This window comes from Watersipora subatra, chromosome 7, assembly GCF_963576615.1.
Source record: "Watersipora subatra chromosome 7, tzWatSuba1.1, whole genome shotgun sequence".
Classification (NCBI taxonomy): Eukaryota; Metazoa; Bryozoa; class Gymnolaemata; order Cheilostomatida; family Watersiporidae; genus Watersipora; species Watersipora subatra.
Window position 1 is genome coordinate 20,373,786 of NC_088714.1, and position 144,179 is coordinate 20,517,964.

The 144,179-nt window shown below is 35.6% G+C and overlaps 3 protein-coding genes and 1 long non-coding RNA gene across 4 annotated transcripts in view; 2 read left to right on the forward strand and 2 right to left on the reverse strand.

Moving 5' to 3' along the window:
- Positions 1 to 5,590: 5,590 nt before the first annotated feature.
- Positions 5,591 to 93,176, reverse strand: LOC137399915 (DNA polymerase alpha subunit B-like). Its single transcript, XM_068086177.1, has 15 exons — positions 93,056 to 93,176; positions 92,384 to 92,505; positions 90,821 to 90,897; positions 86,671 to 86,862; positions 81,032 to 81,231; positions 76,887 to 76,981; positions 48,458 to 48,607; positions 42,470 to 42,532; positions 39,810 to 39,965; positions 37,508 to 37,546; positions 36,595 to 36,668; positions 34,204 to 34,303; positions 25,427 to 25,539; positions 18,998 to 19,184; positions 5,591 to 6,175 (listed from the first exon to the last, which is right to left on the reverse strand). The coding sequence occupies exons 1-15, from the start codon at positions 93,132 to 93,134 to the stop codon at positions 6,032 to 6,034; spliced, it is 1,791 nt and encodes a 596-aa protein (XP_067942278.1). The 5' UTR covers positions 93,135 to 93,176; the 3' UTR covers positions 5,591 to 6,031.
- Positions 93,177 to 120,356: 27,180 nt separating this feature from the next.
- Positions 120,357 to 122,144, reverse strand: LOC137401046 (uncharacterized). The gene is made up of 3 exons (XR_010979282.1): positions 122,115 to 122,144; positions 121,343 to 121,456; positions 120,357 to 120,804 (listed from the first exon to the last, which is right to left on the reverse strand). It is a non-coding gene; the product is annotated as an uncharacterized lncRNA (long non-coding RNA).
- Positions 122,145 to 122,349: 205 nt separating this feature from the next.
- Positions 122,350 to 139,001, forward strand: LOC137399827 (rRNA-processing protein FCF1 homolog). The gene is made up of 7 exons (XM_068086063.1): positions 122,350 to 122,484; positions 130,275 to 130,360; positions 133,040 to 133,117; positions 134,663 to 134,811; positions 135,348 to 135,508; positions 138,200 to 138,294; positions 138,900 to 139,001. Exons 1-7 carry the CDS (start codon positions 122,479 to 122,481, stop codon positions 138,946 to 138,948), a joined length of 624 nt encoding a protein of 207 aa, XP_067942164.1. The 5' UTR covers positions 122,350 to 122,478; the 3' UTR covers positions 138,949 to 139,001.
- Positions 139,002 to 139,763: 762 nt separating this feature from the next.
- LOC137399719 (splicing factor C9orf78-like) overlaps positions 139,764 to 144,179 on the forward strand; it is a 22,531-nt gene continuing 18,115 nt past the window's right edge. The window contains exon 1 of the mRNA XM_068085929.1: positions 139,764 to 139,854. The gene's annotated coding sequence lies outside the window, so the exon portion shown is untranslated. The remainder of the gene's footprint in view (positions 139,855 to 144,179) is intronic.

Sequence of the window (144,179 nt, forward strand, 5' to 3'; positions counted from 1 at the left end):
TCATCTTTTACAGGGTGTATAAACTACTTATATGAATAAAAATGGCTTGCTCGGCAAAATCGTTAGTGAACGATAATGTAACCTTATCTGATTCAGCGACTAACACGCCATCCTACTAGAATTACTTTGACATAGCAGATGTGCCTCACTATCTCAATGAGACAGCAAACATGCCCAGTAAAACTGGCTACAAGTATATCTCAAGCGATGAGGCCCAAGCAGCAAATACTGCAGAAAGTGGTACCAATTAACCCTACGACACATCTGAACAACATTGTTAGACATCTGCTATTGTATATGTAACAATAATTTAGATATGAAATACAATGAAAGCATTATACTCCCGTAAAATATGGTCACACACTGATAAGGCATAAGACATAATTCCATAGCATAGAATTTAGTGAAGCAGAGCCTAAACATCTGTTTTGCATAAGTGAAAGTGATAGAAGGACGTGATTGGTTGGAATTATGTATAAGCCAAAGCAATGTGAGCTTTTCTTACGAAAGGTAAAAAAAGACAAAAAGGATATACATGAGCAATCTTTATTGTGGTAATCAATAGCCATATTTTACAACATGTTTTCCACACGTTACCACAGCAAGTAAACTAACTAAAAAGCAGTATACAACAAAAAAACTAATGTTTAACTAAAAACTAATGAATAGTCTAGCTAATATAGTAATGTTGGAACTGAATGCATAAAATATGTAAAAAGCAAGCTTGAGGACTGATATGAGTATTGGTTAAACAAAACGTGGACAAATAAAAGTTCTGTGAAAATAGTTACGCATATAACTAGATCAGCTCAAAAAGCTACAAACTATATTGATGGCATACGGACTGCAGTAAATGGCTATTTGGCTGCTCTAATAAGTGATTTTTGATCTTTCCGACTACCTCGTAAACAGAAGCTGTTAAGCTAGAAACTTCAAGCGTTATCTCTCCTTAACCAATCGATCTTTGTAGTCTGATAGATAGACGATAACAGAACACTCTGAGAACAAGTGACATAGTCATCTCTCATTCTTGTTTAAATCAAAATAATATAATCACCAGAAGCCAGTGAAGTGCTTTCATAAATCAGTCATAATAGCCTTTGATAAAACTAAACTTAAGGTATTCATGAATTGATTTAACCAACTATTGCACTCGGTTTTAATTTCAGGAAGTGTGCTTCCTCTATGCAAATCTTGACGTGAAACAACTATTTTATACGTGCGTCACATTTTATAATGCATTATGTTAATAAAATATGTATTATACAATGTATATTTGCACTTCCCTGTTAATTTAAATGTCATAATTTTTTCTGAATTGGTGGTGATTATTTCCCCCTCTTACCTTGTCATTTCCATTGATGGTTTATAGAGTATTAAAGACACAAGCTTGCATTGCATTGCTTGCTATATACAAGGTAACAATGTATGCAGGTTCATAATTAGTGAAGATCAGACCAACCGGTTATTATCATATCTATGGTTTTCCACCTTTATCAAAGAACTTACCTTGTCTACTAACATAAAGTAAAATAGGGCAATCACAAATGGTGACTACGTACTATCAGTTATGCAAGGGTCTCGTAATCCATTACTTATTATCGGCGAGAGCGGCCCAGACCAGTATGAGCCCCGAAAGTGATGTGTTGGATGAAACTTCACCATCTAGCTCACGCCTTATTGGCTGCTGTACACGAGAAAAAAATGGGGCATGCTACACTTTTTTTAGTTCGTAAGATGTTATTACAAAGGACAGGGTGCCATTCTTGTTCATGCTCACAACTTATCGCTGGCATGCAAAAGAGAAAAGTAAAAATACTAAGGTATTTCGGGCGATAATAAGGAGCCCGGAGGCAATGACCTGCCATGCCTAACATTTACAATCTGCAAGAGCTCTGTCTTTTTTTAAGGCTCGGGCCTCGCAAGCTGTTTTCAATTAGGGGCTTGGCCAGACCCTCGCTACTTAGCTACACTGAAATATGATTGCAAAGCAATAGCTGCATTTAGAGACTATCTCACTTCTACCTGGTGGCTTCATCCGATCTTGTATCTAAACTCTCTTAAAGATGAGCTTGTACGAAATTTGAATAGACTTTATCGGAGTGTATCAGTGTTTGCTATTGTTTCCAATCGTTTTTGATATTTGAGGTGATCTGATTGCCAGGATGTTTCAAGATTAAAATCTACAAAACTTGATCGTAATTAAAATGCTTAGGTCAAGCAAAAGTGCGATTATGACGTCTATAGTTGCGAAAAACTGACAGAATAGAGACGCGTAACGCTACAACTTGAACACAATAGCAAATACCAACTATGGCAGCGATAACATCTAGTGATGTCATTTCCCGCATATTTTTCTTCTGATTGTTTTAACCGTGATCAAATTTTGTCAGTTTTTATATTTGGACATCCTGGCAGTCAGATCACCTCAAACATAAAAAACAATCGCAAAGAATAGAAAAGTACCGATACTTTCTGATAAAATCTAATGAAATTTTGTGAAAGTTCACCTTTAAGGCTTCTCTCCGATTGCCTATGCATGGGGATATGCAACTGGGTACATACGAGGCCAACTGATTTGGTGAGGGTCTGTTGAATGTGATAGGTACACAACATCTAAAGCTGTGACGCAAGATCGTCATAACAATTTTAATGCTGACAAAAACGCGAACTTCAAACAGCGAAACATAAAGCTATTGTTAGCCCTCAAGATGGCTTTGTATTTCCATATACACAATGGCACAAGTTATGAATCTTGCCACCTTCTCAATCGAGACTGAGTCGGGTAGGAATCGTTGATTGGTGAGAACTGGGACCCAAAATGTTTATAACAATTTTGATTACTTTGGGTGGTGATAAGCAATGCTTACCTTACAAAAAACTGTTATCAAACTATGCGAAAAATGTTTTAATTCATTTGTAGGTCTTCAAGAGAATAGCTATTATACCCATAACATATTGCTGCAAGCTAGAAGGCAGCATATTGAAGATGACTTTGAGTTCATTCGGATGTGTATGACTAAAGGAATACTTACTAGATACCCGTATCTCATGCGAGATAATTTTTTTAATTTTGTCACACATTCGCAGGACAGAAACCAAAAAACAGGACGCACAGGGAATTTGAAAGTGCCTTTAATGCAATTTCTGTAGGAAACTGTTTACTTGATGAGTAACATTAGCTAACGTAGAAGCATTTGAACCAAGTTTGCATTATTATGTAATAAAAGCCAAACTGGATATAAAACTATGCAAATAGCTAAAAAGCTTTTCACAATTAAGGAGACAAGGGATTCAGATTCAAACAAGTTTTATGCATTTGACACAGCCAATAGAAATCGTCTAAAAACTGGCACAGCCAATAGAAATTGCCTAAGAACTGGCACGGCCAATAGAATTCTTCTAAGAACTGCTGCTGGTGATTCCCAAACTAATGTGTAACATGTCCCCATTTTTACTGTGTTACTAATAAGACATTCTAAGCATAATGACAAAATTTTATTGCAGATAAATATGAAATATACAAACCCTATAATACAATTGCTCTATGCAAATGGCCGACTAGTGCCGGCAAAACACTTCAACTCAGCTCAGGTGGTATGGTCAATTATTACAAACACCATGACCTGCATTTGCACTGTACACATCAGATTTTAGCAGTTCATTTGAGATTATAAAGTGACCACAACATCACCTCGTTCATATAAGCGCCTTAACAGAGTAGAACTGCAGTACCAATCTTGTTTGGCCATGGAATGTTGTTTAAAACTAGGAGAGGTAGATGAATCAGCACACTCAGTGGGCTTCTACCAGCTCGTGTTCTCCATCTTGTCAGAGGTGTTTGAATAAAATAAACCTTGAAAATTCCTGGTTCCTTTTAAATACAATTTTTACTCCAATTTAATCTAACAGAATATTTTTTTAAATAAAAAAAGATGAAACCAAGGCGCTAGAGCCAATGATATAGAGCTATCTTATTCTATCCTCCATGGTTGATCAGGCAATGTTGTCTTCTATTGCTAGAGCAGTACCACTGTTTCTACAATCTTTATATAAAAATGACAAGTGGTCACTATTATAGCCTTCTCATAACATAGAGAGTGACAGCGCACCACTTTCCTTATCCATTTTATGTGTCCAGAACGATTAGCAAAAACTTTTCTCTCAATTTTCATACTCATCGGAGGTAAAAAGGCCAAAGCACTCCCTATTATTCCACAGACTGACAACATACACTCTCTTGTGAGCACTTGGCTATTTACATAGATACATATAGCGTCAATCCAAACACACTTATATATACTACACCAAATACACTACCTAATGCAATCTTTACTTATATATGAACCATGTACAGTCAAACATGGATAACTCGCCCACGGATAGCTCGAACACATGGTTAACTCGAACGGTTTTTTTTGTTCGTTCCCACGTAATGATAAATCGCTATAGATAACTCGACCTCAACTCTGTTAACTCGAACAGTTTTTTGCCCAACGGCTACCGAGACGGTTGTTATCGCTTTAGAAAATCACTTTATTCCAAGTCATAGAGGTAAACTTCAACTTTTCGTAAATCATAGGCGTCGTTATTACCACCGTCGGCAAAATATTTTTGTCAACGACTTTTCTAAAGGTTTGGTGAATTTTGATTTTACCAAACATCCGCTTAGCGATCGCCTTTCGGAAGCATGGAAAAGTGAGGTGACCTTCGCATAAACTTCAAGAAAAATCAGCAAAATTGATCTCGGTTAAAACGCTCAAAAGAAAAAGATGACTTTTCTTCTGAGCATTTCAACAACGATCAAGTTTTGCCAACTTTAATCTAAAAAACGTCCTGGCAATAACATCACCTCGAACAACAAAACAATCTCAAGTGATAGAAAAATCTCCTACACTTTTTGATAAAAAAGTTTAAAACTTTACATTAGAAGCATTTAATTTGAAACAAGCCATTTATGCTTTTGATTTCTATTATAGTTTGTATATGTGCATGTATCTACTAATAAATAAATAAATACATGGACTTGTGACAGTGCTCTGATAACATGAACGCTCTGATAACTTGAACACTTTCGCTCGGTCCCGTGAAGTTCGAGTTATCCATGTTTGACTGTATATCTGTCCCTCCGAAGTCACAGCTAAAGGTTGAAAAAAGTTGTGGACGCAACGGGATTCAAACTCGTGACTTGCAGCATGGTGGACTGACATTTCAATACCTGCAACAATTGATCACCATCTAATGATTCGCTGTGCTTTATCGACACACCTGACTGCCAGGGTTTTCATACATATGTATATGAAACGATACAATTATTTCATATTAGCTATAATTTGGCACTCTCTTTAATAAGATAGCGCTGATATTAAACACTCAGTGCAGGTCAATCAAACGATTGTAACAAAACATCTCAAGTTCGAATGTCACTCTTGGGCTGAACTCTTGACCGTGCAGAACAAAAACCTGTGAAATACCGCACGCGTTTCAACACCTACACACTGGGTAACACCTACATTTGTTAACACCTACGGGCATTAAGAATGGTACGCATGGCATACATTCTGTTCGGTAGTACTTTATATCTTCCAGGTTGACCGTAAGAAGTGTATTGTTACATCATGATCATAAACGTCAATATATAGAAATATTTAGGCGGTTACATACTTACATTACAAAGCGTATTTGTTTGTTGTGTCTAAGAGCTATTAACCGTTTTCAATGCTACATAAATCATGAACAACAAATCTATTTTTAGTATCCCAAGTTCAGTCACAGACGGGAGTGAAAAGACGTAGTCAAACAATAAGCGTTAGCAAATCCCGATACAAACAATATACTGGAGAGTCGGAGTGCAAAATTTACAGCTAGCATAAAACTGCCATAGACCTAAAGTAATCAATACCCAAGGGTATTAAGGTACTACTAACAGGTGAGGCATTGCATGAAAACAGATGGCATAAATAACTACATAAAATAGGCAACATTTGCATAAACAACAGCCAATTCTCAGAGTCCGTATGAGATAGACTTTTTACACTCGCACGATCTTTGCCTCCATCTTCTCTTTGATGCTGTGAGTGTTATGAAGAGAACCGATTAGCATTCTCATATATGTGCCACCTCCCTCACCTTTGCACAATCTTCCTGGATTCGCAAACACCGTCTCACTGCCGATCTACGGAAGAAAGTTTTTCGTGACTAGTGAATGAGCTGTATACCAGTGAAGACATCTAAGCGAACATTGCAGTCATACGTGAAATGCTAACAATATTAATAGATGGAACAAAAGCGTAATGAAAATAACTGTGCACAATTATATAAAAAATAAAATATAAATAATATAAAAAATAAAGTGAAGGAAAATGCAACCAGGCAAAACAATAAAATTTTTCTGTAAAATTAAACAATTAAATTATATTTGAAAGTATGTAAACCTAATTAGCTGACATTTTTCTGTATCAAGTTTAGTTACTAAAATGATAGGCCTACATTCTGCAATTCAGATTCAAATAATTCAAGTCTTATCTAAGAATACAGTCACACCTTGACATATGAGTGCCCCAACATACGAGGAATCTGAGATACAACACAAAATTGAGATACGAGCATACAACATGCATTTCGATGTGGGCTGCTAGGTGGTTGAGTATGCGAGACGGCTTTCGAGAACTGCATCGCTAAGTCTTCCTCTTCGGATCAGTTTTAAAAGGGCTGATTAAAAGTTGGTAAAAAGTGCCAAGCCGGAAAACAGTAAAAAATGAAAACAAAACGTAAACTAAGATTGGTGAAAGACGAAAACCAATTTTAAATGTGTGACTAGAAGCCTAAATTCATATAAGTTAAATTTGAAGTTTACGTTACGTAGCGTCACAAAAGTGTCGTGTGCCGAACGCGTTTCTGAAAAACTGAAGAATGTCTCGCCAAACTGAAATCACTCTCACACAGCCGTTCGTTGGCTGCTACTATCTGATTTGAAGGTGAACTCCATGTAGTACTGCACATAATAACGTTACATATTATTGCAGATCATAACTCCTAAATTAGACCAATTAAAACATGTTTTTCCATTGTAATACCCACTTTTAGGTGATTTTCAAAAAGATGGGAACGAATTAATTTGTATTTAGTATTTTTTATAGCAAATAGTGCTTTGAGACACAAAAGAGTTGACATACAAGGTCAGTCCCAGAACGCATTAAGCTCGTATGTCAAGGGTGTATTACATGGTCGTGTGATGGAAGAAACTGTTCATCTCAACTCTGACATATCTCAACTCTGACCTAAGCATATGTAAAAAATGATTGAGTGGCCATTTTGAGTTACTGTACAGACCTGAGAGCGTGTATTCAGGTCATCCAATAGGAAATGACAAAATTAAAAATATATGATTTCATCCATGTTAGAGAACCATAGGAGGTTTTTGCGCTACTTCATACTGCATACAAAAGTGAATCATTGAATTCTTGCTAGACATCTACAGCTCACAATGACATGCGCTAATCAACCTTTAGGATTATCAGATATAATATATAAATTGTTGATACAACTTCTATGACTAGACAAAATGTTTGGTTTATTTTATGCCAGCTTATTTTAACTAGTTTTAATCGCTGATATTAATTACAATGTTGACTCTTTGGAGGTTAGTAAAGGTCAGCGGCTAGACAACGGGTAACAGGAGTACGCAGCGCGTTATACGGAGAGTGCTGTGATCGATTATCAATGCTATATATACATGTAAATCATCGACTATAAAATTGACACGCAAACATGATATTAGTTAAAGAATGACCAGATTCTAGAATATTTCAATACTCAACTTGTCAGGTGATCTGATGGTTTGACACTTGTGACCAAAGCAGAGGCGTATGAAAGATGATAGAGAAGAAAGAAAAATATCGTTTTCTTATTGCAATCTATGTGGCAGTATTAATTTGGTCAATAAGTTATTTCTATTTCCGATCCGATGGCCTCTGGCTATAATCATGGCTGTATGTCAACTCGATATGAGAGACTCAATTTACTGAGATGCTAGTGTTACAAATCATAGTGTCTGGACTAACTAAATAAAGACTTGCTGTCATATTCAGTGAGGTGGCAAAAAGATATCCTTTAAAATTATTTTCATTTTCTCAGAAACAATCTTATACAATTAAAATTTTTCAATTTAGAAATGATCATCTCACGGATAAAAAATAAGTTCCCGTACTGAGTAATTACACACAACGGTAAACAATCTAATAATTTATCGCTCTATATTTAGAATGCTTTGGGTTACTTTTTTGGGTCACTTAAGGTTATAGCTTTAGCAATTATCAGTTGGGTTACAACATCAGTTGTGAAATGGAATTGTCTTGAATTATATTTTATCACCCTTAGCCAGTATGAATAGCCGAGGAGAAAAATTGAATAATCGTGCTTTATCCTAGTGAATAAAGCTAAATTATAGATTAAGGACTTCACTTGCATTTCCATTGATCGTTTCTATTATTATCGTTTCTATTATTATCACTCTTTCAGTAGGTTGTAAACGTCTAAAAAGTAAACTAGCAAGGAGTTAGTGGAGTTTGCCTTTAAAAAGCAAATCTTGCACTAGCTTTGCTAAATGCATTGCTGCCCATTAACAAATGCTTATTTGTTATGCTTTGACCGAGATTTGAGCTTTGAGCGCAAAGATTCACTGAGTCGATAATGTAACTTTGAACAATCTTTTCGTCATCATACATGTAACATCATCTCATGGTAGGCTAGCATGGATATCAACAGTTTTGTAATTGAAATAGTTTGGATATTGGGTACGATGCATCTATACAAGCTCTTGACTGACAGTTCATGCTCTATTTCAGTCTTTTCATTATTATAATTGAAATGGAGTTTACTGAACCTTTTCAGAGCACCTGCTAATCAACTTATGGTACTAGATGAGGGTAGCAAGTTGAATGAATAGTATGATAGGTTAACAAAATCTGGTGTTTTGTATAGTGTACTAATATATTATTTTATGTTTTATCTTTTATTGTCGTAAAAACACAAGTTAAATCTATGTTTTTTATCAATAAATCTGATAAGGTTTCAGTTAGCACAGATAAAGCTAAACATTCCCTGGCTCACCCGATTCCAGTAGTGGAGTAATTTTGAAACATTTGGTGTTATTTATATACCAGTTTGCAAAACGTTAGGATAAATGAAAGAATACAAGCTTTAGATAAAACTGAAGTAAATGCAATGATAGCTTTTGGGCTTAACAGTCATCGAACTAGTAACAACATTTTTTTTTACTAAAACCGGAAAAACTTTTTAAAGAGATTTTCTTTCACAAGACGTAGACCACACGAAACTAGTAATGTAAAAGTAGGAGAGTATTTTGCTGCTGTTACATGGCCATTTTTGGAAGGGAAATTCGAGTCAGACCGAAGAGACCCACTGACCATTCCCTATGAGAATATTTTTTTGAAATACTCCGACCAGCTGATGTGTATCAGATTTAAAACCATTGGTGGGGTGTTCCACGGGAGAAGAGTAGTAGTGTGAGCCATTGCTCTCTGGTCCATATGTTAGCTTTATCCATGACGACGTGACAACTTTTATTCATAGTCACCATGAAAAAAAAACACATTTCTGGTAGCTGAAAAATATAGTTCAATAATGATGCTATGTAACTGCAAAAGACAGTTAACTAAGATGATGCCTAACCTTAATAACAAGAATAAAAAATGTCATTTACACGGATTGCTTTGAATGGAACAGCGAATTGTGTCATGAAAGATTTTTATTTACACTGGTTAATTTGTGGAAAACGGAGCTGGTGCAATTTATGATTTATAACAATAGATTATTTGCTGTCATATCAACGTAGCAACGCAGTTTGATGGTGATAATACAGTACATGTGTAGATTTTATAGATTACAGTGAATTGTGTTATGAAAGATTTTTCAATTAGTTGATTGGCAAGTAATCTCCTAGTTTGTTATGTGACATCAGCAATAGTAAAAGAAACGCCCTACTAGTTGTGCTGTACATTGATTAAATGCTTTATTACTGCTACTTTCTTGGCAAGGTGAGCATCTTTTAGAGCTGTAATAGATAACCTTTCCAGCACTCACCACAGAAAAGCAGTCTTAAGACTAGTTTACACTATATCACTGTACCTCAATGTTGATGCCACGATACTTTGGTGATTGTTGATGATACCGATGTTCACACTACCACCAAACCAATCCGTGTTTACATGAGCAAATACTCCGAGACGTAACGTTCTCATTTTTTTTAAAAATTTTTCGTGAAGAAACCTTTTTAAGAATTTAATTTCGTTTATGATAGTCATCGCGGGACTAGCATTTGATTCAAAATAGAAATTCGAAATAGAAATTTTGAATCAAATGCTAGTCCCGCGATGACTATCATAAACGAAATTATATCGAGCTATCAGCGACCGCGAATTACTATCACCGAAATGATTCACATTTGATTGATTTCATTGATTTGATTGACATTCACAATGATTCACTCCATGTTATTATAGTAAAAATGTTTCTGTAAGAAATAGAACCAATATCTCTGACTACCCAAGTATTACTAAAAATGTTTCTGTAAGAAATAGAACCAATATCTCTGACTACCCAAGTATTACTAAAAATGTTTTTGTAAGAAATAGAACCAATATCTCTGACTACCCTAGTAGTTGGCATGACTCATCTCAGGCTCCACAACTAGGAATCAATCTCTCATCAAGCCTGACTAATCACTTACAAAGAAAATAAATTGTAGCAAAGATGAGTGTTCAAGGTAATTGACATTTGCAGAATTGCGGAGATGATGTACATTAGAGCTAGTAAGCGGCATGGGAAAACATCTGTAATCCTTTCACGACCATTATAAGCATGATGCGTGAACATCAAGTTGCGTGCAGCGGTAACCATGTAGGTATTCACTAGCCAATTTTGACAATGAAATCGAATGACACAACGGCTATTTTATAAATGCACATTTGGAATGGATGTTTATGAATAGATTCAAAGAAGATGGTGTCTTTTAGAAAATAAAGTATTCAAGTGCATTATATAATTAAACCAGTCAAAACCTTAAAATTTTGTCAGACCTGAAGCTAGTTCAAAGCAAAACTATCATGATAGGAAACTGAATAGTCAATAGATGAAAAAAATGATTTAGAATTAAAAATAGATTTGATTACGTAATGTTGGTAATGGTTTCAAGGAAAGGCTGTTTCTTTAAGCCAATGCTAAACTAAAGGAGATATTTAAAGCAAGACCAACAAAGAGGATAGTAGTAGAGTGATAACAGAGAATATTAGTGTGTGTAAAATATGAACTGAAAACTGATATAGTCTCATGCAATGATTATAAAGTGCCTGGTTTAGATCTTGAACTCTCTCACACTAAAAGCTGAATTTATAAAACTAGGAAATAATTGATCAGTTACAAAGGAACTATTTTTGAAATTTTGTAGACAGTTTCATAAAATCTCCATTAATTTAATGGGGATATTTACTGAATATGCACCACCATTAGGTGAACTAAGAGATGAATTAGTCTAATATTTTAATTACCATAGCTACCTTCTTTGATTAGCAGACACTTTCACACAAAGAGAGGCCGATTCTTTTCATTTCCATTAGTAACTTGGCCCTGACACTACTTGGGCCTGACACTACTTGGCCCTTAGACTCGTGTTTAATTGTAGTGTCCCTGACACTACAATTAAACAATTAGCAGCAAAGTTGCATGAAAATGCTGTGAATGTTACGCTTATGTCATACCAATGTCAATACTGTAAAGTGACAGCAAATTTTCAAGTTGAAATGGGGTACCTATCTGTAATGTCTAATGTATGCTCAAAGGCGTCTTGTCTGTTCATGTAGACTGTAGAGAACCTGCCTTGTTGAATTACTTCTGCAATTGGTAAACTACAACATGTGGAGCAGTTGAAAACTGTAAGAACTAGATGGGAATGTTATAATGAGTCTATATTAGTCTAGGACCTTATGTTCAAGGACATTTTCAAAATTAGTCTATTTTTATTATTATTGGCCGCGACAAGAATTATTTCAATAATCATTTTATGGTTTTTGATAACTTTGCAAAAGCAAAACTAAAAAGGAAGTGATAAGACAAGAGCGAACAAGTGTTTTAAACCAAGTGTCACTTGTCACTTGACAGAGCTCGTAGGATGATATTACAAGCACCTGTCAAACCTGACAGTACTCAACATTGATCTGTGAAGCTGTGATCTGATAGTTGTACATCTTTACACATACACTATGTTGTTGAGGGAATTGTACATTTACATGCTGCGCAGTGGTTTTCAGCAAATTAGCCAGAGAAGAGAAATTGTATAAATCGAATCGCCTGATGGAGAAATAGAATCGATCATGGATACCGAACATCAGAAACGGCCTTTTTATGCTTCTGTCATCATTATACTTTTATTCACAATACACATTCACAAGGTTTTACAAACCTTAACACAATTTTTACAAAGTAATATATTTTTAATAAGTATTTTTAATAATATATTATTTAAACGTTACTTTAGGATTTGCCACCTACTTTTTGAAGTGTTGGCATCGATAACGAAGTTATCACCTCATCATCCTCATGGGTGCCTCATGCCGGTGCATCATCCTCGTAAATAATTAAATTTAAGTGAAAACGATCAGAAGAATAGAAAAAAACAAGATTAGCGGGACAACTTTTGTACTAGTTTATGGCCCTCGATGAATCTGTCTCCACAGCAAGAGAGCTATGTGCAGCCACTGTGCAATTGCCGTTTCCTTGCTGCGAATTTGTACTAGCTTCACACTGGTCAGTGCGCAGTGATTTCAGTGCGAAGACACGTTTCCATGATTCGGAGAGAGCGCAGCTCTGAAATACTGCGCATCATGGAAACGTAGTGATTGAGTAAGCTAAACAATGGTACCATTTTAAATTAATTTACTTCCTTAGAAATGACATGAGATCAATAAATCTGGGGATATCGCCATGGGAATGGTAGTTTGTAAGTAAAATATCAAAGTATCTTTGAATGAACCAAACTTATTGTCAGTGGCTACCAATGGTCCGGTATCTTCATTCATTCAATATTCATGTGAGAGCAGAGTATATATAACGCTACACTATTTTCTATTAAACCGAATACTGAACTAGAGCTTTCCCATACTGAAACAGATAAAAAAAATCAGTTTTGGAGGTAGTTGTTGTTTTGCGCAACGAGTGATTACTGGTAAAACGCAATTTAAAACGCCACTCAACGTATTAACATTATCCAGGGTGATAGGATGCGCTTGCAATGAGCATCCGCAGGACAACGATTCCCATGGGCGCCATTCTAATCCTAGTGATTTATCGCTGGAGTAACCAGGATGAATGACTTAACCCTCCTTTTCACATCGACATCTGTGCACCATCTGCTTAGACTCAATGTTGGTTCACACCAAATGTCGGTGTTGTCCTCTCAGCGAATACTCGTCCACTATGTGTACTGTAAACCGGTGGCATCATCAATGCAACGTGGATACGTTGAAAAATATTGCAGCTGTCAAACTTGTCCGATAGTTCATTGAGCATCCATGACAGCATATGCCATGAGCAGCGCTTCAGCTATGATGATTGGCTATCATAGATTGCTCAATCTATATTTTCTTTCATAACAGTTGCTGCAAGAATAGTATTTCATATTTTCCGTGACCGCATTATATAATGATAACCCAAAACCATGGCCGAGTTTGTGATAATGTGAACATCCTTATCACAGACAATCACAGATGTATTGTGTGATTGACACCGACATATAGCGATAGAGTTTGAACCAGCCTTTAGGCTATGATAAGCCTCTCGCTGACAAGACACCCTTTTCGAATCAAGCCTCTTTTGGAAAGTTGCCGAAAAAGCTTTCGCAAACAACAGAAACATAAATCACGTGCAGTCACACATTTCTAGACATGTGAGAGTGTGAAAGTGAGTGACCAGACCACTGAAGACAGACTTGACACTAGTAGCAAACCAAAAACGCTCTGGAATGGTCATATGAAGATCTACCAGCAAACCCGATGAAAGAGATGAGTTGCTGAAACTCTGCTCCGATAACAATGACTAATTTCTAGACTTATAAATTTGTAAAAAATGTCATCTAATGATTTCAGGAAACCACTGAAGAGAACCAAACTGTTTAAAACTAAAATTTTTTTGCTCTGCCAAAATTGAATACATAAAATTTTTTGTTTGAGTAAAATTTGTTTACTATGAACTTATTTCGGGAACTGAAATGAGATCCGAATGGTTCTTACTAGTTCTAATATCCTTTATGAAAACCAAAAATACCTGCAATTAGGAAAATATTACAAAAGAGTTGATTTACTGAGAAAATACTACAAGAACATAACCAGACAGCACAATTCTCCAATGTAACAGTCTATGAGTTTTTAGGAGAGCGTCTCGAGGGGGATTACAAGGAAGGAGAACTCCCGATTAGATTATCCTGCTCAATTTGTGGCCGGCTTGCAACTTGAGAAATTTTCACATAATTCTTGTATAAGGTCATTTTTTACCATAAATATTTAAAATCTGCTTTCAGTTGCGGTAGCTATGATGCAATAATGAAATATGTATGACAACAAGTATGACGCTCATGACTATATGGCATTCAACAATATTCAGTGAGTAGTACATAACAATTCACTAACACAGGGTGTTACGACACTTGTGAAAATTACAAAAATGCTTTTCACTGCTATTTTACATATAATTGCCCATAAACTGTGTTACGACAAAAGTGTTACGACATTTCTACTAAATATGACACAAATGCTTTTGACAACCATTATACCTGTTTAGTGCCCCTATATAGTGTTGTACATGAAAAAGATATTGAACGATATACAGTACTGACTATCGCTTATATCAGCGTATTCGTACCATCTGTACATCAAAGTGTAGTCTCTGAGTGGTAAACGAATAAACATTTGTAAGTTTTGAAAAAAAGGCTTTAATTTAAACTAAATCCAACAAAAGCAACTTTCTCAATGCTTTATTGCCTAACAGATAACCCAATATTTTGATATCCTTATTTTTACTGTAGATATACATGTATATATATACATATCCATAAGCACACATACTCTCAGGTATATATAAATACTTTTAACTGTGCCTTAATTGTGTGAGTTGAATATTGCGAAAAAAAAACAAATTTCTAATTTAATCTGGGCCTCGGAAAGGTCAAGGAAGCTGAAACATTCCGATAACTAACAAATAGTTTTGTGTGGTAGATTAAAAGGCGTTATTTTAAAAGCCTCGATACAAGATTAACCAAATCTGGATTAACAAATCCATTAATATGTTGGCTACAAAAAATGGATCTTTCTGAGAAGGAAGCTACGATAAGAGTTTGTAAATAAGGTAGAGCGGCTGAAGGTTACAATCGCTTAAAAATGGTCTATAAATCCCACCATTAATAGATAATGGGATCTTTTATGTAAAATAATCTGATATCGGTCACAGCATGCCGTATCACCATCTTGCTCAGCTACCACATCCTTGCATATAACATCTTTCGCTTACATGCAAACTAATGGGCTAGCACTCCTCTACAGTACCAGCATATTTACACACTTAAAAAATCTGGTAAAGTTGATGTTTTGGACCATCTCTTAAATTTTATAAGTAGATTACCAAATGTTTGCTCTTTTTGATTGCAAGTCATTTGGACGACTTTCCTGTTTAATTTTATGTGTTACCAGATCTTGTTGCTTCATATGACACATAACTACAATCAGCAATCGCAACTATAACAAATTTTAATTTTTTTATTAAGTTTGCCAACAGAAATCATGTATAAAAATAATCTGAAAAGGAAATCTTGTATTTATTATGTGATAATACATGCCAGACGAGTTATTTCAGCGTATAATTATTATCACATCTTTATTATGATTGCAATAGTTATTGAGGGTGATTTTCAACAATGTTGAGTGTATGATGCTGTGAATAAGTTGACAAATACCTTATTTATGGTGGAGAAAATGAGCAAAAGTAGAAGATTCTCAGCTGTAAACTAATAACATAAATCTGGCTATTATTAATCTTTTATTACTGTATTGACAATAATTTTATTTCAAACTTCCTATAAATAGTCTAAAACTTGTGTCATTCTACATAGCCATAAATCAAACATATTATATACATATATATATATATATCTATATATATTACTTAATCGAAAAAAATTTAATTTCAAATATAAATGCTTTCCAAATTACGCCATACAAGTATCATAAAACCGAGAGCAGTTAGTCAATCAAATAAATAAATAGTTTGACATATAGTATTTACAACACTGTTCCTTGTTAGGAGAATGGTGGAGCATTGTTTAAGCAGCTCGCTATACTATTTTCCCAAATCTGTCCGAGTTGTATGCAATTAGTTCATTTCGTGTAAACTGAGATGAATTATAATTATTTAATCTCTCTTGATGCTAAAAACCAACAAAAATGACTTTAATATAGCACTGCCTTAAATACATAGCATTTGCTTGTACAATGTACATTCAATGTACAATGTACATTGAATGTACTTTGTACAATACGTATGTACATTTTCCAACAAAGTAAACACATTGTTGTGATTTACATTGAATGTACAAGGTAAATCACAACAATTGCAAACACATCTATCCATCCCGTTTTTAGGTGGTTTTTTATAGCATAAGAACGGATTAATTTGCATTTAGTTATTTTATATAGGAAATATTGCTTTGAGATATGAGAACATTGACATACAAGCTCAGTCCTGAAACGGAGTAAGCTCGTATGTTGAGGTATGACTGTACTACTATTCTCCAAGTTGCTTTAAATAGCTCCTTTAGCATAGCATTGCTTAAAGAAACAACCTTTCCTTGAAACCATTACCAACATTAATCAAACATCTTTTTAATTATATACTATTGACAATTCAATTTCTTATCATGATAGTTTTGCTTCCAACTAACTTATGATCTGACTACACTATAGGGTTTTGACTGGTTCAATTATATAATGCACTTGAACACTTTATTTTCTAAAAGACACCATATTCTTTGAATATATTTGTCAACTTTATTTCCAAATGTATGTTTATAATGTAGCCTTCTAATGTAGTTTTCTTATAATGAGATCAGCAACTACCAAGTGTGGAGACTAACAAAGTGAAGGCTCAACAGCAAGTAAAAAAGTGGAGAGGTAACAATGGAGAGTGGTCTTTGTTTCTTTGGTATCTACCGGTAGCTGGTTTATTTGCAACACTTATGACTGTCACGAGGTTATACATCATCATTGATTCTGATTAAATATGCAAATGAATGGAGAAAGTCACTCTGTCATTTTATACAGACTGGCCTGGGAAGAAAAACCTTTATAGACTGACACAACTCCCGAATGGCAACTCATGCTGGATCGCCCCCCCCTTCCCCCAGTTATTACTAACCACTTTAATACAAAGATAACATGACTCATTTTTCAAATATATAACAATGCTGCCTACACAAGACGTACATACATGTATATATCTTGTATCACCTATAAAGAGTTGATCTTGTGTCACCTAGAGAGTTGATCTTGTGTACCCTGAAGAGTACGGTTGCTCAAAACAGATTATTAGTGACATTTATTAGTGAAGTATGTTTCTATTTGGCCATATGATTAATATTTTACTCCACGAAAATTTTATTTTCAATGAAGAGTTCTCTTTAGTTAGCGTTTTACTAAAACTAACTGTGTATATATTATTGGAACTTATATATATATTATTATAATATTATTGGAACTTATTTGGCTTATATATATGTATCAGCCGAAACTGACACCACGTCTGAGGCTAGCCGGGACAAGCACCTAGCTGAAAAGCTTTAAGACTTGTTAGAAATGTTGGTGAACATCAAAAGCTTGTTTGGTTCATTTAAACTTTCAATGCATATGATTTCAACTTGGATAAAAAAGGGTAGATACAAACTGAGTGTTTGACAAGCAGAACTTTTCTCAGTAACCTTTTTCAAATTTAACTTCAAGAGAGTGTTTCACAGGTCGCTGAAAATTTGTACTTTGTTCCCTTATGTAAAGCTGGCTGGTAGCATAAAGACTATATTCCATATAAAAACTGAATTATTATATGAACAGTTCTGGATATGATTTTTACAATCTGTTTATTATTGTAAAGTTCATGGCTCAAAAAGCACTTGCTTGTAGCTGTCACACTTGCTATATATTTCGCTAATCAATGACATTTAATAGTACCAGCAGGTACTTATGCTTTTTACCACCCAGATTGTGAGCCATTTGCTGGGTTGCTTTCCAAAAGTGAATCTGCATTAGGATGACACTTGTAAGCTGGAATATTGCAATAAATGCTAAGTAGTTGGAATATTGCAGGCGATTGTGTATCAGAGAAATACAGGTCAGTGTCAGGTTGGCATATTGCTGGCTATGTCTAGATAACAACTTATGCTGCAAATAACGTGAAAAACTTGAATTAAAAAACTAAATTCAGTCATAAAGCTTCAACTTTGAAAATTGATGCAAATTTGAAAAAAAACATCCATGGCAGATGCACACTCTTGCCATGTAGCTCTTTGTATAACAGAAAAGATACAGAAAATTATAAACAGAAAACCCTCCTTTTTTTGTTATTTTAAATCTATTTTGCGGAGCATCAGAAAGTAATTGGTTGGGGGTTCCATGTTGCAGCCGCAAAAACAAATACGTTATTGAGCTCAGGTTGCAATAAAACTAATGAGCCAAGTTTAATATTAAACTTATATGATTCAAATACCGTTACGTCAGCAGAGGTTTCTAAAGGGTGATTTGTTCAACTATAATCTCGCAAAGGTGCACACACGGTGCAAATGACAAGACATCGAGCACTAGAACCTGATGCGTGTACATATTGGTAAAGAACATTTAGAAAATAGACCATAAAGGTACTTTTACTTTTTGACATCTTAATAAAATACCTTTATGAACTGGTTAAAGTTGGAAGAAAGAAGCAGTAGGTGCGGACTGCAAGGTATGCTGGCGTACTGCTCGTTCAATTCAAGGTCAAGGTTGATGTCAGCGCCAGGAGGATAAACAGGAAAATAACTGCGTTGGCAGATGAGGTGCTCCGAAAGCCTGAGCATTCTATCTTTAGTCGGGGCATCCCTGAAACCATGTTAGTTAAAAATATGAACTTTGCAACATTTTCTACATTTGTGAGTATCACCTGAAAATTAAGACCTCACTAACAACCTGTGCAAGACCAAGAATCTTCCATCTGAATCAGACCAGCTAATTGATAAGAATGACTAGCCTGTGCTAGTTGTGGATCAGTATAGTTGAATCAGTTGAATCCTGATACCACAATTACCTGTTTGTGGTATCAGTTAGTGATAACAGTTATTCAAAACATGCCATGAACATGCTTGGCGGAAGAAAATTGAGGCGTATAACTTGTTTGTCAATACTGGTTGCTAGCGCCATTCTGTTAAGGAGGAATGAAGTGAAAATGCGACCGACAGCAAGGCCGAAGGAAGAAAAACAAATTGATAATTGATCTGAGTTGTTGGGTAGAGCTAACCGCAACTGGAGCAGAGCTTCACAGACCAAATGATTAATCGCACCTTTTTTTCAGCTCAAAGCTCACGCTTGACAGATCTGCAGATTAGACCGCGCCAGCTCGTAATCTTATCAGAGCAAAATTGGATGTCGGCCAAAACACGGACGGTTTGAAGTGACAACAGAATGTTTGCGATGATATATTGGAAGCCATATCCGATGAGATACTTCTGAAACCCGCTCCGCTTGCTTGCCTATCAGCGGTAGAGATTAGAAGAGTGATATCAACGGCAATGTATTAGGGATAGAACAGCGTGTGTACACAATAAATGATGTGATATGATAATGGGAACTAGTCTAGTTTGAGCTGTTAAACGTGTTAATAACCTTGAAAAACTCAAAGGAATCAGAAGAGTGAAACAACGAAACCATGAGCAGTTAGGGTGATGAAATGTGACTGACAAATAAGGCGAGAAAGACCACGAAAAAGAACAACCGTTAGGATCACGATTTTCCGCTTCTTCTCTTGAAGTAGGAAGAAATAGCTATGAGAGCCAGGATAATATATTAGTGTGGGCGACGAACTTGAAAAGATAAGGTCGAGTGATGGAAGATGAAATAATGCGTTGCATGAAAAGCCTAATAAAAAATAGCTGCGGCTAGTCATTTCGCCGAGACTGTGTAACAGCATATTGAGAATATTTGGGCGAAGAGCATAACCTTGTCACGCACAAGGAAGCTTTTAACCGCACCATTTACAGTAGAGACTGATTTGTCTTGAGGTACTTACGGGGCTGTTGCAAGTGTGGAGAGAAATATGGATGTGAGAAGTGAACTCAGCATACATAGACAAAAGTGTGTAGTTATTAGTAAAATATGGTGATATGAATTGGTGTCAAACCCATCAATGATAGAGACTAGATCAGTACGTCAGCCGCCAAAATCAAGTTTGAACAGAAATTCTTTTTACAGCAAATCCATAAAAACATGATTTCAATGAGCTGACTTTATTGGCAGTATGATTTTAAGTTTTTAAAGCTAGTAGGCATCCTTCACTTGTCATATCACTTTATTGGTTAGCAGTAAACGCATATCAAAGTCAAAATTGAAGTGTATCAAGTAGATATTTATTACATAGAACCCCTGGAACGTAATAGCTAGCGCACGTAGCACATCGCCTACGTAGCACGTAGGCATAAACGCACGCATGTATTTTTTCCGATGCGCTGGCAGTCGTGTGCTGTGAGAAATCGTCTGAGAATAAATATGTGCACAATCATTCTGAAATGTGACAAGGCGGTAGATTGGCTCAGGTGTTTGAGTGTCAGACTGTAAAGCCAAATGTCATGAGTTCGAATCTCATATGATGCAATTTTTTTCACAATCTTTAACAATGGCTTCGAGCAGACTAATAAACACGGCTCCTGTTATAGTAAATATCGAGCGATGCAAATGCTTTAAATAACACTCAAAGGAGCTGAATGCATTTTCTTAGCAGAATGATTAGATTTCATATATTTGCTATTCGTAGAGCGTCATAAATGATATTCATGTTGTTGATATTATACTAATTATTTTCATTTAAGTTAGTTATTGTTTCAATTAGTTCACTACTTGTAGACTAATAGCATCATTCGGACTACTCAAACAATACCTAATATTACTAGTAAACTTCCTCTACATAAAAATTTAGCGCAACGCTAAAAGTTATAAAACAATTTCTCAAAAAGCATATTTATTAAATTACACAAAATATCGATCACACAATTTTGATTGCAAACGCCAAATATTACCATTTAACAGATTTAGATTTGCCTCTGATTTGTCTGTGTTCCTTCTAGAAGCTCTTGAGCAGGAAGACTGAATGAAATACTCTGATGATGGACAGAAGTATAGACAAGAAATGTGCAAACTTATCAACAACTGAGACGATCTGGTAGCCATTTGTTAGGAAACAATGAGATACTAGTTGGATGCAAACATTGTTGAGACTGAGGAATGAAGGGAGGGGGGGGGGGGTGAAGGAGAGGGGAGAAGGAAGGGGGGGGGGGGTGAAGGAGGGGGGGGGGGGTGTGAAGGAGGGGGGGGTGAAGAAATCTTAATTGTAATAAAACTCTGTCTGTCTGTAGCCATGCAAAGAGCATTAGAAAAAAAGGATTACACTGCATAAGAATCTAACCCAGATGTTCAGATGTCCGGTCAGGTTTGCTACAAACCACACCACTCAATCCCTAGGTTACACAATGAATTAATTATGCATATAATATATCTATTATATGCATGATATATATATTACGCATAATATATATATTATATGCATGATATATAAATATATTATGCATAATATATGTAGAATATGTATATATTATTTTATTGGCAATAATTTCATTTCAAATAAAAATGTTTTTCAAATTAAGCCACACAGCAATAATGAAACAAACAATAAAAACAGGGCACTAGTTAGCCAATTAAAATTAGCCAGTTGAAATCTTTATAAGTGCAATAATAATAACTGCAATTTAATAGCTATAATGCTTATAGTTATTCCATATGACGATCTCTCATGGCACACGGAACTGGCAGCACGCTGTGTCGTCTGTCAGAAGACAAGCTAAGAAATTAAGAAAAAAGATTGCTTTTAATGCGGTTCGAACTCACAACCTTCAGCTTTGTAGACGGACGCTCCCTGCCCCAGCCGATTGCCTTGGCACATTTTGGAATAATTGTGTAGTTAATTATTACACTTGAAAATCTTTCGCGGCGCACCAGACATTCAGGGTGCTAGTAAATATAACAGAGATAGAAAATGGCAAGGCGCCTCGAATAGTGAAATCATTCAAGGTAAGTATTAGCTCATAAAAATAACATTTTATTACAGGAGGCCATCCCCAACACAAGTGTTTCATCTTCACATGTAACGTAGAATAACACGACTTAGACAATGGGCCGTTTACAATAAACAATTCATTATCATTTGGATTGTCTCCCTCGCCTTATGAGGTGGTTGTCTCCCTTGCCTTATGTAAAATTAAGTGATTATTTACCAACATATCATTGAAGATAAACTTGCATAAAATTTTAGTAGATTATCAGAAAGTACTAGTATTTTTCTATCAGTTGCGATAATTTTGATATTTGCGGTGATCTGACTGCCAGGTGGTTTCAAGATTAAAATCGACCAACCTTCATTGCGATTAAAGCGCTCAGAAGAGAAATGAGTAAAAAAAGATAGGCGGATTACGATAGAGCCAGCCAGCTGGTTCATTTGATTTGATGATAAAATATAAATGCCTGCTCCAACAGTGCTAGATGTATTGAAACCAGACAAGGATTTTTCAATAGTAGGCTACACTATAATATAAAAAGTAACATGCCTAACGAATGGCAAAGAGAGTTATGACACATCTTATTTTTAATTTTGGAGCAATGATGCGATATGAAGCATTTGTTAGGAGCACATTGTTGGCTACGCATTATGCTGTCACATACATTCATTCACAAATCACATCAATATTATCAGCTTGGTTTTTGATCTCAAATGGTTCTCATAATTAACATTCTATGTCAAATACCGGCATTATTCAAAATATGACACACTCATATGAATAGTTGTAACTTTTAAACTCACACCTAGAAATCATATGTGACTAAAACATAAAAACAAAAAATACAGATTTTGAAACTAGTGCAGTTGGAATAAAGTTCTAAATATAAACATTCAACCTATCTCTGAGACACCAAATACACAATATATTCTTGAGTGTACAACGCGAACAAACTGTCTCCAACGTGATAGCACATGTACTACCCCGACTATTCTCTTACAGCACCACACAAAGGCATTCATGTGATTTTTTGTCCAATCATCCAGCGGCGGCCAATACAAAAACTACCACCTGCTTAACCTTGTCAACTTTTGAGAAGAAACCACACCCTGACTCTATGCAGAAGGACACATCAGAATAATCACTTGCCAGGGGTTAACTGAATGGTTGATTTCACAGATTTTGACAACCAAATGATGAGTAACGGACAAACCACAATACAAAGTTCTTTTTGTTTAGCAAAGCCAAGTAAAAACCATACGGGTTGCTTAATGTGATTGGCCTAGGAGAACAACAGTGCAAGAGATAAGCTTTCCTGCGAAGGCAGTTTCCTATACCCTTTGTTGTCAAAAATCTCTACCACTCCTTTTCGTGCCAACCTTCAGTTCTGGCCCAGGCTGCAATCATAGTTTAGTTTGGGTGTGGCACTATCCAGTGGCCATACAAGTAAGGTCGCTGTACTAATCAGTAATCACCTATGATGCAGTACGTCTTAATGCTAGAAAAGTCAAGTCTCAGAGGCTGCTTTGATGTCACAGATCTATGAAGTCTAAACCAGTGGTCCTTAACCCTAGGGGTTCAGTGAGCCAGTCTCAGGGGTCCAGTGAAGCTTTCTCAAAGGCAACAACGGAAGTCATACTGAGTTTCAAGATCATGTCTTTATAAAAATGTATGTAATTTGATGTGAGTTTCTGCATTGTATTGATTTTGTACTGTGCATACAGTGATGTTAATGCACTGTTCATTTTGTGCACCGGTGAAACATATACGTATGTGAGCAAAATCATATTTTATTTTTGGATAAAAAATGGGTTTGGTGAAAGAGTATATAAAAGTAAAGGAGGGAGGGTTTCAGTGCGTCCAACAAGGTTAAAAACCACTGGTCTAGACATTAAAAATGGGTCAATCATCAGTAAGGTTTATGCCTAGTTCAAATGATTACTAATTCCCAACAAGAGATATCCAGATATCTCTGGTCCAGAAAATGGATCCAATCCATATTTTGGCCAAAAGATATCTGGATACAAGGTTTCATTTCGATCTCTTGTCGGGAATTAGTCATCATTTGAACTAGGCATAAACCTGTTATAGTTTTGTGGTGATCAGGCAATGTTAAGTTCCATAAATTTGTGAGGGGAGAGGATCGATATGATTGGGCAGTTATAGCTTTGGTTATCTCCTTATGGTTAAGTCAGACGAAATGGCCGGAGAAATTTTGGTGAGGTGCGACCCGACTAATGGTAGGGCCACACGATACAAAATTCTCACGAAATCGGCGAAATTTGGATGAAACGATTCGTACGAATTGACATTTGGACGAATTCGTCCATCGTTGGTTGCGCACGATGAACGAATCCTGTATTGGACGAAACATCAGAAATTCCTACGAATCGTTGTTTGATTGGTCGGTTAAAAAGGTTAGTTGAATGATGAAGGTCGTTTTATTTGGCGCATGTTTGTACTGAAGCAAATGATTGAAACGGAATCGGCTTCAATTTATCACCGCGTTCTGATTGGCTAGTTGAAAGTTAGTTTCGTACGAATCCGTGGTGGGGAAACTTCGTGTGGCAGGTCAGAAATTTCATACGAATGGAATTTCCCAGATTAGTTGAAATTACACGATAGGTGTAATTTTAGGGCCACACGATACGTGTGGCCCTACCTTAAGTAAAACTGGTATTTCATTTCATTCTAGGTTTTGTTGGCGCTTCGTCCTTGTGTAAAGTAAGAATTACCTCGAATAACATTTTGTTTCTTTGCAATGTCAGATACGACTTATAGATTAAATAAATATGGCGGTTATACAGTTTGGGAGTAACATCTAAAAAAGAGGGTGCAGAACATATACAATTATTATTTTCAGGTTAGTTCTAAGAAAACGTGCAACACTCCTTTAGACACCAACCATCATAGGCATAATGAAGAAGTTTTGCGGAGCTAATGAAAGTTAAAATGTGAAAACTATATGGGAAAATATGTAAGATATGTGAAAATAATCAAACAATAAACAGACAGAGTCCATACCAAGATATCTCATTGGCAGCCATTTGGAATAGGACGTCTGTGGCCACGAGTCCTATGGTCACCCCTTCGATAGTCAAAGTTGAAGGATTATTCACAAAATGCACGGACCGCATCTACAATCATCCATTTAAATATAAAATAAGATATAACGTACTCACTACATCAAGATAAGTCGAGATACCAAACTTGAGCAATACCAAGTTCACTACAGAACCTTTGAAAAGGTCCAAGACTGAAGCATTTGGTTACCAACATTATTTTTTGATAGACGAGAGAGACTATATTTAGCAACTTTTGTCTGTCAATGTTTGAGAGCTATACCTAGCCACAATTTAGCAAAGAGTATAAAAGATGAATGGCTGCCAGGGAAGAACCAAGGCTAAATGTGTGTATCCTATTACAATCTCAAAATATTGCACACTGAATCGACTTTTTGCCTCATAGCTGACTAGTGATACAACTTTACTAATATTCCATATCCAGGCAATGATTTAATCTTGAAAAGGTTTGTACTAAGTAGGCTTCTTCTGTTTATTGATAGCTCGACTGATTACATAGGCTGGAGTACCATAGAACCACCCTATCATTTTATACATCTGCTTGAAAACAACAGGAGGATACTTAATGAAGCATTCGAAGAAATTCAATCCAATCAAAAATTAATGAGACGAAAAAGGTGCCTCTTTTTTGACTACTGCACAATATTAACTATCACATGCTACAATTACGTGTGTATAGCACCAAACTTAATATAGTCTGACATCTGGCACTACACCAGAAAGAAGCTTTGTAAGCGTCTTTTGCCGAAGAAACTAGTTGAAAAATGATTACCTATAATCATATAGGAACTAGCTCTGAATGCTTTCTTCGACAAAAGTATATGCAAACAAAGGATTTTATGTAGACACTAAAACGTGTTGCGTTGAAAGGGCTTATTTGCAAAAACTGGAATAATAATGGATATGCCATATTTAAATTCTAATGATACTTTGTAGAGGCCATGTTTCTATATTCTGGCATATTCTACATTTCTGTTCAATGTTGAAGCCAATGGATTTATGGGAAAACTATGTTAAGTTAGCACACATTGTGGGTATGTTACCCTTGAAAGCTATGTTAAGGGTAAGCTAAGTTAACCCACACAAAAAGAAACTTTGTTAGCAAATAAACTACAAATAGTTAAAAATATGCAAAAGATTGAGAGACAAATACCAATGGCAACAGTTTAAATAGTCATATACATTATTGTCAAATGCTAGTCTCCATTGACAGGTTTTTGGTATATCATCAAGTTTTGCGGCTGTTTATCCTAAGTATGATTCGAATAACATACATAACCTACAATCATACCTCGACATACGAGTGTCCCAACATACGAGAGAATCGAGATACAAGTAGAATTTCAAGCACGTTTCTACCTTAGATACGAGCATAAAAGCCAGCGCTATATACGGCCAAGAAGTGGCAAAGTACGCGAAAGGTCGCTTTTGATAACAGCAACGCTCAGTCTTTTTCGTCAAATCACTTTGAAAAAGTTTTAAAAAGCTAGCTAAAAGTTCTAGTGCAAGGGAGGCAAAAACCGAAAAAGATAATAACAAATTAAGACGAAGACAAAATTACCGTTCGGCTTAAAAGATTAAAACTTAGCTTTAAATGTATGTTTAGCGAGCTAATTTCATTAAAGTTAAATTTAAAGTTTGTAATGTTACGTTGTGTCACAAGTCTAGTGTACCAAACACGTTGCTGTCTCTCTCACACCCCACTATATCTATCTCAAGGGTAAGAACTACATACAGTACTGTACGTACTAAAGTTACATTTTATTGCAGATCATTACAATTAAATAGGTATTTGTTACTTTTTGAGCGTAGGTACTGAATTACAACAACTAAAAACACGTTTTTCCACTGTAATATCCTGTTTTAAATGGTTTTTCATAGTATGGGAACGGATTAATTTGTATTTAGTTATTTATATAAAAAATACTGCTTTGAGGTGCAAGAAAATTGACATACGGCCTCAGTCCCAGGATGTATTAAGCCCGAATGTTGGAGTATGACTGTACAGATAGATTGAAAGCACAGGATGTAATAAAGGTTCAAGCGCATAAGCACTTGTCTAAAAAGAACATATTGTTCTTTTATGAAATCTCTAATCTGTTTGATGTGTCACAAATGACATTATCAAAATGAAGAAAACAATGAACGCAGACTCATCCATGCGTTACTTTTCTTTGTAAAATGTCTCATTTTCAAACCATGGCAGGAAAATAAAATAACATTCAGAAAAAGTAACTGCTAAGCACAAAATAAATCAAATCCTCAACAGTTAATGGAAATGTCAGCGACGCCCGCGAGTAACTTGAAAAATTATATAATTTATGCAGTGGACTTGCGTCAGCTGTCATATTTTACAGTTTATTCCATAATCCAGCGCACAAGTACCCTTGCTAGGAAACTTTTACGCTATTTGGGCTATGCGCTAAATGTGATACAAAATTTAATTTATATATATTTGATGAACATAGACTACAGGAAATGCATATATACACATATGTACCAGCAGTATACTTGCTGTTGAACACACTAACACTTTAGCTTAAAAGTAATGATGATTTAGATAATTATTTACTTCGACGGTATATATATTGTATATAATTATACATATATATATAATTACATATATATTATATATAATTATATATATAATATATATAATTATATATATTATATATAATTATACATATATATATTATATATAATTATACATATATAATTACATATATATTACCTTCACATTTAAGTAATATATGCAACAAATTACATATATATGTAATTGTTATATATATTTACATTTATTAATATACATTTATATTTAGATTATATATATATATGATCTGCCATTTGTCTGTTCGCTATAGTGATGAAGGTATATATATATGTAAAGGTATATACATGTATGTATATAATTATACCTTTACATATATATATATATATGTAAAGGTATGTATACATATATGTATATACATATATATGTATATATATACATGTGTATATCTATATACATATTTCTCAAAGTATGTCATATGTCTGTCTGCATTCCGGCTATATATAGCTATAGCGCACCGTGATTATTTCACCGATGCAGCCATGCATTACGACGCCCCTGTTAAGAAATATTTTTCGTAAGGTCCAATTACTATATCCGAGGTCAATACGGATGTACATGTGTACAGGTACCATATAAATATATCACCTGGCAATATATATGTGCAAATGTACCACCTTGCATATATAAATGTCTATGTATTCATATACCACCCTGTAAATATACGTATACATGTACTCATGTAGGCCTACCACCTATATACACCATAAAATGATAATAGTATAATGACAAAGAAAATTTGCCAGTTCCTGAATGACCTTTTTAAATATTATTTGCCAGCTCAAAGCTATAAATTTTGAAAAGTAACCAGCCATCGCAGCCGAATTTAGAGCTTAATCTGCAATTTATCTCAACTGAACTCCGTACAGGAAAGTGATATCTGGTTTTTATTGATATTTTATAGTTGTGTCACGTCAGCCGTCATATTAAACAGGCAGTTGATAGGAAAATAAACTGAGTACGCAAAAAATAATAGATACAACACGAATTTCCACTGACAATAATATCTTTGAATGAGCGGAGGAATGATTAATGCGATTGCAATTACAGTACATCGAAAATTTATGTAGCTCAATCTAGAATAAATTTAATGATTTTAACCGAACTTTAAATTGCTATTTTTCCAAGTTATTTTTTGTTACGCATCCAGGTGTTGATAGACCATGAGAGTTCTAGTGAGGGCAAACACACTCTCTATTCATTTATATTCACTACAGCTCAATATCAATTAAGAAACTTTATTTTTCTTAATTTAATTTTATATTCTTTTGCGTTGATCCACTTATTTCCTGTAAATGTCTGCTGAGTGTGACTTTGCAAAACTAATCTTAGTGTAACTGAACATTAAATTTAGTAAATTCAAAACCGCATAAATTTAACAGTGTCATAAAATTCAATCACCAATTGGAAATCGGCAACAAAAAACCTTGAAAGCTACTAAATTACACAAATTAAAGACCTTAGCTGGTAATCAGTGCGTGGCACAATTTTAGATGATAAATCTTCAACTGAATGTAACATTTGAAAACTGTATATTGAAAAAAGAAATATTTTTTAACTAGCATTTTTATAACAAAATGGAACAAAACTGTGTCGACAATTAAATGAGACAGAAAAAGCACATAACTGATTGTTTGTAATGGAAGCGCACGTTACAAACAGTTTCTGATAGGTCAAAGGTCTTACACCAGATTTGGCGCAGCAACAACCGTAAGGTGAAATCCTCTAGGGAATTGTCATTTAAAACATCCAGACAATTGTTTTAATCAGTAAAAACTTTATCATTGATATTTTTTGGAGAACACAGACAATTGTTGTACAATTTCGTCGGAGCTACCAACGTACCAACTCTCAACGTACCAACTAGATTTTGTACCAACTAGGAAATCAATATAGAACCTTTTCTAGGGTCTTAAATGTTGATATTGCTTTCTATAGTAATGTTAAAATTTCTGATATAAATAAATATCTTATTTCATGGTCACAAAATGATGAAAAATGATGCTTTGCTGAGAAATATCTGGAATTTCAGACGAAGGGTCATACATGTCTATAACAGTTCCATCTGCTAGAATCACATCAACTCATTGTAGGCAAGAAGCCATAGTGAAACGTTGAGACTCCCATATAAATATTGTTTGCAGATAAGAAAGTTTCAATCGGAAATTGATGCAGCTTCACAGATAAAAATCAGCAAAATTTATTGCAGCTGAATTGAAACTTGAGATGGAAGAGAGATACGAAGGTAAACGCCATGCCTGGACTGCATCAAGATGTCTGCCAGACACGTGCCAATTATTTGGTGAGCCGTAACAGATATTACGCACAGACTATCTACCACATAATGAAAGTGAAATACGAGCTGGAAATAGAAACAGGGTCATCGATAATAGTTCAAAGATAATTGTATTGATAGAATGCATGAGTTGTGATAAAACATGGTATTTCATCGGAAGGGAGGTCCCCAAAATACAGAAACAAAATTTCCACTAAAGAATTTTACACCTAAGAACAGTTTCCCTTTATTGGTGAAAAACTGTGGCTGCTGACCTTAGAGAAGGCTGCCAGATGTCAAATCTTTGGTGTATTTGAAAATTGTAGAGCTACATGTACCTGTTTTACACGAATGCGTAAAGCAACACTGATGCTGTAAGTTTGGTTATTAATTTATTTTAGTGCATAATAATGTTTATTCATTCCTGCTGCCTAGAGCTTAATGGATTCACACTATATCTCCTTAAAATTGCATTGTTGTACAAGCCTCTTCCTGTACATATGACAACATACTCACATTTATGGCTACTTGGCTCTGACAGAAATCAGGATTCCACCGATGACAATGGGTTCTATGTAACGTTCGTGTAGGTGAAAGTCAGCAAAACTCGTTAAACATAATTAATAATTTAGCAGCAGAATTTATATATACTTTGTGCGAATGATGAAGTGATCTTTACAACCTCAAATTTTCAGTTTTATATTTGATGTGATTATCTGAACGATTGTCAACTATACATGTAGTTCTCATATATTCACGGGATTATGTTCTGATGACCTGTCGTTAAGCGATTCCCACCCTAAACAGACACCCTTCAAGCCTATGTTTTATTTATCTTGTACAAGTATTGCACTTCATCACCTTTGCTCTTTCTCTACTTACTCCTGGCTTTTTATTGGCCTTTTTAATAAGTACAAACTTTTAACGAGTACATTAAATTTCAACTTCATCTTTTTCATGTGCACGAGCTTGCAAACAAATGTTAGGCTACCGTAGAATACACCGTGGTAGATGTTACATATTTTTACCTATTCTTCATGTTCTTTAGCATTTATATGTCCTATAGGTCTTCTTTTAATAATGTTCCAACTGCGGCATATATTTGCCTAACACCTAATACTGTATGCGCATAAAACAATATCATGGCTAGCGAACTTGTGTAAAATTTACACATCCATGATTACTTTAATGAATTTCAAAAATATATTTTCTTTTCAATTTCATTGAGCTTCTTTCAGAATATACTTGACAACTTTCACAATTTTCAACATGACATCATGACTCCGATTTGTCGTTAAGTGAGGACTATCTTCATTATATAATATTACCTAGTCTCTATTCAAAATTATAATGTAATATTATAACAGAACTCTTCTGATAAAAGGTAGCTCAAAAGAAAAGCTCAGTTTAACAGTAACATTATCAAAAAACATTAAAAGATACTTTGTTAGAATAACAAAATTGGGAGTGTCCTGTGCAAAATGTTCTGCACACATTTCCTGTCACCGGTACATTTTGCAGATTTTGCTTCAAGAAGAAGCTCTAATATTTCGCAACTTCTATAACATGCCTAGCCTTAACTGTAAAAATCAGAAAAGTAATTAAAGGAACAAAAACAGGGCCGCAAACATCTTTCTCAAAGCACCCAACCAAAAATATCAAACAAAAAAAAAGTTATTAGTGGTATTGATGGCACCCACCAAAGACACTGATGTCTTAGAAGGAAACAGTTTAAATTAATTTTTTAACTACCTCCTAATTAGCAGCCAAATAATCGTTTCATTTTCTTTGTAAGTTAATAAAGAGCGACCATAATTTACGTCATTTGTCGATCGGAGCATCATATGCGACACTGAAAATTGACTTTTCATGCAAATCATGTTTTTCCTTGACAAATTACTCTGATAGTAGCGAATTGAGTACTTGCAAGTTCAGCCCAAGATCGAGCTTCTAGTTTCAGTTCACCAAAACAGGAACACATTTGCATATTTCACCGAAGGCAAGCACGGGATGGGAAGTCATTGCACCAAGGAATTGGAGAAACAGAGAGCTTACAATGAATAACCACACGTAAACGTGACATGAGCAGGTTTGCACCTTACAGCAACTCTGAAGGAGTCTGATTTTATTTATCCTGTTTTACTGCACATAAACACTAAAAGGCCTCAAATAGCTTTAGAACAACTCAATAGCAAAAGTGGTAATATGTTATTCATTAGCTTTCAGACTGAGTTGGAGATATTATGCGACTAGAACCGTCCAGGTTTCGAAAACGAAGTTAAAAAGTAAGGTATTCAAAGGAGGTAAATTTTGATGCAAGAAAACTAGTAGAAATAAAATATTATTAACCATATTAATATTATTATTAACTACATTAATAAAAATATATTATTATTAAAATAAATAATAAATACAATATTATTAAAATAAATGATATTAAAATAAATTAAAATAAATATAATATTATTAACCATATTGAGAGGCAATCCTTACTATAATATGAGTCGTATCTGTCTGTTCGTCTGAGGCCACGCTAGGAGCAACAAATTGTACCACAGGAGAAGCAAACCTGGATATTTAGCGTCCCAGCAGAGCGTACTACCATCTGCGTACTTAAATAACTTTCCACATTTATGAATAATTGTGCACATAATTATTACACATGACGATCAGTTTGTGTAATAACGTCTGTCTGAAGCCATGCCAAAAGTGTTAGAAAAACGTGGATATTCCGTTTCCGTCTTGCACGCTACCGTCTGCGCCACTCAACCACGTCTACACATCTTAGGATTATTGTGCACACGGTTATTACGAGACTGCCAGTTGTCTAGTCTGATTACTATATCAGAAGTTGTCTGCTTTCTGCAACTGAAAAACTTTAAGAAACATCGATTGAGAATAGAACAGAGTAAGGTTGAATTTGCCAACTTGTCGGCTGCTTCCAAACATCTTATATCTAAGAAGAGTTTTTAAACATACGCAGTGGTATATTTATGCCTGCTAAACCATCCACCACGTAACTCAATTCATGTAATTATTACTTGTCGCATCAACAAGAGCAACTTCGACTCATCAGAGCCATTTTATGATCTCATAAATTTGTTTTACCTTAAAAGAGGACAATCTAGTCTTCACTATAATAATAACTGTCTGCCTGTCCGAAGCTACGGTAAGAATGTTAGGAAAAAGATTCCCTTACACAGGAATCAAACTAGGGGCACCAGATTCAAAGACAAGCGCGTTACCACTACAATACTTTATCACTTCACCACTTGGCAGGATAATCATACTGATTACTCATGACGATCTCTCATAGTGCACGGGATTGGTAAGCATGCTAGTTGTCATTGTTCTTAATAGTAACTAACCTACATTTTCATCGTGTAGTTTTAAATGAGTTATTATACTTCAGCGTGTTCATTCAAGGTGCCACGAGCTCTTTCAACTGGCGTTATGTACTAGATACAACAATAAAGCGTAAAGGTTGGCTGATCAAACTCAACAATGTTTTTAAACTGATCAAAGAGACTACCATTTGGTTCTGCATGCTAACTCATTGGTTAACTATGTTTGTGATGAGCGTACTATTGCATTTTTGAGCAGTTACATGCAGTTATAAACATAATATTTCTTTTCGCACTTACTAATAATACAATCATTAAAAATTACATAAAACTTGAAACGAGCATGGGTATCATTTGCAGGTAACAATGACATATGATGCAGCATGAGAAAATCAGTCAACATTGGCCACCTATTAGCATATGCAGCAAATTGGGAGGACAACTCTACAAACGCCTCTCCATCCTAGACTACGAATAGACTGTTCACTCACAATTGGATCTTTGTTATCGAGGTGATAGGCTGGTGTGGGAAACACGGGATCATGATGAAGGTCCTTATGGCTCGCCACAATCACCAGTTGCATCGATGGACTACAAGTTACATGGAATTACTCGTCGTCAACAAGTGATAAGGGTAACAAATGACGTTGTGCAAATATTGAAATAACCCTTTTGAGCCAACCTGATGCCTGAAGGAAGCCTCATGTTTATACAACAATAGACCAATGTGTCTGGGTGATAGTAGTGACATTTTCCGATATAAACTATCACTGATATCCTTACAAAATGACCGAGCACATTCGCAGCTTGCTCGTTAACAACAAACTGCTCATAACAGCTTCCTGAGATATTATGCTGCGGTGAATGAACCCTCGCTTGTAATGAATCAGTCTATTTTCTGCTCACAAATCCAATAACTTTATATAAAACAAATACGGTGACCTCGGAATGCCAGCAGGGTCAGTGGGCTTTGTAGAGCCACTTATGGGTTGGCTGGGTAGAGGCAAACCAGCTGCTGCGTGGGAAAGTGAAAGCTAGACCGGATTACAGCCATATATATGAAGGATTATACTAGCTAGTTAACTGAATCCACATGGGAGACTATTAAATGTGTAATTTCTAAACCGCTTTTGAAATAAATGCCTTTAGGAATCAAGTTAAAGTCTAATAACTAAAATCTGGCAAACAACAAAACTTTTTCAGCGCAATGTCAAAGAGAGTTGAAGTAAAAGCACTCTTAAGCTCTGTACATTATAGATGGGAAAGACATTCAGAGAGACTTCAACAGGCCATTTGTGAGACCTGAATTTTTACACAGTTGGACAGCGTAAATCACTTTTTACATTGGAAGACTTGTTGGACCATTTAGAATAACAGAGCTACACATTTTAGCATACACAAAAATATATAGACAATAATTAGAAATATCCATTTTTCTTATGCATTGATGATTAGTATGCGAATAATTGGTAAACAGTTATACAATTTATCTTTCAGAGTGAAATAATTTCGTTCTTCTGTTTGAAGAACACAATTATTTCACTCACGATGTCTGGGAATACACAGAAATGTGAACCTTTCAAACGCAATTTTGCTGAGAGTTTTTTTGCTTCAGTACAGACTATGAATAGTGTGGAGGCAGCTTTTAAAATCTTTAATTAAACTGATTTTAGCCACTGTCTCCAGACTATTTATAGTCTGTACTAAATCAGTGACAAGCAAATTTTAAATGAGCCTCGTAAGTGTAATGTGAGGAAATATTCTAAAAATACTTCTCCAAAATACAACTTTAGACTTTCAGATTATCAAAGGTGACTTCCAATCAAATCACTTCCCTTTCACAACATCAATTATTCCTTTTTCTAGAATCTACACTGACTGGATACAAAGCACAACAAATCTTCTTGCAGCTCTGGAAAGCTTAATGAAGTATTGCAACCATAGAAGTTGGTGGTAAAGTTTTAAACTGTCACAGGACTCTAAACAACAATACACTGAAAGACTCTGGATAACTTAAACGAAACCCACAGTTCGCTGGGCATACTGCCATCTCGAGCACTTGCTGGCACCTGCCAATAATACTAACGTCAAGAGTGCTGAGGTTGTGAAATGGCATGAATGTTGCTTTGCGGTCAACTGACTAAAGTATTTGAGAAAAACTTAAGCAACGCGTGTTTTACAGTGACTCAACATGTTTGTAAACACGGAAACTTGGCTGCACGACTGGCTGAAGACAGTAAATAACAACAAGTGTTGACATGAAGCAATCTCAACTCACTATTCTACGGCTCACAATTCTTTTCAGATCGGCTCACCAAGACAATGGCTACAATACCTTGCATTAGTAACTGCTTGAGCGTCATGAGAATAGAAGTTATCTCGTCATAGCAGCAAGGATATGACATTACAAAGGTCAAAAAAAGTTCTTTTGCCAGTTTAAAAATGGGGACACGAGGATATTAACAAAAGGCAATAACAAACAAGTGTAAAGATAAACACAACTGAAGTCTTGACAAGTTTGTCCACAGGTGTCACGATCCTATAAGTGCATGCGTACAGAGGTGGCTGTCTTTTTAAGCAGCCACGTGCAAACCAGAATAAGTTTTAGAACTTGTTTTGTGAAACACTAAGTAAGGGGCTACTGCCTGTCAGAAGAAATGACATTTTATTCCCATTTCCAGCGCCAATTCCAACATTCATTGAGACAGATGTCCCCTTTGTTACAAACCCATGTACAAGAAATGTTGGAAGCCTGAGAAATCTAAGGACCAGCGTTGATGAGGTTTGAACTATTGACTTCTCCCGTCACATAAATGATGAACGTTTTCATCCAAAATCCCTGCTGACTCATATAAAATTGATAGATGACAAAATCCACTCACTTGACTGCCACTGTCTTGTTCAGAATACCATCTATTGTCTCTTGAAATATGGAGTCATAGCTCTCAACGGAATGCTAAAAACAAAAACAAAAGCACTATGATTCATAACGCGAGGCTGTAATGTTTCGCTGCTCAGAGTTAGACATATCGATAATAAATTACGGCAAACTTTGAGAACGCAGCTATCCGAGCAAACGATGCAAATATTTTTGTTTTAAAAAGATCAATTTTTGTTTCTGAATGTAATATAAGAATGGTTCCTTTATGTCACATGTTCATGAATGTATATATTTGTAGAATTGTTCGTGATTGTCAAAAGTACTAACTTTCTTTTCCAGGAAATGTTCTGAACAGAACTAATGAACAAGTTCCGAGTCATTTCTGCGTTCCAACCCCACCACTTTTGTTTTACCGTCTTTAGGGAGACTAACATAAAAGTTTTCAGTTTTACACGCGCGCAATAAATAACAAGCGCCTCTTATGTGAAATATCCGCATTTAAATTCTCTGTAGGATGCATTCCAGTAGCTGCAAGTCTAATTGCAACATTCATCTTTCTAAAAAAAATGTTGGTAGGAATTCAAACTGCTCCACACAAAAAATATCCAAGGTCTCAGATAACTGATTATAACGTTAGCATTATATTTAGAGTGATAAATAAAAATATTATTATTCCGGCGAGAGCAACCCAGGGTTTATGGTAGCTAATGAATCATGGAGCGATCCAGTTAACTTGCAAAACAACAGCGTGGAAATTTTTTTACTACGAAATGCTTCGAGTCACTTGAATCACATGATTGATAGGAATTGCACATTAGTAATGCAAGAATTCCAGGGAACTGGCACGAAAGCGCTTACAAGTCAGATGACTATGCTTGGTATGACAGTCTTATTAAATAACTTAAAATTCTCACCTGCAAAACTTGATTACCCAAATCCAAGAACGGTCCCATCTACAAATTCAAAAAAAGGGATAATAAAATAGCATGAATACTTTGTACCGATCATTTATATAGCATTATGCAAAAAGATATTTTCATTGCTGACTATTGGTAACATTCAATCTGAGTTTCACAAGTTGTATAGTTTTCCTAGTTTCAGCCACAGAGGGTTAACTAAAGGCTGGTTCACACTATAGCCTATCGCTGTATCTCGGGGTTGATGCCACAATACTTCACTGATCGTCGATGATAACAATGTTCACACTATCACAAACCCATCCGCGATTGCAACAGCAAATACTCCGTGACATAGTGTTATCCATTTTACTTTTCTTTCGCGAAGAAACTTTGTCTTCGTGTGTTTGAATCAAATACTAGTCTCGCAGCAACTATCATAAACGGAAATAAATAAATCACACTATCTGCGACCATGAATTACCATCACTGAAATTGTTCACATTGTACAGGCGGTCGTTACACTCAACGAAATATCGGGAAAGTTTGACAGCTGCAAACTTTCCTGACATATCCACGTATGCTATCGGTTTACGGTTCAGATAATCGTCGATGAACGCCGAAATGAAAACGCCGACATACAGCGACATAGTGTGAACCAGCCTTAAGGATTTAAAAGAGCCTTGGGATTGTGCTGCCATTAGACAATGAACTATTGATGTGTTTTACGAACAGAGCGAGTGAATAGTTTGAAGAAATATGGCTATAAAATCAGTTTATGTAAAAAGAAATGTTGAATTTACAGTTGGATGAGAGAATCTTTGAGTTATTTGTCTTTTTTGTATTGTTCCATGTGAAATTTTTTAAATTGGCCTTTTAAAGGTTGACTTGCAATAAAATTCACATTACAGTTATTTGGTCTCATAAGACTCACCATGTCTTACTCTGCTGTGTTGTAGGTGCAAAATATGTGGAAATGTGATTACAAGCCCTTAAAAGCTCAAAAACGAACAGTCAATCAGATTGGATCACCAAAGCATTGTGGCATCAACACCGAGATGCAGTGATATAGTGTAAAACAGTCTTAAGACAGCTTTTCAGCGGTGAGTGCTGGAAAGGTTATCTATTACAGCTCTGAAAGATGCTCACCTTGCCAAGAAAGTAGCAGTAATAAAGGAACATTAAGCAGTCAATCAATGTACAGCACAACTAGCAGAGCATTTCTTTTACTATTGCTGATGTCATATAACCAACTAGCAGATTACTTGCCAACCAACTAATTGAAAAATCTTTCATAACACAATTCACTGACAATTTATAGAATCTACTTATGTAATATCACAATGAGAATGATAGTCTATTGTTATAAATTATAAATTGTACCAGCTCTGTTCTCCACAAACTATCAAACACAAATAAACATACCATTTCCTCAGATCTCTGCCATATTATTATCAAAGCTAGTGGAATGAAACTAATATGGTAACTGACATTTAAAACTGAAACTTGTTATACTGCGAGCAATACGAAAGAGCTTTTCTAAAAAGAATCTCACTTGCATCACCGAAGAATACATATTGGCTTAGTATGGTGAAGTACAAAACGTGTTTCTGAAATTGTCTTCTCTTGAAAGATGTAGCATAACGAATGATGTAGCAACTCCTAGTTGAATAGACTGGATGCTGGAAATTAAGTACTGCATTAATGTTTATCAACTTGGCAAAGGACATTTACAGTCACATTGAAATAAAATACCTTCAAAAATGCGTTTTTAAAAGCTTTCTCATCACAAAATGATGACCAAATATTTCAGTTCATTGAGATGCGATTCAGCGAATTAAAGAGGAACTTTCACAAAAGTAGCAGTATTTTTCTATCGTTTAAGGTTGTTTCTGATGTATGAGGTGATCTGACTGCCAGGATGTTTCAAGATTAAAATCAACAACTCTGGTTTGCAATTAAAACGCTCATAAAATATGCAAAATGATAAGCGAAATGATGTCACTAATTGTTATCGTAGCGATAGTTAATATCTGCTATTGCGTTCAAGTTGTAGCGTTACGTGTCTCTATTCTGTCGGTCTCTTTACAACTATAGACGCCATAATCGCATTTTGCTTGATTTGAGCATTTTAATCGTTATCAAGTTTTATCGATTTCAATCTTAAAACATCCTGGCAGTCAGATCATCTCAAACATCAAAAAACAATCATAAATGATAGAAAAATACCGATACTTTCTGAGCAAATTTACTAAAGATTTGTGCCTGTTCATCTTCAAGAATCAGCTACATTTATAAAGTGGCATTAGGAAGTACTGACCAGAACCAGAACATCTGGTGGAGATTTCATGACCTGACTCAACAGATCATTCATTGGAGCGTAATCATTAGTATTATCAGGTGTGAATGGACCACAGGCTACCACCAAGCTAAATCCTCCACCATCTTCTATCAAAGGTGTTCGAGGTGCCTCAGGCTACAAAGAGGACGATACATCAAAACTTAGCTAACATTACATGATTTCTGATAAGAGTTGTCTGCTCAACAAACTGAATAAGCTAAAGCCAAATTTGGCAAATAAGTCTGATTGCAAGTTCAATAGAAGGCATAGTATCCACAATGTCTGTATTAAAACATTTAGGCTCCAATTTTAGAATTAATACCAATGCAAAATATTCCAAATGGAGTTAAAAATTCTGTACCTCTCTATATCAGACTTAACATTCTATACCTCTATATACCAAACATGTTACCTATTTTACGTAAATTCTAATATATTATAATTGCGACTTGGTACCATTCAAATCTGCATCAGGAGATCATACCGATGCACCGTCTGTAAAAATTGTAATTTAAAAGTGCTTAACACAAGATAAAAAATTGTATAAAAATGCAAAAGTCAATTTGCAAGATGTAAACAATTTCCCAAGGAGGCAATAATAACAAGGATAAACCATTACAACTTTTATTACATTCTGCCTTGCTAAAATTTTTAGTATAAATCTTTAACTCAAGTATATTATATGGGCAAATCAAATACATAAAAATGGTTTTAAATACAGTGCACCCTCAGGATACGATTACCCTGATATACGATTTTAACACCTTACAAATTGGAATATGATAATTTTTTCACCTCACCATTCAAATTTTATTTCACTATACAAATTCAAAAATCTTTTTGCCCGAAATCAAGTTTGGCAGCATGTGTGCTTATTACGTACGTCAAAATAACAATGAAACTGAAATGCTGTTAGCCGAAAATTTTTTCACAACGCCTGAAAGAAACACGATGATCAATTTCTCTCAGTTCACCAATTCTCGTGTGTGAAACGGTAATATCTTTTTAACCAGTAGCAAAGTTGGAGTTGCGATCCATTCAAACAGGTCATTGGTCAGACAACTTTTCTTAATCTGCTAATAAAAATTTACTTTGTTACGAAAACAGCATCGTTTGGGTTTCTTGCCTAATTAGATTGAGAAAGGTTTTAAACAGGTCTCCTAAAAGTTATAGAGAGAGCGAAGACGGAAACTGATAATTAATGAAATTTTAGTGATTAAAAGTTGAAATTCAGTGAAATAGTTAAAGGATTACTTGCATCAAAATTCCCATTACAGTTATTTGGTGTCAAAAGATTCACCATGTCTTACTATGCTGTGTTGTAGGTGCAAAATATGTGGAAATGTGATTACAAGCTCTTAAAAGCTCAAAAACGAACTAACTGTTAATTGCCGCCATCACGAAACCGCCGTAGATCGGAATCAGTTTATTTCTCTGACTTAATCCATTTGGTTATTGTTTTGACACATTATGTTCTCACGTGAATTGAAAGGCCAGTAAAAGGCTCAATATCAAACTTCTCGTAGCACTAGTTTATGACAAACACTTCGGGTTTTACTGAAGAGCCCTTTCCAAATATAGATGCTCGCTACTGTACAGTTTTGTTTCGGCTTGGTCTAATCGTCTAGTCCTAATCTGATCATGTCACCCATAATTCCTGCCAAACAGCGTGAATAATTTCTGCAGCATTTTTCGACTATCGCAGGAGACCAACAGGCTCGTCATGTTTATCAGAGGATGATTTGCACTCCTTCAAGCTAAGGTTAAAAAATTAAACAAATTTTTACGGTAGGCTTTGAGATATCGGTACTCAAAATGACAGCATTATAATGATGATGAAATAGATGCGTAAGAACAATAGACATGGTTTTATTGAATGTGTGAAGTATATTTGTCAAAATATTTCGATGAATGAGGTTGCATGAAAGTGTAAACAGAAGTCATCTTGTTCAAGTACGTCCCATTTGAGCCGTTTTGGAAAGAGATTCTAATCTACGGCAGTTGCGTGATGGCGGCGATTAACTGTTCGTTTTTGAGCTTTTAAGAGCTTGTAATCACATTTCCACATATTTTGCACCTACCCCACAGCAGAGGAAGACACGGTGAATCTTTTGATACCAAATAACTGTAATATAAATTTTGTTGCAAGCCAACCTTTAAAAATACATACTAAAACTTAGCTTTAGGTGTGTGAGTTTAGTAAGCTAAACTTATTTGAGGTGAATTCGAAGTTTATGTTATACGTACGTCTGTCTTGAAGATAACTCTTTACGATACGTACTGTACATAGTACCTACATTATAATGTTACATTTATTGCAAATCATAACCACTAAATACACTAAAGTTACTGTAGGTAACTATAGTTACCAAGGTTAACATACCATTTTGTTATTAATTTCTAATATGTACAGTATGTATATGAAAATTCAACAATTTTTACCAGATGTTTGTATTATATAATTACTATGGTTTTTATAACCCTACATACAATTTTGTCACCATACGATGTCAAATCCGGTACGCATCAAAATCATATCCTAAGGGTACATAAAAATGATTTTAAATAATACAATTTTAAGTAAATCGAAAAATGATAACAAAAGACGACATGCAGCCCAGCGACATTATTTTACTAACCGTGAAACATTTGAGAGCTTTGAGCTTTGTACCATCCTCATTTTGAGCTTGGAGTACCACAGTCTACAAAACAATTCAACAATGCGCAGGGTGCAGGAATGACACGTATCAGCAAGGATGATGTGCAATGATTGATCAGATGGGGTAAAAACGAATGATGGGCCGGCTGAGACCTAATAAGAGACAGCGATATTGAGAGATGCTTGCTATCCTCGGCACGGCAGAACCACTGCAAGATATTGAAGCAGTGAATTCTAACAGTGCCAAAGAAAGAAAGTCAGCAAGAAGGGTCTTATCATCTGAGGCCTTTTTACATACTAAGATTTAAAACATCTCATATTATCAAACATACAATCAAGTAGTGTAATCAACCCTAAAAAGATGTGATAACGCGCTCAAATTTGCAACATCAAAGCAATTAGATATAGGAAGCAATCTATAGGATGAGAATAGCACTAATGACATTACAAATAAGAAAAATATATAATTGTCATATAAAATATATGTTAATACTATATTTTAATAAATGCTACTTTGTCATTGTGTGTCTGTAAGTCTGCATTAACGCGATGCATCTACACAATTCCTTCTAAACTTGACACGAAAATGCTTCACGCCTTCTGCTAGATCAGCAAACACGTTTGGTTTCAAAACTTCATTGGGTTCCTGAGAACCGGTCTCTTTAACCCCCACCTGTGCTCTATCACAGTACCCCAGGCTTCACCGGGTGTACTGTTTGTTATATATGATGATCATCGATATTTATGTAAATCTCAGTGTTGTTTTTCTGTCTTTTTGCCTTTGTGTACAACCTTATGTCCACTAAGCGATGAAAATCTTGCAATGAAACATTCGTATCGCAGAAGATTACATCTCAGAACCTCCCATTCACAAGGCGAAAAGCTATCCCGTTAATCTACACTGGATACAGCCGAATTTTTAAGCAGATAGTCATCTGGGTTAAAAGTATGCGTAGCGAATCTGTGTTACACGCAACATCACTAAAGCCTGCTCTCACGGCTCTTATTAGTAAGTTTAGCCATATGCATACTCGCTTACTCAAATTGGCCAATGGCAACTACATTACCTGACTCTGTTTATAAGCTGTTTTTAAATCCCCGTGCAAGGCCGGAGTTTTAGGTAGTTATTAGGACCTGAATGACTTGCATGTTGTTACGGATCACATGTTTCTACTTGTGATAACATTACCTTTTTTTGTAAAAAGTGCACAAATTTCTACCACAGCGTAACAAAATATGTTAACTATTCACATAAATATACCTCTATGTGATGTCCCGGGTGAATTTACTGCAACTCAGAGGTTCTGCGAACTCATAAAAAAGCTTTGTATGGACTTCATCTCAACGCATCATTATTATTATTATTTTTAGTACTTGGGCCCTGCAGCAAAATTTATGACAAAAGTTGTAAAATTAACAAATGCCATGATTAACAAACGATTACAAAATTAATTAAAATTCTTGATTAAAAAGCAGACTATTACCTATTTTTATAAACTTGTATTTCATAATTGTAAATATAAATACACTAGAAATTCCACTGTCATACAGCCCACGACCAAAGTGATATTGGAAAAAAGAAAGGGTACTGATAGTTGAGAAATGCAATATTAGCAGTCAAATGGCTCTGCAGTGCAATAGGATAACTGCAATAGTAGCTGTAAAGTACTGGGTGTGGGTGTTATTATATACAACAAACAGCAGTAATGAAAGGAAAAGATTATGTATTTATATCTTTCCCCCTGCAATAGAAGAAATGCAATATTAGAAGTAAAATGCACTGATATTATTAGAATAACTAATATTATTAATATAGTAATACAGTGATAATAGAAAACCAATGAACAATTTTGTTTACATTTAAAAACGTCATAGCTAACAATATCAAGAAGTATCAAAAAGAATATCCAAACTTAGTAATAGTAATACAGTAATAATAGAAAACCAATGCACAATTTTGTTTACATTTCAAAACGTCATAGCTAACAATATCAAGAAGTATTAAGACGAATATCCAAACTTATAATTAAATATCGTAATCTCATAAGAATCGTTAGAAAAAAATATCATCGTCATTTCCTTTACTTACACTGCGTTGGACATCAGTTAGAATACCAAAGTACTCAAATGTGTCTAAAATGTCAGATACTTTGAAATCGGCAAAAATGAAACGATTTCAGTACTCCGGCGTTAATTACAGAAACCTTTGGAAATTCGACAATGCTATAGACTGGTGAAATGTGCACTTTTTTTTTCGTGAAATGCGCACGAATTAATCGTTCTATTCCCTATCGCTCGGCGTTTCAATTTTGGGTAATAACTTTGATAAAAGTAAGGCTTAGCAAATTTTAATAACGATTTTCGTCCAAATAAATCTGTCTATTTGTGTATAATCCGATCAGATGGGTTAGTTTTAAGATAATGCCGACGGTTTACAAAGACTTGGTAACATATTTAAATAGGTTTGGATGTGTTTTGTATCGTTATTATACTTTAACGACTCTAAAAAACGATGGTTAAATTTGTTGATGAAATTTTGATACAAGGGTTCGTCTCATTGTTGATGAATAATTTTCGGGAGTTGTGTGCACATGTGCATCTATCATAAATCTCCCAACCAATCGTTTCGCTCTCGTTTGATCGTGGGATTATTTACATACAGTTTTACACTTAATGTTTTATCAGAAAGACCTCGCATTTGTATTATGCCGCAAGTGAAAGCAAGAATTGTGACTGTTCCATATTTTGTTATTCAAACTTGTTTCAAGTAGAATTCACTGTTTACATCCCATATTTGGAGTTTTTGTCCAGTGGCAAATGACTTCCTCTAACCACACACAGTGGAACCCCTACATACATAAGTAATTCGTTCCGAAAGCCATTTGGTAAGCAGAAACCGATATTACTATGTAAATGTCCTAATCCTTTCCAAGCTTCCTCAAACTTAGATATAACATTTTTATGAACTGTAGATACACGCCATGGTTAAAACCTTTAATATATGCATGTTTGAATTAAATTACTACAGATTAAATAGAAACAATACACAGCGAAAAAGAAAAAAACCGAAATAAAGACTATGATTGGTATATTGGTTTGTTTACATTTAGGGTTGACTTAAACAGCTAAGAAAAGACCATTTGGGGAAATTGAAGGACGAAGGTCAGAAAAGTAGGGTGTGGTACAGCTTTTGTCTTGGTTTTTAACTCAAAATAATTGTTTTTTAAAAACATAAGTAAACAGATTTATTTACTTCGGCCCGTACTAAAAAAGCTGTCATTATACAGAAAACAGAGAACATGGATTGCTAGAAACAAAACTTGTCCACCATGTATGCGAATTATGATAACTCCAAATTATACAACGAATGAAAACAAAACACAGTTTGTTATTTAATGCGGGCCCTCATCATAAGACATTAATTTGTTCTAGTGTTGGCATCGTAAGGCAGAAATGTTGTATAGTGGAGTATAGAAACCTATAGTAATTATCTAATGCAAACGCACCTTGATAACAAACCTCAAAATTTTATATAGTACATATTAGGCCTACTGTACTTGTATTGTACATATTAAAATTAGTAACAAAATAACATACTAATTACTTACTAAAGTTTAAACTTCTAAAGTTAACTTATAGTTAACCGAGTCAACTATAGTAGTTAACTTAGTAACTCTAGCTTCAATGCAATTATCATCATTTTCTTACTGCTTCCTTCAATGTCGATATCAAACTTAAGACCCATCGCTAATGAACGAAAGATATATACGTATAATGAATTAAAGTTTATAACAAATATTGTATTAAATGCTAAAACTCACAATAAATTTTTGCTTTCGCTTACTTTTCAAAAATTTTCATTTTACTCACGCAAGATCGAGCATTTACAAAACGCAGAATTTAAGAATGCTAAACCGAAAGGGATAGAGAGCGTCGTATCTCTTTCAAGCGTTGCGGAAGGGATTTCGACAAATAGCATATCGGCGTCTTTGTGATTCCGACATATTCAGCACAATGACCGCCATTTTGAATTTCTAGAATATTCTGTTGTCATATGACAAAAAACGCATGACGAGGGGACGAAAAAACATCGTGTTCTACATCGTAAGACGAAAAAACCGTAAAACAGGAACATCGTAACCCGGTGTCCACTGTACTGACTGTTGCTAGCCAAAGAGCTATTAATGAGGTTCCACTGTATAAGGTTGATTTATTCAGATGACAGTCTAAGCTCAATATGAACAATTTGTACTTTTAAGGGTGTTTGTGGTCCATTCTGAACAAGTGACATTTTACCAGGTCCCGAGTAAGGTTAGTGAAGCAGATAAGTGCACACGAATAAAAAGGAATCAAAAACAGCTGAACTTTACAGTATACGTATGACATCGCTACAATTGGTATTAGAGAAACAGAATGAAAAGGTTTTTGCACAATCTAATAGCAAATGGTAGACTTGCTATAATATTCAGAGATGGGAGAGTATTAAGGAACTTGTGTTGAGCTTGGTTTAGAGAATGAAGATCTCCATCAATGAGTACATATATAAGTCTCGTTATATTTTGGAAACAAATCACTTGTGATTAGACTTGAAAGTTAAAGCCTTCAACATTATTGCTGCCAGAATAGCAGGATGACTCCAAATTCAACTCTAGTGAAAGTTTGCGAAATGAAAAGACATTAACTTTGCGACATGCATTTAATAATGATGCATTGAAATTTGATAAATATTTCTGTTAGATGCTTATGAACATGCTCAAACATGAACTTACACTGAGTTTTAGCTAATTTCATCAGAAAGTATTGACATGTTTCTGTCATTCGCAACTGTTTTTGATGTGTGAGGTGATCTGACTGCCAGAATGTTTCAAGATTACAATCGACAAAACTTGATCGCGATCAAAATGGTCAGATTACATGAGAGTGCGATTATGACATCTATAGTTGCCAAAATGTGGCAGAATGAAGACGCTACATGCTAACGCTACAACTTGAACTTTAACAGCCGATATCAACTATAGCAATAATAGCAACTAGTTTTGTTGATTTTAATCTTGAAACATCCTGGGAGTCAGGTCACCTCAAATATCAAAAACAATCGCAAATGATAAAAAATGCCGATACATTCTGATAAAATCTGCTAAAATTTTGAGTAAGTTCATCGTTATGAACAATCTGACTAACAGTTGCCAAGCAAATAAAATAGGTAAGCATTTCACAATCGTGCTATAAAATGGGGTTACCATGACAGCATTTCAAATCCCGTTGTCTTCTTAAACAGCTTGGCAACCCAATCACATTTATTTTTTTCGTCAAAACGCATTTTTGGGAATTTTTCAACAGATTTTAATAATAAAAATAACAGTAGAGATTTGATTCCTAGGCTAGTCCATTGGTTTCGCTGACAAACATTTACATTCAGACAACAGTTCCAATTTTATAGCTTTCCACTGAGCTAATATCTGAGAATTTATTTTATTTCATTTGAATGACTATTAATGTACTCAGAGAAGGTTGTCTGTTACGGAAAGCAATTGAGTATTATGTCATGTTTTTTTTCTGTACAACAAAATTAGTCATAACAGCTGTAATCACAGCACAGGTATGTTTAAACAGTTCTTAAATTAATTTGAATCACATTGTCGAATAGTTATTAAAAGTACGAAATTTTTATAAATTGCTTGTGATGTTAAAACCCACCTTTTAACCAGAGAGTTGATGACTCCGAACGGTAAATTAAAATTTTTTTAACTTTATATATGTTCGGATTTTATTAGCGTTAAAATATATATGGTGCAAACATGTGAGCTGATAAAAGCAGTAACACATTTCTTAATAACTTTAACAAAAAAATGCTTATTAGGCCGCATGAATGACAATTCTGGTAACAGTGACATGAAAAAAGTGAAAACTCCCAAACAACAAAAGGGCTAAATGTAGAGGAGAAGAAATAAACTGAGAGTTGTCTTACCTGGCCAGGAAAAAGAGAATAGCTGGAGAGATCGGTCAGAGACACGGGCACAGTCATCCCCTTGCTTATGTTCATGCATCCTTGAAGTAAAACTGACTCAGTATTTAGCTTGCCCTCGCAGTCACAGCACACTTGCCCACTGACATATACCTACCAGAAAAGACTAATAAATAGAGGAGAGGGCATACGACTCCAAAATAATATTTGGATGCAACAGCTCATTTATGCTTGTAACCTATGGTAAGTATAAAACATATTGCCAAAACTGAATAGCTAGTCACTAAATATTTACTACAATCTTTACTATAATAAGAGACATGTCCATCCATCTGTCCGAAGTCAGAGATGGATGTTTGGAAAAAAGATAGCATTGGACAGGATTTGAACTCTGAAACTCGGATTAGCAACTAGGCACGCTACCATCGGCACCACTCAAGCACCTTGTAGCATTCAGCAATACATGTTATTGCACATATAGTTACTATATAGCACTTGTCGGTCTCTCATGGCTCACTAGACTGCAATGTAGTAGTAGGTCATCAAGGCAATACGAGAGGGGTAAACTATCATTTGAGGTAGCTGTTACTTATGACAATGTCATAATAAGTGACTAAAAATGGCTTCAAACCTTGAATGCTTAGCCATATTCTGTATACAGTCAAACATGGATAACTCGAACTTCAAGGGACCGAGCAAAAGTGTTCGAATTATCAGAGCGTTCAAGTTATCAGAGCACTGTCACAAGTCCATATATTTACTTATTTATTAGTAGATACATGTACATATACAAACTATAATATAAATCAAAAGCACAAATGGCTTGTTTCAAATTAAATGCTTCTAATGTAAAGTTTAAAACGTTTTCATGAAAAAGTATAGAGATTTTTCTATCACTTGAGATTGGTTTGTTGTTTGAGGTGATGTTATTGCCAGGACGTTTTTCAGATTGACATTGGCAAAACTTGATCGTTGTTGAAATGCTCAAAAGAAAAGACATTTTTTTCTTTTGGGGATCACGATCAATTTTGCCGTTTTTTCTTGAAGTTTATGCAGATTACCTTACTTTACCTGGGATTCGTTAAGAGCAACACTCCGAGGCAGTTCAATTAGAAGTTTTACGAGGTTTTACGGTACATTCTATATCACTCACGCTTTTTTAATAGATACTTATTGAATGTACACACGTATTCTGTGTTTAGGTCAAACGATGAATAGTTTTTTGTAGCTCAGACAACGTATACGTTTAATTACAACATTTTTTAAGACGTTATAAATATTCAACATTCCGACGTTGATTCAACACGGAATCAACGTCGGAAAACTATTCATCACGGGTTAGCCGGGTCACGCACTCAAGGATTTTCGCCACGCACATACAAAACAACATGCGATTTTTGTTTTGTATGTGCGTGGCGAAAATCCTTGCGTGCGTGACCCGGCTAGCCCGTGCTATTCATCGTATCGCAGTATAAATCAAATTTCACCAAACTTTTAGAAAAGTCGTTGACAAAAATATTTTGCCGATGGTGGTAATAACGACGCTTATGAATTACGAAAAGATGAAGTTTACCTCTATGGCTTTGAATAAAGTGATTTTCTAAAGCGATAACAACCGTTTCGGTAGCCGGGGCAAAAAAACAGTTCGAATTAACAGTGTTGAGTTCGCGTTATCTATAGCAATTTATCATTACATGGGAACGGACCAAAGGAAATATTCGAATTAACCATGTGTTCGAGCTATCCGTGGACGAGTTATCCATGTTTGACTGTATTTACTAACCTAAGGTGAATTGCATGAATATTGCATTTGGGAAAGATATTTAAATGTTGTTTACACAGCTCATAGTTGCATAAGCGAACCAACCAGACAGCTGGCTGAAAGTAATGCAATAGTCAAAATCAGCCGAAGGTAAGTTATTTATAGAAGAGAATGTTATACGTACATTGGAGAAATATGTAAGTGGCCAACTTTATAAAGCAGATATTGCAATTGTAGTTTACAAACATGCAATAAAGATAAGCCAACACAAATTTTAGTAGATTTTATCATAAAGTATCAGTATTTTTCAATCATTTGCGGTTGTTTTGACGTTTGAAGTGATCTGACTGGCAGGATGTTTCAAGATTAAAATTGATAAAACTTGATCGTGGTTAAAACATTCACGTTAAGCGAAAGTGCGATTATAACGAATATAGTCGCACTTTAGCAGAGACTAGCAGAATAGAGACGCGCAACGTTGCGTCTTGAAAGTAACAGCTGATATCAATGAGAGACTAGCAGCGTCAGCAACTAGTGGCGTCATTTTGGCACACATTATTCTTCTGAGCATTTTAATCATGAGCACCTTTTGTCAATTTTGATCTTTAAACATCCTGGCAGTCAGATCAACTCAAACATAAAAAACAATCACAAATGATAGAAAAATACCGACACTTTCTGTTAAAACCTACTACAATTTTGTGTAAGTTTATCGTTCATGAGTCTTTGTCATGAAGGAATGGTGCCATATTGTCTAGTATGTCCAAACTTGATATACAGAACTATTGAGTATAAATTTACATCGATTGTTCAAAGAACCCTAATAAGGACTTAACAGTCTAGATGATACATCATTTTCATAGAAGCAACCGGAAGTTCCTGGTAAAGTTTTACTACCATTGGCTGGTAGGTATGAAATTGTTGAGTAACAAGCTGCTGTGTGGTAATCAGATGAAAGAGTAAAATGAGCCCACAAAAAGAGCAGGTGATATTAGTTTCTTTTACCAGTTATCTTTTCTATATGTTTACATGTACGTCATGCATTTTAACAGAGCCATTGTTGGATCCTTAATTTCAATGTAGTGCATTTTGGCAATGCTCAAACGGGTAACACCCTAAAAAGTGGACCGTCTATCTAAAAAAAACTCACACTACATAGCTATTGAATTTCATCGGATTTTAAGAATAAATATTAAACATTACGTCAATATTTCAAACAATTTAAACAATTTTCTCCGCTTGGTCATATAACAAATGAACAAAACAAATCAAGGTGAGTGTTTTTCGATACTTGCCTTAGATTTGTCACCACAGATATAAGAAAAAAGACCTGAAGGAGCACAGCCATACCAAAACAGGGGGTAACGATTCAAACACATACAGAATCCAAAAGCACCCTATAAAATTTGGCCAGCTTAAATTATTTGTATTACATTATTATATTACATCATTGTATTATTTAGACCAGATGCTCTAGTGCTGTTCAGGAGGCTCACTGACCAAATCCAAACATAGCTGGCCAAAATAACGCCGCCTCCAGTGATACGATTGGCTGCTTTTCTTTGGAATTATTAATGAATGACATAAAAAGAGGTGCAATAGCGAGCGGATGCTCATAGAAGGCCCAGATAACAGGCAGTTCAATCGTACCATCGACTAGAACATATAAGTTTTTAGACCTGGACAACAAAAATGCCGAATTTAGACGAACATGGTAATAAAGACAACGACGATCTAGTCAAAAGTAAGTAAATGCAGTTATTACATAATTCTTGTACAGCTGGAGATGACTACAGTACATAATCTGTTGGTTCAGCAAGTGTAATACCAGTAGCCTCATTGATAAATTTTATTTCTTGCTAATCTTTACTGTAATAAGAACCATGCCTGATGGACCGAAGCCACAGTTAGAGGTTGAGATAAGATTGTTTTGTGACATTTGTCTTGGCAGCAGCAACTCTACGATGTGGGGTAATCTATCACCTCCCAACATCTAAGAATAGTTGAGCACATAGCTAATCTCTGTGCTTTATCAACACAACTGACAATTTTTCACAGCGCACTAGACTGCCAGGGTAATGAAGGTAATAAATGATTTTCCATACATGTATTTGCAAACAGGCCCTTGCTTACATGAACTCTGTATGATTCAGATCAAGTACTGGAACTGTTTCATGTCACTGGAATTGAGAAACCCTCGCGAAAATTGACATACTGCATTGTCCAGTTTGTGCCATTCAACCCATCAACCGTACCTGTTATATTTGCCAAGCCGAACCAAGGGGGAAAGTACACTGCAGAAAGACTGGAGCCGGAGATAGAAGACTATTTGTCGAAGCTGGAGAAGGAAGGAGATCAACATTTAGGCACATTGAAGGTTTCCACCAACTATGCACCATCCTATAGATGCGTTCCTATCTGGACAAGGCTTCAGAAAGACCATAACGTACTGATTGACATATGTGCAGTTTGTCCGTATCATCCGTTTCGTAAGCACACAGAGTTTGAGGAGACAGAGTTTGAGAAGACAGAGTTTGAGACAGAGTTTAAGGAGGTGAAAGAGATGCTAGAAAATCATCAAATCACCCTAAAAGCTTTCACTTCACAAGATTGGAAAGACTTGCCAGGTTTGATATCTCAAGCTCCCATTCCCGACCCGACTGATGATGTGAGATTTGTGTATCCAGCAACTGATAAGGACAGGAGACAGGCAGATGCTCGGGCTGAAAATGCATTCAGCAAACTACGACCAGTTTTGCCACGGTAAGAAATTTGTTTAATTAGAAAAGACCTTTCATCTTCTAACTTGCCTCCCTTTTGTACAAACAATTAAAATTTTAGAATACTTCCACTTTAAATCTACAGAAACATAAAAACTAATCATATTTGAAAAATGTAGATCGGAGCAACATTATGTACAATTAATAGATGACACTGTAAAGCTACACACTTTAGCAACACTTAACAGCTGGTGGTTGGACTGATTACAGAGCAGTTATACAGTGCTACCAGAATATGTTTCTTAAAGTGTGAGATGGTCTCATATTTTCTGATGAGAATTTTCTTTCATCGCTAGAAGCGTACTAATTGGATATTCCCGTTAATGTGTCCTAGCGGTAAAAGAAAAAGCCACAGATTAGCCGCACCCTTATATAAGCTGCATGGCTCAAATCATCAGAAAAAAGTAGCGGCTAATAGTCCGAAAAGTACAGTAGCTATCGAATTTCATCAGATTTTAAGAATAAATATTAAACATTACAGTCCATATTTCAAACAATTTAAACAATTTTCTCCGCTTGGTCATATAACAAATGAACAAAACAAATCAAGGTGAGTGTTTATCGATACTTCCCTTAGATTTGTCACCACAGATATAAGAAACACTTTATAAGACACTTTATAATTATCAGGTTTGACAGTTGGTAAGTAACTAGCACTTGGTAATCATAAGAATGGAGAGACTGATACTACCTTACATGCTGAAAACACTAAGTTTATGCCAAGTTGTCTAGCTACCATTAAGGAAAAATGACTATTTTGTGTCGTAAAATATTTTTTGAATGAATAGGAGAAGATAATTATAGTATTGACAAATTTATTTGAAAATTTTATGTATCGAGAAACTTTAACAGATCAAAACTGATGGACTAGTGAATATTAGCACAATTCTATCTGGTTGCACGAAACCGTTGGATGAAACCACAAAAGAGCCTTAGAGGTGAATCACAGCATGGCTGAGGTTGTAGGTAGCTTATGTGAGACTTTCCAACCATGCAGCGATGATCAATTATGGGGCTACCTAGCATTTGTTTTCTATTGATGTGCATATTGCCAGAATTCATCAAACAAATACTTAACAAACTATGAATTTATAACAATTATAATGTTTATTTTAAGCAGTTCCATAATTACAGCACCACTGTAGACAACAGTGTGTTGATCAGTATTGATGGTGATGATTACTCAGGAAAGCTATTCATTGCCCTGCACCCACATTTAAATGGACACTTACATAGAGAAAACAACTTTCAACATTTTCTATATTTTTAGGGCTGCCAAGAATACTGCAAGCTGAAGCGCTCTGGAGATATCTCAAATATTTACCAATGACAGTCGTTGCAGAAACTAACACGCTATATAACTAACTCTTGTACTAACACGAAAAATAAATAATTAATCATGTGTTCAGAGTGTGATATTCAATAAAATGTGTTTGTGATATTCACTGCTACTCGAATAATGTATGTAACTGATCGTGGGCATAACTAGAAAACATCTGATTTACATCAAACATCTTAACCCTTTGGCTGGAGAAACGACCAAAATGTCGTTTATCAGTTGCGTAGAGAAACGACATTTATGTCGCTTTCGGTAGACGTTTATAAAACTGTCGCCTAGTAACGTTAAACAAAGGATATGAACACTAGTAAGTTTTAAATATAATCAACAAGATATTAGTCGATGATTTACAATATGAAACGATTATCTGAGAAGCGTTGTTTTGTGCTAAAAGCTAAAGAAATCGCACCTCCTTGGAAAAGAATAAAAGTTGGAAAAACCAGTCAACAGCGGCCCAACTTTCAAAACGGTAAAATTAAAATTTATTTGATCTTGCGATCGTTAGTGATGTTTTGTCTGATCAGAATAAAAATAATTCAGATGATAGAAGTGATGCAAACTTTTTGGACTTTTAATATACTTGGAATATACAGAGAAAAACGATCGTTATAGTAGCTCACAGGGCTATGCTATAGCGTTTGACTCCTACCGAAAGAAATGCTTCCAAGCATTTCATACAGGGACAATTGCACATGGTTGTTCTCTTTTGATAGTAGAAGATATGTAAATGAATGTTTATGTACAAAAGATTTTGTTCGTAGACATAAATTAAGATTTGAGCTTAAAATAAGCATAAAATACTGATTTTATTTATTTTTGAAAAATAAATTACACGGCTTTTGGGTGTTTTTGCTGGGTTTTAACCCAGCCAAAGGGTTAAGGAAACCCAGCACACTATCAGATGAGCATTTAGTATAAGCTGATATCGAAGGCAAGAAGTCAGAAACAAAACAAGAGAGAACTGGATGAAACTAGTTCAGTTATCTGCTAGGAAACTGCTGACTACAAAGAGTGACAATTGTGATAGAGAGCTCAATGCTTTGACAGATGCAAAGTTGACTAATAGTAGGTACATATCGTAAGCCAAAACAGATCGCAACTTTCGAATGAACATCTCGCAGGCCCTAACAGTTCTTAAAATTTTACTAGTGATAATTATTTGCATGTGGAGTCCAGAAATGGAGATAGAAGGAAGAATAAAAAAGCATTAGGCAATTAATTCTAACGCTAGTCTAGACACTAAAATTATATGACACAAGTAAGTTTTAACATTTCAGCTAAGTGTGTCCTAACTTTGTCCAAACTAGCATTTGATTGGCTGCTAGTGAGCATGTAGAAAGTAGTTCTGATACTCCATAGAGTAAAATATATGGAGAGGGTAATCGCACAGAGAAGGTGTGAACGAGCTCAATTTGGTTTCCTCGTACTTCTGGTAACACAACTAGCTCCAAACACTGCTCTGTGAGAATTCACTTCACATGTAGATCTCTCTACTGTATTTGTTATCAATCTACCGTTAACAACCTATATTTTCATTGAGTTAACATCTCCAACCATAAGAAATAAGATTTATTTTATTTACAATATTTCACACTTAACTTCCTTAAAAACTCACTAAAAATAACTAGCACAACTACAATATCTGTTCGGATAGGATGTTACAATAATGTAAATAACTTGTGAGACAACTAATCAGCAAAAGATCACTCCAAGATTTCCCATACAGAGCACTAGATGTGCACACTTTAATATACGGAACAGCCTACAAGTGCAGATTATCTGAACATGTGCCACCAATGTTCTCAGTCAGACAAAGACTTGTAGTTTACTATAACCGACCATTAATGAGTTTTTGCCATGAAGGAATAGGGCTCACATTGCCTAGTATGTTCAGACATGATATGCAATACATTTGAGTACTTCAATTGATTCAATAGACTGTTGTTGAATCTTTTGATGTTGTCCGATCAAACAATCTCATTTGTTTCAACTAGCATCTTGTCTGACATTCACTTGTTTCAACTAGCATAACGACTAAAAGGTCGCGATGCTACATCAACTATATATAAATTTAGTTGTCTGTCTACGCAGCCACCTTGCCGTACTATGGAATAATTTTGTACATACTTATTACACCTGCTAACTGGTTAAAAGACATACGCTTCAGCATGCACGGGTGAACTACTAAAAGAAAAATACATGCCCAACTTCCCCAAAATTCTACAAATATATGTATACTAGCTTTGCTACCCGGTATTGCCCAGGTATTAAAAATCAGATTATGAACAATGCTAGGTAATGAGAGTAGCCTGCCCATTGAACTCAAAACCCCTGGAATGGCAGAGGTCATTCGCGAGTACGAAAATCCGCCGACGCCATGTTCAGTTAGCGTTTGAGTTAATTTCATGGTGTTCAGTGTGAGAAAGAAATCTAATTTCAGATTTAACAGCTATGGAAGATCACTAACACACCGCTGAATCAAAGGAACAGACTACTGAGATTACTACTAATAATTTATGTAAGAGAGAGAAGGGTGTAGGTGCACAGTGCTATTGCTATTCCATAAACTGCAAAAACCGCAGGAATGGACTTTCAAAGGAAAGGGCACGACATTTCACAAGTGAGTCACTTCTACTACTAGTTCTATTACTATTGCTAAAGTCTACGACTACTACTAGTTGTGCTACTACTAGTTAGTACTGCCACTAGTTAGTTCTACTACACGAGTCACTGGGTGAGTGAGAGTCGATCAGTGTCACCAATGATATACAGCCCCCACATACAGGCCCTCCTTGGGGGAGGGGGCTGTATATCATTGGTGTCACTACTGAGTGTACGAGTTTGACTGTATGTTGTCGGTGATTAGATAAATTTATAAGCTAGTGAGTGAACTTTTTCTTCTTTCAGAAGGTTTTTTATTATTTAACCTCTTGAAGGTTTGAACGACACATAAGTCGGCGTGCGTATAGTTAATGCGTTGTCAGGGCGACACTTGTGTCACTTCCTGTAGAGTGTCTACCGCGTTTGTTTCTATTGACTTATAAGGCATATATAAGCCGTTTATGATGGAGATCATTGATGTTATAGTGATCTACAGAAAGTTTGAGTTATACTCGCTGTAATTTACTGCGAATCTTCTTCAAAGTTCGTGTTTATTATTATTATTGCAAACAATAACGAGAGATCATTGGCGTAGTTGATGTTTATTATTGAGGTAAGACTTCCTTCACTTACCTTGATGTTTTCACAACTAGTTCCATTGGAACCATGCTTGTCTTTAAGTTGAAATTATTTTTACGTTAGCATTTTAGTTTAGTAATTACTTTTTACGCGAGCGTTACCACACTCGCGTCAACTACAAACTGTAGCTTAATATTTCTTTATATGTGAACATGATGTTCGATGATATACATGTTTGTATTTGTTTTGCATTATAACAGTTTATAACAATGTTGTATTGTCCCACGACCAAACACGAGCGGAGCGATTGGTTGGGAGATTTGATAAATGCACATGGGCACACAACTCCCAAAAAAAACACTATCCGTTAATGGCCATTGCAAACTCTTGTAACGAAATCTCATCAACAAATTTAACCATTTTTCTGTAAAGTCGTTTAGTCTAGTAATGATACAAAACACGTATAAACCTATTTAAATATGTTACCAAGTCTTTGAAAGGTTACCACAAATTCCTAAAACTAACCCATCTGATCAGATTATACATAAATAGACAGATTAATTTGGCCAAAAATCGCGATAAAAACTTGACAGGCTTCCTCTAATCAAAATTAAGACCGGCCAACAAAACGCCAATAAGGCCGTGCGACAAATAGTAGAACTATTAAGTCGTGCACATTTCACGAGAAAAACGTGCACATTTCACCAGTCTAAGGCATTGTCAATTTGCCGGAGGTTTCTGTAATTAATGTAAAAGTACAGAAAAATAATCGTTTCTTGTTTGCCGACTTCAAAGTAACTGACGTTTTGGACACTTATAATGAGTACTTTGGTATTCCAACTGAAGTCCAGAGCAGTGAAGGTAAAGGGAATGATGATGACATTTTTTCAACGAATCTTATAAGATCATTACGATGTTTAACTATAAGAATAATTATTCGATTTTATAAGGTTTAATTATAAGAATACCCATTCGAATTTACAAGATTGAAGTATATAGTGACCGATGTTGGGCCTTATGTTACTGTTACTATTTTTTCTAAATAATTTTTTTAAATAAATTTTCTAAAAATCTAGATAAATATCACAACTTCTTGATATTGGTTGTTATGACGCTTTGAAATGTAAACAATTGTGCATTGGTTTTCTATTATTACTGTATTACTATATTAATAATATTGGTTATTCTAATAATATCAGTGCATTTTACTTCTAATATTGCATTTCTCCTATTGCAGGGGGAAGATATAAACATATAATCTTTTCCTTTCATTATTGCTGTTTGTTATACATAATAACACCCAGTACATTACAGCTACCATTGCAGTTATCCTATTGCACCAGAGCCATTTGACTGCTTGTAACTGCCCTCCCAGAGACAACGTGGAGTTTCGAACGGGTGTCATTTGTTAGATAATTTTATTTGCTGTTATAGACGTAGACACCGTAAAACTACAAATTATAATGAAACATAAAGATAAAATAAAGCAAACAAGAATGCTATATGATAACAAGAGTACATATAATATCAATATGACATCAAATGTTTAGAACAATATTTGAAGAATCTTAAAAAGTCAATATTGAATAAAAAAACAAATTTATAATGAGTACATACCTCTATCACCTTATCTAGGAGAGAGTTAAAATGTGGTTGAGTAAATATGTATAAGTATGTCTCTCTGGGTGAATATTAAAAACAGTAATAGTAAGTGAACAGAAACAGAAATTCTGTACAACCTCATTCTCTGAGGTGTTAGACTGAAATGTTAAGAAAGATAAAACCTATGCTAAAAACAAAAAGGAAAATGGTGATTCAGAGTATATTGCAACTGTGAGGACACGGTCAGCGGGTTTGGCAAAGTAATAAACTCTATGTGGCTGTGGTAGCTGTTCCGGTGTAAAAGGCTCACTAATGTTCTTGTAATATGGGAGCATTTGGCAATTTTAAAAACAAGGTGATTAAAGCAGTGAGCACATTGGGTCATGACTTGACTGGCAGCGGTGCGACAATAGACAAGCGGCCATCAATGGCAAGATAAAATTTTACAATGAACAAAGAAGACCTTACACTACCACCTAAAATTTTCATCTTTATCTTAGCAAAGGTTGTTATTCTGTCAGTTTTTAGTCATTTTCAGCTTTTATGAGTGTGATAACCTTCGAGACAGGTCGGACTAGATATTTACCAGAGTGGTGAGGGTTGTTACGATTGCCTATGAGTATTCTTACAGATCTAATGTGCCCATCTGTTGAGCTAATGCATTCTGTGATCCACTGATTTCTATGTGCATTATCATCTTTGATGATGACAATGTTGCCAATCTTTGCATCAGATTTTCCTGTAACCCATTTTTGGCGGGCTTGAAGGTAAGTCAGGTATTCATTTCGCCAACGTTTCCAAAATTCGTTGGCTAGAAACTGAACTGACCGCCATTGCTTTCGGCTATATATGTCAGCATCACCAAACTCACTAGGTGGAGGCAGTATGATATCTGACTTCATAGTCAGTAATTGATTTGGAGAAAGTGGTATGTCTTCCTCTGTGACAACGGAAAGAGGTCGTGAATTTATGATGGCCATAGTTTCATAGAATAGGGTTCGAAGAGCACTTGTGTCCAACCTCCCACCGTGACTTCTCATCAATAACTGTAGGACATTTTTGGCAGTTTTTATCATCCGCTCCCAAGCACCGCCCATGTGGCTAGCATTGGGAAGGTTTAACTTGAATTCTAGGAGTCCTGCTCAGCTCAATTCTGGAATGGCACCAATAAAATTTGTCCCCTGGTCACACCAGATTTCCCGGATAGGACCACGAATAGCCATGACATTGCGTATGCCATTAATAAATGCTGAGGTCGTTAGGTCATCCAGTAACTCAATGTGAACTGCTCGACTGGCAAGGCAGGTGATCATCAGGCCGTACCTCTTTAGCTCTGTTCTCCTGTCTTTTACTAAGAATGGTCCGAAGCAGTCGACTCCACAATAGCTAAAAGGGGGAGACGACTCGGACCTTTCTTGTGGTAGAGAGGACATCTGGGGAATAACTGGTTTAGCCCGATGTAGCCGGCAGATCACACACTTGTGAATTAAAGAAGCGACTAAAGCTCTGGCTCCAACCATCCAGTAGCCTGAGGATCTCATTTTAGCAAGAGTGAGTCCTCTTCCCTGATGGGCTACTTGCTCATGGAAATGTCGAAGAATGATTTGAGTGAAGTGGCTATCCTTTGGAAGGATTATTGGGTGCTTCTGTTTGTATTCTAGACTGGTACTATATTTGAGGTGACCTCCAACTCTCATAACTCCACTTTTATCAAGAAAAGGATTCAAGTTGAAAATCTTACTGCCTCGACCTATTTGCTTTTGAGTCAGCATGGATCCAAATTCAGGGAAATGTTCCTGCTGAGAAGCTTTGACAAGGTAGGTGATTGCTGCATTGGGATCAAGTGACTTCCTTTTCAAAGAGTTTCGTTTGCTGAAGAAAACATTAGCTATCTTGACAGCCCTAGTCCAAGAGGAACAGGCATGAAGCACTTGATAGAGCGTCCTATGAAGAGGGTTATGCGCAGTAGTTGTCAATGACTTGACCTCGGGGTCCTCAGAGCTAACTTGAGGTATCACTTGCTGAGGAATGACCAGCGGCTCATGGTGGAGAAATTCTGGGCCAGAGAACCAAGTGCATGAGGGTTTCGTTATCTGGCGTACTGTAAGTCCTCTAGAAGCATGGTCAGCAGGGTTGAAGGAAGTAGGTATATAGAACCATCTTTCTACATCAGTGAGTTCCCTTATCTGTTGAATCCGGTTGGTAACATATACATGGAACTTCTTAGAAGTGTTCTTCAGATATCACAAAACGATTTAGGAACCTGTCCAGAATACCTCTGAAACTTCCATATCTAGTTCTAATTTGATGAGCTTAGCTGTCTGGGCTGCTGTTACTGCAGCCTGGAGTTCTAGACGAGGGATAGTAGTAGGCTCAAGTGGTGCTACGCGAGCTTTGCTCATGAGAAGAGAGCAATAGACTCGGTCACTTGCATTCACAAGTCGTAAGTAGCTTACTGATCTGTAACCAGAAGTACTTGCATCACAGAAGTGATGAATCTCTGCAGTTTTGATTGCACCAAAGTTGGCTGGCTTGTAGCACCTACTGATGTTTACAGTTGACAGGTCCGGCAATGAAGATTTCCACTCCTCCCACCGTGTCAATATTTCATAGTTCAAAGGGCTATCCCAAGCTGCTGACATCTTACACATGTCTTGGAGAATGTTCTTTTCTTGGAGAATGAATGGTGACAGGTAGCCAAGAGGATCGTAAATGGATGCTATTGTGGATAGTACACCTCTACGGGTGTTGGGACCTGCTTTTAGATCTGAACTGAATTGAAAACTATCCGTTTTCAGTGACCAGATGAGTCCCAATGTCCTCTCAAGAGGCTGGGAAGTTATATCTGATTCTAGTAGTTGAATGTCTTGTAGGTTCCTCTCAGACTCTGGGAGAGCTTGGAGAAAGTCGGCAGATTTAGAGGAAAATTTGTGCAACCGCAGATTCCCTTCTTTGCAGATGGCTATAGCGTCACGTACCATTGCTTTAGCTGCCTCACTGTCTGGCACACTGGTGAGGCCATCATCGACATAAGTCTTTCTTTATGAAATGCTTAGCGGAATCATTCTCATTAAAACTCATGTTGCATAAGGCCCTTAAGCTAAATGTGGCACAGGCTGGAGAAGTGGTTCCGAAAAGATGTACCTTTATTCTATAAACTACAATGTCACCTTGAGAGTCAAACCACAAGAACCTTAGGAAGTCTCTGTGTCTGTCTACGACACAGAACTGATGGAACATACGACTGATGTCACTTGCCAGTCCTACATGTTCTTTACGAAACCTCAAAAGAATGCCTATCAGGCTGTTAAGTTGATCTGGTCCTTGAAGAAGGTGGTCATTGAGACACATGCCTCCCACCTTGGCTGACCCATCGAAGACGACCCTGATCTTGTCAGGCTTCTTCAGATAGTACACACCAAAGTGGGGAACGTACCATGACTTTGGATTCTCTACTTCAGATTCTGGGACCAGCTCAGCATCGCCTTGTGAAATGATGTCTGTCATGAAAGCGTAATAATGTTTCTTGAATGTTGGGTTGGTGAACTTTTTCTGAAGCAGCTTGAATTGATTCATTGCTATGGATTTCGAATTGTTGTGCCTGCTAGGTTCACATTTCATTGGTAATGGCATAGTGATGTAACCATCACTGTCTTTGTGAACTTGTTCTTTCATTGTCTTTAGGAAGCTTATATCTTCAATTGAAAGTGTTTTAGTTTTATCTGAAATTGTGCTTTCAAAGTCTGAGCTTAATATTTTAAGTATCCTTTTTTCAAGATCATCATCGTGTGTTTCAGGTTTCACCTTGAATGCAATGTTTGATCTGCTCAAAGGGGCAGCAACGGATCCATTCACTACAACATCCACATGGTTAGCTATAACCTTTTGGTTAGTTTCTGATGTAATATTACCCATAAGTGTCCATCCTAAATCGGTCAGTCTTGCAAAGGGCTCGCGATCACCTTTTGCAATGTCTTGCCAAAAAATGAACACTTGAGGTAGATTGCTACCAATTAGAAGCCCGAGTTCTAGCTTGTTGCCTTCTTCTACAGATATCAGCTCTTTGACAAGTGTTGCAGATGAGACCAGTCTTGAACAGACATGGCATTGGGAATGTCATCAGCATTACTTGGTATCTTAGATTGACTGATGCATGTTGGTAACTTGAGAAGTTTTTGTCTGCGGTAACCACGTACCAGGAGCCCAGGTGCAGCTTCCTTTACAGACTTCGTTCCTTCCGTGTTTGTTAGTGTACTTATGTTCATGTTCTGTGAGATTGTCTTGGCATGTAACTTGTTTAGAGTGCTTTGTGTGATAAAAGGGTGGCTAGATCCTGAGTCTAAAAGAGCATAGACTAGGATTTCATTTTGAGGACTATCTGATGTGGAGGTGTAGACGGGTATGGTCCATGACATAACTTGCGCTGGTTTTTGCATTTTGTCAGTGCATTGGCGCGCAGCAGCTTTCTCTTCATTACTGATTTTGCTTCGCTTTGCATTGTTTTGATTGCCACAAGCGTGGTTTTGCATTTCTGTGGTTGATTTGGCTGTATCATTTGTGTGCATATAATGCTCGTGAAACATTGTGAAATGTTGTTTTTCACAGTTAGCCTTTTTGCAGTTGGCTGGATGTTTACATTCTTTCATTTTGTGGTTTGGTCTTGCACATGCAAAGCAGAGTTTTTGTTCATGAAATAGCTTTTCAATATCACCGTGTGGTAGCTTGCCTAATTTGAAGCATTCACATATGGTATGGTTGTCTTTTTTGCAATATAAGCATGGATAATTTATGCGTTTGGGTTGATTTTTGTTTTCAATGGATTTTGTGGCACTTGCTTGGTTTCTAAAGGTTTTGCCCTCAGATGTTGTAGAGTCTTTTGTTGTACTTGCTAGAAGCATAGTTGCCCTTTTGTCTGGCTTTTTGGCTTGATTATCTTTCTTGATCTTAGCAGACTTTTCTTTGTGGTTCTGAAGGGTTTTTGTCAAAGGGTTTTTGGCAAAATCACATTCGTCTGATAAGAATGTTATGAAATCCTTCAAAGGAGGAAATTTTCCATAATGTTTCTCGAGCTTGGTAGCCTTTGTTGCCCACTTTTGTGCAATCTGATGTGGGAGTTTGAGGATCAACTGCTTATTTGCAGCCTTAGAGTTCAAGTCTAGTTCGGTGGAAATATAGCCAACAATAGACTCAAGAAAGTCTACAAAATCCTCTAGTTTCTCACCATCACCTGATTTGATTGCTGGCCAGCTAGTTAACTTTTCTTCATAGGCTTCAGCAATTATTCCAGGTCTTCCAAATCTCTTATCAAGCTTTGCCCAAGCGGCTTGGTAGGCATCCTCTGTCTTATGCCTCCAGTAACCCTCTACTGTTTTTAACGCTTTGCTATCCACGTACTGCCGCAGCTTAAGCCACTTTTGACCTGGTGTAACCTTTGAGAGGTCAAATGCTTCCTCAAATGCCAACTTCCAGTCATGGTACTGGAGAGGGTCACCATGAAACATTGGGGGTTCCGATGGGCGCTGGCGTACAGTATTTATGGCATCTGCTAAAGTTTCAGCAAGTACCTCGTGGTTGGAACTGATTGTGACCGGAGTGAGGGTAGCTGGTTGGATTGACTGGTGTCTAACATCATATCTATGGGGCGTGTCTGCTATAACACCTGGAAGCTTAGCAAGAGAGTGTGTGTCGTGTTGTGCATTCTTTGCTGTGACGCACTCATTCGAAATGAATCTGTCACGACTTGGCCTTCGGAGCTCTTCGGATGTGAAATGATCATTTTGTGGGTTTGAAGGTGGCACTGGCTGTTGCTCAGATACATATCTAAGAACGTGTGCACTGACAGGTGAAACTGAAGCTCGTTCATGCAGCTGCATAACTGGATGTGAGGCTGCAGCATTCCCAGTTGAAACAGCGATGGGTTGATTATCTATTGAGGGTGGGTGAAATAATGATCCAGCACCATCTTCTTCAAGCGCTTGCGTTATCACAAGCTGCTTTGCCTCTTCGGCCTCTATTTCAGCTGGCATTTTGCGTTGCTTAATGGCTTGCGACATTTGCTGTGCCTTCATTTCTAACTCTTGCGTTTCTTTTGCAGCTGCCAACCTTCTCTTCATAGCAGCAAGGTTAGCAGCTGTTTCAAGCTGCTACGACGCATGCTAGAGCTCGTCCTAAAGCTCACAGAATTGTATGACTTAGACTTGGTTTCCGAAATGTGTGTTTGAGTGGTTGAAGGCGCAGGCTCAGTAATTGAGAGTTCATGATTACGAGAAGCTAGTTGGTTAGCTGGTGATTGAATTGAATGAGGACTTTTGATAGTTGGGATGTCAACAAATAAACTAAGTGATGCAACACTCTCACTCCTTACACATTGTTTGCTCATGCGTTCCAAAACTTGAGCTGCTAGATGTTCAATATCTGCTAATACTTGGTCTACTTGATTAACTAACCTTCTATCTGGCTCGATCTCTCTAAGCATGCTCCGCCACTGACCATGCATTCGTTTTATGGCTTTTCTTTCTTGTTCTAATTGTGCTTGACATCCTGCCAATTGGTCATAACTCAAGTGTTCTGATACAAGATCTTTTACCAGCGATTTGTGAAAGGAACTGCAATTCTCAATGAGTTGAAGTATCTGTTTAGCAACATTACCAATTGCAGTCCTACTAAACTTCTGAGGTTCAACTTCAGTCGCAACATTTTCAATATTCATTTCTGTTTGAATTGTGCGATCAAAGTCTTTAGTAATTTTAGCAGCACTTGCACCTGTGGTTTGTTTAAGTACTAGATCTACGCTATGAAAATCTTCATTGTGATCAGATAAGCTACCTTTTTTAGACATGGCTGAATTAGAATAAAGTCAACTGACTTGTCAGTGTTGCAAATGAGCAATTCAATTCAAACAAGTTGCAAAGAGAAGACAATTGCAAATCTAAGTAGGGTGTAAGGTTTCAGTGCACAAGATGATATTGTAAACAGGGCTAAATGTTTTAGTCTTATCCGCTGTCAATAATTTCCACAAGGCTGTATACCCTCATGCACACCGCTAAGTACCCCTTGAAAGCAAATCGGTTTTGCTAATGAGATGAAAACAGATATCTTAACCACAGCTTATCTAATTCGAGTTAGATATTTGCTTGACCGCTGATGTCGTCACAATTGCAATTGCTCTATTACCAAATTCAAATTTTTGCATACAAATATACGGTAAAGACAAGATTTTTTCCAACTATTCAAATTGAGTATTCAAACACAAATTAAACAAGTTTCTGTAGGCAATTGTACCTATTTATAAAGTCAAAATTCTGAGTAAAGGAATCAAACAGTGTTAAACAACTTATCTAATTAGAAGGAGATGTGGCTGCTGGCTCTGTCTCTACGCTCTGGCTTCTTGGCTGCTGGCTTATTGTCGGACTGGCTCTGGCACTATCTTTTCTTCATTGCGTTAGACGTTGGATACTGTGGCATAAGATTCTCGTGTACTTCTAGTGCGAATTGTTGTAGACTCATTATAGGTTCAGCTACAGAGTGTTCGATTTGATTTTGAGTATAGGAGGTCTGACCTTCGGTAGTTGAAATGGCTGTTTACTTTGTAATTTACTTCTTTCAAACTTAATGTTAGTAGCAGATAGTTGCGTATGGAATTGTCTGTATATGATGATTTGTGGACTTCTTCAATTGGTTAAATAATCCGTTGATAAATGTCCGCATATCTGTATAACTTCATTGCTGTTCAATAGTAGAAAGATTCTTTTTCGGTTGGCAGAATCTTATTTTTGAGTTCATACGAGTACAGCAGAGTTTCACTCGGCAGCGCTTCACCAGGGTAGAGTTTCACTCGGCAGCGCTTCACCAGGGTAGAGTTTTACTCGGCAGCGCTTCACCAGGGTAGAGTTTTACTCGGCAGCGCTTCACCAGGGTAGTTTTACTGTAACTGCCCTCCCAGAGACAACGTGGAGTTTTGAACGGGTGTCATTTGTTAGATAATTTTATTTGCTGTTATAGACGTAGACACCGTAAAACTACAAATTATAATATGAAACATAAAGATAAAATAAAGCAAACAAGAATGCTATATGATAACAAGAGTACATATAATATCAATATGACATCAAATGTTTAAAACAGTATTTGAAGAATCTTAAAAAGTCAATATTGAATAAAAACATAAATTTATAATGAGTACCTACCTCTATCACCTTATCCAGGAGAGAGTTAAAATGTGGTTGAGTAAATATGTATAAGTATGTCTTTCTGGGTGAATATTAAAAACAGTAATAGTAAGTGAACAGAAACAGAAATTCTGTACAACCTCATTCTCTGAGGTGTTAGACTGAAATGCCAAGAAAGATAAAACCTATGCTAAAAACAAAAAGGAAAATGGTGATTCAGAGTATATTGCAACTGTGAGGACACAGTCAGCGGTTTGGAAAAGTAATAAACTTTATGTGGCTGTGGTAGCTGTTCCGGTGTAAAAGGCTGACTAATGTTCTTGTAACATGGGAGCATTTGGCAATTTTAAAAACAAGGTGATTAAAGCAGTGAGCACATTGGGTCATGACCTGACTGGCAGCGGTGCGACAATAGACAAGCGGCCATCAATGGCAAGATAAAATTTTACAATGAACAAAGAACCTTACACTGCTAATATTGCATTTCTCAACTATCAGTACCCTTTCTTTTTTCCAATATCACTTTGGTCGTGGGCTGTATGACAGTGGAATTTCTAGTTTGTATTATAACAGTTTGTAACAGTGTTGTTTGAAACTTGAATAAACTGGATAAAACAATTATAATTTCGCAGTACAGTCATACTTCAACTTACGAGCTTAATGCGTTCCGAGACTGAGCTCGTATGTCAATTTACTCGCATGTTGGTGCAATTTATTTATATATAGAACATTAAATATATATTGATTGGTTTCCATACTCTAAAAAAAGCAAATAAAACACTCAAAACAAGATATTGTAACAGAAAGAACATGTTGGTTATTGTCCTTACGTACTACATGCTTTCAAAAAGCAACAAATAAAAATAATGCAAGGAAATGTGATTAATTAAAATGTAAAATTAAATACATACAATAGCAGTTAACACTCGCATTTGCCAGGGAGGGAGATATAAGTTATCCTTCGTTACAACATTTGTCTTTGATAAATTTGGATTTTATCAAAGTGTTAAAAAACAAACTTAGAAGCAAACCTAAAAGCAAACTTTCATTTTCAACTAAACGTAATTAAAATTTCTTCGGCATTCATAGTTTGAAGTTTCTCGCTGGTTAGCGAGAAATTTTTCCTTTTTTTTCGCTTTCACGACTAGCCGGCCGTTTTAAGATAAACCTATCTAAGGACGTTTGCCTTTGTCGCCCTTGCAACATGTTGCGATTATGACGAACACAGGTGTCGTCACAAATGGTTGTTGCACGACCACTAGCCAGCTTGTCCGAATGTCTATTAAACAGTTTGGATAGATAGCGCCGGCCTTTTCACATAGCATCGTTTCAGTTACGCTGTCACCGGCCAATTGTTTGTCCAATGCCATCAGCGGTCGTGAAGATCGCTGCACCGTTTAGAAACTATGGTTAGTCCTTTTGCGATCTAAATGCCCTGAATATAATCCTTCTGTTTGATAATTATGAATGTATTTCTGTCATATTGCCGAGCTAGCTCAATCACGCATACACATTTCGCATATTTTTCAATATTTTTCTGTTTAATATCAATTGTTATCATTTGCTTTTTCTTTGTATTATCTTTCATTTTACTGGCAAACTTTTGGTCTACACACAGTACGTTTAATTCACATAATTCTGCACAGAAAATCGTGCACAAAAACACGGTACAACAGTATAACCTGAGCAGTTGAAAAATACAGAGTGATGCTGTTCTCATAAAACACCTCCGGCATACTTGGCAACTGACTCAAGTGCTCGTATCTCAAACATGGCTCGTATGTTAGTGCTAAAACTTGCTTAAAAGCTGGCTCGTATCTCAAGTTTCTCGTACGTTGGAGCACTCGTAAGTTGAAGTATTACTGTATTCAATTATTGTGAGTTACAAATTAGTGATTATTTGACAGATTTGACATTATTATTCAGATAACTTACCAAAGTATATTCAGCTACTTCAACACAGCTGGATGGTTCTTTTGTATGTTCATAGCTAGTATAACTAACAAATATCATTGAAATACTTGCAGCCAAAGTCATCAAATATAGTACAAGTATATACAAGACAAAAAGGATTATAATTTTGCAACAATCGTTTTTTTTCGGAAATGGGGTATTCTGCTTCTATTGCAGCACTCAGATACTCTACCAAGGCATACTTAGCAGCTCCAACACAGCATGATGTTTATCTTCTATGTTTATAGACATTAAAACTAAAAAAATTATTGAAATATCTGCAGCCAAAGTAGTGCAAATAGGTATTGAAAATTGCATATTTTCGCAAATAAATTAGCACTTGGGGTATTTTTTTAGAAAAAAAATCAAACCCCGAAAGAGTTAAATTTGGAATTTTTTATTATAATAATATTTAGGAACTACAAACCATTACGTTATTTTACATAGCGATATGATAGCATTTTGACCTGTTTTATTTTTGCTTATTTCATTAGTTGTATTGTGGTATCTTAAGGGTACTATGTTGATGTGAATAAGACATTAATTTTTGTTGATTTTATTTAATTGTTATAATTGATGCTTTTGTTTAGGTCATTGGAATGATAATCCTACTGTTACTCAGTTTATGGCTACCTTTCACAAACTTATCAGCAAATGTGGTGCAGAATCAGATGCTAGTAAGACAGGTAATGTTACTGCTCAAAACGAGATTCTCATCATACAGGCTACTCCAGAAGTTGATCAGTTTGTGGATCTCACAGTGATTTCAGATGTCAAATTTCTGTTATAGGTAACAGTATAGTCTATATAGCTGGATACATTGTGCAAAAAGCTAACTAAAGTGCTGTCACGTGACATTGGCGGTCAGTCGCTTGTTACCACTAAGTCAAGTATCCAGTACCGACATCTCTATACTCTACTCGAGCTACAAAGCAATGAAGGATTGGTGCGTCCATCAGACGGTGTCATCAGGATCCTGCTACCCTAGGACATTTATGTATTCGCATCATCTAACTTTCGTATTTTCGCGGAGTCATCCTCTCGCGAAAATTTCATGAGCGAAACTGAACTATCATAACGAACGAGCGAAAACGCGAAATTAAATAGCTTTGTTCATTGATATCCACAATAAAATCGTCATATTAGAAATGCAGGTAACCTTTGTGTGTGGTTGGGCTCATTGGGCAATTTCTGCTAAACTCATTATAGCTAATACGCCGGACTGAGCAGCGTGGCAAAGCAAATTGAGATAACAAGTTTTTTTGGAAATGTAGGCCTGTATTCCCTGGTTGCAAATTGGGGAGGCTAATGTTAGGCGACTAGTTATGAGCATCTGGGGGTTTGGAGGGGCGGTATCAGCCCCCTCAACAGGTTTCTTTCATGTAGGGCCTCAAACAGGCATCTCACGTAAAGTTTTGAAAGATTTTATCGGAAAGTATAAACATTTTTTCTATTATTTGAGATTTGTTTGTTTTAGGTGATGTGACTGACACGACGTTTTCAGATTAAAATAGGCTAAACTTAACCGCAGTTGAAACGCTCAGAAAAAAAGACATCTTTTTTCTTTTGAGCGTTTCAACAAAGATCAATTTTGCCGATTTTATTTTAAGTTCATCCGAAGGTTTTTACCATTGCCAAACGGATGTTTGGTAAAACTTGACCTTTTGCAAACCTTTATAAAAGTCGTTAACAAAAATATTTTGCCGATCATGATAATAATGACGCCCAAAAACTATTAAAAGTTAACGTTTATCTCTATGGCTTGAAATAAAGTGATACTCTACAGCGATAAAAACCGTTCCCGTAGCCGTTGGGCAAATAACTGTTCGAGTTAATGATGTTGAGGTCGAGTTATCTAAAGCAGTTTATCATTGCGTGGGAACGAACCAAACAAATCCGTTCGAGTTAACCAAGTGTTCGTGATAAAATTTTACATTTTATCCGAGGGCGAGTTATCCGAGTTTGACTATACTTAGCCGCCAAAACTTCCTCAAAAGTTGGGCCGGCTCAGCCGGCCAGCCGCCCCAGGGAATACGGGCCCGCAGGAAAAGCCAAGACAAATGAGGAAGATGATGATATTAGTTTAGTCACTGAATTTGTAACTGATGAGGATGAAAGTCTGGTAGGGAAAGTCATAAAATTGAATAATAATTATTGTGGCGATGAATTTTATTACCAACCAAAAACAATAACAACCTTGAGCCATGGCCACCGCGTGCTATAAATACTTGAGATCTAATATTGGTGCCACATTAGTCACGGCTGCAAGGACCTAGACATCATTGATAGTCCAAGAAACAAATAGCAGCAAGCGATCAAGTTGCATTGTCGATCTCGCCCACACATTTCTACCCGCGGTTCACAAATACAAACTAGTCCCAAATTGAAAAATTTTTTTTACTAGTGAACAGGACCTGAGGAATCTAATTATGTTTGTTCTACTGCATTTATTTTCACATCACTATATTTTCGCACTCATCAGATCCGCGAAATTAAGTTGCAGCAAAATTTTACTCTGTATGCTACTCACAAAACTAAATACTAGCGAAATATAAGTGTCCTAGGGTAGTTGCAGATCGATACTTTCGTATTAATGCAAAGCCAGATCCACTCCATTGTGTGGTGTATGTTATCAGTAGTGTAAGATCTAGTGATGTGCTATGCCGTGGGAAACACCTTACGGACACAGCAGATGGCATATCCAACCGCTGCGTCATTGATGAAAAACCTTATTCAGCCGTTTTATGATTTCCGACAGCATCATTATGCTAAACTCCTACATTCAAACTGCAAGGTGCATCTTTGCGGCATAAAATACTAAAGCAGTACTTTTTAAAGGCCAGTAACAATGTAATCACTGTAATATTCATCTGTAGCTGTTGTTGTGCTGTTATTTCTAATCTGATTCAGTTCTAAGAAACTCTGATGCATTTTGGCTCAATATTCAGTGGTATACAAATCTCCTTTTACAGTTTCTGTAACATGTATGTTTAAGTTTAAACCATAACTGTCACGAACAACTTTTATCGTATTTACTAGGTAAATCAGACACGCTGATTCCGATTTTGTATTCAAAATAAAGATTAGTTCACTAACCTTCCAAGTCATTTAGGCTTTTTTAAAGCTTTTCAATATCCGTTTCGAAAACAACACAATCGGCATTACAAGCTCCGCCCATGAATATGTGACGAAACCTAGCTTTTTCAGAAACGGAAGTTAGGAATGTTTAGTCCGATTTAGAATAATAGAGATGGGTGTCTTAAAACCCATTATTATCTAAATCCAGCCTGTAAAATAATTTCAGTTTTTTATGAAAGGGATATAAACTATTTAAAATTGCTCGCAGCTTGTTACATGACGTTTAAATGGGCTGGACGCCGAGAAAAATGAGCTCAAAAAGCGCGGTTTTATCACGAGCTAGCGTTGTTATCGCGCTTTTTAAATATGCAATGCTAAATAGCTCATCTACCTTTCAGAAAAGACTGATATTATTTTCAAGGCTGAATTTAGATATTAATGGATTTTAAAACACCCATCTCTATTATTCTAAATCGGTCTAAACATCCCTACGTAACTTCTGTTCCTAAAAAGCTAGGTTACGTCACGTATTTATGGGCGGAGCTTGTAATGCCGATCGTGTTGTTTTCGAGACCGATATTAAAACGCTATATAAAATCCTTCATTACTCTGAAAGTTAGTGGCCTAATCTTTATTTTGATTACAAAATCGGAATCAGCGTGTCTGATTTACCTAGTAAATACGATAAAAGTTTTTCGTGGCAGTTATGGTTAAATCATCTGATTACACTAATTCCTGCATTTCCTTGTTTGCATTATTGTGATTATCCTCTATTACAACTGTTTTTAATTTCCGTTTAGTTGTTGCAGTAGTTTATTCCATCTTTTACAGATACTGTATTATACATGTACATATCATACATTCATGAGCTATTAGCACTTAAATCTTGAAAATGGTTTCTGTTTTGGCAGCATATGTGTTGTTTTTATCGATATACTTCATGTGCTAAGTTTCTTCATTATGGTTTATGCATATGTAATATAATTTTTAATATAATGGAACAGTTGTTCTTTGTCTGAATATATCATTTGCCGGGTTTATGCATCTGTAATACAACAGTTTGTATAAGTAATATGGTCCACGAAAATCTATTTTACATCTACTTATCATTTATTATATCCCACTCCATATGTTATAAATAGGTTTTCTTCTATCAGGGCATGCTAAACGTTGTGTAGGAGGAGTTTTCATCAACACCCAGCTGGAAAATAACTATTCAACATGTACGTTTCTGTCATTTTTCACTGTTTGTTTACAAATGCAACTAGTATACGATTAGCTCTCCAATATGGCGCATGCATTACGTATCACTATCAATGTAAAAGTCACGTGATTGCCATTCCAGGGGTTTTAAGTTCAATGAGCCTGCCACTTGCTATTAGCCTGGCACATTGCCAGTGAATAATTTGAGTAAGCTTACTAATAAGAGCTACCGCCTCTCATGACGTTACGCCATCACATTGCGTTGTGATGGAGAGCGGTAGGTATTTGTTCCCATATAGCGACATATATTGCCTAACTAATCTATCAAGCTGATGTGGCTTAATTGGAAAGGCGTCGGACTGGCCCACAGGTAGTTCCGAGATCACATCTTCTGCGATATAGATTCTTTAATCCAAGATTTTAATAGCTATAGATGGACAATCACAAAGACACACAAACAACTTTGAGATATATATATATTTCTCAAGGTATGTTTTCTGTTTTCGGTATGTCCAGCTATAGCTATTAAAATTCTGGAATTAAAATTTCGCATTATGCTGGACTTGAACTCACGAAGATCGGGGTCACAGATTGACAATTAACGCTTTAACAATGAGACCACTGAAGTTCATACAATTGCTCACTCTTTATACATAACATATACATCGTTTTCCTGTTTCACACCAAATGACGTAATAATTACAACTCTATAAACTCTTTTAGCTCTATAAAACGCGCTTTATTGTCCTCGCGGTAGTAAGGCTAATTTGTTTTCGGCAAAACGATATCAACAATAGACTCTCTCGATGTTACAATTAGACGATTAAATTCTATTCTATTAACTCTATGAAACACGGCGCCTTTTTTGCCTTTTTGTGAACCTCTATTTCCGGCCTTTCGTAAGGTTCAATTATTAAATTGCTTTAACGACGGTTAATACTTTTCACTCAGACAATTTTATTATCTCGAGTAGGAAGGCCTCTAGATTCTCTCACCATCGATCAGACAAAGACACTACAATATCTCATTTTTACATATCGTTGTACCAGTATCGTCGTATTCAGAGTTTTGATGAATAGCTGCTGGTGGAACAGTAACTTTTTTATACACACACACTTCTATGCAAGAATTGTTATTATTAATTCAACATAATCAGAACTTTTATTTTGTTTTCTCAGTTCGTATTAATTGTAACACTACCGAATTTTCTCTTATTGGAATCGTAGCTAAACAGACTCAATTTAGCTATTACTTGCTAATTATTTCATTTTTACATCTGAACCCTTTTATAGTGGTTTTTTTTTAATTTATTTCCCCTGCACGAAACATTTTCCTCATGATATAAAGTTTAAAAGTTGTTTGACAAAGTTTGAAAACCTTTACAGTTTATTTTTTAGTTAAAGTGGCAAATGTTGTTATATGTTAAATACAAATCAATTTTCTGTCCAAAGACTTTTTTATTTATTTTCATATTTTTTACTATCATCTAATAAAATAATTTATTACCCAGGTAATGCCAGGTTGTACAGCTAGTTGTACAACCTGGCGTTCCCCGGGTAACAATTTGAATTATGCAAATGAGCAAACTATTCCATGGTATCACAAGTAAGACGTGTGGTGTAGTAGATAGCATGCCTGTCTGCAGAAATGTTGTTTCCGAGTTCAATGCCAGTGCAAAGCAGTTTTTTGTTCCTAAACTTTATTGATCTACAGTAGACGCTTCTACGATGTAAATAATCTGTTCCAGGAATGTTTACGATGTAGGGACTTTACAATACTAACAGTAAAATATATTTAAATTGCCTAATCCGTTCCAAGATCTTTCCAAACTCACTCCTTGGGCCATACAAAAAGAAAAAACCATAGATATATAAACCATAGATATATAAGATATATAGATAAAGGTTTATATATCTATGGGAAAAACCTACACATAACTCTTTAGCTTGCGGGCTGTACTGTAACTGCAGTATAATTGGGGTCACATCGACCACTTTTCTTCTTTTTCTGATCGAATTCACTGGTTTTATGGACCAAGACTGATAATTTTACAATAAGTTGATGGGGAGCGCAGATCTTCGACGTTCACTTACAATGATTTGCTTACTTTTATTAACAGAAAAGCCTATTCTGCAAAATAAAACTAAAGAAGTATTTTATATGTCTACAATAAAGCAAAATGTTTATTATAAAAAGAGCGGTACTACGTGTTCGTCATCTATATGTACATAGGAGTCAAGGTTGGGATAGAAGAAAACTTTCGACGATTCTCCAACCCGTGACATTCAAATTAGTAGATTGATGCTGTAACACTTGCATCAATTGATCACCTTTAAGTATTTATTAACAATTGTGCAGCGACCCTATCCTCGGTTTGTCGACACATCTGACGATCTATCACGACAAACTAGAATGTCACAGCAGTTATATAACAGATATAACGCTAGACACTCGTCATTTTTCCTCTCTCTAGCGTGGCAATATAAGTTACATTTAAATCGAATTTGAGAACTCACCCGACTTGAGGCTGTATGGAATTTTTTACGTAGTACTAAGCAAAAGCTTCACATAAAATATTTACATTATTCAGAGTTTATGTTATAGAAGGTATACGTTATAGGAGCGTCTACTGTAACTGGGAATACGGATGAGAGATGTTCAAACAACAAACACTTATATTTATATATATAGATTGGTCTAAATTTCACCTAGTCATAGATAAAATTTAAAATTTTTTTTATTAGTTTGTTTATAAATTGGTAAGCTTTGATTAAAACTTATCACCACCACTACCGCAGAAGCTACACAGGAATGAGTATACATTTACTTTCAAAGGTAAAAGAATAGTAACTTTAAGAACAATAGAAACCTCGTTTTGGCATTTCCATCTTTATTATTTTGGTTTTAACTAAAAATTTAGTATTTAAATTGTTATATATAAGGAAACTGTTTCAATGTTGTGTGTACGTGCACTAGATAAAAGAAAATTAAAAAAACGCATAAGCCAGTGTTAGGAAAAAAGATTGTGCCATGATCTCTCGCACAATCATGATCTTCAAGTATGGTAGCTGAAGCCTTTTAGTAGTAATGATTAGTATTTTCACAGGTACTGCATAAGTGTGTGCACAATTATTTCATTGTATGGCAAGAAGAGTGTAGCATTATGGTTAGCTCACATAACTAGCCAGAACTGGTGGTTCCGAGTTCAATTCCCGTGCAACGCAGATTTTTCATTCCTATATTTTAATCGCTAGCTGGACACACGAACAAACAAACACTGAGATTTATATATATATAAAATATAATTTATATAAAAAATATATTTAGTAATAGAATCCACTACTAGCACACGAGCACACGTACATACCTCAGTGACAGCTTTGTGAGTGACACCAGAGAATTCCCCTATCTGCTGGCTCAGTCTCACATTCTCTGAGAGTTCTTCTATCCGCTTGTTCAACACTATTAAAGCACCAGAGAAGTTCTTATGAGATATTGGCATAATCTAAACTCTAGAGGCTCGGTCTGGTACCTATGACCTATTGACCTCAGACAAAATGCTAACATTTCATATCAAATACAGAAAAGAGAAAACTCATATTAACCAGCTTTCTCCGTCGAGTCACTCCTTCAGATACCTGACCTATTACTTGCTGTTTCCGGTTTCCAGGTTTGCTGTTTCCAGGCCACAGCTATTTTTGCGGTAACGGCGCATCTTTGATCGGTACAACGCGCATACAATGCATGCGCAATGCACATACAAGGCACTTCAACGCACAACCATTGCGGATACAACGTGCATAGACCATCATCACAACGCACATACAACGGTCAATATAAAATAAATAGAATTCTTTGTGCAATGTTTCAGACCTGTTTTATTAAGACTATAAATATAAATAGAATATTGAATAATAATATAATATTATTACTACTATTATTACTAGACATTAATATTATTAATAATTATTATTAATATTAATGTGTTAACAGTGTCACATTGTGGTGCACATGTTGTTACTTACTTGTGTCGGCATTGTATCCACAATGTTTGTGCGTTGCAAGTACCCTGTATGTGCGTTGCGCATGCGTTGCGCATGCGTTGTATGCCCGTACCGACCTAAGATGCACCGTTACCAATTTTGCTACTGGTCAAGTCCTGAATCTTTGAAATAAAATTTGTTTAACTAATATTTCGCAAGCCCAATGCTATGTTGGTGCGCAGAAGACATCTTTTGAAACACGACTTAGTATAAGGAAGCCTACTAACAAAGCAAGCATTGTAGTGACGAATACTGAATATTTGTTGAATAATTTTATCGTCGCAAAAGACGTGAGCCTTTACAATTACAGCAATGTGATCTTTACTGCAATCTTTACCATGAAAGAGCCAGGTCTGATCAAAGCCATACTTGGAGCATTAGGAAAAAAGATTGCAACACACGCGTATCGAACCTGGATATTCAGATTACCAGTCAAGCACACCACCATCACACCACTCAACCACATTACCACCTTACATTAATATAAGAATAATTGTGCACATAGTTATTACACATGACGATCTCTCACGACACATGAGACTGCCAGTGTACTAGTTTATTTTATAATCACATCAGTCTAAACCAGTTAAAAACAAAGCTTGTTCAGAGCAGCTTGCAGGAGCATTAGCAAGAGTTAAGATGCAAACACACTAGTAACTTAAGCTAGTAACTTAACTATAATAAGTAATTTTACTATAGCCAACGTTAGGCAAAAAAATTGCATCATGATCTCTCACGCCTCATTCCAATTATTATCCACAACATTTTTAAAAAGTAACTCAATAGCTTTTTTAATATTTTTAGTTTTTTAGTTACTGTCTGCAATTATATAACCAGTTGTCCGCTGCAGTTGTACAAAACCAGTTCATTCAAAGCCACAATTGTTGTTGAGCAGAATATATTACAGCACTATATCGAAATAACTGTTACTCTTATTTATTACATTGCTATTCATAAAAACTATGAAAATATCGAAATACCTCAATTGTTCTAAAATTTAATGCTCAAGCCAATAATGTCGAGATAATAATACACTGTTTAACCAACTTGATGAGAATCTTATTTAAAAAGCAATCATGACTTGTACAAGCGTAGCAGAGGCATTCTTACTGGATGGAAAGATGTCATTATACTATCAGAACAAACTGCGAATTTAATATAAAATTCTGCTGCAACCCGATGAGTCTAAAATAAATTTGAAACTGGTTAGCTGCTGAAGTTTTTTACCTTAAAACGGCAAAACAAATTAAACATAATTCCCAGTTTGCTAATTATATTCAAAGAACTATGAGCTAAAAATATTATCCAGAAGTTCATATAAGCTAGAGGTGCTTGACAGGATATACCAAATAAGGGAGCATGACAACAAAGTCAAAACAGGAGGGTTAAACATTTGGAATGGGTCGATTTGGTGCCATCGTTTTGGCTCCAATTTTCTTTTACCAACTATTGGGCTCCAAGTTATTCGGCACACCACGGTTTAATACAGTTAATTATTATACAGTACTTATTATGTCTACCTGAATGTTAAGAATTCTTCAGTTTGAACTTTAGGTTAACTGATTTTAATGTATTTTAAATACTACAAAGCAGTTCGCAAAAGGAGACTTTGAAAAATTTGCGAGGCTCGCAGTGATGAAATTTGCTGATGAGATTTTAAATCTGATGTATTATATAGTTCACATTATTGACAAAATGATGGCTTGAATACTTTTTTCGTTTAATAAAACTCATACATTGTAAGAATGATATAGAATTATATTTATAATAAACGTACTACTATCTACTTTTAGGTCTACACCAAAACGACCCTTTAATTTGAGGTCAAATGACGGCCGCATAACGCACTACCCTGAAAGCATGAGCGCCTTAAAAATATTGTCAAAACAGTGATTGCCAAGACATTGCCTCTTGTTTTAACCCTGATGAAATTCTGCCATTAGCTGAAAATCAAAAAACTATTACAGACCAAAATTGTTCAACCAACTTAAAGGTTGACGACTTGCAACAAAATTCACATTATAGTTATTCGGTATCAAAAGATTCACCATGTCTTACTCTGTTGTGTTGTAGGTGCCAAATACGTGGAAATGTGATTACAAGACCTTAAAAGCTCAAAAACGAAAAGCTGGCGTAGATTGGAATCTGTTTATTTATCTGACTTATTCATTATAGTTTGGTTATCGTCTTGTCACGTGATGTTCTCACGTGCATTGAAAGGCCAATAAAAAGCTTACTATAAAACATATCGTAGCACTAGTTTATGACAAACACTTCGGGTTTTACCGAAGTCCCCGTATTAAATATAGATGCTCGCTACTTTACAGTTTTGTTTCGGCATTATTCAATGGTCAAGTCGTAATTTGATCACGTGACCCAAAACTTCGCAAATAATTTTTGCAGCACTTTTCGATTATCACAGGTAACCAACAGGCTCATCATGATTATCAGACAATGATATGTACTCCTTCGAGCTAAGGTTAAAAAGTTTAATGATTTTTTACGGTAAGTTATAAGATATCAGTGCTAAAAGTGACAGCATTACAATGACGATAAAACAGACGGGTAAGAACAATAGACATGGTTTCATTGAATGCGTGAAGTATATTTGTGAAAATATTTCGACGAATGAGGTTGCATGAAAAATTAAACAGAAACCATCCTATAACAACTACATCCCATTTGAGCCGTTTTGGAAAGAGAATCCAAACTACGGCGGCCTCGTGTGGCTGCGATTAACTATTCATTTTTTAGCTTTTAAGAGCTTGTAATCACATTCCCATATATTTTGCACCTACAACACAACAGAGTAAGACATGGTGAATCTTATGATACCAAATAACTGTAATGTGAATTTTGTTGCAAGTCAACCTTTAAGAATGGATGAATTGGCTCAGATGATTGCTCACGATTCCAAAGGAGAAAGGTCAAGCATGATGCACTTTACGCAGACTGTCGTAGATGCACAGCAAAATATAAGGAACGTTTGACAGCTGCAATGTTTCCTAACATATGCGGTACCTCAGCGATGAAAACGGTCTACGATGCCAATAATTGACAATTAATCGCTGAGATAACAATGCCATCATATGGTAATTCAGTGTGAAGCAGCCTTTAGGCAAGCTAAGAGCTTGTATCATATAAATGTATATGACAAAATAATAGTATTAATAATAATAACATAATAATAAAATACTAAAGACGCCTAATAGTTTCAGTAATGAACTCTTGGTGTTTTTCTTTAACAAAAAAACTTGTCAATAGATCTATGTTACATATTTTATTTTATTTACACGATCAGCACCTTTAGCCTTAGATAAGGCGCCATATGCAAATCGCAGTTACTATTCATAAATGACAAGAGCTTTAGAGGAGTTATGTTTCCAAGATACAGATCATACCTTTAAAGTTAGAAAGCATTACAAAGACAAGACAAATCTTAACAATGCCAACGTGTGTAGAAACTGACCGTAAGCTCTGTCTTGCAGCTTCTGAAACATGTAGCGGAATTTGTCCTTGCTCTTATAAGAAGCACAGTCTAAGCATACTGGACTGTCTCTAGTACTGCCCCAGTCTTCAACAAGCTTGATATTTCCGTGTGAAAAGACAACTTCTGATTTGTTGCTTCGCTTTGTATACTTCTTAGATGAAGGAGTCAACGACTCCTTGCTACAACGAGTTGGTGAAATTATGGATATACTAAAGGAGACTCATCATAGAACTGACACCAATAGAATATAAGTCTTGCTTGCACATCATAAATTTGCAGTAGCCATCGTTATTTGGTGAAAAAGTAATTTTAATGAATTATTATTAGTACGTGAATGTCTTTATGTTATTAATAATGAATACCGTTAACTAGAATGAATTTCTTCACACCGAAGTGAAGAGCACTAAGTATAGCTTTAAAATACTCAAGCATGCCTGTTCTGCTACAATAAAGTTTGCCTAAAGAATCGGCCAGTAATGATGAACTTTCACAATATTTTAGTAGATTGTATCGGAAAGTATCGGTATTTTTCTAACATTTGCGATTGATTTTGATGTTTGAGGTGATCTGATTGTCAGGATGTTTCAAAATTAAAAATCGCCAAAACTTGATCACTGTTAAAACAATTGGAAGACATAATGATTGCAGGTTCAGTGTGATTTTATTAATTACCCTACATGATGAATTTATTCGCGGAGTTACATTTCGCGAAAATTGTCTTTTCATGCATATTCGCGGATTAATTTATTCGCGGCTGAAAACTGCCACTCTCTAGGAAAAGTTAACTCTATTGCGACTAGTAAGAGTTATTCCTACGCATGCGCACACCGCGTGTTCCGGTTTATATTTAGCTTACAACTGCGAGGCGATCATGCTATTCTACGGTAAACAATTTTTGCTGTGTCCAGAGGTTTTCACGAATATTCATCGCTTTGGAGGCCTTTGATAAGCCAACAACTTGTGGTAAGTACGGTAATGAGTTTTTTACATTTACTAAATTAGTTGAATTTTACTTTGGTTCTTCGGTAAAACGCAATACTAATTTTTTCCATCCCTACTGCTTCATTATTTGTTTTAGTGTGAGAGAGAGATTTTTCATCATACACCGAAGAACAATGATTGCAAGGGTGGTCTATGTCATTCTTAGAAGATCACCAATCATTCAGGGAGGTCTGGAAATTGAGGTGTAAGTGACCGCAGCTACTTATGAGAAGAATATATCTGTTTTTAAAAAAGGAACCAAAACCTCTTTACGAGCACAAATCTTTGGCCAACCGGCAGAACTTTGCAATAGTAAGCCACGAGGAGAGTTCTGATGCTAACTTCCTTACCAGCCATGTAGTAGCGAGAGAATCGCCTTCAACACCTACCCAAGACAGTGACAGCGACAGAGCTGCTATTACCAAAATTACTAGTCAGAAAGTACCATTACACGCTAGTGTTCACATATCAAAAGTACCAGTTTAATTTCATTGCTAGACAATCGCCATATTGACTAAACTGTTTATATTTACTCCATTCATCGTTTGTAAAATTTTATTTGTATTTGAAATATTTTATTTGTACACTCAAGTTTGTAATAAATTATAATATATCTATACATGAAATAAAATATATAATTTAATCATGTTTGCTGCAGCGATATCAAGGAGTTGTTGTCGATGAAGGGGTCTAGGTTGACTGGTTGCCTCTCTGCCAATATTCCTGCCTTGATGAATATTACTACTTATCTCTAGTTTTCGTAATCGGAGTAGGTTGTTTCATTCTCATTCTGCAGTAAACACAAAAAAGAAAAAATATTAACGAGTGTTGAGGAAGTACAAAACAATAGCTGAAGTAGTTGATGAAAGCGATCAGTTTTTAAACAAAAGACTTAACTAATGCAGTTGATTATGGAAAACCGTATCTGCACTGCAAATCAAATACATACCATAATGTCCAGATCAGAATCATGATCGTCCTGGACTTCGGTATTAGAGATTGATGGAGTTGATTCTAATGTAAAAAGACTAGGAGAGCTTTTTTGCTATGCTGAAGCCATGCCGAATAACTTGTGAAAAACCTTGAATAATTTTGTAAAGTTTGACGCAATGGCAATAAAGCTCGAAGCCTGGCGATGATTTTAAAGAAGTTTTGAAACTCGGCTACGTTTAGTACTTCTGCCTCACGGTAATTTTCGCGATGACGCCATTCTGCATATCTTGTGACAACCTCGAATAATTTTGTAAATAAATGTGATGCATTGCCAATGGTGTTAGCTCAAAGCTCAGGCAATGATTTTAAAAATGTTTTGGAACTCAATTACGTTTAGTATTTACATTAAAAACTAGGCTAGCGACTAGTTTTCAATTTGATGCAGTAGTTATTCTCTCTTGTGATTAAAAATAGAACTAATTATTCACTGAATTTAATAATTCGCGGGATTGACTGTTCGCGAAATTGCGAATTTTTATGACCAACGAATATTTTCATCCTGTAGGGTATATCTCGCAAAAAGAAACTTACACAAAATTTTAATACATTTTATCAGAAAGAATCAATATTGTTTTATCATTTGAGATTGTTTTTAAGGCCTGAGGTGCTCTGACTGACAGGATGTTTCAAAATTGAAATTAATAAAACTCGATTGTAATTAAAATGCTCAGTAGAAAAATACGCGTGAAATGACATCACTAGTTGCTATCGTTGCTAAAGCTGATACAAGCTATTGCAATCGGGTTGCAGTGTTACACTTCTCTATTCTATCGGTCTCTTTCCAATTATAGACATCGTAATCACACTTCTGCTTAATCTGAGTGTTTTAACAGCAATTGAGTTTTGTTGATTTTAATCTTGAAACATCCTGGCAATCAGCTCACTTCAAACATCAAAAACAACTGTAAATGATAGAAGAATCGCAATACTTTCTGATAAGTCGTCTACAATTTTGTGCAAGTTCATCTTCACAAACCTAGTATTAAGTAGATGTCATATCAATCAGTATCAATCAGATAGCCCACAGCACTAGTATAGATTTTCAACGTAGATTGCTAAACTGCTTTCACGATAAAAATTTGTAAACACCGTCATTGAGGGCAGTTGTCCTTAATGCACCACGTGAAAGCGCATTCTTGTGTTTCCAATCTCAGGAATTAGACGGAGTTTTGAAATCAAATATTTTTGGTGACCCGAGGCAAGGACGCAGAGCAAATGAGAGTGAAATTTGGATAAAACTGGGCAAAAGACGCGGAAACCTAACATTTACTCACAATTAACGCACAAAACTCACTTACAATGACAAACATACAATGACAAGTTGGGATTTACCAATATGAGCGATTCTGTTTACTAATATTGAACTCCACAATCAGGGTTCAATACAATCAGGGTTCAAATCATGAACCCAGATTTGAACTCGGCCAACAGTAATTTCTAATGGTTACTACAGGTGCAGTCAGTAAGGGATGAGATTCACATTTATACTATATGTAAAATATGGAGTGTAGAAGAACGTTATTCTAAAGTTAGTACGACAAGTTTCCCTGCGCATAGTACCTATATTATATTTTATTAGACCTATATTATATTTTATTGGATTGTTTAGTATGAAATAATGGATAGAAAGCCAATGCAGTAACTATCTGAGTTAAGACCTGGTTGATATACGGCCACTCATACTTACAACCACATTCAGTAGATTCAGTCTCACTCATTTGTTGAGTACACGGAAATGTACAGCCACGAACATGAATATTGAGTGCATAAGAAAAATTTATGTGCAACATAAAAGTGGATTTATTTTTTTATTTCTATATTTTATAGTTTCATGTTTCTATTTACTTGCATTTTGGGTTTGTAATATACAAAAAATTTGAGCTGGATTTACACTCTGCATCATGTCTTTGGGTATACATCTCACATACGCGAGTTATGACTGTGTCAACCTATGACTAGTTGGTCAGAACTGATCCAGGTCAAAACTCGAATAGTGAGTATCGGTAAAAATTAACTATAGTGAAGGCTAAAATAGATATCTAGATGGAATGTATATCAATTTTCCTTTAACCCTTTGAACCCTGGCCGGCCTTGTCAAATGTGTGTTAGTAACCCTGGGCAGTTTTTCCAACGATCCAAAGTTGTTAACTTTTATTAAATATATCTAAATGTGCACATAATACAATGATATTTGGTAAAACACTAGTAAAAGAATCTGGCAAAACACAGCAAATGTCACCAAACAGAGAAAAGTGTTTCACAGTTATTCGGGCCAATAAAAATTCGTACCATTTTAAAAACTTGTAAAAATATTTACAGCAGCATCCATCGTGCACACATTCATAATCATTTCATGACCCAAAATTATAGCTTGTATCATATTTAATTCTTTATTTGCATCACGATCATCCATGACCTACCTACCAACAAGTCGTATTGATCTTTTCACTTTATCATTCTAATAAAAATTGTTATTATAACAAAGGAAGTAGATAAAGATATTTGAAAATGGTTAAAAAGGAAATCAAAATTTCCGGTCTAATGCCCTGTGCAAGAATTAATTTGGTTAGTTTAAGCTGTTACTAAAGGATCTGTAAACAGAGTCATGTTAATGTGGTTATTTCGGCGGTTAGGGTTTCTTGACACACCCTACACAATGCTGGAATACCAGCGGTTAAGATTCAAAGGGTTAAAAGTTGACTTGCAACAAAATTCACATTACAGTTATTTGGTATCAAAAGATTCACCATGTCTTACTCTGCTGTGTTGTAGGTGCAAAATATGTGGAAATGTGATTAAAAGCTCTTAAAAACTCAAAAACAAATAGTTAATCGCCGCCATCACAAAACCGCTGTAGATTGGAATTCATTTCCAAAACGGCTAAAATGGGACGTAGTTGTACAAGATGGCTTCTGTTTACACTTTCACGCAACTTCATTCGTCGAAATATTTTCACAAATATACTTCACGCATTCAATAAAACCATGTCTATTGTTCTTACACGTCTGTTTCATCATCATTGTAATGCTGTTACTTTGAGCACTGATATCTCAAAACCTACCGTAAAAATTCGTTTAATTTTTTAACCTTAGCTCGAAGGAGTGCATATCATCCTTTGATAAACATGACGAGTCTGTTGGTCATCTGTGACAGTCGAAAAATGCTGCAGAAATTATTCGCGCTGTTTGGCAGGAAGTATGGGTCACATGATCAGATTACGACTAGACGATTAAACCAAGCCGAAACAAAACTGTAAACTAGCGAGCGTCTATATTTGGTAAGGGCTCTTCGGTAAAACTCGACGTGTTTGTCATAAACTAGTGCTACAAGAAGTTTGATATTGAGCCTTTTATTGGCCTTTCAATTTACGTGAGAACATAATGTGTCAAAACAATAACCAAATATAATGACTACGTCAGAGAAATAAACTGATTTGAATCTACAGCGGTTTAGTGATGGCAGAGATTAACTGTTTGTTTTTGAGCTTTTAAGAGCTTGTAATCACTTTTCCACATATTTTGCACCTACAACACATCAGAGTAAGACATGGTGAATATTTTGATACCAAATAACTGTAATGTGAATTTTGTTGCAAGTCAACCTTTAAGCATAAACGGTTAAGAATAAAGCCACTGATGACAGACCTTTTGCGGTTTGGAGTCACTCCAGCGATTAATGGTGATTTGACAGGCAACATTGATGGAGTGCCATTTGGGTTAGGCCTGCGTTTGTATGATGGGCTGTCTGGTGTGCTCTGCTGTCGTTTGCTAGACTGTATGGGGGTTACAGGAGAGCCCCCGTAAGCAGCCATTATGTTAAGATCTTGCTCAGATTTACTGTGACATATTAATAAGGAGAACATGCAATGATAAGTGTACATCAGGGTAGTTCGCTACGGTTAACTAGTCCTCCAGAATAGATCTAGCAATCGTCACATGTACACAAATAAAACGTGTGAATCTTATCAGCATGTACAGTGCACCATCAGGTTACGATGACCCTGTTATACGATTTTTTTCGTCCTGCAATGTAGAACACGCTGATTTTTGCACTCTCCAAATGAAATATTTTTCGCCATACGAAATCAACAAAAATCTTCCTCTAAATTCAAATTTGGTAGTCGGTGTGCTGATTACATAGGAATAACAAGTATGCCGATATGCTATTCGCCGAAATCCCTTTAGCAACGAACGAAAGACATACGATGCTCAAGCTAGCTCAGTTCGGCGTTATTCATCATCAGTTATTGTGAAAATGAAACCGGAAAACAGGTGATAAAATTTTAGCAATGAAAAAGTTGAAGTTCAGTAAAATACCGTACTTTTCGGACTATTAGCCGCTACTTTTTTCTGACGATTTGAGCCATGTGGCTTATATAAGGGTGCGGCTATTCTGTGACTTCTTTCATCGCAAAGGCGCATTAACCAGAATCTCCGGTTAGTGTGCCTCTAGCGGTGAAAGAAAATACGAAACAACGCCTTACGGTATTGTTCCGTTAGCCACTAGGTTAAAAAGCGTCGGTTAATACGAAACAGTGCCGCTAGACACTGTTCCTTTTTAAACAGCAAAGTTGCTGCCGCGTTACAAAGCACCGTCATAAGTTCTGCGGCCTCTACAAAGGTGCGGCTTATGTATTGTTTTATTATTGCTTTTTGGAAAATAAAGCCGATACGGCTTATATAGGTGTGCGGTTTATAGTCCGAAAAGTACGGTGGTTGAAAAATACATACTAAAACTTAGCTTTAAGTATGTGTTTAGTAAGCTAACTTCAACATTTATGTTGTATGTCTGCCTCAAAAGTAAGAAATCCCTACAGTACATACTGCACATATTACATTGTAATGTTACATTTTATTGCAGATCATAACCACTAAATACACCAAAGTTACTGTAGGTAAACATAGTTACTGAGGTTAATATATTATTTTGTTATTAATTTTTAATATGTACAGTATATATATAAAATTTTGATATTTTTTAGCAGGGGTTGTTAGTATAAGATATTTACTATTGGTTTCTACACCCCTCTATACAAATTTTCCGCCTTACGATGCCAACACTGGAACGAATTAAAATCGTATGGCGAGGGTCCACTGTGCAATCATGGCGGCTCCATGTGCAGAAGTATGGAGCCCCCCTCTAGTTTTCAGACGCTTCAACTATGACTCAGTAAGCCCAATATAATTAACTTAAATGTATAACAAAGTTGCACATCATTTTAATCTTGAGAATGTACACTTTTCTGTGATGTTATTTTATTGCTTGCGGATTAAAATTTATTCCTCCTACTTACATAAAACTCTGACACGAAGAGATCTGCTCTATACGAATGAAACATTAGATAAGGTTAATTAGTGTTTTTTTTTTTATAAGCCATTGTGGTAAACTTTTTGACATTTCTACTTCCCTACCAGTATACATTCAGACATTTTAAACTTTCATTTCTCACAACAGCATCCAGTTAAAATGTCTTTGCATTTAAACCATAACTGCCACGAACAGCTTTAATTGTTTGTTCATAGGTAAATCAGACGCGCTGATTCCGATTTTGTACTAAAATTAAAGAATGGTCCACTAACTTTCAGAGTCATTCTTGTTTTTGAAGGCTTTTTTACAGCAATTCAATATCCGTATCGCAACTCATTCGCACCCAGGCGCGAGTTAACTCGCCTACTTATAACTTTGCTAGGCACCCAACGCTAGTTAACTTGCGTCTGAAGTTTACCCACTCCTTGCATCGTTATATTTAAATTATAAAATACTATTTTTGATTAGTTAGAAAGAAAAATTTCGGTCCAATCAAACAAACTTTTAATTTTGCCAATTTGAATCGTTATGCTCGAATAAAAATTCACTCTTCAGACTGCCTGCCGTAGTCAGACTAACGTTATCTTTCAGTTTAGATAGCATCATATTGATTCTTAGAGCTGTCTATAAAGTCTGAAAAGTCAAGATCAGAGTTATTGAACATACAGTGAAACTCGGATAACTCGCCCTCGGATATCTCGAACACATGGTTAACTCGAACGGATTTGTTTGGTCCATTCCCACGTAATGATAAATTGCTGTAGATAACTCGACCTTAACTTTGTTAACTCGAACAGTTTTTTGCCCAAAGACTACCGAGACGGTTGGTATCGCTTTAGAATATCACTTTATTCCAAGCCATAGAGATAAACAACGTTTAGTAGTTCTTAGGCGTCATTATTACCACTATCGGCAAAATATTTTCGTTAACGACTTTTCATAAGGTTTGCAAAAAATCAAATTTTACCAAACATCCGCTTGGGGATAGCCCTCCGAAAGCATGGAGAACCCAGGTAACCTTCAGATAAACTTTTAAAAAAATCGGCAAAACTGGTTTTTGTTAAAACGCTCAAAAGAAAAATATGTCTTTTTTTCTGAGAGTTTCAACTGCGATCAGGTTTTGCCTATTTTAATCTGAAAATGCCCTGGCAGTCACATCACGTAAAACAAACAAACAAATCTCAAGTAATAAAAGGAAAATATTTATACTTTCTGATAAAAATTGTTAAAACTTTACATGAGAGGTCTCTTAACTTGCAACAAGCAATCAATGCTTTTGATTTATATATAATTTGTATATGTACTGATAAATACAAAAATACATGCACTTGTGACAGTGTTCTCATAACTTGAACGCTCTGGTAACTCGAACACTTTCTCTCGGTCCCGCGAAGGTCGAGTTAGCAGAATTTCACTGTATTTTTATTATTTGAAACATTTTAATGACCTTTTAATTGAGTTATATTGGCATATAGAGTTGCTATGCTTTTGTTTGAAGGATACTTGTGAGGAAAAGTTCGGAGTTAAGAGTTTCATGATTTTCATGTTCATGACTAACTTCATATGTATAAATAATATTTATAACTGTATTGTATGTAATAAATAAGTAATTTCAGTCAAACTTTGTGTATTTTGCAATTTTTATGGTGCAAATCTAACTTTGTTTTAGCAAATGACAATTTTTTGAAAATTGGAAATTTCTGAAACTACCTCCTTTGAGACACAGATCTACATAAAAGGGACATGAGTTGTCTATATGAATGTAATAAAATTTGAAAGAAGAGACTTGGCTGGTTCTTGTGAAACTTGAATGAAGTACATTATCTCAAGTCTGACTCCTGTAGTAGTAGTTTGAATTACGGCAACTTTCTGAAAAATTAGCGGTATCTGGGGCTAATCGCCTAGAAATTAGTCGGGTGCGAATGAGTTAAGACACCCATCTCTATAATTCTAGATCGGACTAAAAATCCCCAACTTCTGTTCCTAAAAAGCTAGGCTACGTCACTTATTTATGGGCGGGGCTTGTTGTGTCGATTGCGACACCGATATTGGATCGCTGTAAAAAAGCCTTCAAAAACAAAAATTACTTTGAAAGTTGGTGAACCAAGCTTTATTGAGTACAAAATCGAAATCAGCGTGTCTGATTTACCTATAAACAAACGATGAAAACTGTTCATGACAGTTCTAGTTTAACATTGCTTAGCAACATAAAATCCAAAGTATTGTTTTTAAAAACTCGTAAATAAGAAAAACGGAATTCTAAGCAATAAAATGATACAAAGTTTTTGTATTCTTGTTCGTTTTAAGACAAATTTCAACAGGTTATAGGTATTTTAGAAATACAAAATTATTGTAGCCGGTACTTTTGCACATGACTGCACACTGTTACTAACTTGAAGGATGCAAGATACAGTCAAGAGGACTTGGATAACAAAAATAACACTGGCGTTAACTAACCAAAGCAGACAGAGGATGTGGCAAGGATACAGTGAAAGTTCATGGCGGGGTGGCGTAGGTCCACCCTTGTCCAAATTCTTCTGAGACTTCGGCTTATGAAAAAAATCCTGAGGAATATACAAAGATGTATGGAGTTGACATTACAAAAAAATTGTATGAAATAAACAATAAAAAAAATCATACTATTCGACTTACGAAATATGCCAAGATTGAAAATGTTAATAACATTTGTTTCTTGTGAAACACTCTGAAACATGCTACATGTATGTTCATTTAATATTATTGCTTTGATATTGTGATATATGCATCTTCGACAAACTTTTTCTGAAGACTTGACAGTGATCTAACCACACAAAATGGGCTTTCCTTTTACAGATAGTTTGAGAGTTAGCACTGCGGGCCTCTACGCATTGTGCCAAGTATTCCACAGCTGTACAACTAACAAGTGTTATTTAAAGACCTTGGAAGCCAACTGATGGGAAGAAATTGAAATACAGCAAAAAATTGCATTGGTATTGACATCAAAGGGCAATCCCATCATAGACTATAAAATATTTGCATTCAAATCTATAGAACATTCTGTCATTTGATGAAGACGTTAGCAAACCCATTTTTAAAACCGTTCAAGAAGTATAAGCTTATTTGATTAAAATATATGCACTTGCTGGTTGGCACATGTTGAGACAATCTTTACGTGTAACCTACATTTGTAAGCTTTGTTTGCACATGTTGAAATAATCTACATTTGTAGGGATCGTTAAAACATGTAGAGATAATCTGCACTTGTAAAGTGCAGATTTGTTAGTAGTGAAGCTAAACTCAATTATAAGAGCATTTTTTAATTTGGAACCAAATGTGTTTCGACACTTCATTTGTAATTACGTGACTATTTACCAACCTCTTTTTTGTAACTACTGTATAGTTACAAAAGGTTACCACTTGGTATACAAGAGCTTCATAAATATTTTTTGTGAGAGTTTCTCATCCTGTTTCTGATTTAGTCATCAAACTTATAATTGTCTGATTGCACTAAACTAGATGCTTTGAAATTATGTTATAAAAATACAGCAATGAAATTTTTATCCAAAATGAGTGGTAAATAGAAGCTAAGGTTATTGCCATATCTTCTTTTTTGGAACCAAAGGTGGTGTAATTTGAAAAACCCTTTCTGTGTTTTACACCATATTTACCATTTTACATATTCATAGGACTAAATCATATTAATCCTAATAATTTGTTTGTTTCCCAGTTTTTGCTTTTCTTGTTTTTCTGTTTTTTATCTTTTGCCATGTTTCATAACGAAAATTCTGACCCACACTCAAGTAAATTGATTTTTTTTGCTTTATGGATAAACAAGCTTTTAAAAAATTAAGCTGAACGAAAATACTCTTAGCCAAAAAAGTGAATGCTCAAGATATAGCATAAAAATGACTTCCTGATGTTCTAGTAAAAATGTAGGTCTATTTTTTATTTTAGGTCTGCTGATGTTCAGACAATATAAACTATGGCAGGATTGAATCTACCATAAAATTTTAGACTTTTTGAGCCAATTCCAGCCAATGGTAGAACCTAAGCCTTTATGTAAACATTCACCTTTTTAAATTCTGTAATTAGCTGATCTGTCATCTTGGACTCATTACGATTGAAGGCAAAGGCCACCAACTCTGACACAACCTCTTCCGTGTCGGCTTCATTCGCTGATATGAATGCTGTTACTGGAATGTTATAAAGGTATTATTTGTAACTCTTGCACATCTTCACGCAATACAGTGAAATTATGATTAAGTATTCACCAATAGAATAGCTGAAAAAAGTAATAGAGATCCTGCGCTTACTCCAATAACAGTCAATTTTGAGGTTGCAACATTTCTACAAAAAGTACTTGCAGCCATTTCTGAAATTGAATAATGCACAAGCTTTTCTTTAGTTACTGGCAACAGCAGTGATCATATTAGCGCCAGTTGATATAAAAATAACATAATAGCTAGGCCCTATACAATGAACCGAATAACTTTGTTTAGTTTTAGTTGATTTGCCCGATAGGTTAATATGACAGTAATGAACGTAGAAAAGTAAAAGTTCGTTGCTACTACTAACTGGACTCTGAAGCACTAGCTCTAACTGCAGGCCAGTTCGGCATAGGAATTTGTTACGTTATAAAGTGGCATGAATTCAGTTCAACTAGCATGATTGATGATACATCGCAAGGAAATCGTAAACGTTGTTTTCTACAAATGAAATTTTTAAATAACTAAAACAACAAACCTTCGTTTAGGGTAAATTCTTCCACATTTTCAAAACCATAAAACCGAAATTCTTCTGCCAGAGATTTTGTGGATGCCATTGCTGTGCTCTATCAGACAATTCTCGGCTTCTACAAATGGACAATTCCCGCCATAGACCACTTACTAACACTGTACGCGGCTGGTCGTAAAAGCGCTAGCGCAATTGTGAATTCGGGCTTTATAGCATTTCCATTTTAGCAATTTCTTTAGGTTCACCCTGAGTGGAAGAGTGAGAGTGGATGCATCGGTTGATTTCCGGTAAAGCACCGACGGCGGATATCCAGTTATACCACTAGAGCTAATACGAATTGTTGTAGTTTTGGCTTCTAAACTATCAAACCCATTAGAAGCAAAGGCTCTAACAAGAGTAACCAATAAAAAACCTAGAATGTGCCCTATTCGCTCATATACATTTCCCTAGAAAATTACTCACCATAATGTCTACCTACATGAGTGCACAATTCCCCTCATATTATGTTATACATAAACGAGCTTAAACGGTATAATGTACATGATATCATTTTATCATGTATGCAACTAATGTATATATGTAAATATGTACATAAAAAAGTTCTATATTCCAAATGTGTAGCCAAAAGGAGTTTAATCTCAAAATAACAAACCTGCATGTATAGTAGTAAATAGAGGTTTAATCAAATAACATAATATATTTTGTGATTGACTAGAAGTAGAATGGTTTTTTGATGATTATTAAATATAATTGCAGTCAGAGATAATATTGCAAAATATAGTTGATTTCATAGACTATCTCTCTGTAACATTTAGTATAAATGTTCAAATATAGTTGCTATAACAAGTTTAGCATTTAGAAATTCTATATAAACTTTCAAGTAGAAAAGTATTGATTAAATGCAATATGAAAGAATTATAAATATTTAAAGAAAAAGAGTTAAAAGTAGAACATAAACTTAAAACGTACATGTAATATAAATTGAAGATATCTGAGACTGCAGTCTTTCATTCCTTTGCTTTTGTCGCTCATAAGCCTTTCGCAGCTAAAATTAATGTTATTAGTAGATGTTATGGTAATACTAATGCTGCTGATTTTTAACACTGTTTGCACTGCTAAAGGCCATACAAATTCTTTATAAGTCTACAAATTATTTGAAAAAATTAGATATTTCAAGCTATTTAACCAGCTGCCCACAGATTTAAAACATTCTTATATTGTAATATGTTGGAAGATTTGCCCTTACTGTATCCACTTCATTACTGATTTGCATATCACTGGAGGTGCTATGCAACTCTCCTGTAGATTGATTATGTGTATCTGCGAGTTGAGTTCTCAGAGTTAAGCAACAAGTTAAGTATCATGTATCCAGTAATGAACAATAATATAAATTAGCACATTGTTACATTACAATTAGGGTTAAAACAAATAAAGCGCAAATAGCAGTAACAAGAATTACCAATAAATGTGAACATATCAAAATAGAGATGGTCATTAGATACGTTAGTTGTTGCAGGTATATCCAAAACTGCTGTTGATGACCGAGTTGGTTCTTTCCTTACTTTTTTGGTGAGAGGTGTATGTGGAAATATTGAAGGAATAGTATCCGTATTAAGGACTCACTTACCACTTTTAGTTTTTTGAAGTCACCATCAGTGAAATGAGCCTAACATAGATAAAGTGGTAAGTCTTCGTAAGATAACTCTTACGGTGATTATTAAAATCGATTAAAATTATTAAAATGATTATTAAACCAAAGTAAAGTCACTTCAGTTCACAGTATATGTATGGCTAAATGAATATGCAGAATAAAATCAACTATCCACACATGACAAGTAAAAACAGGTATAAAAATTATACTAATAGAAATTTCAATACTTGCTGAGCACAAACAAGAACTATTGGTTAGCATCCATAATATGTCTAGCCCCTTTGCATTGGTACCTTCAATTCACCGCATACATTGCACCCAAAGTTTACAGCGCTCCTCTGCTTTGGGAAATTGGTGATAGGTATGGTTACCATGACTACTTCTATCTGAGTAACCTGGAGCAGAGCAGCTGCTAGGAACGGCAATATTTGCTGCTCTAGGCGCTGCAATGAGTTGCATCCACTCTCACTCTCCCATTCAGGGTTTAGCCGTATAGCTTCGTGAAGCTATACGGTTTATTTAGTTTTTTTGGAGAGCTAGTCTGCGTACCATGTTTGGATTATCGTTAATCTCATCATCATTAATTGAATATTTCTTGAAGGAGAAAAAACTATTTGTAGCTGCAAAATATGACATAGTCGCCACTATTTGTGCTGACTGCTACACCGGTATCACCGATATTACCGATCCTACATTTAAACGTACTAATTGTGGTTCTTTTTATTTACCTGCGTTCGTACAGTCTCCAGTACCAGCAAAAACTGCGACTTGGGAAACATTTTCTCAGTATTGATTTCATCATTTCCGGTTGGCAACAAAGTTGGAATTATAGTACAATACACGCAAACTAGGTGTCAGGCATTACTAAAAGATTGCTATTGGATGGTAGTAAATTCTATGCTCTTGCTGTACAAATGAAGAATGAGCGCTGATGGTGTAGCGTGTTGAACTGTGGTATGAAGTACTGGTGCAGATGTTTACGCAATGAGCAAAAACTAGAACGTGTAATGTATAGATCCAGCACTACCGAGTTTGAGTGACGATATTGACTAAAGATCCTAAGTCGTCTATCAGACCGGCGCTCGGATAGTGGTAGTAGCTGCAGCCGCTGGAGGAGACTGGTCTTCCTATCAGCTCTACTAACACCACAGATTAGACGCACCGCTCGCCTCTGCACAGCCTCTAGTTTGTCAGAGGTACTGTCTGGTGCAGAATCCCAAGATGCTGAGGCATATTCCAGCAAAGAATGCACAAACTGTTTGCACGCAGTCAGATTAACCTTCTCTGATGTTGTGAAGATGTTGCGCCTGATAAAACCCAAGGTGGAGTTCACTTTGGCGACGGTGCCATTGATATGAGACTGCCACTGAATTTTAGGGTCAAGTGTCAAACCAAGGTATTTGGTGCTTTCAGCTTTGGATACAGCAATGTTGTGCAGGTAGACTCGATTATCACTATATCACTAATACTAGAAAAGAAAAACTAAATAAAACTTAAATTAATATATGATTTGAGTTGTGGATAAGAGATGATATGTTTGTAAAGCAACTAAGTAAGGAATGAAGTAGAATAGATTAAACACTACATACATGTATTGAAGGAAACTCACAGGAGTGAGGTGGAGACAACTCTTACTTCTAGCGTATCTGCCCTGGACCCAATGCTACTGACGATACAACCTGCTGAAACCAATAGGAGGGAGCTGAACCCAACTCACTTGTGCTCAGACTGCGCTGAAACCAACGCTGCTTGCGATACAACCTGCTGAAACCAACAAGAGGGAACACAACTCTCGTAACAACTCATTTGTGCTCTGCTGAAACCAACAGACTGCGCTGAAACCAACGCTGTCTGCGATACAACCTGCTGAAACCAACAAGAGGAAACACAACTCTTGTGAGAACAATAATTTTTTAATTATCTAATTATTTGTGGCAATTGTGTCTGAGCTTGCTGCTAGTCTTTTAATAAAGATCAGAAATGATATTTCTCCAACGAATAAACAATTTTATTATTGCAATAATATCATGTTTTTTTAAGAGCAAAGCACAAGCTGACTGGCCTAAAAAATTGCAACAGTCGTTACATAACATAATCAGATGGCCTAGACTCTAGAGATTAACAGTTATTGTTCAAACTTGCCAATCTCATCGCCTTCCCAACTGCTGACCTCGTAAATGATGTAGTCTTATAGGTTGCACTGAAATCGGGCCCAGTGCAGTTGCACAGATTTGAGAAGCTTAAGTGAACTTAATAAATAAATATTTATTATGTAAATATGTAAAGTGATAGGTGAATAAAGTTCTGCTAAAAGTTTGTTTGACCAAAAGTGACTAGGTCGAAAAGTTGCCGGAGAATCATCTTGGAGCTCAGACTCTGATATGTGATGATAAGAATAATAAGTGATGTAGGAAATTCTGACAAATATCAACTCTTTTTTATTGAAGTTTGTAAACAAGATATAATTTTTTGATGGCTACTAAATTTTCTAAACAGAAGATTGCTTTTGATAGTTGTGGTTTTTGTTTCATAAGTCAATATATGGGAAGAAGTCCATTTTTCTATTACAATCAAATTCAGAATCAGAAATTAAATTAACAGTTTATTGTATTAGCAATTCAATTAATACTTTTTTTGCAAAACAAACAATAAAAAATGCATGCAATTGTGAAAATACGAACCAATTTGCAAATGGGCTCAATAATTTTACAGTCATCTGATGAAATTATAAATCAATTTGTAAAAAAATTTGTAGCTGCCCAGAAATATAGAATGTCATTTAAAACTATTAATAGCTTTTACAGTAGAACATCGCAGTATAAGTTTAAATTGTTCTCAGACCGAGCTTATATTGCAGTTGACTTATAGAGTGAAGCAACTTTTCGTATGTGAAGCAAAAATTAGTATGAAAATAAGTAAGCCATTTCATCCCCAAAATGCTTGTTTTTAATTTTTAAACAGAAATAGTGCAATTAGAAAAATCATTAGTACTGTATCTGTACTATGAATAATAAAAGTGTAATACAAGAAATGTTTAATTAGTTTGCTGAACGTAAAATTGAGACCATCTAAGCATGAGTAAGACGATGGAGCTAGGAACAGGTTATCCTCTGTCATGAGAACCATTGTCCAAATACAATGAATGTGCTTGTCTTGTGTTTTTGTATTACTTCCTTTTTCCACTTTTATCGTGGAATGCTTTTTTTATCACAAAAATCTTCATCACCCACATTCTTTGAAACCACAAGGTAAACACAAGAAAAATCAATGCGGTACATCAATAAATAGACGAAACAAACAGTCTATCACTACAAAAACGCTCATGACTTTGCTGGGCAATGTAGGGCAATGTGGGCCTACCATAAAACCTCTGATGAAACACCACCTCTATTTGAACGCCACCTTTATTTGAACGGCACCTCCATTTGACGGCCACTATAGGAAAAGGGTTGAAAAATAGATTGCCACCTTTTAATTGGATGCCACCTCCATTTGACTGCCACTTTGACATTCTTTGATCTTTATGAGCTAATAATAGCAAGTGATCAGTAGAAAAGTGTAGACCAAATCATAATAATATTGACTCAATTGCATCAATAACAATTGATTCTTTATTGTTTCTGTTCGTATCAAAGTCCGTTTTCCATCATCAGAGGTTTTCAGTTTTTTCTGGAAAACTTTGAAATATGTACCATAGAAATGATTAATAACTGTATCAGACTAATAGTAGTTCCTTGTTTAACGCGGGGTTGATACTTCGAAGTATATAAAAAACGGTTTATATTTGCGATGGTATGTGAATGACTAGTTTTAGCCATAGATATATAAACCTAGATTGGCCAATAATAGCTATTCCTATCGGTTGCCTTGTCAGACTTGAATAGCATGACGTAACGTCATTGTATTGTACCTCACGCTTGACTACACTGTTGGTAACAATGGAGCTTATGAGGAGAATTTGACAAAATCACATTTATTTTCACATAAAAACCTTCTTGGATACATAATCCAGTAAATTAAAGCAATTCTGTGATAATATCTGATAACCACCTTAGATTAAAACTATAAAAGCTATGAATTGTTGCGAACAAATCATGAGCCATCAGGGCTTAATTTGCCAACCTCTCCTATTCCTATTCTCTCCTTTCCCCTTCTCCAAAGAAGAAGTGAGAAAGGGAAAAGAGAGAAGGGAGAAAGGAAATGGGGGGGGGCAAATAGCCCACCCACTCAAAGATCCAGACCCTGGCTAGGTAAATAGACTAATATCATGCTGAACTAAACATGACTATGATGAGTATGCAAGTATGTGTTAAGACAAAAATGAGACAGAATGATTATTTTACAGCTGGCTATGTGGCTGGCTAGGTCACCAAAGCTGAAATGTAATGATTGTATCACTAGCATCGTAGATGTTACCAACTATGATGTAAACCAAGCAACGAATTCCCTAATCACAGTTAAAAATCGTGGTGGCTTGACTTTGTCTTCGCCTGTGGTGATTGAGGTTTTCAACCACAGTGAGAAAGCGACGAGAGTGTTGCTTAGTAGTGCTGGATTGGTGAAAAACTTTCCCAGGCTAGCACTAAGTGCTACCATAGAGAAATTGCTGAGGTTCAACATCATGCTATTGTTTAAAGGTTGACTTGCAATAAAATTCACATTACAGTTATTTGGTATCAAAGGATTCACCATGTCTTACTCTGTTGTGTTGTAGGTGCCAAATATGTGGAAATGTGATTACAAGCTCTTAAAGATTAAAAACCGAACAATTAATCGCAGCCACACGAGACCGCCGTAGTTTGGATTCGCTTTCCCAAACGGCTCAAATGAGACGTAGTTGTTACAGGATGGTTTCTGTTTACACTTTCATGCAACCTCATTCATCAAAATAATTTTATAAATATACTTCACGCATTCAATAAAACCATGTCTATTGTTCTTACGTGTCTGTTTTATCGTCATTGTAATGCTGTCACTTTTAGCACTGATATCTTATAACTTACCGTAAAAATCGTTAAACTTTTTAACCTTAGCTCGAAGAAGTACTATCATTGTCTGATAATCATGACGAGCCTGTTGGTCACCTGTGATAATCGAAAAGTGCTGCAAAAATTATTTTTGAAGTATTTGGTCACGTGACCAGATTACGACTTGACGATTGAATAATGCCGAAACAAAACTGTAAAGTAGCGAGCATCTATATTTGATACGGGGTATTCGGTAAAACCCGAAGTGTTTGTCATAAACTAGTGCTACGATATGTTTTATAGTAAGCTTTTTATTGGCTTTTCAATTCACGTGAGAACATCACGTGACAAGACGATAACCAAACTGTAATGTCTACGTCATCGAAATAAAGAGATTCCAATCTACGGCGGCTTTTCGTTTTTGAGCTTTTAAATGCTTGTAATCACCTTTCCACGTATTTGGCACCTACAACACAACAGAGTAAAACATGGTGAATATTTTGATACCAAATAACTGTAATTTGAATTTTGTTGCAAGTCAACCTTTAAGCTACAAAAAACGATCCACCTCAATACTATTGAAGCATTTACAACGAGGGCATCCTGAGGAACTTAAAAGCGCATCTAAGAACCTTCAATCCAGCAAACTTATTTTATTTTTAGTTTTTTTCACTAATACCAGATGTTTTAGGGAAGTGATGGATTTTTGCTTTCCAGTATGCTGAGTTATCTATTTCTATATTTGTAAAGTATTTCTTAACTAATCTTTTGTTGATTATAATAGCAGTTGAAAATAAAATCTGTAATAAAAACACTAGCCAAATCATGCCATTAATCTATCACCCATTGAATAGCATTGATCCACCAAGTTCTAGCAATAAATTGTAGATTGCATCTATAAACCAAGCCACAAAATATAATGATTGGTGTGATAAGGGTTTCTTCTATATCAGTTTATTGATGTCACAACATTAGGCTGTAATGGAACTATCTCTTAACCTTAAATGAATAAAAATCGCGCGTGCTGACCCGGTTCGATCTGATCTTGGCCCTCATTGCTGACCCTGAGTCTGGTCTGACCCTGCATTCCTTGGTCTCGTTCCAGCTCTAGCTAAGAAAGCCATTGATTCCATTTCCCTGATCAGATCAAAACTTCACAGGCTCATCATATTTCGTCAAGTTTAGTTCAACATGATATTAGTCTATTTACCTAGCCAGGGTCTGGATCTTTGAGTGGGTGGGCTATTTGCCCCCCCCCCCCTCTCCTTTCTCCCTTATCTCTTTTCCTCTTCTCACTTCTTCTTTGGAGAAGGGGAAAAGAGAGAGTGGGGATAGGAGTGGGTGGCAAATAAAGCCCTGATGGCTCATGACTTGTTCACAACAATTCATAGCTTTTATAGTTTTAATCTAAGGTGGTTATCAGATATTATCACAGAATTGCTTTAGTCTACTGGATTATGTATCCAAGAAGGTTTTTATGTGAAAATAAATGTGATTTTGTCAAATTCTCCTCATAAGCTCCATTGTCACCAACAGTGCAGTCAAGCGTGAGGTACAATACAATGACGTTACGTCATGCTATTTAAGTCTGACAAGGCAACCGATAGGAATAGCTATTATTGGCCAATCTAGGTTTATATATCTATGGTTTTAGCCTAAACGTTGTGCTTAGCGCGCATGCAGCTAAAAGTTTACCATTGTTTGTGCAAAATGCAAAGCGTAAAAATTTTGCTCTGCTAAAAAAATGGTTTGGATTTGAAAAAGAGTTGAGGTCAGAAGCCATTGTGGAAGGTATTGAACAGCCAGAAGAAGATGAAATCGTTCCAAACTAAAGCAACAATCAGAATGCAAGTGGCCGAGCAAATTTTTTTTTTCAAAAATAATAATTTCTGTTTCTGCATGTATAATAAGTATGGTTTGTTTACGTCACTTGTTTTTTAATATGTATATTAGTAGAATTTGATAGATTATGATTATATAACTTTTAAATTTGAAGATTTATATCATATATTTGATAGCATCGTGGCGGTTATTTTTATTTTAACACAGCTTACAGTGGATCGATGCTATGCTATACTCCTTTTCTATAGCACATAAAAAGCCAGTTTTGGCTGCAAACATATCAGGGAGTGCAATGAGCTTTTATGCAAAATTGTTATATATAGTTATCAAATAAAAATATGCTTTGAAATTTAGAATGAAACACAAAATTGAAAGCTCCAACAAACTGCAATGCAGGGCACAAGCTATAATATCATTGCAGGTTAATTGCAAGCAATAGATATCAACTGGTAGAGATATTTCTCGGCTTCCTGATGCATATTTATTTAAAGAACTGCGGCAAGCTAGAGGTAAATTAGCAGATTTTCTGCATGTAATAGGGTTAATGTCGCTACTTCTGAAGGAGAGTGCAGAATATAGGCGACATCAGCTTCGCCCGTAAAAGAATTAAATTTATTTCCCAAAAGTCTGATAAGCTATTTGAAAAATACAACGTCAGCCTCTAATTGATCGCCACTTCTATTTGATCGCCCCTATATGGGAAGGATTGAAAAATAGAGCGCCATGGTGTTCAAATAGAGGTTTTACAGTAGTCTAGGAAATGAAGACTGAATGATCACTAATGAAGACTAGCTCTGAAATTTTCGTTTTAAATATTCGAATTCTCAAGCATTCATGATGGCCATCTACTAAAATAATAGAAGCCCCCATTTCATTGTTAATCATTTAATAGTTAATTATAATAAATTCATAATTCGTTTATTGCATAAAGTGTTAATTTTTAATCTTCATTGGTATAATAACTACGTACAATATTTTTTCATATTTTCCTGCTCAATATTTAGATTTTTTAATGTTCAATATGCAGAAGCAGATGTTGGCAAGCTCACTAGCTTTTAGACATAGATTGATCAGTTGAATGAATGATCAATTATGAAGATTATCAATAGACAAAGCTAGAAATCTTTTTCTCCTTCAAAACAAGAGCTTTACACTGCAACTGTTTGTTTTTGAATTCACGAAATACATTCACATTCTCAGGCTCGGTGTACATCAACCATTATGCTTCTTGAGTTGCCTCTGAAACCTCAATTCTTGAAAGAGGTTGAAAAAAGTATTTACTATATTGGATTTCTGCTTTTTTTTTAGTTCTGCAAGCTTGGAGCTTCAAAATGATATTCAGTCCAAAAAGAAGTTGTGCTTCCCTAAGTACATTCACAGTCGATTGAAAGCTGCTAATACAGTCTAGGATCAGGAGATTTGCTGTGTATATTACTATATTATACAAGATTGGGCTTCACAAAATGTTAGATGAAAAACTCTCTTTGCATTTGCTACCTCAATGACCTTGTGCTCATCTATATCTTCCAGATTGCAAAATCGGTGGGCGTTTATAATACCACCCACAGTGATATCATCCAGTCCAATGATTAAAATTGGTGATTGTTTATAATACCACCCACAGTGATATCATCCAGTCCAATGATTAAAATTGGTGATTGTTTATAATACCACCCACAGTGATATCATCCAGTCCAATGATTAAAATTGGTGATAGTTTATAATACCACCCACAGTGATATCATCCAGTCCAATGATTAAAATTGGTGATAGTTTATAATATCACCCATAGTGATACCATCCCGTGCAATGATTTGTCTGGACATGTCTCCACATTGATCAGTGCCTGCCACAGGTGCAGCTGGCTCCACTTCATAGTTATATCACAGGATTTAATCATTATAATAATGTTGTAATTGTTTTAAAACGTGTTATCACTATTATGCCAATATATTTTTTTTACCTATTATTTTTTCGTTATCAGACATAGACATCCTTGACATCACCTTCTTTTCGCTCATACATACCTTTTTGACCATATCATGTAAAGCATTAATAAGGTTTATATTGGATGACCTGAAAATCCATAGTGCTTTTACCGTAATGTTATTGCCATTTTCTACTGGATGACCTTTTTATATTATGGTCTATGTACCATCTCAGCAAAGATGTTGTAAGTAAAATCACCGCATCAAAGTACGAGGTCTGATCCAAAAGTTCCCGGAATTGAGTTGTATACTCGTGCATATTCACACGATGGAAAAACCCATTGCAGGGTTGGCTGGGAAACACCTCTGGAGTGTTGTCACAAAATTTCAGGTTGCTATGACAATGCGTTCTCATGTGAGCTAACGATATGTCAAGGTCTGTCCGGTGCTTCGGTATTTTAAAAATTTTTTTTTATCATCATGTCTAATTAACAGGAACAGCGCATTTGCATTAAATTTTGTGTGAAATTAAGAAAAACAAGGATATTACGACCTTTAAAATAAAGTTTTGATCATTCTTACAAAACCTCTTATAAAGACCATATAAACATTCTTATAAAGACCTCGTACATGTAACAGTTCAGTAAAGTTTCCTCTTGGTGTTTTAAGAGGTCATGTTTAATGGCAAACTCTGCGATATGTTCACTAATATCATCTGTTGACAACTGAATCTGTTTGGTAATAGGCTGAAATTCCGAAAACACTTTGATGATAGCCTGCTTCTACCACTCTAAACATTTCTCCTCTTTCAACTTTCGGTATTGCTTGTTTTTTAATCTGGCAGCGTAATCTACTGAAATACTCACCTTTTTTCAAAACTGACCATTTCTGGATGCTTTACTTTTATTCTGTCGAAGGTATATTCTTATATGCGATACACTGTATATTCCAGACCCATTAAGCATTGCAAAGTATCACATGTTTTCTGTCTGTGTGCCTATCTGTTTTTTTAATTTATCGATTGGTCTTTTTGAGCGGATATGACTGTGGTACCAACCACTACTATAATTTAGCACTATTTCCTTATCATGCCCTGCCATGCCATAGCTTTCCATTGAGATATATGCATAGCTGTATACTGTATATGTATATTGTACCATATTGTTGCCTAGGAGTATGTGTGTGAGACAATATAGACTGGTTAATTTACAGTACAGTGTCAATGTCCATGGTCAGTGCCATGGCCCAGTCTGTATTAGTATTAGGTCTGTGTTAGTTTGAACAAACGAGGGTTGTCTGTAGTCTTTGAAGGTGTGTAGTAGACACCATATGAGTTTGGATTACATGGAACATCAACATTTGTAGAAGTTTAGTAATCATAAAGAAACTGGTAGTTTTGAACAAAATTAGCATTTGTATAATTTGGTATTTTGTGATAAAATAAGTATCCAGCAGAAATATCCAGTTTGTAGATGTAAACAAAGCTTTTTTCCGCAGTCACAATGACGGGCGAAGTAGCACAGCTGTAGGCCTAATGTGGTCTTTATCAACTCCGAGTCTAAAGACATCTACCGAAATGCTAAATAACTTTGCTGTATCAGATAATTCCATCAATGAAATTCCTTTGTAACTTAAGGCTGGTTCAGACTATATCGGCGTATCTAGGGGTTATAAACCTATCACTATCACAAACCTATTCCGTTTGCATCAGGAAATACTCCGTGACGTAGTGTTCCAGTTTCTCTTTTTAAATTTGCGCAAAGAAACCTCTTTGTTTTTGCGTGCTGGAATTAAATACTAGTCCTAGAGCGTCACTCATAAACGGATATGAATAAATCCCGCCATCCACGATCGCGAATTACCATCGCCAAAATGGTTCACATTTGAAAGGCGGTCATCGATGCTTGGCGAAGATTGGGAAAGTTTAACAGCTGCAAACTTTCCCGCCGTGTCCGCGATGCTTCGCCGATGCCATCGGTTCGTGGTTCACATAATCGACGATGAACGCCAAAAGGAAAACGCTGACAAACTGTGATAGAGTGTGAACCAGCCTTTAGCATTCTCTATATATTCTGTTTTCGACATCTGTTTAATAAAGTTTTTATAGTCTGTGTCATGTTTAAGCAGTGAGAGCCTTTTGACGAGTTTGTCTTGTCCGGTGCTAGCATTCCAACATCTCAATGCTTGGTGTCATTTCTTACAAAGCCTGTATTTAAACTTAACATGTGGTTTTGAAAACACCTACATAACATGTGGTTCAGCTTGTGTTTCCTTGATGTGATTTTTTATAGTAAGTTTTCGAGCATAAAATTTTATCAATTCGACATTTGTACATGTCACCTCAAAAGATGGTTAGTAAAAGAAAAAAGTTCATGAATGTAATTTATTTTTACTTTTTTTATGATCATTTCTAATTTTATTTGTGATATAAAATACCAAAAAGCAAGCAACATCGTTTTATGAACTCATTATTATGAGTGCAATCAAAAATTAGTGCCATTTTTAACATACTGATATGTATTTGGAACTTAATGATGATCTTGCCTAAAATTTTACTAAATTTTATCAGAAAGTATCGGTATTTTTACCATTTGCGATTGTTTTTGGTGTTTGAGGTGATCTGACTGCTAGCATATTTCAAGATTAAAATCAACAAAACCAGATTGCGTTAAAACGGTAAGATACAAGCTGAAGTGTGATTATGATGCCTATAGTTGCACTTTGGCAAACATACAGAATAGAGACACTAATCTAACCAAAATCTTGGGTTTTCCTCTTCCATTTTTTTCTTCCTAAAAACATATATTAAATTAAATAATTAAATAATATGCATGTTTTTCTTTTAGCTAAATAGAATATACCCAAAAATGTATCGTATTGTGCATCAAGTAATAGCAATTACAGGCTAACAGTTTAAACTAGTTGTGTCACACATAGTCACACTGCTTTTTAAAGATGATTTACGCCAAATTCTAGTAGATTTTATCAGAATGTAGCAGTATTTTTCCATCATTTGCGGTTGTTTTTGATGTTTGAGGTGATTTGACTGCCAGCATATTTCAAGATTAAAATCGACAAAACTTGATTGTGGTTAAAATGCTCAGTAGAAAAATGTGTGCTTAGACTTCTTTAAAAATGGCTTCAGTAGTAGCGCATATTGTTTATAAGTGATAAATATATGGTCTCATCAGGTACTTATATGTTTACTCAAAATTTAGAGGACAACAGTGTGACAATTTCTAACCAACCTTACCACCTATAAATTATTTGAAACGAGACACAACGCTGCATTTTGAATGCAATAGCCGATGTCATAACGAAAGGGACAAACAGGAAACATGGCTACTGACGCCATTTTTGAAAACATATCTTTCTTCAAGTTTTGTTGATTTTAATCTTGAAACATCCTAGCAGTGATACCAACTCAAACATAAAAAACTATCGCAAATGATGGAAAAATACTGCTACCTTCTGATAAAATCTACTAGAATTTGGTGTAAATCATCTTTAAAAAGCAGTTTGACTATGTGTGACATAACTAGTTTAAACTGTTAGCCTGTAATTGCTATTGCTTGATGCACAAAACGATACATTTTTGGGTATATTCTATTTAGCTAAAAGAAAAACATGCATATTATTTAATTATTTAATTTAATATATGTTTTTAAGAAGAAAAAAATGGGAGAGGAAAACCCAAGGTTTTGGCGAAAAAAACTTGAGTACAGTTGAGCTTATTATTACTTTAACTGTCAGTTGTATTATTATTATTATATAGTATTATTATATATAGTATTATTATATATAGTATTATTATATATAGTATGATTATATATAATATTATTATATATAGTATTATTATATATAGTATTATTACTAGCGTAAGCAGTTTGGAAGGCCAAGATACAAACTAAAGCCAAGCAGGAAGAAAATCAATACCTATGGCGCCTTACAGTGCCTCTCGTTGCGTTTTCACAACTCGAGTTGCACAACTCGAGTTGTGAACACGCAACGCGACTTTGTAAAAGTAAGGTGCAATATATTGGTATTACGGTAGCATAACCGTAGATCTGGTTATATTAACAATGGTACATCAGTAGGCACCCGTTAGCTAATAGAAATCAAACTATGTATGTATGTACTGTAAAACTAGAGCTAATGGCGAATTATAGTGTGCCAAGTTTGCAACTCAAGTTGTACAACTCGAGTTGCAAACTCGGATCTACAAATGATCGAGTTGCACAACTCGAGTTCATCAAAACCCAAGCCGAGTTCTTTCAACAGCAACTCGAGTTCAACAACTCGGCTTGAGAACATGGAACACGAAGTACTTTTTTGGTGCATCATTAAACACTGTTGAAATAATTTCTATGTTCATTTTCGGTGTTCATTCAGTTTATTGTCAGGTTCTAGAGAGATCACTCTTTTTTCATTTGAAAAAGAAGTGGCCCGGCTCCCACATAGATTGTTTTTAGTTTACTTTTCACATTCTACAATTGTTTTGTCTCGTTATATTTATAGAAATAAATATGCGCAAATCTCGCCAATATATATAATTTAAATATGTATATATATTTAAATTATTATTATTAAATTTCTGTAAATGTTCTGTAAACGAGACACCCCAATTACTTACTTTGCTTTTTTTACAAACCCGTGTTAGTTTTGCGTACCACAACTCGAGTTCATCAAAAACCCAGGCCGAGTTGCACAACTCGGCAACTCGAGTTGTAGAACTCGAGTTGCGAACACGCAACGCGAGGCACTGTAAGGCGCCATAAATACCAGAGGAGAAACCAGGACTAGTGAACACCAGCTATGGGTGACACCTGCTCTAGATAGACTTACTGACACTATCAGTGCTATCGATAACACCGACTGTGGTTGACACCCGCTCTAGATAAACCTCCTGACAGTCCTGAGAAATTTTAATTAGCTCAAAGGTTCCCAACCAAAGGGGAGTTCCCCTAGAGGGAAAAAGTATATATTCCCCCCCCCCCTGTAGGGGGAATGTCCAATATAAAAGGGGAACAGAAAGGTGTCTGATTTGTTAAATTTTTAATTTATGTGTTGCAGTGCGAGTTTGGGTTTCATAATTTAACATTTTGGTTTAATCTATAACACTAGTTGTTAATGAGCTACTAGTCAGAACCCATAGATATATGTGAACACATCCATCCAGATTTTGATTGGATAGTAAGTTAACTTAGTCATAAACCAAATCACCGCCATGCCAAATGTCATGTATCGTTGTGTGTTGTATAAAAATTAATAATATGTTGTTATATGTTTAGATATGTACAATAAAATGGGATAATAATTTGTATCGGTTGTTTTTAGTCATGTGAATTAAAAGTGCCTGAGGAATCAAATTTATGAGAAGTCATAAAGGGGGAACTGAATGAAAAAGGTTGGTAACCCCCTCAATAAGCTCATCTACCAGGACGGTGAGTTGGAAATAAATGTTGGATTCAAAACATTTACTCATAGTGCAGGTAATCACACACATTACTAGAAGAGCTAGCATCTGCTCATGATATGATAAGGGCGGACAATGATAATACGTTACGACAAACAATGAGAATATTAAAGTCAATCTGAGAAAATTTTGCTTCAATGGATGTTGTAAACAATTGAATCAAAATAATAGATGCGTATACGTATACAGTATATCTATTTTTCTAGCCTCTGATAATAATCTAAAGATATAATATACAATGTACTTATGTAATTTATACTTGCATTGACTTTTTCTTCACTTTTCGATATTTGCGACTTATCAATGCTCTCTTTAGACCAGGGTTTTCCAACCTTTTTCACTCCGCCCCATCGTAGGCCGTGTTAGAAATATGAATCCCTCACGTGCACTTTTTAAGCCACATGGCTAAAAATGGCCAATACAAGTTATAACCCAATTTGGGTGCACATATCAAAACATATAACGACATATTATTAATTTTTATATAATTGTTACTCTGTAATTAGTAAGGGGAAATCTGTTGCTGCTTACTTCAGCACAGTCATATTAGATAGAGCACAGCGCCGATCATCTTCCACCAGTAGTCTATTGCTAGCTTTAGAGCTAATAGTAAGAAATGCTGAGAACCAGGACTCATACAGATATGTAGTCACTAATTGCAACAGGTTATGGAAGACAATCCTCGCTAATTTGGGATAAGATGGGGTCATTGTTGGCCAAACTTGGTAACTGACAGTTTTTCAAAGTAAAGTTTTACAACTGAATCAAGCTTAAGCTCTAGAAATTTGTACTGGGCGGTTAACTAGTACCACATTAACTTCACACTGAAAAGGATTGATGAGCAGATCAGAGTCTTCGTTAGATATCTCAGGGAAATATCATTCAAACTCTGTGTGAAGGTGTTCCTGGTGTTCTGTAATCTCGTTCTGGATTTCAGCGGAAAGAGTTAGGTTGGCACTGTTCAACATTTTGTCTAAGCTTTCAAACTTAGCAAAGTTTCAAATGCTGGCTTTTCTCTTCCAGTTCATCAAATTTGCTTGGAACGCATATAGCTGGTTGAAAAATGTTACCATGCCCGTATTAGAACCATACGTCTTCAGATGATTCATTGGCTCAACAATACATCCACTATATATGAGACCTGTATAATCTACTATAACAATATATCCACTATATATGAGACCTGTATAATCCACAATAACAATATATTCACTATATATGAAACCTGTATAATCCACAATAACAATATATCCACTATATATGAGACCTGTATAATCCACAATAACAATATATCCACTATATATGAGACCTGTATGAACCACAATAACAATATATCTACTATATATGAGACCTGTATAATCCACAATAACAATGTATCCACTATATATGAGACCTGTATAATCCACAATAACAATATACCCACTATATATGAGACTTGTATAATCCATAATAACAATATATCCACTATATATGAGACCTGTATAATCCACAATAACAATATATCCACTATATATGAGATCTGTATAATCCACAATAACAATATAACCACTATATATGATACCTGTATAATCCAGGTGTTGTTTGCGAGTTTTTGATATATTGTTTTTGCACCTCAGTAAATGATACCAGTTAATCTCAGAGATTGAAAAACTGAGTTGTGGCATTGCCTTATAACCAGGAAGCGTTTGCGTGATACAACAGAGTGTGATGTTCCTTGAATAGCTTTGTTGGCAATGCACTACTCTCTAAATTGGCATAGCTGGAGCACAGCTGGTGCCCCATCTGTGCTACAGCCAATGGTGTTTTCCCATTTTAGACCTTTCAAAAAAATTTGCAATAACATTGAAACAGTCTTTAGCTTTAGTTGTGACTTGCAGAGGTACCCAAAACAAAAATCCTTCTCTATTTCTTCATCGTGTACATAGTATGCATTCACCAATAACTGTGTAAAAGTAGCCACATTAGGTATAATATTATTTGTGTACATTATTTTATATTATTTGTGTTTATTATTTGGTACCTTCATTATGTACATAGCATGCATACACTATTAGCTGTGTGCAAGTAGCCATATCAGGCATAATATTACTTCTGTACATTGTTTTATATTATTTGTGTTTATTATTTGGTACCTTCATTGTCTACATAGCATGCATACACTATTAACTGTGTGCAAATAGCCATATCAGATATAGTATTATTTGTGTACATTATTTTATGTTATTTGTGTTTATTATTTGGTGCCTTCATTGTGTACATACCATGCATACACCAATAACTGTGTGCAAGTAGCTACATCAGGTATAATATTATTTGTGTTTATTATTTGGTGCCTTTATTTTGTACGTAGCTTGCATACGCTATCAGTTGTGCGTCAAAAAAGCCACTCTGTAGACTCATTCGGTTGAATAGCAAAGATCTTACGGAGATGATCAACAAATGTGTAGATGGTTTTATCTGTTAGATTTGATAACCTGATCTTGAGTATCACTGGTCATGGTGCTAACCTTGCTCTGCACTGTGTTATTGAATAACTGCACTGCTGCCAGCTTTTTTCAGCCTTCTTTCCCAATATCAGCTCTGCTATCATTGGTGTACATGGCATATTAAATTTTCTCCAATAGTATGTGACTTGATTTGATAAACAATTTCATACAGTAGGCTACCTTGTGCGAGGCCAACAGTAATTTCAAGTTTATTAACAATTTCATACAGTACCTTGTACGAGTCCTTCAGTAGTTTCAAGTTTGATTAATAATCTCATACAGTACCTTGTACGAGACCTTCAGTAGTTTCAAGTTTGATTAATAATCTCATACAGTACCTTGTACGAGACCTTCAGTAGTTTCAAGTTTGATTAATAATCTCATACAGTACCTTGTACGAAACCTTCAGTAGTTTCAAGTTTGATTAATAATCTCATACAGTACCTTGTACGAGACCTTCAGTAGTTGCAAGTTTGATTAATAATCTCATACAGTACCTTGTACGAAACCTTCAGTAGTTTCAAGTTTGATTAACAATTTCATACAGTACCTTGTACGAGGCCTTCGGTAGTTTCAAGTTTGATTAACAACCTCATACAGTACCTTGTATGAGGCCTTCAGTAGTTGCAAGTTTGACTATGATTTCATACAGTACCTTGTATGAAACCTTCAATAGTTTAAAGTTTGATTAACAATTTCATGCAGTACCTTGTACGAAACCTTCAGTAGTTTCAAGTTTGATTAACAATTTCATACAGTACCTTGTACGAGGCCTTCGGTAGTTTCCAGTTTGATTAACAATTTCATACAGTACCTTGTACGAGACCTTCAGTAGTTTTGAGTTTGATTAATAATTTCACACAGTACCTTGTACGAGGCCTTCAGTAGTTTCAAGTTTGATTAACAATTTCATACAGTACCTTGTATGAAGCCTTCAGTAGTTTCAAGTCATTGCGGCTTGTGCAGAAGTAATGTAGGCCTACTGATAGCAGTGCGTAAAAATAGTTAAATTAGCAACTTAAAAATTTTGGGCGTAGTAATAACTAATGATAAATATGTGACAGGTCATATAATTTTCAATACAAATGAAGTCAAATCACAAAAATGTTTTAGCTTCATGTAATAAAAAACTTTCTCAGCTTTTTAAAACTGTTTTTGGAATTGAAATCGAAGCAATTTAACCTGAGATACAGATTTTATCGAAGGGGTTTGATCAATATGGTCAACACAACAAACTGAGTAATTTGTCTTCAATGATGATGGATTGGATTTTAAACAGTATATTATCTGTTGACAATTAGGAAGGTCATAGCAACTGCACGCTACAACCATTATATTTTCATGAATGTTGGGAATGACTCGTCTTTACAAAAGTCTAAGCCGCATTGACAAATTTCACTTTGGAAGCCCATTGTGCACTATACAAAATGCTTCATTTGTATTAAAAATAATACGATCTGTCACATATGTTGTACAAAATGTTGTACTAAAAGGTAGAAGAACTTTCATGTATGCATATGAACTTGGTCAGTGACACATGCTATGGTTAAGACTCGCGCACATTAATATCCTGCGTACAAAAGAAAGATAAGCAAAATTATCTAGGCACATGGGGTTATCCATCTATATATATATTTCTCAAAGTATGACCGTTGGTCTGTTGGTACGCATTTCGGCTATAGCTATTATTAGAACAGTGGAGCAGGACAACAATGCAGACGCAAAGTCATGGCTTACTGTCATTAGAAGCCTAGCCTTATTAACTAGCTTAGTGAAATTTTCCGTTGGCAATATGTCAGGCTATTAGCTTGAAAGGTACAGTTGTTTGACAAAGTTTTAAAACTTTTACAGTTGTTTTTATTTTTCTCTTAAATTACTTCAACTACACAAAACACTTCTCTCATGATATGTAGTTTGAAAGTAAGAATGGGAAATGTTGGTATATGTTAAATACAAAGCAATTTTCAGTCCAAAAACTTTTTTATTACCCGGACAACGCCGGGTGGTACAGCTAGTATATATGTATTTCTCAAAGTATGTCTGTATGTGTGTCCCTCCGGCTATAACTATTATTAGAATAGCTGTAGCTGGACAACAATGCTGACGCAACGTCATGGGGTACCGTCATTAAAAGCCTAGCGCTTATTAACTAGCTTACCGGAATTTTCCATTGGCATTGTGCTAGGCTAATAGCAAATGGCGGGCAACTCTCATTACTTCTCATTGTTTATAAGCTGATTTTTAATACCTTTTTCCATTGGCAATGTGCTAGGCTAATAGCAAGTGGTAGGCAACTCTTATCACTTACCATTGTTTATAAACTGATTTTTAATACCCTGGCAACGCCATGAGGCACAGCTAGTTATAACTATTGATGAATTAAAACAATCCCAATACAACTTTTGACAAACAAGTAAGCGCTCAAACAAACGCTCTCAAGCTAGACATCTTATCAAATAAAGTTGTCGCTTATCAGATGTTTTGCTTATATCTAGTTTTCTTACGTGACACAGCTCTACAGCTGGCATATTACCGCATTGCTATTTGGGGTATATAAGGAGGCACAGGGAATATAAAGTACTCTGTATCACTAAATCAACAGGTTTAGTAATTCAATCATATCATTGAATAGAAGTTGGTTTGGCTCGCAAAAATGATGAATCAGTTTTATGATGCTCCATCGCAATTCAATGACAGCCTGACGAAAGGTAAGTAAATGGCAGCCATTTATATACGAGACCCACCTTGATAAAACTCAGAAGTGTCTTATTTTACAGAAGCAATAAAAGTATATAGAAGCACGACCTACGCTTTTCGTCAATCAGTTTCATAAGTGTTCTATATATTTTTGTAAATCAATCAATCATTTTTTGTTTGTCGTAAGAACATTTGGATGATACTAAGAATGTATTTTGTAATTTTCGAATATAGATCTTCGTGTAATGAAACATTAATTGATTGTTGCTTCGGTTAGAAACTGTTTGTTGTCTATGTCTTTAGAAACTGTTTCCTGTCTTTTACAATCGCAAAACTGTTTTGCGATTGTAAAAGACATGAAACTAAATGGTACCTGTTTACCGAGTTGTAACTCTCTCACGTTAAGCATGCGCGATTTTATTCCAAATTATTAAAATACAGATAAACGATCAAAAGCAATAATTTGTAGGCATTAATTCGGCATTAATATAACATTGACTTACTAGTGAGTATTTCCTGCAATTTTAATTGAGGCACTAAACAATAACATTGTTATACTTAAATTTTGTAACTTGATTTTTAGTTCTTCCTCTTATATTTTCTTATTTTGTTCGCATGATGTAATTTTTATATACAATGTACATGTATGTTTGTTGCTTAATTTTAAGATGTTCAACTAGGAAATTTTTGAATAGTAACTACATGTGGTGGCTGCTTCCTTGAGTAGCCTACTGGTCCGAGTGGTTATCATTCTATGTGCTTAGTTGAGCCAATCGTGTCTTATTTTATTAGCGTTGTAGTTGATTAATGTATGTACATTATTTTATTTTGCTCTTTTCAGAACAATTCATTTTGGCTTTGGCATGTTTTGTATTATATGGCTTATTAAACTATAATTTTGTGAAGTTCAAGATCGTTTTGTATTGTCGAAATGTGTTTCAAAATGGCGGATCTTTGCTATGAGCTTAATTTCACAGAGCAAATGTTTGTGAGTCCATAAAAATATTTCCAAAGAATTTCTTCTATAACACACCGCTTACAAGGAAACACATACAATAGTTTTGATATTCTATACCCATATTTGTGAGAATTAAAAAGTGAGAAATGAAAAGCGTAAATCAGCAGAATGATGAATTTTTTCTGAGCAAGCTGACATATAGTTTTCATATGTAGGATGAAATGAGATAGGTGTAAACTATGGAAAACACAAATGTGCACAATAGTTTTAGCCAGTATTTTTAATTTGTAACATAAATTAAAATTTTCTCCATTTCAGTTGTGACTGGTCTCATATCAATACTAGTAACCAGAAGCTTTTACTAAATAACTGTAACTGACTGCTCTATTCTTTTGGTCCAGTCATTGTATAAGTACTAGCCTCACTCGTAGATTAGTAGATTAGACTAATAGATTACTTTTCATACATATTTACAAACTGATCTTTACTTACATGAAGACTGTATGATGCAGGTCAAGTGCTGGAACTCTTTCGTATCACCGGAAGGACCCATCCCCCACCAAACATTGCATACTGTGTTGCCCAGTTTGTACCATCCATCTTACCATTCGCTCCGGCTGTCATTCCTCCTGTATGTATATTTGCCAAGCCAAACAATAACGGAAAAAGCAGTGCAGAAAGACTGGAGAACGACATAAACGCCTCTTGGACGCCTGCAATTTATGTAGGCATATTGAAGGTTTACACCAACTATGCTCCATCTGAGAAATGCGTTGCTGCCTGGCAAAGAATTAAGGCAAATTATGGGGTGCAGATTGACATCTGTGCAGTTTGTTCGTATCACGGGCCCACAGGGCTTGAGAACGTGCAAGAGACGCTACGAAAATCTCAAATCAATTTACAATATTTCACTGACCAAGATTGGACAAACTTGTTACCTTTGATATCACTTGCTTGTTCTATTCCAATAACTACACTCCCCTTACCCCCTGCGATTGTAATGTAATTCAGCCAACTTCAACCAGTATATGATTTCATGTATAATGCAATAATATAAAATAAATTGTATAAAATATACTTTATTGCTTTATTTCTTTGTAAAGGCAACATTCCTGACTGAGGCCATCAAGCTACTAAGGAATAGGTTTTGAACTCGTTAAGTTGCTCCTTGTGCCAGGTAAAAACACTTGATATAGTAATTAACTGCTTAATTGAATTTGTGTATGATCAGGAATGTGTCCATGGTTTTAACACAACTTGTCCTTTCCTGATTAGGAACTTGACACATTTTAGTACAGACGGTTCCCTACTTACGAACATTCGAGTTACGAACAACGGTACACGTAAAAGATAAAACGTATGTACCGTTGTTCGTAACTCGAATAACTTTCGAATTATTTGTTTGAACTTTACATACGTATTTATTGTAAAGGGATTTGCCGGCCTTTACTTGGCACGATCTCTACTAATAAATAAAGAGAAGAGAGTGCGTGTAGTTTCATTCAGCTTTTAATTAGCGAAGGAAATTTCACTAGCTGAGGAGCGTACAGCTATCTGCTCTGCTCAACTAAATGAGCGCACTCATTTATATACATGTACAATAATATCAACCGTTCTGGCTAACGGCAAACGGTAAGAACACCGGCTAACAAGATGAATAAATAGGACCGCTAGCGGTTGGTATGACAACAATCTAAGTGAAGATAAGTGATAGTGTTATGACGGTATATCAGATATAACAATAGCATAACGAGTGAAACAACGATATAATAAACGGACAACACATACACAAAATAAGACAACAACGATAAGTGATAGCATAACGATTAAAACAACAATATAATAAAAAGGACAAGACATACAATAAATAAGAAATGCAGTGTCATGGCCCAGCGTCCACCAAAGTATTATCTCCATTTTATTAAAAAAAATTTCAGTACAAACCAATACAGGGTACTTATACAAGTCTTAGACATACTTATATAAACCTTCAATATACTTATATAGGCCTTAAACATAAATTATAATACAAAATATAGCACTGAAGAAACTTACGAACAAATTCACCTTACGAACAATCGTTCGGAACGCAACTCGTTCGTAGGTTGGGAACCGTCTGTAGTTGTTTTGTCTCTGGCATTGATATCAGTTCTTCAATTTGATTATGCAAACAACTTTTCCTGTGCCGTAATATTGTGAATGCGAATATCTTTTCAACTGAGACTGTATAGCCTCTCTCATTTGTTTAAGATATATGTCATTAACATGTCATATGATAAATAATTATAAATCTTTATGCAATCTAGCCATATCTCTCAGATGTCAATGTAATTAGCTAACCAAGCTGTCAGCTTGGTATATTTCAGGCTTGGATATAGCTATAGTCTGTTCTGATGACAACAATCGACATCACTTCGGCACAAAATATACAAAAAATGTTCTGACATCTGTCAAGAAAATAGCAAAATTAATTTTTACTAGCTTAAAAAGGCAAAAACTCTTCACCAACTTGGCCTCTCTACTCCGCTGACTGATTTAGTCTTTTTCAGAGACTCATTTTATATCCTTTGTTTAGATATAACTGCTCTAATTGGTCTGTCAACTGAAAGCACTGGTCTTTTGCAAACAACTTGCAAAACGCTTAGTTGGTGTCACACAATGGATTTTCTGTAGCTGAGCCTGTTCCCACACCTTTGGGGAGCTCATGATGATTAAAAACTTACATAACACTGGTCAGCGTTGAATTTACAAAAGTGCCTCCATTTTCGTTGTCAATTCTCATGATCTGGAAGAATTTTGGAGTATGTATGGTCTTAATTTGTTCTACTATTTCAAATGTCAAATTTGTGAAAAAGCTTCTTGTAGCTGCAAAAAACTATCAAAGCACATTGTTCAGAGGCTCTGCTGACCGCTAGCAGCCAGATGCTTGAGAGATTACGTTACTAAATAAAATCCTTATTAAATGCACTGTTTATTCTATGAGTTTCATAGTTGCAAAGACCAGCTTAATAATGCCGGTAGACTGGGTACAATAAAAATAATATCAGCACAAAGAACAATTGCTAAAATATAAGCTGATGCAATACAACTACTGTAGATGTGATGTATGCATGGGAGCTCTCTTCTTTGTATAGGACTTCCGCCGCGATAGTTCGCTATTCCGTGTGCATCTCTCCTTCCATCGTATATGTTATATTTTGATGTGTTAGGTCAAATCTTAGTATGTAATAAATACAAATATATTTTGGTGACATGCGGTGTTTAGTGATTTTCATGTTTAGTTGACATCTCGCAAGCTCTAGTTGGTCTGATGTGATGTGTTGAAAATAGATAATTTAAATTACCTTTCTGCAAGTTTATTATCATCATAGGGTACCAGTGGTTTATCGATTCCTGCTAAATAGGTCCTTGGATCAAAGACTGGTATCTGACAATGCTAGTCCTTACCCTCTCTCTGTACAGTTGTCATATTTACTTACCTGTATGAGCTGCCTGTAGGTAGAATATGTGTCCCAAGTATTAGAACTACCAAAGAGGCACCTAATTGACTAAAACAGCAAACCTTGCTCTAAAATCAGTTTTTTCACAGTTTTAAAGCCTTAAAGAAAATCTTCTTCCATCGCCTGCTTAGCAAAAGGGATCGGTTTGACTGTATTTTTTGGTAATATTGGGAGGTTTTCCACTGCCTGGTATGTAGAGCAAACGCCATAGACTAACTATTAGTTCTGCGTGTGGTAGACTGCAAGAGCTCGCACAATTCTGAGAAAACTGGATTTGCTAGCAAGTTCATTTCCACATTTGTCGGTCTCAGCCATAGAATTATTTTATATAAGACATTGCTCTGTAGATCACATTGTTTCTGTCGTCTAAAACTATGTGTAATCACATAGAGTGCTTCATAGAGGTAGATAGAGTCCTAAATGACTGAAGAGACGCATCCGCTCATTCTCTTTGTTGGAGGCACATTTTATTTGTCAGTCACCATGTAATGGCGATCCGTGTGCATATGATAACCTCTTGAGAATGCTGGAATTTTAAATAAACATAACCATCATTTGTTCTGGGCTTTTGAAGTACTTGAGCCATTCTGAATATTGCTTGAATATGCTTGAATATTGCAAATATTCAAGCATATTGCCATATGCTTGAATATATGATAAAACTAGCTTTGCCACCCGGCATTGCCCATGTAATAGAAGAGTCTTTGGACAGAAGATTGATTTGTATTTAACATATAACAACATTTCCCTTTCTAAATTTCAAAGTACATATCCTGAGAGACGTGTGTCGTGTAGTTGAAATAAATTAAGAGAGAAAATAAAAACAACTGTAAAGGTTTTAAAACTTTGTCAAACAACTGTACCTTTCAAGCTAGTAGCCTGGCATATTGCCAATGAAAAACTCCACTAAGCTAGTTAATAAGGTTAGGCTTCCAATGAAGGTAAGCCATGACTTTGAGTCTGTATTGTTGTCCAGCTCAGCTGTTCTAATAATAGCTATAGCCGGATTTTCAACAGACGGATTTCCAACAGACGGACTTTGAGAAATATATATAGAAGATGCTTATCACATCATTTAAAAACATGTGAAATGGTCCTAGTGCCTGTGGTCAGAATTGTCAGGTGGTTTTGGGGAGTTGTTGCTACAGTCAAACGCAGCACACAATTTTGGTATGATTTTGATTACAACAACATGCTACAATTTAAACGATATCATTAATGCAGTGGATAGTAAAATTAGAATGTCTGTTTTAAACATTTTTGCAACTTCTCAACCTTTGGAGGAGAAGTTGTGTGGTGAGGAGGAGATATCTGTCCTGTCAACTATGTAGAGAGGAAATATCTCGAGCAAAAGCTAGAAATTGGTAAAAAAAACATGTTGCTGACTCACTCTCTCACACAATGCTACTGGATAACTGCATTCTAATTTTATCTACGCAGATATTTTATTCATTTTTAGAAACTAATTTCATCCTGATGTGGGAAAAAATTAGGAAACAAAAAATGTGAAAATTTTATTTATTACCATTATTAATATCATCTTCTATTATTTATTTACCAATAGTTTTACATTTTTATTATCAATGGGGCAATAAGTGACACAAGTAATAAATCTGTCAACTAATGAAAATCGTGTGTGGCTTGTGTGGGTATAAAAATAAGACAAACAAGTTGTAACAGAGCAGAGATCATATAATACTCTTACTATTAAATATTATAATCTAAAAATATAGTTATAATAACATTAAAAGTGAGAGAGTCTCATCGTTAATGTTATAATAACATTAACGATGAGAGTCGGGGAACAGGCAACAAATAATTAAATGAATACATAAATTGATAACTATTTTATATTAATAATAATTATTATTACTGAATAATAGTTTAGTATATAGTTTAGTATATAATATTAATAATAATTACTGAATAAAAACTTAGAAAATAATGACGACTAAAACTACTGTGTAGAAATAAAAAACAGTAGTAGTAGTGGGTGAGAGAAGGAATTGATAGTAGCCAGCCATGTTAACAGTTCGCCTACGTATATTAAAAGTTTATAGACCCTTTATTAAGTAAAAAACCATTATATTAAAATAAATATCTTTAGAATTACGGTAAGCCACAGCAACGACGGATGTTCTAGGTAGAAAAGTTATGAGTATAAATCCGGCATTTGCACTCACTGCCAATGGAACACCTTCTGCAACCAATCTAGTCTCATGATCATGAATGTTGTTGTGCAGTTGATCAAATCTATCAATAAAGGAAGCATGGACTGTCATCTGACATATTAAAGAAATGCCCTAGCATCAGAGACATTCATGCATTTTTGCATCGTAAATCCAAGTGATCCATTTTCAAAAACATTCTCGCCTCTGTAATGCTCTGCCTAGCCCTGATCACTGCTATAAATCTAACTGCCTTGCTTTAAACATCCTCCTGAGACTTTATCTGGCATACCAATTGAGGACCCAGACCTCACTCACATATTCCAGCCGTGGTCTATACAGAGTGAAGTATGCCACCCTTCTTACACTCATTGGGGCACTAAACAAAACATGCCTCATCATTTGCAATCTCCGACTAGCCTCAGATGTTATTGTATCTTTGTGCATATCCCAACTAAAATCATCTGACATGAAAACTGTTAAGCATTTAAAACTGTTTACTAATTTTAAGGGTTTGCCAATTAGGTGATATGTGACGCTCGGATTGCCACTGACCTTCCAGGTAAACCAGACAGTTTGCCATTTAATAGTATTAAAATTCATTTTACAATTTGATTACCTACTGATTGAGTAAAGATAAATCCTCCTGAAATTCCACTGAATCTGCTGAGGTGTTGACATGACAAACAAGTACAGCTTGTCTGCAAACAGCGCAATGGAGGATGATTTAGAGTCATCTGAAACGTGATTGATATAAGCTAAAAACAAGGTGAGCCTAAGTACAGAACTCTGAAGAACCCCTGATGAAACAGACAGCTCTGTAGAAACAACACTCTCTACGACTACTCTTTGGAGTCTGTTGGACAAAAAGTCTGATCCAGTTAACCATGTATGGATCAATATTTGATTTTATCAGTTTGCCAATCAGCAAACCACGAGTCAATCTGCCAAATGCCTTAGGAAAGTCCAGTATTGCTGCAAGAATTGTATTATTGTTATCCACAAGTTTCATAATTTCATTTACAGTAGTTATGTGTTGGGTTGTACAGGAAAGTATCCTTTTAAACCCATGATGATTAGGGTTTAGGATGTTTACATGATCTTTATTGATGTTGCTAAGCACAATATGCGGAAGTGTGTCATAGTTAATGCTAGTAGTAAAGTTTTACTAGTAGTAATTAATAACAATTAATAGTAATAATCTTAATAAAGTGGCAACAATACCACTAAAACCAATTATAAAAATGGTGAATGGAAAGCAGATGAAATTAATGAAATCTGACAATGATAATTAGACACATTCTGCAGTATGTAGGACTTGTATTGAAAGCATTCAAAATTTCTGGGTCCAAATACAAAGCTAAAACACGGAGAACAAACATGTAAATGATCTACCGTCTTAAATAGCGGCATAATTCTTCCAACAAAGGGATTAAGTGGATGCAGTTTGAGGCGTGACTACGGTAAGTCGCTTAACTACGACTCCATGATTACAATACTACTCGGTTACACTACGACTATTGCATACCAGTCTATTAAAGTCGCCACTACATATTGCCGAAAAGGACTTGTGTTCATTGGTTCTACCGAAATGTTACTAAGGGCGAAAAATTACACCGCTCCTCAGAATCCGACAAGACTTCGCGTTATTGTATATTTTCTAGTTTATCAGCTTGCCCTGGAATCCTACTCAACAGTTGTATTAAACAGATATCTAGAAGATCACGACTGTTAAGCAGACGCGCTTAACATATTTAAAATGCCTGTGAGTAAACATTTTTTTGATGTCATTTTCAAACGAACGGGTACACTCATACCTGCCAACTCTCACGCATTAGGCGTGAGACTCACGCAATCACCCCAAAGAAAAAATGAAAATGCGTGAGATTTTTGCCCCAATTTCTACAATTTTATATATACTATCATTGATACATCAATTGCCCCAAAACCAAATCTCACGCATTGCCCCACTCTTGGGTTGGCAGGTCTGGGTACACTAGCCTGCTGCATTTGAATGTGTTTGTCTTGCCGTCTGGTAAAATGGCTGGACGTGCATAACATTAGCCTTTACGCACAAAAGTTATGTTACATATAGGCATACCTTTGCTTTTGTTAAGGACTCCCTATTGCTGTGGAAAATGCAATTTCTTAGTATAAAAAATGAAATAATGAAATGCTGCCACATGGAGCTAGCTATAATCAATTTTATCAATTACCTTGGATGAAGTTGACGTCAGGCTTATTGATCTGTAATTTTGTGACAAGTATCGCCTACCACTTTTAAAAGTTGGTACAATATCTGCAAGTTTTCAATAAATGGATTGAAAACATGTCATTGATCTAGACTGGCTTCATGTACTGAGACAAAAACAGGTAAAAATTTAGGAACATTTGTACTGAATTCCTTAGACAATATAATTATGTTTTGCTATGGCCAGTTGCTTTCCTTACGGCAAAATTCTTGATGAGATTTTCGACACCCACAATAGCTATGACAATTTTGCATAACATCCGAGTTGGTGGTGTCTTCAGGGAAAAATCTGGTAATGGAGTTGACCTTTCTTTCAAAACAGATAAAAAAGTCTGCAAGGGTATTGACAGCTCTCTCTGGATTGGTATTTACGAGACAGCTGATGTTGTTTCATTTTCCCCGAGAATTGCCTATTAAATACCAAAGTGATTTAGTATTACCCCCTTATAGCTCATTTGTAATATAGCAATTCATGTTTTTTAGTTATATATTTCTGTATTAGCGGCTTTTTTCAAAGCAATAAGGCACTTAAAGTTTTGCCGTTCTGGATATTTTTTATGGACTTGATAAGCATGATCTCTTCTCATCATTCACAGGAGAAATCGTGACACCCATAGCTTCTCTTCAGGTCTAGAAAGCATAGCGGGAACAAAATTTGGAAGTGAGAACAAGATGGTGTTTTTAAAAGTTACCATAGAGTTTGAGTTTGTAGAGTTTCTATAAAATGATCATAATAAGATTATAATCCAAAATGTGAATGCCACACTGTATTGCTAATGGGAATTGTAAAGAATGCTTCATGTTTTGCCAGAAGAATTTTCTATTATAGGTTGTGCTTGCCCTTAGTGGAGTGCGCTTCTGAAATATGGATTCCATTTATTATACTAAAAATTCCACTGTCATACAGCCCACGACCAAAGTGATATTGGAAAAAAAGAAAGGGTACTGATGGTTGAGAAATGCAATATTAGCAGTCTAATGGCACTGCAGTGCAATAGGATAACTGCAATGGTAGCTGTAATGTACTGGGTGTGGGTGTTATTATATACAACAAACAGCAATAATGAAAGGAAAAGATTATATGTTTATATCTCTCCCCTTGAATAGGAGAAATGTAATATTGGCCAATATTAGAAGTAAAATGCACTGATATTATTAGAATAATCAATATTATTAATATAGTAATAATATAAAACCAATGCACAATTTTGTTTAGATTTCAAAACGTCATAGCTAGCAATATCAAGAAGTCGTGATATTTATATTGATTTTTAGAAAATCTGTACTACGTAGTCACTGTTCTGTAGTCATCCAAACTTATAATTAAATATTGTAATAATCTCATAAGAATCGTTAGAAAAAAATATTATCGTTATTTCCTTTACTTACACTGCGTTGGACATCAGTTAGAATACCAAAGTACTCAAATGTGTCTAAAATGTCAGTTACTTTGAAATCGGCAAAAATGAAACGATTTCAGTACTCCTACATTAATTACAGAAACCTTCGTCAATTTGACAATGCTATAGACTGGTGAAATGTGCACATTTTTTCGTGAAATGCGCATGACTTAATCGTTCTATTCACTGTTGCTCGACGTTTCAATTTCCGGTCTTAAACCATAACTGTCACGAACAACTTTTATCGTATTTACTAGGTAAATCAGACACGCTGATTCTGATTTTGTACTCAAAATAAAGATTAGTCCACTAACTTTCAGAGTAATGAAGGCTTTTTTACAGCGTTTTAATATCGGTCTCGAAAACAACACGATTGGCACAACAAGCTCCGCCCATAAATATGTGACATAACCTAGCTTTTTATGAAAGAAGCTACGTAGGGAGGTTTAGACCGATTAAGAATAATAGAGATGGGTGTTTTAAAATGCATTAATATCTAAATTCAGCCTTAAAAATAATATCAGTCTTTTCTGAAAGGTAAATAAGCTATTTAGCATTGCATATTTAAAAAAGCGCGATAATAACGCTAGCTTGTGACAAAACCGGGCTTTTTGAGCTCATTTTTCTCGGCGTTCAGCCCATTTATACATCATGTAACAAGCTACGAGCAATTTTAGATAGTTTATATACTTTTCAGAAAAAACTGAAATTATTTTACAGGCACGATTTAGATAATAAAGGGTTTTAAGACACCCATCTCTATTATTCTAAATCGGTCTAAACATTCCTAACTTCCATTCCTGAAAAAGCTAGGTTTCGTCACATATTTATGGGCGAAGCTTGTAATGCCGATGGTGTTGTTTTCGATACGGATATTGAAACGCTTTAAAAAAGCCTAAATTACTTTGAAGGTTAGTGGACCAATCTTAATTTTGAGTACAAAATCGGAATCAGCGTGGCTGATTTACCTAGAATATACGATAAAAGTTATACGTGACAGTTATGGTTTAATTTTGAAAAAAGTAAGGCTTAGCAAGTTTTAATAACGACTTTTGGCCAAATTAATCTGTCTATTTGTGTATAATCCGATCAGATGGGTAAGTTTTAAGGTACTTTCAACGGTTTACAAAGACTTGGTAACATATTTAAATAGGCTTATATGTGTTTTGTATCGTTATTATACTTTAACGACTCTACAAAACGATGGTTAAATTTGTTGATGAGATTTCAAAACAAGGGTTTGTGACGTTGTTGATGAATAATTTTCATAAGTTGTGTGCGCGTGCATTTATCATAAAAACTCTCAAATTTCGCTCCCGCTCGTTTGGTCGTGGGATCATTGATTGACTGGCAAGTTAAAAAAGTTAGTTGTAAAGTTTTTAAATGGACTTACCTTTTTAACAAACATGATAATATCTCATTGGTAATGCAGAAGAGACAGTGGCCCACACTGATCTCGAGAATAGAGGATAAGGACACCTCTACTCAGAACAAGATCTTTTCTTGGAACTCAAATTTGACTGCAATAAACTTGTAATCCACAATAAATCCAAGAGGGTCTAATCATAGATACACCATTAATGACTCCATGGAACATTCATCTTTCAATCAATCAAAATTTTAACATACTTTTGACACGTCATACTTCCAAATTTTTAATGTCAACTAACCATGTCCGTGGGTATGCATCCTTGTTTTTCTGAATAGAAAGCCTGTCAGTAACATTTTATTTTTTCAGGCCTAATTCGATCGCAGGAGAAATTATGACCCATGCACTGCAAGACAAGCTTGCTATTTCTCCTTAATCCTAAGACTTGGATGTTGTAATAGCCAACCAGGAAAAAATTAAAAAAGCAATTCATAACAGCGTTAAACCTAAACGTCTTGCTGCACTGAATCAGGCACATCTATCAAATTTTATTCACTAATTGTTTTAGTTTAAAATCAACAGTCAAGGCACTTACAAGCTAGATCGAATGTATATATCATGACATGCTTAAAGCTCAGAAGTCTAATGGAGATGTTTTTAAAGATTTAAAAATGATTCAATTCGTTCTCATCAAGAAACAAACAAGTCAATTTCAAATTCTTTTGTAGCACAGATTGTGTAAGAGTTGATTCAATTAAGTGTTTAAACGCAAAACACCTCAATTGAATTATCAATTCTTTGGCTATCCTAACTTCATTGACTTAGTTCTATTCAATTCACCCAAATAGACTTAATCAATTCTTTATCGATTCTCACCAAAAAGTGGACTTATAGCAATCTATCAAAATAACAATAAACCCGATTGCTAACTTTATGCACATATTAGCTCAGTCCTTTGATTCCTTGTATTACAAATATTAACTCTTTCACTGCAGAATTTTTTGCTCATTTGGGCGAAATTAAGTCTTGCCAAAACTCTTTTGATCACATATACCTGGTATTTTTGCTGTGAAAGCTTAACAGTTTCTGTCACAGGGCTTTGATTTAAAGTTTGTTGGGGATTGGCAGAAAATTCTGCACCATAATCGATGTATTTAACAAACAGAAGCCATGTTTTATAAATTTTTGCAGTTTAGTTAAACCCTATGCCAAAAAATACATTATCAATTTTGCAGGTTAACCAAAATGCAGAACTAAATTTTCTAATATAGAAATATAGTTATCAGAAATATCTGAGGCCCAATGTTGAAGAATTCTAGTAAAAAAAATGCATTTAGATTGCGGTTTCTAATTTGTTGTTTCATCTATCTGGAACTAAAAAAAATTTGGAAACTGCGATTATACGCTGAAATTTCTTTGTAAAAGAAAAACTAACTGGTTTTTTAAGGATAACTCGATATCCTAAAATTAGTGTGGCAAAATTTTGGCTGCATCTGGTAACTCTGTGATTCATGATCAATGTTTTTGTATAGGTACTGTGACTAGCCACTATAAAGGTTTTCCAGCAGAATGAGCGAGATACGCGAGCCGTTATTAAGGCTATTTGTAGCAAAAGAGTTTAAGCATGTATTCATAAATACAAAGCAATAAATATAAGTATGGCACTATAAGGATAAAAGTAAGCATACCTTTCTGAATGACTAGCACATACATACCCAACAATGTTGCATTTGTCTGCACCTCACACAAATTGGCATAATTACGCTTATTGCCAGTGCATAGGCAAACCGTAGAACTATGTCATACTAGATCAATGCCCGGCATTGCATGAATAAGAAAAAAAAGTATTTGCACGGAAAATTTATTTTTATTTAACTATAACGACAGTTACCATTCCAACATTTAAACTTCGTATCATAAGAAGTGTTTTGTGCTGTTCAAATAAATTTGGAGAAAAAATAAAACAACTATAAAGGTTTTTAAATAACTGTAACTTTTAAATTTCATATGATGAAAAAAGTGTTTTGTTGAAATAAATTGAGAGAAAAAATAAAACCACTGTAATTGTGTTTAAATGTAAAGTAATTAGCAAGTAATGCCTAAATAAAGTCTGTTTTGCTACGATTACAACGGAAAATTATTTGGTATACATTTATATGATTCCAATTCGTTTCAGTGTTGTAACGAAAATATTGTATGCAGTGGTTTAGAAACATTTAGTAATTATCTAATGCAAACACCCCTGGTAAAACTCATCAAAATTTTATATACGTATTGTACTGTACATATTAAAAATTAGTAACAGAACAATATGTTAACCTCAGTAACTATAGTTACCTACAGTAACTTTAGTATATTTTGTGGTTATGATCTGCAAGAAAATGTAACATTACAATGTAATACGTGCAGTACGTATCGTGGAGTACTTACTTTTGAGACAGACGTATAACATAAATGTTAAATTTAACTTAAATAATTTTACCTTACTAAACACATACTCGAAGCTAATTTTATGTATGTATTTTACTAAACTAAATTTTAACCTTTGTCATAGGCTAAAATTTTACCACATATCTGTTTTTGAATTCTTTTTTACTAGAACTTACAACGAATAACACTGAACTGAGATAGCGAGCATTGTATATCTCTTTCAGGTGTTGTGGGAAGGATTTCGGCATTTAGCATATCAACATTTTTTGTTATTTCGTCGTAATCAGTACATCAACACCCAAATTTTAATTTCTTGAGAACTTTTTGTTGATATCGAATAGCAGAAAAAATCGAAAAGAAAATTCGTCCTTAGTAAGGGAGAATAGAAAAGACATCGTGTTCCGCATAGTAAGGTGAAATTTTTTATAGTAGAACATCGTGACCCAATAGTGCACTGTATTAATTAGTTGTGGAGTGTATGCAATCGCGAAAATGGTATACAGTTTATGGTAGGAGCGATGGGAATGGTAGGAATGGCTTAGCCTTGTGGTTAGGTGTGCGAGTTCACAAATTTGTGATTGCAATCTTCGTGAGATCAAATCCAGTACAAGCACATTGTACATTCCTAGATTTTAATTGCTATAGCTGAACAAATTTCGAGAATTATATATTTATAGATCGGTGCGTAATGCATAATGTCGAAGAACACAACATGCAGTGATATCGAGGTCGAGTGGAAACTTGTGCGTCTAGCAACATTGCACTGCAGTGACATCTTTGCTTTGGCGCACATCATATAACATAATGGTATAGTTAGGATATCACTGTCCGCGATAGATTTTGATCAACGCAGTATCAATCATAGGTATAGTAATACCTATGATTATATATAATATATATATATTATCTATATAATTAATTATATATAATAGTAATAATAAAGAGCAGCATTGATGCATTTTGCTTCTTATTGATCATGGAAAATAGAGTCAATTTGTTTACAGTGACAGTAACAAGTCGATTCAATTCAATTTTACTGGCAAGATGCGCAAGTCAATTTAACTTTACAGTGAGTAAAACATGCCAGAGAATCAATTCAATTCATTTGTGAGTTGAGCCTTATGCAATGTAGTTAGTTATACAATGTATGAGCTTGTCTAATATGGACAATGTGAATTTTAAATTAATGTAGCTTGTATATTTCCTACTATTTCATGATTTTTTTAGTTCTATTTTTAATTATAACTACTACCCTCGCTACATTCACCCATTTTAAGATCTCTTAAGATTTTTTGCATTACTTTTATTTCCTTCTTTGCAAAAACCACTAGACGGTTTCGGAGATTTGTTAATGAGTCAATTCGAAGAAGTTTTCTCATGTTTTGTATTATTTTTTGGTTTGAGTTATGTTACTGCTCATGCCATACGCGATGTCTATGCAGCCTGCTAAACATCTGTTACGCTGACTTGGTTTACTAATCTATAATATTCAATCAGTTTTCAAGATGTATACTATGGGGCAGTTGCTGTTCAATTTGTTGTTTTTGTCATTTGCCTAAAAATATAATCTATGTGTAGGCTTATAGATATATCTCTTGCTTATATATTTCTATAGCTTGCATTTCATCAACAAATGTTGATAACCAGGCTGACTGATCACGGGTAAACACATTGGGTCAGCAAGGAAAAGGAATTATCTTCCTTTTATTTGAGATAATTGTAATCGTACAACATGAAACTTTCTAAAAACGACAATTTCTGTTTCATTAGTTACTCATTTATCATACCTGCTAAAATATCTGTTTCCAATTTCTGATTGGAGCAAATGCGTACAATATTTGTTCATATTTTGTTGTTCAGCTGGTAAATTGCAATAAAAGATTATTCACATTGATAAACTCATTCGCATTTCTTACTATTAAACATTAAAAGCAGTATATCATCAAAACTATAAAAGTTAATTAAGACATTTCATGGCACCCTTCACTCACACGCTCAGTCTGAGAAGTTAGAAAGCTAGTAGTTAGCTTAAGAAAGCACTATAGGGGGCATTGATGGATTAAGATTCACTTGATGCTGCTAACCTCATGTTAACAACTTTTCAGGGGGCCAATAGGCAGAAAAAGGCTAAGAAAATAGCTTTAAAGAAATCTCTGAAGACCAAGCTTATATCGCTCAATGACTCACGCTTGTAAGTATCTATGATTTGCTTTGTGGTGCCTAGGCACTGCAGTCTTAATATACGAGACGCAAAACACACCACTGCTCTTGGTGTTGCTGTATATGGGCTAGGTCTATCATCTTCAGTTTAAGGTTAATGATAGAGTTGCTAATTAAAGAGATGTGTTTCAAAGCTTTGTGTAGCTTACAAATTTCAAATGATATTTTATTTTTAATAATTTAAAAATGTGTGTATATGCCTACTGAAGTTGTCGAGAGTGCAGATCTATACCTGGAATACATGAAATGGTTCTCACCATGAAATGCAGCAATATAAAGTAATAAAGAAGTAGATAGAGTACTTATATTGGTCAGCTACTAGCAGTTTCATACTTGTGCAGTCATCAGGCTGTAAATCTCAACTACTAGTTGAGACCTAAAGCCTAATGACTGCAATATTTACACTAGATACATATATATTATATGTACACCATAATATAAAATAAAGATCTACATGTGTACCTGCTTAAACCAAATTTGTAGTGAGTGATTAACAGCCAAATGCTCTTTATATTTTATATTGCGGTATAATTAACTATACTCTTTATTTATGCTCTTTTTTACTATTTTTACTAGTACATTGGCAGTCACATGTGCCATGAGACCTAAGTATGTGCACAATTATTCTCAATGTGGAAAAGTGGTTGAGTGGTGCAGATGGTAGTGTGGTTGACTGGGAGTCTGAATATCCAGGTTCTATTCCGGCGTGGGGTCAATGTTTTTTCTTAACGCTCTTAGAGTAACTTCAGACGGATGGACTGAATAGACAGCCAGACGAAGAGAGTGAAAAGAATTAGGGTTTCCAACGGTAATACGTAGATATATAATTCGTGTGCGTGCTATTTGCATTAAGATTATTGGTGGTTTATGCACAAGTTTTTTTTAAATACTTACGCCGGAGTAAGCCATTAGAATCATAGGCCATTGGGATCTGTTCAGCATTTTGGGTGTGTACTTAGATTTCTCTTGTCATGTTGGAACTTAAATGGCACGGAGATTTATATTTTCAGCATTGTGTTTCGTTTATGCAGTTTAAATGACACGTAACTATATAACACAACATGTTCATATTTGAAGGTTGACTTGCAACAAAATTGAGATTACAGTTATTTGATATCAAAAGATTCACCATGTCTTACTCTGTTGTGTTTTAGGTGCCAAATATGTGGGAATGTTATTACAAGCTCTTAAAAGCTAAAAAACGAACAGTTGATCGCAGCCACACGAGACCGCTGTAGTTTGGATTCTCTTTCCAAAACGGCTCAAATGTGACGTAGTTGTTACAGGATGGTTTCTGTTTACACTTTCATGCAACCTTATTCGTCGAAATATTTTCACAAATATACTTCACGCATTCAATAAAACCATGTCTATTGTTCTTACGCGTCTGTTTTATCGTCATTGTAATGCTGTCACTTTTAGCACTGATATCTTATAACTTACCGTAAAAATTCATTTAATTTTTTAACCTTAGCTCGAAGGAGTACATATCATTGTCTGATAATCAAGACAAGCCTATTGGGCACCTGTGATAATTGAAAAGTGCTGTAAAAATTATTTGCGAAGTATTGGGTCACATGATCAGATTACGACTTGACGATTGGATAATGCCGAAACAAAACTGTAAAGTAGCGAGCTTCTATATTTGATACGGGATCTTCGGTAAAGCCCGAAGTGTTTGTCATAAACTAATGCTACGATAAGTTTTATATTGAGAACATCACGTGACAAGACAATAACCAAACTGTCATGACTACGTCAGAAAAATATATAGATTCCAATCTACGCGGCTTTTCGTTTTTGAGCTTTTAAGAGCTTGTAATCACATTTCCAAATATTTTGCATCTACAACACAACAGAGTAAGACATGGTGAATCTTTTGATATCAAATAACTGTAATGTTAATTTTGTTGCAAGTCAACCTTTAAAGATGTGGCAGATTTGTAACCTTAAAGGTTAAAATCACCTAAAATTTATTTTTGTAATTTTTCTACTAGCTTTCCCATCGGCAGCTCATGTATGTTTTATATAAATGATGAAACTGTTTATAAACATACAATGTACAATACTATATATATATATAAGTTGATTTTAAGGATCTACTTTGTGAAGAGACAGCAATCAGATTTTTTAAATATACTAGCGATTAGATATCTTTAAAATCCTTTTTCCGATAAAAAAATTGGCTATTGCAGACTATTTGTGAAAATGAGATTGATCTGATATCTTAAAAAATATTTTATTGATTAATATTTATAACCAATAAGAATGTAACCAGTTGGAATGTACGGATGGAAGTTTTACAACCGTACAATTCTCAAAATAAACATTTTCATTACCGGTTCCTAGATTGCATTCTACAAGAGCTACTCTGAAAGTATGTTATGCATTAATTTTATTTCACTCAATAATTAATATTTGGTGGTTCACTGCTGTCTAAAAATCATTTTTTCATCGTAACAAAATATTGCAGGGCATGATTGAATACTGTGGAAAAAACTTCTGTTAGTTTAGCAAAAATCTGCTGAAATAAGTTTTGAAAATTTTTGAGGCAGCAGTCAGTAGGTGTTTTTTGTTGATCGCTACAATATTTTAGGTTAATAATATAGATTCTTGTTCAAATGTTGCTGATTTTGTGCCATTCTTTCAGAAAAGATGGGGGTAAAATTTCGAAGCGCAAATTGAAGAAAAAGAAGAATGACTCAACAGAGATGGAAGTAAAAAAAGTGTAAGCAGGCAAATTGTGTGATCAGAGCGAAAGTCTTGTTCATCGCTACTAGTTTGTTAGATTCCTTATAGAATCGTTGTATTGGTGATGTTTACCATGTTTGTTGGTGGTTCACACTGGACACAGCTTAAAACCCATTCAGATCTTAACTGACTACATTTTAAATTTGCATCTATTTATGACAATATAATCATGGCATTTCAATTTTTTGCCGATGATGTTGATGTTAGAAGACAAAACAGTTTTAGAGACAAAAGCACCTGCGATGCAGGCTCCAAGCTGTGGCATAAGGTGGTCATTTTTTCGGTAAAACGTGGATGTATGAATTACAAAGTCAATCCTAACAATTAGCTAAGTGTGAATGCGAGATAAAAGCGCTTATGTTGGTCGGCATTTTCATGCATTTCCCCATCTAGTCACCACACTCCACTCTCGTTTGGTTACCTAGCGTGGCAGGCATCGTAAAGTTGATGCAGATTCAAATAATACTGACAAATTCTGTGCTGTATCTTTACGTCAAACATTGATTTGTTAGCCGTGGTTATGGAATCACCCCAAATGGTTTGTGCGTCTCATCTTGAGGAGTATGTTAGTAGGAAATTCTTCCCTTACACAAAATGGCAAATTAAAAAACAGTGTGTCAAAATTAGTTATTCTCAGAGGTCATCTCTGTTTAAAACATATCAACGTATATGCTGCTTTCATGAATAAGCTACACTGAATTAATTCTGAACTAATAATTTTTAGATAACCTAGTTGAAAACAAGCGATTTTGATATAATAATATAGCGGTGCAGCTGTTTCTGGGCCATATTTTGCTAAGATCGCAAATGTATCTTTGCATAAAGCATACGGCTTGCAAATGTAGATAAAACCTGGTGTTTTGTCAAAATTACACAACTATGTTATTTAAATCCAAGCCTGTAATGTTATTTGCTGATGTTAATGCAATAATATTTTGTTCCATAGGTTAACATTTTAATTCCATAGCCTGCCTGTTTTAGCGATAATTTAGACTATCCATAACAACAGGTTTCATAAATGCATTCGGGCACAGGTCATCAAGATCACCAGTTATTTTGAGGCTAATTAGATATTAGCCTGCATTGTGTAGATATTAGATATGACCTTTCTGGTAAATACACATATCTTTCACTTATAATTTACCCAGCTATGAGCTTTCCTATGCTTTTATACGCATGTTCGTGTCATATGCACGTGATACGTAATTTGACAGACATTTACAGATTATACTTTGCCCATTGGCATACTCGCTCAAGTTTTAGTAAGCTTTGAAATACAAAAAGCTTAACTTCATAAATTATCGGGAATTGTTTATAAGTATGATTAAAAATATTCGAAAGGGTTAAAATTCTTTTCAAGTTTGTGTCAGGCTCTTTTATGTGGAATTAGATTTAAACTATATTATATTTTCATATGTCTGAAGCTATACATATGCTTATTATGTTACAAAAGATCTTATTGAAGAGTTTATCCACATTCACAACAATTAGCATGCTTGTCAGGCTCTTTGGGATGTTTTAGCAAGCCAATTACCTCTGCCATGTTCTTCGCATACAACACCAAGCTCGGCCCTCCATATCATGTGCTTGTCGACACAAACTTCATCAACTTGTCACTCAAAAACAAGCTTGACGTACATAAGGGAATTATGGACTGCCTTTATGCCAAATGTATGTGTTGGTTTGTATGTTTTGATATATATATATATATATCACAACTAGCTATTTAAGGTATCATTTGCGTAGTTGCAAATGCATCATTACTCGTACCGGTGTAAGTGGTGATAGTGGGCAATACAAGGCAACAACATTGAGAGCCTTTGTTAAGCTAAGCACGTTTTAAAAACTAAATATTACTAGTATATTCTGTTACATAACAGAAGACGTAATATTTTCATTTAGTTGATTGTGTCATTATGATGAATTCTCTATACATACTTTTTTGCTCAAGTTAATAATTGTAAAACAAAAATATTTTCACATGCCGCATGTAAATAGCAAATACTAAAGGTGCTAGTATATTATGTTATTTAACCGACGGATTGTGCTTGTGACATTTATATGACTTCTATATGCGTATTTCGTTTGTTCAGGCTCCTAGCTGTAACACACAAATGTTTTCAGATGCAATCTTTATTAAACAGAATACAGGCTATGTAGATCTTTTGGAAAATCCAAACTTTTCAATGGTTAAAGTGTTTTTGCAGGCACCTGCTACATTACTGATTGCGTGCTGGCAGAGTTGGAGAAGTTGGGCCCCAAGTACAAGATGGGCCTCCGCGCTGCCAAGGACACAAGATTTAAAAGACTTCCTTGTCTCCACAAGGGGACTTACGCTGATGACTGCCTTATAGAGCGAGTTACACAGGTAATCACTCTTCCTTCTTGTGTGGGTTCACTTATTGGCTGAACCGTTGTTCCCCTGGCTATATGCACAAATGGGATCAACTGTTTCCTGTACGTCTATGTACATATGTTTAGGGCCATTTTTATTCATCTCCATAATACTACCAAATATTTGTATTGGCCTTACGTAGGGTAAATGAGCAAATTAACTCTCACTATTGACAGCTGTTGAAACAGCTCGCCTATACAGTATACGCTTCTACAATGTAACTACTGTGACACCCCGGCATATGAGCATAATCTGTTTGGGGACTGAACTCGTATGTCAATTTACTTGCATCTCAAGGTACTATTTCTTATATAAAATAATTAAATACAAATTAATTTGTTTACATACTATGAAAAAAAACACCTAAACTGGATATTACAGTAGAAAAACTTGTTTTAGTTGTTGTAAATCGATAAATGCGCTGAAAACTTAACAAACACCCATTTAGCTGTAGAGGTATGACTGTAGTTCGTTATGTTATACCTTAGGTGTTTTACGACATATGAACCGTGGAATGCATGTAAGTTGTTTAATCCATTCTAACAGCTTCCCAAACTCAACCATTTTTCCATCAGTAAGGAAAATACTATACTAAACTTTAATATTTCAAAGTTAGATATTAAAATTTTTAATTTAATAACTTTGTATTAACTGCGATATTATTGGTTTGTATTGACAACTCTTCTCTTTTTCATCACTTACACTTGGTTGGGTTCATGCTTACGAAGATGTTACGTCAAGTTGAGGAGAGCGTATACCTTCAATGTCAATTTAAATCGAATTTTTTACAGCAAGGTCTATGCTGCAAAGAAAAACATGTATCTGTGTAAAATAAAGTAAAACAAAAACATACCTTTACTATAATAAGAGCGGTGTTTGTCTGTATGTCCATCCGAAGCCAGGGTTAGAGGTTAAGATAAAAGATTTCAATGCGACTCCAACTTGTGACTTTCAGCTTAGTAGACCGACATTATAACACTTATAACCTATATACCACCTTTTGGTGTTTCTGAATACTTGTGCAGCTACTTATTACCTGAGCTTTTTGGTACACCTGACAATCTCTCACACCTACAAGACTACTAGGCTACTGGTATATATATTGTTAATGCTAACTATAAACTCTTGTTATTCAAATTGAATTTGAGAACTTGCACCGATTTGACGCTTTGCGCTATATAGAATTTATTATGTAATAAGAAACAAAAACTTTACATGAATATTTTTGTTTAGTGACGGATGTGGTACAAGAGCGTCTACTGTATTGTTCATTCTGACGGTTAACTGTTATAATGGCTTGCTTTGGTACTTTCACAAAAATATTCTTCACAGCCCAACAAGTTAACAGAGTCGCCTAAAATTTTGACACGAAAATATTATTAAAGGTTGGCTTGCAACAAAATTCACATTACAATTATTTGGTATCAAAGGATTCACCATGTCTTACTCTGCTGTGTTGTAAGTGCTAAATATGTAGAAATGTGATTACAAGCTCTTAAAAGCTGAAAAACGAACAGTTAATCGCCGCCATCATGAGACCGCTGTAGATTAGAATCTCTTTCCAAAATGGCTCAAATGGGCCGTAGTTGTACAGAATGGCTTCTGTTTACACTTTCACGCAACCTCATTCGTCGAATTATTTGCACAAATATACTTCATGCATTCAATAAAACCATGTCTATTGTTCTTACGCGTTTATTTCATCATCATTGTAATGCTGTCATTTTGAGCACTGATAGCTCAAAACCTACCGTAAAAATTCGTTCAATTTTATAACCTTAGCTCGAAGGAGTACATATCATCCTCTGATAAACATGACGAGCCTGTTGGTCACCTGTGATAGTTGAAAAATGCTGCAGAAATTATTCGCGCTGTTTGGCAGGAAGTATGGGTCACATGATCAGGTTACGACTAGACGATTAGACCAAGCCGAAACAAAACTGTAAACTAGCGAGCGCCTATATTTGGTAAGGTCTCTTCGGTAAAACCCGAAGTGTTTGTCATAAACTAGTGCTATGAGAAGTTTTATATTGAGCCTTTTATTGGCCTTTCAATGTACGTGAGAACATCACGTGACAAAACAATAACCAAATGTAATGACTACGTCAGAGAAATAAACTGATTTCAATCTACGGCTGTTTTGTGATAGCTGCGATTAGCTGTTCGTTTTTGAGCTTTTAATCACATCTCTACATATTTTTCACCAACAAAACAGCAGAGTAACACATGATGAATCTTTTGATGCCAAATAACTGTAATGTGAATTTTGTTGCAAGTAGACCTTTAAGATATTGTTTTATAATTTGGCCAAAAGGCCCAAAACGCAACAAAGCAGTTAGTGAACTTTCTTCTCAGACTTTACAGCATAATATCCTGGTATCCAAATTTTAATTCTTTTTTATTTTCAATAGCTATAGCGAATTATCTTAGCCTTATCAGTTGAAGTAATTGTGAAAAAAAACAATGTTATAACATAATTAGCCAAAAAGTTGTAAGCGATGTGGAAGTGCTACAAACACATTTCAACGTCTTTTGCCAAATGCTGATGCCAATCGAACGCATTGGGGCCAGTTTTTGCTTAAAACCATAGCATGTGTAGCATGACAAGTAATGGACTGTTTTGACAAGTTTTGGGACTGTACATTATATATCATTTCATTGTAGCACAAATGCTACATCGTCGCATCATGTGATAAAGGTGTGAGGAACAGGGTTAGACGGATACCTGGAGTGCCAATTCTCTATATATCTAATAGAAAGTGAGTCAACAGTGAAACACTTGATATGTTTATCGATTATGCAGGATAAGCTGTGTGCAAATTGGGTTACTTCAAAAGTTTGGGTTACTTTTAGGTTACTTTTGTAAGTAACCCAATTAAAATTTGGTTACTTACAAAAGTTTGATGCATTAAACCCTGGTATTTATTGAACTTACCGATATTCTTTCGCTTCAAAACTATATCACGATTACCTATGCGGTATCCTTTTGCAAGTGCAAATACTCAGAGGTTCAAGTCAAGTTATATGTTGGGATACTACACTGTTCTAAAATTCTCTGGCCGTTTCCATTCAAACATCAAATTGGCTGATAATGAGTTCATTTGACATAGCTGATTTCCTTGAACTCAATTAAATTGGAAGTCAAAACAATGATTACATGGTCTCAGAATTGCATTATTACATTGCAATGACGAGTCAACTGAGTTATAGTACAGCTGGAGAATTTATGCTGTAGAGAGAATGTGCAGTTGAGAGTGCTGCATAGTGCTCTCATATTCGGGTAAACATAATTGTTACTTACATTTTAAATATAATTGCTTTTTTCATGTAATATGAATTTTCCTCACCCCTTTTGTTGTTTTAGGTACACGATTGAGCGAATGCCAGACGCCTTTGGAGCTCCAAAAGTTTGATGCATTTCACTTTGATTTTTTTTATACAAATAAATTTGTGCAGTGTACTTGTATATGTCACTTATCAGTTTGTATGCACTGCTTGTTTGGCAATCAAGGCGATATAGGTCATGTCAAAGTATTAGTAATGTTGCTCAATAGCATAATAATAATATGTTAATAGTAATGCTTTCTAATGTGCACATCGCAGAGGCATATGGCAAACTAAATTTATGTTAGTATTTATCTATAAATCTGTGAGCAGAGGTTTTGTCAGTCGTGTCAGCTCAAGTTTCTTTTTCACATAGGTAAATATTGTTTTAGCAAAAGGTTTGCAAATTCTTCAAAACCTCCAAGCAAATGTGTTAAAACTTACTCAAAGCTATATACTAACCATAAACAAGAGGAAGAAACATTTGGAAATATGTTAAATTCTAGCAAACTGTTTTGAAAATGTTTTTCTTTCATTTTAATTGACTGGCTTACAAGTTTAGGAAGTAACTTAGAGTGCAAGCAATGATATACAGGGTGGCTGTATATCATTGGTGCAAGTAATGCTGTGCATCGGCACTAACATGCCTGTGAATGAAATTAACGCGAATGGGCGTTACACAGTGTAAAAAGTTGTCTCTTCACGCACATTTTGTGCGTTCCAGAAGATTTTCCTTAGTGAGTTCTGTTGGCGTGGACATAGTACATTACGGGGTGTAAAAAAGAAGAAGTTGTCTCTTCTTTTTGCACATTTCGTGCGTTCCAGATTTTCAATAGCAGTTTTATTGGCGTGGACATTAAACTACGCAGGTAGGGTTTTTGTGTAACATTTAATATAACCATCATTTACCTGCATTAAAGTATACTGCGCTTATATTGTTCAAGATTCTCGACATGATTGTTGAAAGTATCAATGGGAATTAATTAGTGTAAGAGGTAAGCCATTTGCCTATAAAATGGGTATTACTATGTAGAAGACTATTAAATAGTAGCTGCTTTCATGAATAATTTTGCACGAAAGTTACTTTGGTTGATAGGCTTAGCGTTCAACACTGAACACGAATCTATTTAACTCCACGTTTATATGCTAGAATATGTTGAAATACTATGTGAATCATGTTCTACATTTTTACTTACTGTGAGGTGTAAGCGATATGTATTGCAAATAATGGTGATATCAATTATGATTGGTTTGTAGATGTTTTATTTCTATTGAGTATCCAAATATTAATCTAACCATTCAATGAAAAATAATTTTATTTGTTTCAAACCCCTCGTGCGCTTGGCGTGAAGAAGTAGATTTTTATTCACGGGCACTATGGGCGTTGCAAAAGACGGCGGCGATGAAGGCAAGAACTAAAAGATAATGGTATAATACAAAAACCCACACCGTCTCATTCACTCTTGCAAATACTCTCAACAGAAAAAAAGACCACTCACTTCTTGTTATCCCAGTCTTTCGCAGCGCACCTAATACCTGCGCTTTTATTCGTGGTACTATATTTGTAGAAACATGATAAGTAGAGATAACAGGTGTTGTAAACTTGAAAATCAAGCGAGATATTCAAACAAATAAACTCCATGAAAATACTGATGGCCCTGAAAAGGGCCGTGGGAGGAATAATTCAGGAGAATTATCCTATTTGAATGTTGGTGGTGCCGAGAACGTCCAGGTCATCAAGGCCGAGAGGATCTCGGGGGTTCTTGGCGACTATGCGAGAGGAAACCTCACGTATCGGAGTGGCCAATGTCCTGACCGTGTGGCATGGACGCCACACCGGCCTTCGGTGCCCGCTTGGCAGCTGTCTCGGAGAAGGCGCCCTCCTCTCCCTTGGCCTACTGGTACATGGAGGCTTTGTGGGCGAGGTCTGTGTGGCCACAGATCGCCGGTGTATCTCGTTGGTATGCTGTATTAGAAGCGCCCTGGTGGCGAAGACGCTCTCGCAGGAGGGACACTTAATCTTGTTGATATGACATCGCTCATGTCGTCGCAGCTCTCTGAGCGAGGCGAAATGCTTAGGGCACTCCGCACAGAGAAACATGGTGAACTGATCCAAAGGTAAAAGGTGACGTAGCCAATATATATATGGAGAAGGGACTTCTGGGATATTGGTTGACCTAGAAAAGCTAACAGACGCCATGGATTAAACTTTTTACGCAATGAACAATCTTCTATAATTTATTTCCTATCGTTCACTCATTGAAAGACATTTGCTATGTTCATGGTTACATGTCAAAATATTCTAAGTTTCTGTTATAATTAATTGTTAGTGGTTTAAGATTACTTAAACAATATTGTTTCCATTTTTGTTCTACGTTTCTCGAGATAAGATTTTGTAATTAGCCCTTTTCGTTATCGAAATATGTCTTAATGTTTTTTTACACTTACTGTTTGCTACCCAGTATATGTAGAATTTCCTGGGCTTTTTGTTAGTGTTTAGATTGTTACGCTTCAATAACTCGTTGTCTAACAATAATTTTTTATTGTTACGAGTGTGAATATTTTTTGAAAGTCAGCAGTCAGCAAGACGATATGATTGGTCGGTTTGAAAACTAACCGTAAATCTCTAGGCCAATCGCTTATGTAATATAAATACTGCCACTAATTTTTAGGCAGTTCAGCTTGTGTTTGGCTCTTGAAATAGCCACTTGATTAGTATTACTATAATAAAGTCGTTATTGTTGGAGAAATATCTTTTATAATCGTCACTAACAGCAAGCTCACACAAAGTTACTACAATCAATTTGGATAATTAAATAATTATTATCCTTACAAGAGTTGTGTTCTCTCCTGTTGGTTTCAGCGGGTTATAGCGTTGGCAGCGTTGGTTTCAGCGCACTCTGTTGGTTTCAGCAGAGCACAAGTGAGTTGGGTTCAGCTCCCTCCTGTTGGTTTCGGCAGGTTGTACAGTCGGCAGCGTTGGGTTCAGCGCACTCTGTTGGGTTCAGCAGAGCACAAGTGAGTTGGTTTCAGCTCCCTCCTGTTGGGTTCGGCAGGTTGTAAGCGTTGGCAGCGTTGGTTTCAGCGCACTCTGTTGGTTACAGCAGAGCACAAGTGAGTTGGGTTCAGCTCCCTCCTGTTGGTTTCGGCAGGTTGTACAGTCGGCAGCGTTGGGTTCAGCGCACTCTGTTGGGTTCAGCAGAGCACAAGTGAGTTGGTTTCAGCTCCCTCCTGTTGGGTTCGGCAGGTTGTAAGCGTTGGTTTCAGCGCACTCTGTTGGTTTCAGCAGAACACAAGTGAGTTGGGTTCAGCTCCCTCCTGTTGGTTTCGGCAGGTTGTACAGTCGGCAGCGTTGGGTTCAGCGCACTCTGTTGGGTTCAGCAGAGCACAAGTGAGTTGGTTTCAGCTCCCTCCTGTTGGGTTCAGCAGGTTGTATTGACGGCAGCGTTGGTTACAGCGCACTAAATAAAAATAAGAGTTGCCCCCACCCCACTCTTGCGAGTTTTCTTCACTGGTGGCAGCGGTGGGATAATAGTGAAGCAATTCTCTCAAACCCTTTCTAAAACCAAACATGGTGCGTAAAAATAAGCGTAACTCAAATAAATATGACTCGGACACCAGTATAGTAGAAGTAGAACACATACCTGTGACGGTTACTAAGCAACCTATTCCTGCTCCTTCATTCGATGGGACGAGTGATGTAGAAGAGTTTTTACATTATTTTGAGGCAGTTTCTACTCACAATCAGTGGGGGAAAGAAGAAAAAAAACTACGATTAACAATGGCATTAAAAGGTCCAACTACCAGAGGCGTTGGCGGCGATACCTATGAAGAAGTTTGTCATAAACTTAGAGCACAATATGGTCTCAGTACGGAAACAGCTAGTACTATATTAAAATCTATGAAATTGAAACCAAAAGATAATATATATCATTATGCTGAAAAGGTGCAAAAGTTGGTTCAGAAGGCTTTTCCCGAACTAGATAAAGACCAGCATGACCAACAGGCAAAGCGGGAATTGATCGCAGCCATCCGGCCTAACTCGCAGTTGGCATGGACACTGCGCTTGTCACCGCCTAGTACCATGGTTGAGGCGGTAGAAACTATTCAGAAGTATCATGATCTGATAGAGACTGATACCAATGTCCATCGTGTAGAGCTAGAGGATGTCCAACAACTAAAAAAGGAAATGACAGAACACATACAAGTAAGTCAAACAGCGTTGCTCAAACAGTTTGCAGAAACGCAGAATAAATTTATGCAACAGATTTTGGACACACAAAAGCAAATGGCCGAATCACAACAAGCAATGTTAGTACAACTAACATCAGCGACAGTGAAAAACCAGCAATCTCGGAGAGAAATTCAATGCTACAATTGTGATGGTAGAGGACATATGGCCCGCAACTGCAAAAAGCCCAAGCGATCGGGAAACGACCAAGTTCAGGCAAACTAGTGCCCATACTGCCTGAACCTCATGACGTGGGCGAAACCAAGTTATATACTTGTCAGCTCACCAATGCGTACTATGTTCCTGTTCGGATACATCAACAAGACTTGGTTATGTTGCTCGACAGTGGTTGTACACAGTCAGTACTTCCCCATAAGGTGTTAGAGACATTGCCCAACTCATGCTATTCGGAGTTGCTGCCCGTGCGAGGTAGTGGAATATTAGCAAATGGGCAACGAATTGCACTAAAAGGTGTAACTACTTTAAAATTTCGACTGGGACCATTACAGTTGCAACATCAGTTTGTCATAGCTGATGTGGACAATCACATTCTCTTGGGATTAGATTTTTTAGAAGCTCAAGAATGTCAGGTAGACTTCCGTCACTGTCAGTTACAATGTAAGGGCACCACGATGGCCTGTTGCTCGGAGGACGGGAAACCCCTTTCAGTAAATGTTCAAGTTAAACGAAATATGGTGGTATCCCCGAACACAGAATGTCTGCTACTAGCAAGACTAAGTCGGAAGTGGATGTCAGGGCCGGTCTGCATTGAAGCTTCACATAATATTTCAGGTCTGTGGGTGGCCACCTCACTGCATGAGCCTACCGCAAGAGAGGTTCACATTCGCGTGATGAACACAACTAATCAGCCCATTAATCTGCCTTCTGGAAAAAAGGTAGCCATATGTACGTCTGTGTAAGTTCGAGAGCAGTGTCAGAATGACTATAAAAAAACCGAACTCCCTAAACACTTAGAAGAATACCTCCCCAGTTGGACACAAAACTTGTCAGAGATAGAGTCAAATCAAGCCACGAAACTACTAATAAAGCATCAGGAGGTCTTCAGCTCCAGCAAATATGATGTTGGGA

Bases quoted from the DNA above. Each gene is read 5' to 3' on its own strand.
- LOC137399915 (XM_068086177.1), bottom strand. From the start codon at position 93,134: ATGGCATCCACAAAATCTCTGGCAGAAGAATTTCGGTTTTATGGTTTT. The intron at 90,898-92,383 runs GTGAATGTTTAC...TATATTCCTCAG, and splicing joins TAATTACAGAATTTAAAAAG to GATTTTTTTCATAAGCCGAA. The intron at 39,966-42,469 runs GTTAGTAAAATA...TCCTCTTTGTAG, and splicing joins AAGCTCTCAAATGTTTCACG to CCTGAGGCACCTCGAACACC.
- LOC137399827 (XM_068086063.1), top strand. The intron at 135,509-138,199 runs GTAATCACTCTT...ATTTCATTGTAG, and splicing joins TTATAGAGCGAGTTACACAG to CACAAATGCTACATCGTCGC. The intron at 138,295-138,899 runs GTGAGTCAACAG...TTGTTGTTTTAG, and splicing joins CTCTATATATCTAATAGAAA to GTACACGATTGAGCGAATGC.